At 35.8% G+C, this 144,179-nt stretch overlaps 4 protein-coding genes and 1 long non-coding RNA gene across 9 annotated transcripts; 2 read left to right on the top strand and 3 right to left on the bottom strand.

Annotated features, from left to right (window-relative positions):
- Positions 1 to 10,720: 10,720 nt before the first annotated feature.
- Positions 10,721 to 16,559, bottom strand: LOC148184325 (uncharacterized). The gene is made up of 3 exons (XR_015772542.1): positions 16,399 to 16,559; positions 15,355 to 16,307; positions 10,721 to 10,809 (listed from the first exon to the last, which is right to left on the bottom strand). It is a non-coding gene; the product is annotated as an uncharacterized LOC148184325 (long non-coding RNA).
- Positions 16,560 to 39,613: 23,054 nt separating this feature from the next.
- ZC3H11D (zinc finger CCCH-type containing 11D) lies at positions 39,614 to 53,126 on the bottom strand. The gene is made up of 13 exons (XM_014248833.2): positions 52,994 to 53,126; positions 52,455 to 52,609; positions 50,871 to 50,994; positions 48,718 to 48,882; positions 47,460 to 47,537; positions 47,249 to 47,362; positions 45,852 to 45,971; positions 44,458 to 44,565; positions 43,066 to 43,173; positions 42,655 to 42,852; positions 41,116 to 41,205; positions 40,440 to 40,531; positions 39,614 to 39,852 (listed from the first exon to the last, which is right to left on the bottom strand). The coding sequence occupies exons 2-13, from the start codon at positions 52,461 to 52,463 to the stop codon at positions 39,790 to 39,792; spliced, it is 1,269 nt and encodes a 422-aa protein (XP_014104308.2). The 5' UTR covers positions 52,464 to 52,609; positions 52,994 to 53,126; the 3' UTR covers positions 39,614 to 39,789.
- A 189-nt stretch (positions 53,127 to 53,315) lies between these two features.
- Positions 53,316 to 59,964, top strand: RLIG1 (RNA 5'-phosphate and 3'-OH ligase 1). Of its 3 annotated transcripts, XM_014248956.2 has the most exons (8): positions 53,352 to 53,443; positions 53,894 to 54,140; positions 55,270 to 55,387; positions 56,007 to 56,102; positions 56,504 to 56,620; positions 56,980 to 57,174; positions 58,290 to 58,459; positions 59,026 to 59,964. In XM_014248956.2, exons 2-8 carry the CDS (start codon positions 54,138 to 54,140, stop codon positions 59,212 to 59,214), a joined length of 888 nt encoding a protein of 295 aa, XP_014104431.1. In that variant the 5' UTR covers positions 53,352 to 53,443; positions 53,894 to 54,137; the 3' UTR covers positions 59,215 to 59,964. The 3 variants fall into 3 exon arrangements, with proteins under 3 accessions (XP_005519462.1, XP_087910960.1, XP_014104431.1); XM_005519405.3 differs by lacking the exon at positions 53,894 to 54,140 and having other exon boundaries at positions 53,316 to 53,443; XM_088054834.1 differs by lacking the exon at positions 53,894 to 54,140 and having other exon boundaries at positions 53,324 to 53,407.
- A 151-nt stretch (positions 59,965 to 60,115) lies between these two features.
- On the bottom strand, positions 60,116 to 110,347 carry CEP290 (centrosomal protein 290). 3 transcript variants are annotated; one of them, XM_088054832.1, is made up of 55 exons: positions 110,125 to 110,347; positions 107,996 to 108,052; positions 107,333 to 107,458; positions 107,116 to 107,193; positions 106,712 to 106,781; positions 106,433 to 106,479; positions 105,994 to 106,137; positions 105,628 to 105,681; positions 104,808 to 104,960; positions 104,280 to 104,462; positions 103,845 to 103,934; positions 103,648 to 103,770; positions 101,750 to 101,873; positions 101,042 to 101,214; positions 100,471 to 100,633; positions 99,688 to 99,788; positions 99,508 to 99,595; positions 98,926 to 99,038; positions 98,056 to 98,140; positions 96,767 to 96,909; positions 96,413 to 96,577; positions 95,327 to 95,476; positions 94,207 to 94,322; positions 92,578 to 92,680; positions 90,655 to 90,885; positions 89,358 to 89,531; positions 88,081 to 88,192; positions 87,063 to 87,268; positions 84,839 to 84,990; positions 83,745 to 83,856; positions 82,545 to 83,000; positions 81,332 to 81,496; positions 81,001 to 81,108; positions 80,788 to 80,922; positions 79,905 to 80,168; positions 78,699 to 78,806; positions 77,916 to 78,106; positions 77,043 to 77,256; positions 74,983 to 75,120; positions 74,671 to 74,892; positions 74,014 to 74,130; positions 72,386 to 72,531; positions 71,600 to 71,755; positions 70,879 to 71,002; positions 69,669 to 70,322; positions 68,511 to 68,645; positions 68,144 to 68,230; positions 66,281 to 66,445; positions 65,836 to 65,958; positions 65,373 to 65,533; positions 63,597 to 63,738; positions 61,810 to 61,883; positions 61,552 to 61,655; positions 61,011 to 61,117; positions 60,116 to 60,731 (listed from the first exon to the last, which is right to left on the bottom strand). In XM_088054832.1, exons 3-55 carry the CDS (start codon positions 107,432 to 107,434, stop codon positions 60,519 to 60,521), a joined length of 8,064 nt encoding a protein of 2,687 aa, XP_087910958.1. In that variant the 5' UTR covers positions 107,435 to 107,458; positions 107,996 to 108,052; positions 110,125 to 110,347; the 3' UTR covers positions 60,116 to 60,518. The 3 variants fall into 3 exon arrangements, with proteins under 3 accessions (XP_087910958.1, XP_087910959.1, XP_014104427.2); XM_088054833.1 differs by lacking the exon at positions 65,836 to 65,958; XM_014248952.2 differs by lacking the exon at positions 69,669 to 70,322.
- A 127-nt stretch (positions 110,348 to 110,474) lies between these two features.
- Positions 110,475 to 141,955, top strand: TMTC3 (transmembrane O-mannosyltransferase targeting cadherins 3). Its single transcript, XM_005519408.3, has 15 exons — positions 110,475 to 110,551; positions 118,011 to 118,128; positions 118,676 to 118,892; positions 119,985 to 120,203; positions 124,197 to 124,296; positions 124,983 to 125,098; positions 128,156 to 128,328; positions 129,157 to 129,409; positions 132,230 to 132,378; positions 134,236 to 134,356; positions 134,968 to 135,079; positions 135,824 to 135,927; positions 137,117 to 137,286; positions 138,071 to 138,297; positions 139,800 to 141,955. The coding sequence occupies exons 3-15, from the start codon at positions 118,704 to 118,706 to the stop codon at positions 140,609 to 140,611; spliced, it is 2,745 nt and encodes a 914-aa protein (XP_005519465.2). The 5' UTR covers positions 110,475 to 110,551; positions 118,011 to 118,128; positions 118,676 to 118,703; the 3' UTR covers positions 140,612 to 141,955.
- Positions 141,956 to 144,179: the final 2,224 nt, after the last annotated feature.

Here is a 144,179-nt window from a genome sequence, read left to right as displayed (position 1 = left end):
GAATGCCAAGTTTCATCTCAAGCAATTCCTGAATTTGTAGGTTCTCATTTCATGTGTGATTCTCTCCAGTTAGCAACTGCTATACATATGAAGATAAGGAAAATATATATGGTTGGATGACTTTAAAATTTGTTTTCCTACACTGAAAAGCTTATGCATATCCTTAAATGCTTCCTTTTTCATCCTTGAAGAAAGACTATTTTTTTTTTTTTTTACTTTTCCAATAATTTTTAAATTGACATTTTGTATTCCTGTCACTGCAGCTCCCTCAGCCTCTAACTGTTAAGATGTATTGCTAGAAAGAAGAAAATCACAAAACTCTAAAAATTGAGCTGATTTGTATTAATTCATCTATCTAATTCATGGGGAAAAATGTTCTTTATTAACTTCTTCTCTGAGGAAAGAAATGCCTCATTAATTTTAAACACATCAATCTGAAAATGCTATCCATGTCAGATAGAATAATGACTGACATTACAGAAAGCACAATAAACTGCACAGAAAATACAATCACCCATTATTCACTGCCATGTGAATTTATACTCATGTGTGTAAATACATGGTTTTTTGTCCTATGAAAGCCTTGAAAAGTAGAAATGTAAAGAGTAATGGGAATGCAGGGGAGAAGAGAGATAAACAACACGGATTTAGAAATTTATATTGAGACTGATGAAATACTGTGTTTTGCATACCTGAAATAACTGATGCTATCTTGCATGCTCTGGTCACCCTGGGTCCATAGACCTAGAAATCTCTTCAGAGAATGCAATCAAATTGGTCAGGTTTGATTTATTCCTGGTAAATCCACACTGGCCTGTTCCCACTTACTTGTTTTTCTCATTTCTGGAAATGACTTCCACACAGCTGCAGTGTTAGGTTACATTACTGGTATCAGCCTGTTAAGCATATCTACCTGTCCTATTTAATTTCTGAAATCTGACCACTTCAGAAGTGCCTTCTTTCTTGAGATTTCTACAACAGAAGTTGTCCTTTTGCTTTTTCTTTCTTGTTAAACACAGCATAGAAATGCACAAACAGCCTGACTGATTAAACATCTGACTGAATGGAGTGAAGGTGGGGAAACAAATAAACAGTAGTTTCATAATATATGCAAATGTCAGCTAGCTAAGCTTTTTTTGAAGACAGCAGCTATCTGAATCGATATGAAAGAAACAATCTGTCAACATATCTGTTAAATCACACCCCCACACCACCTTTTTGTAGTCCCTATGGAAGCTTGCTCATCTTATCCAACATTAATAACCGCATTGTGTTACTTGATTTATTGCAAAGAATTCAAGTTGAAGGTAAAAACATCAAAGGGGGTTAGAAAAAATCTAACCTGTTCACCTGGAATATGTGAAAAACAGAAAGGAAAAAAAAGAATAAGGTAAAAAACAGTTTATAGGGGGGAAAAAAATTAAGTACTCTTATGAGGTATAATACCCAAATTATAGTTACTGTTCTGCAAGTACGAGTCATTCTTCTCATCTTGCCTCTATATCTACTAATCCATTAATTTATACATTACGAAAAGAGGGTTACCCAACCAGTCAATTGATAGGAAGGAAGATCACAGGTGAAAAGACTTGACTTACTAAAGACTTAGAAATTATTATCAGTTTTGTATTAGCTATTACAGCTCTATTTTTCTATTAACAGTGGTTATCACTTCTCAGTAAATAGAATCTTTAATGGCTGACAACTAAGGTCTATTCAAAGAAACTTCTAATGCAGATCTTTCATTTTTCTCAAATAGAACCTGCTATCAGACTAAATTACTGTACATTACTTTTCTCTCAAAATGTATCTGTCCCTATAAGAGGGAGACTAATTACAGGAGGAGTCTAAAAGAACTTTGAATTCAAAGTGTACATTTACCCACCTCATACTGACATGGAGTTTTCCTTTTCTTAGTTTATCAGTATTTGTCCATGTTCTAATCTCTAAATTCCTGGCAAGATACAATAATTGGTTAAAATATTTATATGTGGAATACACATTGGCCACTCTAAATGGATATAATACACAGCATTTCACAATTAGTAAGATAATTGATCCTATTTCACAAGAATGTGAGTGACTGAAATGATGATGAAATTAACAGGTTTCACAGATTCCACTAAAATATCTTCTCTATTCACTGGCAAAAATGAAATCAATTTTTGTTCAGCTCTCTTCTTACATATTATTTTTTTCCACACACATCAAAGAAAAAAATAGTGTGTAGCATATTCTACAAATAGCCTGACATTTAGTTTGTGATGAAGTAAGTGTGGAAAACTCCAAGCTGACACAACTTTTTAAAGCAAATGGTTGCATCAAAGCTACTTTTATCAGAAATCCACTATTCTAAGGTATTTCAATATAGAGTGCTAAAATAAAAGATATCAGGATTTATTTAAAGATGCAAAGATACTGCATGAACACTGTGCCAAAGAAAATTCACATATAGATGTAGCCCTTTTTCTTACAAAGAACTTCACATTTCTCTTAAATAATTTTTAAGACCCTTTCCTGGACAACAGGTGAAGCTGATTAGCTTCCCTGTATCATTATTTTCATTCTTGGAAAATGAGTCCACCATTTGATATTTTGCATTCATTAGGGATTCCCTCAATCTGTACATCATTCTAAGAGTAACAGGATCAGCCTCCACTGATTGTTGTTCCTCTGTTTGGAGTCTGTGCCTAGGCATAAAAATCTGTGGGACCTCATAGTGAATATGTAGGCAAAGGCACTGATGTCTCTACCTTAACTGCAGCCCCTACACCACTGAGTGACTGACCCATTTCATCACAAACCCACATTTTCATTTAATCTCTTACTGCTCATGAAGCAGTAAAATATTTTTTAATTGCTTACAACTTCCCTCATCACTTCAATTCTAAATTAGCTTTGGCTTTTCTGACACCACCTGTGCAGGCCCAAGCAATGTTTCCAAGTCCCTGCTGTGCAGATTGTCCTCATTTGGATCTCCAATCTTCCCTTCATGGACTGGATCCTGTTCAGCCAAGCTACTCTCCTAATGAACATTTGCACATTTTTCTAAGTGTTAGGATGACCCACTCTTGTACTTGAAGATGTGTTAATTGTGTAAGGGAAGTCTCAAAGAGGAAAAAAAAATAAAGTATAGACATTACCCAAATTTATCATCTCACAACTCCTTTCTAGAATACATGTTTCACCACTTCAGGGTCAGGATAAATTTTACTGAACATGTACTCCTCTTTTATTTATTTCTGAAACTTAACTGCAAACTATGTTTCAAATTTCACTAAATATAGTCTTGTTTGTCCTATAGTGTTTGTAGATCTGAATTAAGTATTTATGAAATTCACTGAACTTCATTGACTTCAGAGAATGTCAGATGGGAAACACAAGTGATGAATAAGCAATAAAAATACTTAAAACAGCTAAAATATTAGAAATTAGAAATTATATGAAAGACATTGCAAGACATATAGACTTATTTTGGTCCATATAATTAGAAGTTATTATTTTGATTTACAACAAGAAAGCTTGTACTGATTGTATAATTCCAAAAGGAAACTTAAACCATAAAATTTTTAACAGTGGTAATATATTGACAAATTCTGTTTAGGGTGCTACAGAGAAATAAAGAAGAATAAATAATAATTACTCTTTTAAGATCCCAACATTTGGTATATTTATTTTCTTAAAACTTGGTTTAAAAGAAAATAATTTGCTACAGGTCTCACCAGAAAATACTGAGCATGATCAGACCCTCTATGCTATGAATAGTCCTAGGGATCATCCTCATCAAGAAAATCCTTGGGTTTTGGGGGGTTTTTTTGCTATCAGTTCTCCATAATTATTCGCTTCCTACATATTTCAAATATTTTGGATCTCACTGCAATCAATCAAGTGAACCCTTCTTCTCTAGTGCCTCAATTAGTAAGCCTGTATTTTATATTAGCTTCTTAGCAACAGGCAGTTAGACATTCAGCTTTGCCTAGTATAATATATTAAAAATCAGGACTAAAGTTCAATATCTCAGCACCTGATCTTGTTCAGTATTTCCCTTAATAGACCTAAGTTAATGGACCATAGCTGAGGTCTTATTCATTGATTTGCTTTCTGAAACTCCAGAACTGACACAAAACTGCTTTCAACTAGATTAATTTATTCTGTCCCTTTTCCAAGTAATTTTTTAGTGCATTTTGATATTGCCTAGTTGATAAAATGATGTTTTTCCATAGTGAAACAGTCACAGGAATTAGCTTTATGAAAATTATAAATAAATTTTATTTTTCCCCTTTGGCTCTTTGATTTAAACAGAATTTACAGATAAGCATCAGCAACACATCTGGTTATTTTCTTTAAAAATACCTCATCAGCTATTTTGCCTACTACTCCTATAAAACATTTTCAAATAATCAACCAAAAAAAAATAATATATCTATACATATATATATATATATATATACTTAGCTGTTGAGCTCATCCTCCACTGCAGATCTCTTTGAATATCTTTTCAGGTAAAATAATGGGTACATAGCTATCTGCCTTTTGTATGTTCATATAGAAAGACTATTAGCCGGAATTCACATTTCATAGTTCTTCCAGTTCAGAAACACTCTAATGTAATTCATGATATACTGAGTCTAAATAATAATGTTAATATTCAGAAGTACTGTTCACCAAATCAAACATGCCATTAAAGAAAGAGGAAAAAGAACCTGTGCTTCTGATGATGGGCTTATGCCCAGACAAGACAGTAAAAGTTAAACAGAACAAAACTAAAACACCCCACATACACTTTAGAATAAAGAGACTTCCTATTATTAGGTATTTACAATAGCAGTATCTCTAAAATGAAGGTTGTCTTTTCTCAGAAGATCAAAAATGGGACTTGAATTTAGCCTTTTCACCTCACTGTTCTGCTGCACACAGGGATAATAGATTCCTCTGCTATGTTAGTGAAAACAAGAGCCAGGAGCTACTGTCCAAGATTTCTACCAAGCCGAGGGAGAGATCAAATTATGACAAACCTTTTCTTAATGGTTCAGTGGGTCAACCTCTGGGCAGCAGATAATGAACCTCTGCCAGCACTGCCTGTCAGAAACTGAACAAATCTCAGTATAGGATGTGAAAAAAAGAAAGTTTTGAAAAGATTTTTTTTTTTTAAGTCAGACACATGATGATAAAAAACAGTAGTTGGAGATGCTGTATTCTCAGAAAATATTTCTGTACAGAAGAGGAAACTTGAAGAAAATTCAAAAGCATCTTTTTTCTCTCACAGAGCTGAATTTTTTTTATATTGTTTATGTAATTGTTCAGCTAAAGTGTTCCTTTGCAAAACAGATGCATGCCAGAACTTAACCTTAGCAAATTATCTGGTAGGTAATAATTAAACTGAAATTTCCATCAGTCTGGTGCTCTAATGGAATATTGAAAAACTTGGTTTGTGACTGATATTTGAAGTTAAATACCAAAGGGAAACACTGAAGCTGCATTCAGGCAGTTTTTTCCCTCAGTCTTCTCTAGCCAGTGGTTTTGCCCTTTGTTAAATGAGTTTTCCCAGGGGCACCATCATCTCAGCTGAGGGTCTCAGCTGAGCCCTGCAGGAGTCCTGTATACCAGATCTTGCTTCTGGAGGTGTATAGTGACATTTTGTCCAAAGACAATGGTATGAGCCAAATATATAAAACTACCTGAAATACACCCACCTCAAACTTACTGGTTCTGAAAGCCTTGGTACAATTCAGCACTTTAACAAACTGATTCTTATGAGTAGTAATGACTTTGTATTACAAAGTATTGTTAAGCAGAATTTTAATACACTCTTTTGGAAAGATGGGATACTCACATAGAGAGAGACACCAAAAACGTGTTTTGTTAAATACTTAGAATTCACAACACTAACTGAAAAAAATTTATTGATTGCATGAGCTATGTTTGATAGTTAGAGTTTTGAATTATCCTGTAAAGGATCATCAGAATTAATAATTACAGCTGCAACTATGGGTGATGAACTATAATTAGGCACTTTCTAAATAATAAAAGTAGTCTACAGAAAAGCAAACTGAAGCCTTGCTACTGGATGCAGCAATATTTTTTATTTTTTTTAAAAGGGTGTCACATCCCATAGTTTTCTATGAATCCACATTTATTTTCTGTTCTTCAGTGCTCTGTTATTTGATTTGTACCTTGGGTATATAAATGGAAAGTCAGTTATGTGTACTTATTTCATACTGTTCATTTTTTCTCTCCTAGCTACTATTAAAGACCAAAACTTTTCAGACAAGGCATGCAGAATGCCAAAGAGTCAAAACACTGACTTTTATATGACTTGCCCTTAAGATCCAAGATCACTTCAGAACCTCTCACAAGTGTTAAGTCTTCCCACTCACTGAAGACAGACCACAATATTAGCTTACTGGACAGCCAGTGAACCTCATGTGATTGCCTAATGCTTTAAAAAGGTCCCCATGAATTTTTTAACCACAGCCCAAACTAATCTCCTTGAAAATACAAATATATCCTCTAACTTGTCCATTGCTTCCACATTCCTTCAAGGCTGACTCTTAAAAGGACTCTTGAGTTCTATTTTCCAGTCAAACCGGCTTCACTGACAAATGTATTTCATAAATCAGAGGAAGATATGGTTTGGAAGGAACTTTAAAGATAACCTAGGTCTCTCTGCCCCTGTCATGAGCACCTTACACTTGATCTGGTTGCTCAGGTCATTAACACCTCCAGGGATAGGGAGTCCATGACCTCCCTGGGCAACCTGTTCCAGTACCTCACCACTCTCACAGTAAAAAATTCCTTTTAATATCCAATCTAAACCTACTCTCCTTCAGCTGATGGCCACTCCCCCTTATCTTGTCACTGCATGCTCTTGTGAAAAGTTCCTCTCCAGCTTTCTTGTAGCCCTCTTTAAGTATTGGAACATGCTATAAGATCTTCCCCAAGCCTTCTCTACTCCAGGATGAAAAACCCCAACTCTCTCAGCCTGTGTTCATAGGGGAGGTGCTTTAGACCTGTGAACACCTTAGTGGTTCTCCTTGGACTCATGCAGGCCTGTGTTGAGGACCCCAGAGCTGGATGCAGCACTCCAGGTGGGATCTCACAATAGCAGAGCAGAGGGGCAGAGTCTGCACCCCTGCCCTGCTGCCCACGCTCTTTTCCACGTAGCCCAGGATGGAGTTAGCCTCCAGTAAGAAATTTTCCAGTTTACAGGAGATTAATCTAAGTGAACATTAAGCACTGGAACAGGTAAATGTTAAACAAATAAATCTAACTTGAAATTTCCCACAGAAAATGAAAGACCATTCTAACAGTCTGAAGGGCACTGTCTGTCAAGAATTTTTTAAATCTACATAATGAAATGAGAAGTGGCAGCTCCTTAATAAATGTTTCTTTCATCGAGCAGTTTTGTACAGTGAGGATATTCCATGAGACACACAGACTAAGACTTTGTGGTGTACTCCCTTTCAACACCTTTTCCTTAGCTTCCTTATAAAAATTTGTATGGATACATTTTTAAGCAATCTGTCTATTACTGGTTTATATCTTGCCAAAACTCCAGATTTTTGTATTGCAGATCTTGTTAAATTGCAACACATTTACTTACAAAATGAAGTAAAATGGAAAGATAAAACAGAAGATACAGTGAAGGAAAAGAGATGTTAAAAAAAGTCAGTGATAGCTACAAAAAATTATCAAATATGTGATAGGCAAATGAATGCAATATGTCACGTACAGGGCTCAGCATACCTACGTGTGTGTTTAACTTGTTCTGCGCCTCTGATACTTAACTGAGTTTTCAGCTGCAACTATGTAGGCAGCTTGACTCTGGCTCTGACTTGGAAGGTTCTGGAACTTAATTGCTCTTGGGAAAGAGCAGAAAATGTACCATCAGCTTTCACTGGTCCAAAAATAACCTCATCTTCCAAAGGTATGAATGGTTAACTTCAGCACAGAGAAAATTTATTTTTAAACACTTGCATAAGCCAGTTGGAAGTTTCACACAGTGTTTATTAAACAGAAAAATATCTAAAGGTTGGTAATTTGGGAAAGAAAATAAGATATTTATTTGGAAGAGTAAAGTGAGTTTACAAGATGAAGCATAGACTCACACGTTCTCATCAAGCAAAACAGCAGAAACTGCAACAATCATATTATGAGAGAAAGAGACAAGTGCTTCCACTACTGGAATTTAGAAGCCACAAAACCTGTGGCTTCCAATTAGAGCCTAGCCATTGTTTAAGCAGAAAGCCACAGGGTTAGTTTAGTACTTCCAACCTAAATCTTTGCTTTGGGAAAAGGATTTTCTAGTAAAGCACAATATTGGGCTGGACAAATAACAGCATGACATGCTTGCAAACTGTCCAGTCTTTCTTTGAGAGCTTACATCATGTAGAAGAGCACGTGTACCTTTTGGGTTTGGGAAAGTTGGTGAGGACTAAACTGCAGAGTCACAAAAGTTGTAGGGCTGTGAAGGGCACCTAGGGAGCACAACACTCTCCCCATGAGCTTCCCAGACTGCAAGTCCATTAAATTAAAGTTCTAAGACTTCTACTGAACTGGCTCAGCATTACCAGCAGTCAGGTTTTCTCCCATAACATGCCAATATCACTTCCCTGGTTTCCAAGTTCCTCAGCCATTAGAGTTGCTGTCTCTATCTTGCTTTTCCTAGACTTCAACTCTGCTCCAAAGGCTAGATATGTTCCAAAGACCTGGTCTCCTCCATGTTCAATAGGTAATCAAGTTTCACCCAACCCAAGGTTTCCCTCTAGCAACCTTTCTTTTTTTTTTTTTTTTTTTTTTTTTTTTACTTCACCTTTCTAGATGGAACATTTTAGCAAAAATCTTTGCATCTTTGCAACTTCATTTGATGACACCAAGAACTGAAGAATAGTCCATTTCCTGTGATGCCTTATTCGGATGACGAACAAGTGCCCAAACTTCAATGCTTTAGCCCAGATTAGAAGTGAGCTTTTGAAGACTTCCCAATCATCACTACTCAGAACACATCAGTCTGCATTTCAGAAAGGCCTTGAAGGGTATATACAGTCATCCTCTGTCTGAAGCCATGCTAGAAAATGCACTCTACTAGTGGGTCTTCAAGACCTGAAACCTTAGTTTCATCTTTGATCTTGCCTTTGCTCATGAGGACTATCATTTGAGGAAGTTCAGAAAAACACATACCAAAAGGGTTTTTTAAATCATTATTTTCCTCTGGCATTTAAAGACACTGCCACAGATAAATTTTTATATGTGGAAAATTAAATATTAGATCCAGTATTTGGATAAGTCTTTTCATTATCATGAGATAGACTCAAGAACACACAAAAACCATAATGCGCCATGAAGAGGAATGTGATATTTAATCAGAGATACCTTAGCTTCTTATAAATGCATTTTTCAAGATACATATAGTGATTTATTGATTAAAACCAATCCTAAACAAAACAGTAGTAATTCACAGGAGAATAAAAAAATTCAGGTAGTTTTCTATAAGTACGCCATTTACAATATTTCTGTTTTCCCTTCAGTGAATGATTCAAACTACTCATTTTCCTAAATCCTTCAGGATACTGTAGGAATATGATGATACCAAGAGATATAATGGTTACTGAAGCAATGTGCTTCTCACACTAAGAAGGAAAAAAACCTAAAAAGAATCTGTATTTGGTTTTTCTCATTTCCTGTCTCTTATAAACCTTAATAAACATGACAGACACTAGTCCCTTTTAAGACTGAGGTGTTTCTGTTTAGATATGAAGGCTAGATTTTTACATTGCAGCTCCACAGTAACCATAGTTATTGGTTTATCTTCACTTAATGCATGATCCAATAAAATAGTCTGCACATGAAATTCAAATCAGACTGGCAGGAACACCCAGAAATCAGACAAAGGTAGTAAGAGATACTAACAGAGCAAACCCTAAATTGAAATAAGAATGGAAATAATCAAGAACTGAAATAGAAAATAATGATTTCTTCTTCCCCCCTCACAGGGAAAATTATGATCAGAAAAGGATACTAAATGCCTAGTTCACCACTGCAGAGTTTCTGCACTGCTTATGGCTCTGTGCTGTAGTTTTCCATGTTGGATGAGCAGTCTCAGAGCAGCCACTCAGGTCTGCAGGTGCTCTTTACAAGGAGGACTATGAGTCAGCCTGCTACAAAGCAGAGCAAGGAGACGTGACTGTTTATAAAGTCCTGGGAGAGCTGGCACTGGTCCTCTGGGCTCCTCTTAGCTGCAGGTTCTGAGTCAGATGAAAGAACTACAAAAAAGTCACCTGCTTCTCTACCCCTCCTTTTCTAATCTCCAACATGCAAGATCCTGCAGTAGCACAGTCCAATGAAAGTCTAATGAGCGCAGAGAAAATTCACTTTGTACCGATGTTGCTGTTTTGTGCAATCAGCAGACCCTCTACCAGAGAAATTGATTTAGCTCCTCAGGTCTAAATTACAAGATGTTGGGCAAAGAGGAACAGCTCACAGGAGACTGCAGCCAGGCTCTCAACATATATTCTCTCTAGTGATATTTAATACAACACAATCTGATGGTCTCTGACTCCTTTTTACTCCATCTATTTTCTCTGCTGATTAAGGGTATTGGTCAGACACGTTACAAAGAAATTGTTTTCACGACTTCCCCGTGATGTTTCAAGGAAATCAAAACAAGAAATATTTAGTAAAAGGTAATTTATTTCACTGTACCATTAGATGGGAAATTTAACTCACCTGTGTTCCCAAGGCAAGATGCAGCTTTCTTTAGAAGCCCCAACATGCAAGTCAGCAGTGACTCAAAGAACAAAGCCTAAAAAACTGAAGTGAAGAAAGCAAAGGGAATAAGGAAAAGGCTTTCAGTGCTAAAATATTCAACATTTTAGTTATATTCAGGGAGATAAGTAATTGAACTAAGGACTGAAATACAACAGAAACTCTTCAGGAGAGGACAACTTTATCCAGAAAGAGCTCTTGAAAGATGAGGATTTGATATTTTTCTCTTTTGCCATTACGAATATAATTTAGGGAAATTGAATAGATTTTATATAAATAAATATTGTTACAACTAATAAAACAATGATTTTATTCTGCTTAATATATACTGACATTTTCATGGCACAAAACATCATGACATCTAATATCCACATGTACTGATATTTTCAGATGGCAGGTCCATACACATCAAGATATTATTGATTAATTTTAGTACCCCAGGGAAAGTGGCCAATAAACCTTTTAGGGAAAACACAGAATGTTTTCTAGAAAAGCAAAATTAAGTTACAGAGCAGATCACCTGTTCTTCATTTTCATGTGTACCCCATGTTTACTTCCCTCTCTACTGGACACAGATATATATACTATTTATCTGAAAACCATCATTGCAATACAGCCTTAAAGATAAGAGTTCTTCATTAAATTTCCAGTGATAACATTTAAAAAACTATAATTCATGCTTTTCATGATTCCCAGTTCAAACAACTCGTTGGAGGAAAAGAGTGACAAATACAGATGCAGGATCCATGCCTTTCCTCATGCTGAGATAGGTGTGGGAGATGTGGGAAGTAAGGAACAAGGAATAGATGCATTTTCAAAGATTCTGAGGTTAGCTATTCTTGCCCTACAACACCTCTCATTTGTCAGTCTAAAGGGGGCAATTTTAGACATTACAGCAAATGAAAAAGCCATCTCCAGCCCTGAGGTACAAACAGATTTCATTACATTTGACTGTAGTTGCTCTGTAGCTGGATAAAATATTTCAAACCATTTCTGAACACAGTCCATTTCTAAGCTGCATGATAAATTTAACTGGTAACACTTAGTTCATTCATTCTTCATAAATACATAACAGATGTGATTTTAGGATATGAGTGAAAAATTTCACAGAGGTGTCCCATCTTATCAATCTTCTCATCACAGAACCTTCCATAACCCTCACAGCAAGAAAATAAACCACAAAAGAAAACCACAACTAGAGTTGCATTAGAAGAAATATTACACACCAAATTCAAACTATAATGACACAGCAGATGATCATTTGTCTGTTTCATCTATCCAACTGTCTTGTTTTGCTCTCAGATCTGCTAATATCAATAAATTTACATGCATTTTTGAAACATGGGTGTTTTTTTGCAGTGCTCTTGTTATGTTGTGAACTAACTGCCCGGATGTTAAACATTTCACTTGTGGAATTTCCATGTCATTAGAATGGAAACACAAAGGCAACAGTATCTGCCTTCCACCTTTTTACACCGCTAATATGAAGGTTAAATACAGACATTTCAAGGCAGACTGTTGGAGATCAGACAGCTACAGAAGCTAAACTGGGTAGCACTGCAGACTTTGCTTTTTCCCTGGTATTTTCATTTATTTTTTTCATTAGGAATTGAAGGACAGGATTCATTAAATATGAATAAGATAATCAACAAAACACCTGAAAGAGGAATAATTTTCTCTATGGTAATCTCTAATCTTCCTGTCACAGTACTAACACAAAAGAAACTGCTCCACCTCTCCCCCCATCATGAAATGAATATGCCATCTCTAAAGAATGCACAAACAGATTTGGGAAAATTATATTAGTTTTAACTTTTGTGAATTTTAAATTAATATTCTGGACCACAAATTTTCAACCACATAACTATTATTTCAAATCTTATTTTTTAAGATTCCTTCCAATTTTCCAGAGCTTGCAAGTGGAGAAGCAACATTGGATGGTCAGGAGAAAGTCCACAGAAATGCTTTTTAAAGGATGAAAGGAGCACCCAATGTCATAGAATTGTAGAATGGACTGATGGAAGAAACAACCATCTCGTTCCAAGCACCCTGCCATGAGCAGGGACACCTTCCACTAGACCAGGTTGTTCACAGCTCCATCCACACAGCCTCAAACACTTCCTGGGGTAGGGCATTCACAATTTCCATCCTTGGAACCAGGTTAATAATTTTAATTTTCTACTTCAAAAGAAAAAAAATAAATAAATAATAAATTCCAAAGTAGAATAAAGGAGTTGAAGAGCAAACTGAACTGAGAGGCTTCAACACAATTGTATCACCTGATACAATTTCCCCACCTCAAAGGGGCAGAAACAGACATGGCTACAGTGGGATCTCAAGATGATGGAAGGAGGGAAATGCTTAGTGAGATTGCAGACAGGGAGAATGAAAGATCAAAGTACAATTTTGAGAGCGTCAAGAACCACATCATTCTAGAAAGAAATACACTAATAACACAAGGGAGTATTATATGTATTATTCCAGGTCAATTAACTCCCTAGCAGAGATACAACACTTGTATAGAGCACCAAATGAGAGCTGTTTTTTTTATTTTTTAACTACCACTAAGTGAAAATCTAAGGTATGCAAGTCAAAGTGCAGCAAGCATCTTACCATTTGCATTTTCAAACACAAAGAATAGTATTGGTGATGGAGAGAGACGGGGACGACTGAGTGGTGATCAGAATCCAAATTTACTGTGGGCTACAATAGAATAACTGAGTAGCTGTTTTCTTAAACAGTGCTTTTGATTGATGGACTACATGGAATAACAGTCTATTCTCTGTCTCTGGAATTAGATAAGTTTATTTTGCAGTTGCTATGATTTCTGGCCTTCACAGCTGAAGTCTGCAAGTGACGCTTGCCCAAAATCAAATGTTTCTATCCTTCTCCTGAAACCTCTCATCTCACAGTCTTGTGAAATTTTATTGTTCCCTCCTGTTTTTAAAAAATACAATGGCAAAATATTGATTTTTATATATGTATATATATATCCAGGTAATAAGAGACATGACAAAGTGTAAACACAGAAAAATCAAAATACTTTTTCTTCATCTAAATCCTTTTTCTGCTACACTATGACATAGTCCACCACTCAGCAAAATATAAAATGTAACAAGCATTTCTACTGAGTCAACATAAAATTTTATTTAGAGATCTAAACACCCAGTCAGTAGAACCCTTCTAAGCTGCCACAAGTACAGCTAGCTGCACAGAAGCCAAAATTTTCATAGTCCTGGTCTTCAGCTATGCTGTCTCAGCCAAAAATTTACACATATGACCTTGAATAAATATTCAGATAGAAATTTCCATTTCAGAAGAATAATTCTTTTTGGTAATTGATCTCATGCACATCTATGGCTGACATACAAAATTAATTGCAAACCATTTACACACACTACTCCATTTTCATTTGGAAAAAAAATAGATATTTGGGTTATAATGGACTATTTCAAGATGCAGAATGGGGCTAGGGAAGGAACATTTAGTTTATTTGTACTTAAAAACACTTTAAAGCTATATAACATGTAAAAACCAAGACCTTTATAATGGTATCAGGTCTTTGATACAGGGGATAGCATAAATGGTACTTGTCAGAGACTTCTAACTGCCTACACTTTCTTCAGAACATTTTATTGTATCAGCTTTTTACAATTAACATTCCTATGGTTGTGGAGGCACCTAGTGGTAAACTAAACATGTTTATATATAAAGTAGCTGATCATAAATTATCAGAAATCTCTTTTATTTTCAGAGGACTATTCTTTTGCTTGAATAAAAAAAAAAACACTTTTTGTGTAAGATTAACTTCAACACAAAGTAACATTAAGAAATAAAAGCTGGACGCAGCACACTGGTAATTTCACTGATTCTCCCTCCCTTCCCTCCTCCTGTCTGATATGTGCCTGTAGGAGCTGAAAAATAGACTTTGAAAATAAAATCCCTTTTTATCCTGTATGCTCCGTCAGAATTCATTACTCTCTGAGCAGCTTCTCTTAGACATTTCACATGAGAAGGGTTTAATGTTTAATGCTAAACTTACTTATTTGAAGATATTTCATGCTACACTGGATTTTGATTTAGCAGAGGGATATGACCAAGCAGTGAAATCACAATAAAAGCAGAATGTAGCAATTCAACATACAGTAGGATCACAATGCAAATATGATTCCTATTACTGGTTCTGATATGTTTGTTATGATGGCACTGGGTATCCCCAGTCAGCAGGAGGGAATATCTATATTGAATCCAGCTCAAGCCTGTTTCTATCTAAGTTCATTTTGTCGCCTGTCTGTTTTTATACTCTATTGAGCAACCTAAACCCTTCCTCCATGCTAGTCAGGCTAGCCTGGGAAAACACTCACATTCTTCATTAACTTGAGAGGTAAATTAAATAAAATAATCAATTACACAACCAGCTCATCCTCTCAACAGGTACAGCCAGCTGATCTAAACCAAAGCTCACCCTCCAGTCCTCCTCATGCTGACCTAAACTCAGCTTTCTTTGAAATAGCTGTTTGCTTCTAGATGCAAGATGTCTTGCATCTTGCTTTCTTCCCTGAGCTACATGAGCCAATTGCCTGCACCCACCTCGTCTGAGCAGCCTTCCACAGCAGCATGACTGTTGTTCAGCCACACCACCATCTCTTTTTCCACCAGGAGAAGATTTCCAGTTATGTCAAAGTTGTGCTCAGAGACTATGAGGAGATCAGGAGATCACCTGAAAAAACAGTTTTCTCTTTCATCCCAAGACATGCAATATAATATATGCAACAGGCACAAAGGTCAGAAGTTCTTCATTTACATAAGTTGCCTAAAATTGGATTCCTTGGCCATAACAAAAAGAAAAAAAAAAAACAAAAAACAAAACCAAGATATTTAAAAATATTTTCTCATTTCAAAAATAAAAAATTTTGTATGAACAGTGAATGCCTCTCTGGAGGTTTTATGCTTTGTTTCATCTATTCAAATTCCACATGCAGCTTTCCAATAAGCTTCCTCAGTTGTCTTCCTTCCCAGGCTTTCTCCCTGATCAGTTGAGCAGATTCATCTGTCAAATTGTTTTTCTTTTCCTCACTTCTGTCCAAGGCCCATATGAAGAAAAACAGGCAAGCAGTCTGGCTAAGCCTTCATTCTACTGAGCAAAATCCCAGTGTTCCCAGAAATGCACCGTACAAGGATGTTTTACTTGCTCCTCACAGAATCCTTGGCACTAAGTTTTGTCCTACACTTTATTTGATGGCACATTCTAGATGTCAGACACTGACATTCTGATTATTAATATTTTACTATTCAGAAGCCTCATGCTCTGTCCTTGTAATTACATCACTAATTCACAAATGCCAGCTTTAACTAGGTTTTTTGGGTTGAGTTGGTTCAGGTTGTTTTGGGTTTTTTTTGCTTGGTTTTGTATTTGTTGGGTTTTTTTTACCAAGATCTATCCAGCAGCAAGCAATATCTCCACACCATCTCCACTGGGCTGTGCAGATCCTGAACAGAGTCTTCAAGGCTGGTAATAGGCAGTGCAGCTTCTCTCTAGAGAACTGGAGAAACAAACAAAGAAAGCAAATATTTCCATGGGACTGCAACAGAGTTTTATCACACTTAGGAACAGAAAAGACAAGGTAAATTTACAGTCTAAATCCAAATATGTATCTATCTTTTGATCCTGTACTGGTGCCTCATGGGGTCCACCTCCAGAAGTCAGATCCTTCCCCAGGACCCAGTAACCACCTCCCACAGAGGTTCTGACTGTTCAACCTGCTCCTCAAAAGAAAGAAAGACCACTGATCCTACTGTCCTCAACAACCTCACATAGCTCAGTCACAAACATCATTTTGACTAACAACTCTTATCAGCTGGATGTCATTATCAGCTACAGAGAAAGTTCACTGAACTCATTATAGATAGCAAATAGGAATCACTTGTTCATCTTTTTGTCAGGATACAGAAATGCTGTGTAACTCTATTGCTGTTTTATAAGTTTGTCTCTCCATAAAACTGCACATTTTGACATGTCTCACTTAAGCTAGCAATTTTTTTTTTATGTATGTGAATGGATTATTTTGTTCAAATTATTCTATCAAAACTATCTCTCACCATTACACTGAAATGTTACAAAGTCAGAATAAAAGTAGGCACAGAGTGAAGTGCCCTCTGAATCTCTGGTATATGGTCTTGCAACTTTATCTAGGACTTTTCTAGAAAAACTAACTGCATTCAAGACTGCTTAAAATCACAAAATCGGTCTTTTCCAGCCCACATTAGGAGAGCATAAGTGAGTAAACCTATTTACATAAACAAACACAGGAAGAGGTTAGTCAATTAGACAACCTGATTTTCAGTGTTTATACAGCTGTAAGGCAGTAATTTCCATGCATGGATGAAATAACTAAGATATGCTCAGCCAGTGAGGGATGGCCATTAATGTACAAAATACAAATATTTGTATTTTGCTGGGGGACTTTTAACTGCTTATGAGCTAAAAATTTATTAGGTTTTGGAATTTCTTATTAATTTAATTTCTCTTTTGAAGCCATGCTTAGGATTACTATACTTTTACACAGCTCTACACTGATTAGGCTAGCTACTAATACATGGGACATATCTGATCACATCAAGACAACAGGAACAGTCTGTCATTCTGGACCTTCACCCAATACATGTTCCCAGTACAAGCTGCCCATTTTGTGGATCTTTGTTCTCACCTGGGCTCAGGAAGGCTTCATCCTTTTACAAAGGTCTTTCTAAGCCTGTCCACACCTTTCTTGCATAGCCTTGAGAGGCAGGCACACAGCAAGCCTTCAGATATTTGCCTCCAGAAAATTTGCCAACTGCTCTTCCAAAGTGTAGGGCTGCTACTAAAGAATCATCCTGTGCTCCCAGGAGATATATACTCCCTGAGCTCTCTTGCATGTCAAGGAGTTCTTCCTTCTGTCCCTGCTGAGCAGAGCTGCTGTGCAGACTGCCTGGCTAGCAATGATTTCATCATCACTCAGCTACTGCTTTCTGTCGTTGTCTGAACAAGGTTAATATTTCTCCTTAGAAGGTTCATTAACTCAGGAGAGCCTAGTACCAGCTATCACTCCTTACCTAAACATTTGCCAAAAAATTGATCACAGCTTTGCCATTTAAACTAATTGTCATTAAACAGTTAACATAATTAACAGAGATATAAGCAATCTACAGCCTGACCATGAGCTGACATTTCAGTTTCTAAACCTTCCTTTCTGGGCTGCGTTAAGAAGTGCCCACAATCAGCCTTCCCCACTTTGAAATGTCTTACAGACTAATGTGGTTCACTCAGCAAGGTTTGGCTATGTGATCTTAAAATAAGCGTTGAGAGTTTTCTCAGGATTTATGTCAACCAGGGGCCAGCCATCAGTTTCTGGCTTCCCTTCTCCCACCAACACAGACCTTTCCTAGTCCTTAAATACCTGAAATCCACCAACCTACAAGTCTGTATGCCTGTGTGACACAGTCTTCTTAAAGCACCTTTTCCTTCTGGCACTGTGCATGTATAGGAAAGTCCTGGATGCAAGATGCAGAAAGTGAATTTGCAAAGAGAGAGGAGTATTATTTCAGGGAAGAAATAGTGAATGTGCACTAAGATCCCTTTGATTTAAGCACACTGTGAGAGAATAAGTAAGGCCGCAGAAAACTGCTCGCTACAGTGCAACCTGGGAGCAGAAAATGAAAACTCCTAACAAAAGATGCTATTTCAAAGAAGTTTTTGTAAATGCAGACCAATGGAAGATTACAAAACTGACACAGATGTGTTTTACTAGAAGAGGATGAAAAATATCAGATTGGCCAAAGCACGTGTTCACATCCAGAGAGTAGTTTGCAGTCATCCATTAAAAAGATGTGTATATATCAGACAGAAGAAGAACATGCTTCCAATTTCTTGCTTATAATCTGTTTCTGTCAAAAAACACATACTTGGGTTGAAATGAAGACAAAAGGGCAAGAGTTGCCCAAATTTGAAATCACCTGACATGTTCCCAGGGCACATTCTATAAAATTAATGTGTCGTTTTCTGTTGATTTAATCTTCCACTGAGTTTTCCTGCCCCAGTGAAAGGGAAGTAATCTGTTACAAGAAAGTAAAGGCAAAATACTGATTGATCCCTAGGTCCTTAATTTACTGATGTTTAACTCCATCCCTACATGCTTTCCTAACTGTAGTACTGAGAACTAATAAAAAGTATACAGTTAAACTTGCATATGTGCATGTAGTATTTGATTTATGCCATGGTTTAAAACATTTAAAGTCTAATTGAAATTATATTATTCATAGATGCTAAAACAGAAACACATAACCTTAATTTGAAAATGCTCTAGGAAAAAAAAAAGTCATTTTAATAATAGATTTTTCAGTAATTTAGATGAAGAGAGAAGCAGGAAGTGAGGAAAAATAAGTGGTTATTTTTTCCAGTAAACATTACATTTTTGAGGAGCAATAAACCAACCAGGTTTAAGTTATATTTTTTTAACTGTAAAAAATAGATTACTTCATTTTGTTTTCAACTGATTTTGAAATTGATTGATTATCAAAGTCGTGCAGTTTGTTTTGTTCAAATATGTAATTTCATCATGAAGCAAAACTTATTAACAAAGCCCTGGATCCTGAAAAGATTTATGTACATGCTTACGGTTACAATATTTGGCTATTCTCATTGACTTTGATAAACCTTTTCAATATCCAGGATTTTCCGTGTCTACACACGATATATATTTCAGTGTGTGAATGTAAACTTCCTTTTCTTACACTTTTTTAATTTTCTGCCTCTCTCCAATGTTAATCTTTCCAGTTCTGAAGCTGGATAAGTCATTGTGTCACTTTTTTCCTGACCCCTAAAACATTTCCAGAAGAACAGAAATAAACCAGACAAATAGCAGATGAACAAAAGATAATTTCTCTAACACTGACAATGATCCAAGAATACTGCTAGCAATACCTGTAGGATTAAACAATGCCTTTGTGAGTAAATACAGCAACATAATTATTCTGTCTCAGACCTGAAGCTGCAGCCTCCTTAATTCAAAACAACTGCAAAACAAAACACATAGATTTTTGTCCTGATTTTTGCAGCAAGATACGGATCTATGGTAGATAAATATATCTATTATTTATACCTTATAAAATCCATAGATTTTTAGTTCAATTTAAGTCAAATCAATTAATACTGGATTACAAGAGGATTGGATTTCAAGAAGTGTTTGAATAATGCTCTTAGGCACATGGTGTGATTCTTGACGTGTCCTGTGCAGAGCCAGGAGCTGAACTTGATGATCCTGATGGGTCCCTTCCAATTCAGTACATTCTATGTCTCTACATTTCTTGGTCTGACATGCAAACTCCTTATTTTTTTATGTATAGTACACAGAACTTCTCAAATGGTACAGACAAGACAGACAAAATATTCTCTCTTTAAATGTACAAGATCAAACTTATAAAGGTTTAACAGCAAGACTATGAATCCTTTTTAAATATTTCCTTAATGAAGTGCCATTTAAAGACTTTTTACCCCTTCTGTATTGAGAAGTCTGCTTTTGTCTAGTTTTTAAGAGGCCAGTACGAAAATACAAGCAGTTGAAATTAAACTCAGATTTTATAATACAGTACCTCTGGTATTCTTGCTATTCAAGGTATTAATCTGTATCTTACTTTTTCATCACTCAAACACCTTCTACATAACAATAACATCACCCTAAAGATCCACACAAATAGTTGGATGTCTTCTACTCAGATAGAGATGTTTTCTTCTTTTGTTATTTTCATACTATATTTTATTTAATTCACAATGAGCAATTTCTGGTGCATATTATCTTCCTAGAGAAAGAAGGGATACTATAACTGAGTCATTCCTGCCAGTGAAAACTTTCCAAGAGCTCTGTTCACTGTCTTATTAACATTCTTTGTGAGTTACTTATAGATGAGGAAGGTCAGGCAGAACCATGGATTACTGTAACTACCTTCAGCCACTGCAGTGGATCTCATGACAGTATAAGTTAAACTAATTTTTAGTAATTTGCACAGCTGCAGTGAGTTTTGGTCGACTTCAGGCTACAACATAATGATAACTAGATGTTTATTTCAATCACTAGACGCACATACACGTTGTGAGAGCTGAGCATAAACTACAGCTGAGGCAGAGCAGCTGAAATTCACTCCAATGAGATGAGCAGAGTCATAGTCATATCAGTAGTTCTCCAGAGCTTTGATTTATATGTGTCTAAATATTTTCAGTAGATATTCAAGCAGATATATAGCAAATTGAAATGAACTGACTTGTCTGCTCTGTAAGTAGCCCTTTATATGCTTTGAACATGGTCTGGTGCCAGTTAGAAAGCACAACTACTCATGCCAAAACAGGAAGCCATCCAAAACAATCAGTGTCATCAGTATCATAGTTTGGGCACCTTGGACATAATGAAGAGACTTAACCTTTAAGAAGTTATGATTACTACTAGCATCTGCAGCCAAGAGACAAGAGTCATAGTTCTTCATTTCTATATGACAAATTGAAATGGTATAAACACTTCTAAAGTAATAAATTACTTTTCTTTTTTTCTTTTTTTTTTTTTTTTTCAAAATTGCATTGCAGTGACTTAGTAATATAAGAAATCATTCTGCTCCAGCATGCTGGTTTATAACTCTCTATTTTATCTGGAGTATTGTATCTGCAAAGTAATTGTAGGAGAATAAAGGAGGAACAAAGGGCCAGAGGAGGTTTCTTTTTATTTACCCTCAGTAGCATTTGACAACTCACTGGGCTGCTTTTTTATGTACTAGACTTTCCAGACCACGTCAAGGCAGCTTGCAAACATCTCATTTTTTATTTAGGCAATGTATGCTTAATGACTTTAGTGTCTGAAGTTTCATCTGAATTAAATTTTTGTGTAATGCCAGCCTTGGTTTCATTTCATTTGGAATCTGGCAGAAATGAAGTCACAGAGGGGAAAAAAACAAAACCCCACATTCTTGGTTTATGTCCTTTCTCCCAGCCACATTTGAAGCAGACTGTGAATTAATTATGAGTCCATATGAAGCCAATAACTTGGTGACTGAGGTTTTTCACATGTTCTGATGTTTTATTACAATATTATACTCTGTGATTGTATTTCCCCTGTTTTTGCTTACATTCAGAGTTGCATAGATCTATGTGCATGTGTTTCTCAGAGGTTTTTTAAACAGATGAGTTATCTGAATGTAGTTAATTTTAGTGCTAAATATGTTCATTTGGTACACATTCAAGAAGTTGCTCTGAAAAAAACAAAATTAATAATACCAAAGGGGAATACTGAATAGCTTATTTGGATCTAAAAATTGTTATTCCCCTGCAGGTCCAAATGAGCTATGGGAATTAATACTTTTTTAATCTCTGGAAAAAAATAGAGACCTGTGACATTAATTATGGATATGTCTTTATGGAAAGTATGGATCAAAAGAGAGTATATACAAATAATTATACAGCAAATGTATTCAATACCATCCCTGAGACAAATGTTAATCACACTGTAACTTCACAAGACAGCAGTAAATAGTTAGAAATTTATTGTTAAAAAAGAATACTAATCATTGAACAAATTATCACAGTGCTACAATTTTTGTTATAGCACAGAGAAATACCAGAGGCTTGTGACCAAAAACTCAGACACAGGTTATGTGCTTAGTATACAAGTCTATTTGTTCAGAAGGGTTTCAACAATCTTATAAGTAACTTTCTCTTTCAAAACATCTTCTAAAAGAGGTAGCAACAACATTATAAAATCTAACAAAAAGAATATTGAGTTTACTTGGGATATCATCATGTTTCTGCAAACCCAGACACTACTGATATTCTCTGCCTTGTCTCACACAGTCAGTTCCTCCTAGGTGAACTCTGATACTGCGGCTCTGCACAGAGCTTCAGCTGATAGAGCACAGCTCTGTGGCCAAGGCTTAGGTCTGACAATACTGTTGTTAAGATTAAAGAAAGTTAGGGAGCTAAAGTCAGATAATAAAATTAAAAAAGGAGTGTACTTATTGAGATAGTGAGTGGCTCAAGGATTCAGAAGGCAGAATACTCCCATGAAAAGATATAAAGCTCCTTAGCTGTGTTTCTCCTGGTTTTATTGTGCATAGTAAAAGACTTCAAACAAAAGTGACCTTGTGAGTTGGATTACAGATTAATCAGATAAGATCCTACCACAAGGCCATGCAGGATTTCAAGACATTGAGCATTTGGGTTTGATGTAAGCTAAATGTAAAATATTATATCCTGTCATACTGAGGAGGTAAGACTACATGATTTAGACATCCTTTTTGAGCTTAATTTCATAAATTTAAGTTCTCTTAAGGAAAAGCAAGGAAAGGATATCTTTGATTTTTAAAGAGAAGCAATAAAAACATTAGAATGCCACAATGCTAAAAGCAGCATCTTGCCCAGCCTGTCAAGGACCATGCAGCAGAGGACAGAGAACAGCTTTTTTAATAGATGCTGTGAAAATACAGGATTGTGCTTACTGGTGGTATGAAAGAAATTACACTGAAAAATGCCTTAACTGTCTGAAACAAAGAGGGTTTATTATCCAAGTGTAAAATATGTCTGTATATTATTTTCCAAAAGCCAAAACAACATGCCGGAAGATCCAGCTTACAACAATAACAGCCTAGACAATGTTAAGGTGGCCAAATATGGCAGGATTGAAAGGAGCAAAATATTTAATATTTTGGCAAAAAAAACCTTCCTGGTTGACAGATTTGATTTTGTCAAGAAGCTTAGGGAATGCAAATGATCCACCTACAAATTCAAACTCTCAAACCTTTGAACTCAAAAAGTGACTTAGAAGTAAGTTAGAAAGCTTATGAAGGAATTTTCAGAAGTGAAGAAATGGGACAGCAAGGATTCAGTAATTTATGAAATTTAAATTTTAAAAAAATACTGAGATAAAAGGGTAAAATCTTGAGAGGAGAAAAAAATAAAAGCAGAGAAAAAGACAGCAATTCTACATGAAGAATTAGGCTATACAAAAGGGCCTATACCTCCCCCACTAGAGAGACAAGTGCTGGATTAGGAGATTCTCTTCATTGGATGTGGTGAGTATGTTAGTACTCAGCCTCCTAGCCAATTAATCTTGGCTACCCAGCTCTCTCTCTTGTGGAACCACCAATAAGAAATTGCTGAAGATCCTCTTTGTGACTGATAAAAGATCCCAAAAGTACTCAAAGTGAGTGGAGAGAGAACTCTCAGCAGCCACCTGCTATAACTTATTTTCTCACAAGCTAAGTTAACTCTGCATTATTTTAAAAAAAAAATTAACAAAGCCGTATTGTCCACATCCTTTTTTTTCAGGAGTTGGGAAGTAATCTGAGAAGAAGCCAGTAGCACGCTATAACTACATTATCCTCCTACAGCAGTCAGGCTTTGAAAATTAATTGATCAGCTCTTTCCAGTCCATTCAGAGAGTGCTGAAAAATGTTCATGGATTACTTTCTATGTAAGATTCTGCTTTCTGAAATTTAAACAGAATCATGTATTATGCTGAAGAACAGTCTGACTTCAGCACCAAAGCTCCATGGAGTAAATAGAGATCAGATGTATTTGTTGTTTCCCACCAGCTCTAGATTTGGGCTCCAACTAAACTTGTAGTGTTTTTTTGTTTACTTTCTGAAGTTCTTAAGTTCCAAGTCCCCAGCTTGGCTGGGTATAAAGTGGTATAAAGATACCACTTATTTATAAAGATATAAAATACATGGTATAAAGATATTCATCAGCTTTCATAATCTCCTCCAAGACCATGCATCCTCTAGTTTAGGATTTTGAGTGTGTGAAATTACTGACATGCAGACTGGCTTACTGGGGCCTTGATGGGGAGCTGTATGAGGAGAGGCTGAGGTCACTTGGTCTGTTCAGCCTGGAGAAAAGGAGATTGAGGGGAGACCTCATTTTACATCTTCCTTGTGAGAGGCCAAGGAGGGACAGGCACTGATCTCTTCTCTGGTGTGGCAGGATCCAGGGGAATAGCCTGAAGTTGTGTCAGGAGAGGTTTAAGTTGGACATTAGTAGAAGGTTCTTCCCTCAGAGAGTGGTTGGGCACTGGCACAGGCTCCTCAGGGACACTGCTGGTCACAGCACCAGCCTGACAGAGCTCAAGAGGCATTTGGACAATACCCTTGGACATGTAGTTGGCTCTTGGGGCTGGTCCTCTGCCAGGTCAGGAGCTGGACTCAAGGATCCTTGTGGGTCTCTTCCAGCTTGGCATATTTTGAGATTCTGTGATTCTTTTGGACGTAGAACAATGGACAGGTTTTGCTAATTTCAAGGACAAGCTATCAACATTAAGACAAATATATAAAGTACATATTAAAATACACATAGATAAAAATATCTCGTGTAGTATTATTAAAAGTCTTCTTACTTCAAAGTACAAAACCTTGAAGGTAAAATTAACAAACAAACAAAACCCTGAAAAAAAAAAGCACAAACCCAGAAAAAAACCAACTCTCTTTATTTCATAGAAATCTTAAATATTTATTACAAATTGGTAAGATTTAATCACTTGGGGAATCAATGATTAATTAGTAGAAATGTTTCAGATATCTTATAAATATCAAAGGCTTTTAATAATTACTTTACAAATCCAGATCAGCAGAAATCATGAAGGTATTAAACATTGCGGGAGGTGGAAACAAGTTAAGAAGTTGAGAACTATAAAAATTATCAAAAATGAATCAAATACTTTTTGATCTTATGCTGTAACCTTGTTAGAGTGGAGATTAATACTAAAAGCATGATCCAACATGGATCTTTTGATGCTCACTGTAATTAACAACAAAGCTATTCCTAGCTCTAATGATCCAGAACCAGACCCATAGAAATGCCACAATATTGATCATCTACAGTTCAAGTATCAATAACAGCATTTCAAAGCAGTTTCCATAAGAAAGTGAACTTGCTTTTGAGTCTTACAAGAAAGCACATTAATTATTTCCAAAGTACCATTTTATGTGAACAAATCAGTAAAACTCTGGAGAACTAAGTTCAACTCTAAAACACAAAAACCTCCTCACTCCACCCCAGGAGACTGAAAAAAGCCACAATAAACCTCACCATGCATTCTTAAAGAAAAGCCCACTGTTTCAACTTTAGAGTCAATCTTGGCCACTTCTAACTATGAAAAAAAAAGGCCTACAAAGGCATTTAAATTAGACAATATTACTGATTCCTTAGTTCTGACAGCTGTCCTACAAGCACAGTGTATCTATGAAGACTTTTTTCCTCCTATGCAAAAATAGGAGTTTTCCTTTTAATTCAACTACTGTATAAATGCTGTGAAATTTTCTGTTGCAATTCTTGATAATGATGTTTACATAATGAATAATAAAAATCCCCAAACACTGGAGTAGAAAATCTTGTCCAAATTTTAGTCGCTTTATTTAAAACTGAAACTAAATTATCTTTAAGATCCCCAACCCAAACCACTCCATGTTTCCGTGAAAAATAAGCATGTATAGCCCCATTACTCTCTCACTGGAAGAAGACAGAGAATAAATTGCAAATAACCTGTTAATTGTCGAGTATGTGATTTCTTGTATAATACAGACATGAAAAAATTCCTGTGAAGCTGTAATGGCAGGAATGGATAACAGATTGATTTGCACCAGAACCAGATGACAAAGAGATCCTAAAGAACCAAAGGCATTATCATCAACTATCCCTCAGAAGACATTAAAATCCTATGCTCCATCTCAAGTCAAACAAAACATAACTTTCCTGGTGTTTTGTGATACTTGCATTTTTTTTCAGACATCCAACAGCATAAGCTATGAGACTTCTGAAAAGACAGGTATTCCTCAGATAAATCATACAGGGTAGTAAGTTCAGCACTAAGTTCACCTTTGATCTGTGCATACTTAGCAAACCTGAAACATCAGACATACTCAGCATGCAATAAAGAATCTCTCAGAAACTGTGTAGTGTATCTATCCCAGCAGATAAACACCTCCAGTCAGTAGTCAAAAGGATTAAAATAGCTGGGGGAACAGAAAGGGGCTGGTAACAAGTGCTATGAGGTGCAGAGATACAGAAGTCTGGGCATTTATTCTAACCTGGACAATTCAGTCTATTTGTCACTTTATTCAGTTGCCAAAAAAACTCATTACTATCAAAACATATCTTGTTACAAAATCATTCAAATATGTATCACTTCTTTGCTTGCAAAAGGAGAAGGCAAAAACATTTTCTCTACCACATACTGTCACACCTCAGTAGTTTCAATATACATCTAATATTTGGAGTTTATCTACATTTCTTCATGCAAAATTTGTAAGGTGTTAATAAATGGACATATAATTTAGACTGCATGCTGTAATCTGCCATGTTTAGTTAAGAAGGGAATGCAATTAACTATAGTATCTGGCATAGATTCATCTTGTGTATTTATTAGGAGGAAGAAGAAGAAGAGAAAATAGAGCTGAACTAAAGCAGCTGGATAGATAGAAAAATCAATCCTGGTCATATTACAGCAGTAGTACAGGATGGTTCTAACTCTGATCACTCAGGAAAGCCCCAGCCTCTGGCCTAGCCTAATTCACCATTGATACTGATGGAGAAAAGAGGACACTAAGATGTTCACTGCATCAATGCATTTAAGAGGCAGCACTTGACACTGCTGGTATCCCCCCACAGCTATTATTTCTTGATGAGAAAAGGTCACTCTGTTGTAGATCTACGTCCTGGTTCACAGGAATGTGTGGCTTGTCCTGACCCCGTGTAGCGTGAACTGAATCCTTCGCCTGAGCCATCTCTGTTTCACCAAAGAGGATGTATTGTGTTGATCACCTGTTCACTAGATGCTTTTGGTTTTCTTCATTCGGACCAATTTCCACTTCTGTTTTCTTTCCATCTGTATTTTGCAACAGATCAAACACAAGCCTCCTACTTTATTTCCCCATAATTCATTAATGCTAACACTTTTATTTCCAGCACATTCCTTTGCCCACTGGTATGGATATGTGGACATCCACATGGGCATATCCCATGTGGATACCGTGCAATGAAAATTAGTGTCTTAATCTCCTTAAACTCTCACACTGACATTATATAATGACATTCTGCTCATGAGTGATTCATTCATAGAGCAAAGGCTGGCTGGACAGAAAGTAATATAATTGCAATGACTGCCTGTGAGACCTCAAGAGGCAGAACCTCACAAGACCTGAGATTTTAAACTCATAAAAGATAAAGCTGAGTCTCACAGGAGAAGATCAGGCAAGGCCAGAGAGGACTGGCCACAAAAGAAATGTCCTGATTGTTATTGAACATCTTTCTTTTGGCAAAATGAAGATTATTTCTCATTTATTAAGTTCTGAAGTGATGATGACAGCAGAAATTTACCAAAAGTTGGGTACAATAATGCTTTCTCTATGTCAGTACAGAGTATAAAGGGCAGAAGATAGTGAGAAAGTAAAATTTTGACGACCATTAACATCTCAAAGTAAGTGATTATTTGTTTGCATTCAATGATCTTAAATTATAAATAAACAGTAATATTCTGTTTAATCTGTTTATTCTGTTTCATTTTATATCTACTCTCTATGATTTGTTCTACCTTTTGATCTTCTTTCAGAAAGAAACTAGCTTCCAAAAGAAATGGACACATATATTTTTTATTTTTGCTACCATCTTGTGTAAAATACTGTTTTGATTGCCAAGAAACTTGTAGAACAAGGGAAGAACAAGAGTCTGACAAAATACCAAAGTTCCTGTGAACACTGTGAAAAAACAGGCAAGAAAATACAAGGGAGAAAAGACCTAAACTCCTTTGTCTAATTCTGTCTCCTGTTCCTAAGTCACTTATTATTTTCAAAGAACTCACAGAGCTCCTCAATCTCAGAATGCATTTCCAGGAAAATCTCTTTAAAACCTCAAGTTGATCTGAAAGCTGAATACAAAAGGCAATCCCCAGTACCAAGAGAAGATACTTCCAGCTTCTGTAATAGGTACAGAAGCTCTGCCACTTTCCAGACGTTTCATGCCTAACCAGATTCCATCCAGCTGTTCCCGAGGACTTTCCCCAATATATTTTCACTGCATCTACATGACATCTCATATGCCTCTTCATGCTTGGGGTATGTATAAAGCAGATATTGCCAAAGAGTCAGGCAGTGCATAACTCAATATTATTTGAGGTACTCTGTGGATTTTTCCCCTAGGTAAGTCTTCTTCAGCTATTTTGACTCCAGCATTTCCCAAAGAACTTCTGTGTTTCATGCTTGGTCTCTACCTGGCCCACACCTGGCATTTAGGTTACCCTTCAATTAACAGGACTACATTGTGGTTTTGTTTCAGAAATGAGCTTGAATTTTCATGACTTCTCACTCCTCATAGTTTATGGGAGATTATATTGAGATGTCACTTCTTTCCCATCAGCCTGAACAGCCCTGTAGGGTACCTCCACATCTCCATTCTTGGATCATGCCTGGGAGAGTGACTGTCAGCTGCTGAAGTCTTTTGTCCTACCTTGAGTTTTCTCTTTGTCTAACTTACAGCTCACACTGTAAAGAAAACACTGAAAACCTTGACAAAAACAGCCATCCTCCCTGCTGGCCCTGAGAGTGGTATTGCTGTTCTACAGTTCTAAGGGAAATTCCTGGGGCCCAGTGAGAGAGGAGAAACCAGAGAGCAAAGTGTCACCTTACAGGGAAGGTTTCCATTTATCAGCTTCACATTTCTAGAGTTAAATTCCATTAGCTGGAGAAAACCTTATGCAAAATAAGGAAATCTTATGCATTTACCCCCAACACAGCAGAGAAGCTGAACAGGATGCTGCCACTTCTTATGCTCCATTACCAAGCTTATTTTTTAAGCTCTGCTAAAGTACACCTCAACAATCCTGACTGCATGCCCTGGATTAGCCATAGTGCTGTCAATAAATTAATCAGAAAAGTGGAGTTTGCACAAGAGTAATAGAGAAGTCAATTTGATTCCTTCTCATTTTTGAATATTGATCATTCCTTGGGAAAGTAAAACAAAATCAAAATAGCTTGTAAGATGGAGTGGGGGGGGAGGGAGAGAGAGAATGTGGTGTTTTTTTAAATGGGTTGACTGTTATTGCTAGATTATTCAGTGGTAACAGTTATACTGTATTTACATCCTTTTGCAAAAGTGACCAGCAGGATGTGCAATCAGGAGGAAGAGTCTCTTGTGTGTGACACTTGATTCTCCTTATAGGGCATGACTGGGCAATTTACGATGAGCAGGCTCTCTCCTGGACAGTACTCCTCCAGGAAGTAATTGAAAGTTAAATTGCAAATATAACTTGTGTTACTATTGAGTTATAAATATATGCAAAGAATCATTTCTAGTTCAATGCTTTAGTAGCTGACAAATTTATTTTATGAGCAAGCACTGGCAAGAAGAATTGAGCAGGGAACCTGAGAGAAGCCGGGTGCTTTAACTGGCCAGGAAAAAAATTAATCTAGTTTAATCCTTGTTATTTGTTTTACAAGCAGAAAAATGTTACACTGCAAAAGCCCAAGAGGGTAAATTGGTCTCTTAGAAGTTGCCTACTAAAGGTAGAAAACCTTCATCCATGAAATATAGATAATTTATTCATTTAAATATCTTTCCAAGCTGACCACTCTAATATTAAACTTTCTCTTGCTTTTGGTGGAAAAAAAAAATTAAAAATCACCATGTTACCATCAATTTATCATTTTTTTCTCCTGTATGTTATTTTTTTTTTGTATTTGCCTGTTCCAGACAGCCTGTGTTTGTTGTCCAGTGTGCTCAGCTCCCCAGCCTGGTGTGTTCAACTCACAGGATAGTTTGCAGAGAGGAACACAAATTAAAAGCACATATTAAAAAAACAACAAAATCCCAAAACATTAAGCATTTTGACAACAGCCATGAGGTTAGTTTTTCAGGAAGCCTTTGGTTCCCTTAAAAGTGGAATATTTAAGCAAAGGTCACAGACAATTTTATGGGACTGAGATTAGCAACTTAATTTAAGGCAGTTATCTTGCCAGTTCTCATCCTAAATCATAGTGCTCACCAGCTATCTATCTGATGATTTTTAGGGTAATACTAATATTACTTCGTGTAATAATTTCTTCATACATCATAATCTGCAGTAAAAGCTAGGCTTCTGAGGCACAGTTCTTTGAGAGAACTAAGTACATGTCACGTTCTCCTTAGTATTTTCTCCTCTGATAACCTGCAGCTGGAATGAGTAATTCTGGCAGCAAGGGGGTGGTGGAGGTGGGGTCACACTGAGGATAAAGAGGACAGGTCTCTGTGGGGAAGACATTCTTTCCACGCCTGTGCTGGGCAGTGGCTGGTGCAGTGCATTTGCAGAGTCCCAGACCAAATTTCAAGCTGTACACCTTGGGAGGAAGCCTGATTACAACACCACTGCCTGCCTGCCTTGCAGGGCTCAGAAAGAAAAGCTAGTGAGAGACACTGGGAAGAATAATCTGACCTACTAATGCACCTTACAGGACTCTAAATTATCTGTGGTTGCAGGGGGAATAAAGGACTTGGATACCTCTGTGAACAAGTCAATAACGGTCCCTGCTCAATACATGGCATTGATCAAAAGAATGAATGTTAGGATGCAAACAGAGTGATGTTAAAAACCGTGTTGAAAGTGAACACCATCATAAAAATCAATGAGAGAGCTTCCTCTGAACCACTGTTCAGTGGTGACCACTTCATCAAAAAGGGATGTGGCAAACAGTTTACAAACAGACAACAAAAATGAAGAGATGCTTGAGTAAACATCAATTATGTAGTGAATTAAATGGCTGGGACAGTTCAGCTTTGAGAGGCACTATTTAGGGTTCCATGAATAATACTTTCACTAAATTGAATTTACAGAAAGCTGGGACATTTCTAGCAACCTGGTTCCAGTAGAAAATATGAATTTGTCAAAATAGAAGTATTCTGTCAGAATTTACCATTTCAAAAAAGACATTTCAAAGGAATAACAGCTAAGGTTACTCCTTATCAAGGACTTTTCTTCCTTTTAGGGAACTGACTTTTTTCCTGTCTGGGATCCCAACTTTCTGTGGCAGATGAGTGTCAGAGACCATCTCAGACACAGTACAAGTGATAATTTAGCTTCAAGACTCCAGGGCAAAGCCACTAAGAATTTAATACTCAACATTTCCAGTGCTCTGGAAGCTCTAGATGCAATAACACTGGGCTTCTAGAAAGGCAAAAAATCCTAAATCTCCCCAACCTGAATAGCTCTGGATTTCACAAGTATGAGTTGACATCACAATATCCTTCATTTTTTATTTATCATGCTCCTCTTCATAAAAGAAATCAGGAGGCACACACATCATAATCCAACCGTGAACAGTCACTTCTGAAAAGAATTTCCACTGAACAATGTCAAAATTATGGGGCTAATTTTGGCAGAAGGCCTCCATAGTGCTCTTCCACAACCAAAGGTCTTCCTGTACTCATTGCAGGTCATCCCCTGGCCTTAGGAAAATGTTACCCCACAAGTTGGACATTGTATCATACACTAGACATAATCAACTAGGTGGGATACTCTGCCACAGGAAAAAAACAGGTTCAACAGGCAGGACTTCCACCTCATGAAGCTGTGCTGGCTGTGATCAATGATTGTGTTGTCCTCTAGGTGTTTCTTAATACTTCCCAGAATAATCTTTCCCATGGCTTTACCAGGCACTGAAATGAGACTAACAGGCCTGTTATTTCTGAGGTCCTTATTCTTGCCCTTCTTGAAAATCAGGACAACATTCTCCAGCTTCCTGTCAGCTGGGACCTCTCCGGATTTCCAAGACTGCTCAAAAATCATTAGTCCTCCAGGCTCAGGGCACTGAGACCCCATTGGTCTATCATCCATCTTGAAGACAGAGGCAAAGAATACATAAATACCTCTGTCTTGTTTCTGTCCCTGTTTGCAGGACAACCATTCTAATCCTGTTTCAGGATGATGTTATTTTTGCACTGCCTTTTATATATATTTCATATATATATATTATATATATATTTATATATTTTTTATATATATATATATAATATATGGCCAGTTCTGGCCAGCTTCTTCTCCAACTCAACTTTGGCTATGTGATTTTTTCCCCCTACAGTGGCAATCAGCATCTCTGTATTCTTCCCTCGTCATCTGACCTGGCTTCCCCTGGGTGTACATCTTCTTTTATTTCCAAATGAAATCTCTGTTCAGCCAAGCTGGCCTTCTGCCTCGTCTGCTTGACTTAAGACACCTGGGAATTGCCTGCTCCTGTGCTCATAGGAGGTGATATTTAAAAAGTGAGCAGCACTTACAGATCCTAGCTCCTGAAAAGAAAAACATTTTCCCAGGGGATTTCACTCACTAGTTCCCTGAACAGCTTGAAGTCAGTTCTCCTCATGTCTAAGTCCAGGGCTGAGGCTTTGCTGGCACTTTTCCTCCTGTCAACAGAGATTTTAATCTCGATCACTTTGTGGCCAAGACGGCCGCCAATCTCCACCTCATTTACGAGATCCACTCTGTTGGCAAGCAGTAGATGAAGAAGGGCATCCTTCCAAGTCAGCTCCCTTAGGACCTGTTCCATAAAGTTGTCATCCAGGTGTTTTAGGAATCTTCTGGCCCAGGTTGGACCAGCTGTGATGTTCCCAGCTGATTTCTGGCAAGTTGAAGTCCTCCATAAGAACAGGGGCGGTTTCCTTGGAAATGTCCTTTAGTTCCTCAAAGAATAACTTGTCAGTGTCATTGTCCTGGCTGGGAGGTCTATAGCAGACTTCCATGGTGACACCTGCATTATTTCTCACCCAGAGGATCTCACCTGTGTCATTGCCAGCTGTGAGCTCAATACATTCTATCCCATCTATTACACACGAGGCCATCTCCTGCCTTTTCTGCCCTGCCCATCCCTCCTGAAGAGCCTTTACCCATCCAACAGAGCACCTCAGTCACAGGACTCATCCCACCAGGTTTAAATTATGCCAATAATATCAGATCTCTGGGATGGGGACAAAGCATTCTGTTTTTCTCCTTCATGCCATGTGCATTATTGTAGAAACAAACCACGTGTGGTACATTGTAGCCAACACCTCCTGAAGCAGATTGAGGGATCCTATTAGAAGTGGTTTACTCAAGCTCCTCAGGTTTTGACACACCATTGTTCATCACTGGGAAGCCTGGTTTTCTCTCTCTCCCTCCCAAGATAGTTTAAAGCTCTGTCAACAAACTGCAGTGTCTCCTGCGTACGCTTTTTAAAAATGTATACATATATCCATAAATATATATATAAATATATATGTGTATGTGTGTGCATATATATATATATATATATGTGTATATATATATACACATATACAAACACACATATATATGCACACAGTCAGGAAGCAGTCTTTTCAGGACATTAGCTCTTTGCTACCACCTGCCTGAAGTTTACAGAGGAAAGAGGGGGTTTTCTCAAGACCAGTTCCCCTGAGAGGAACATCTCAAATTCTTCAGAGAAGCATGATATGATCTGGTAAGCAAAAACCTATTTCCATTACATAATCTAAAAAGTGGCTACTAATCTATTAAAAGAAATATTGGGTGCTGCTATTTCTTGCCTTTTAAATAGTGTGTACCATCCTAGGGATTTTAAAATAATGGTTTTAAAACAGCTTTTTTCAGCAAACCAAATATTGGATCAGTCATGCTACAATAGGGGAGGAGAGCCTGCTGTGAAAGTGTGTCACTTTAAAACAGTGCAGAGCACTCTAGGGCAAATAAAACTACAGTAAATCAAAAGAGTTCATCTATTGTGGCTACGTATTCTACAGCAGCCTCAGTTCAAGCCATGCTGCTAGTTTTTCTAGTGCCTTAAATCAAGCAGCAGGTATTTGTGGCCTGAAGTTAAGAAATGCTAAATATCTGCCAGTTTCCATACTTGAAACATCACAGCTGCCTTACCTGAAGGATATTTTTCTGTTAGTGTACCAGGAATCTCAGTACTACTGTCATGTGGCATTTTCACTATGAAATACATCATTGTCATTTCACAAAATGTTAAACAATTCCCTCTCCCAAGGATCCAGTTTTAAGTAATTTACAAAATATTTTAATTATCATATTTTTCAGTTCCTCATATTGGACACAAAAACACAGCAGCACACGATTCAGTTTTACTTTTTAACAGACTCAAGACTTCTCTTGACAGCTGGCAGTTTCAGTGAGTAGTTCAGCACTCCATTCATCCAATCGGTAATGGCACTATTCTTGCTGACATGTGCTTTGACCTATGAGAAAGACTTACAGATGTAAACGTAATGAAATAAAACTAATCATCCCTCAGAACAAATATTTAATTTCTGAATGTTAATGGTCTGGTACTTACGAGCACAAACTACATAAGACTTCTGTCTTCCCTTCATCATCAGGTACTCCCAATGCCAAAGCGAGCAAAGGTTTTGATTGGTACTGGACCCATGAAAGAGCTGATGCAAATCATGTTTTATATAACTCCCAATTGATTGTTGCATTTCCATAATTTATTGTACCTTCTACAGTTCTCTACTCTGTTTTCCCAGTTTGCAAATTTTTCTTCCAAAGTTAAAGTCTTGCAGCATTTCACATCCCCATCTATCTCTAAGAGCAATATCAATTTGGCAGGCTGCAATGCATATTGCAATGAAAATCTTGGAAGCCACTCTGCTGTGATCAATCAAGATACACTTGAATCTAAGAATATTAGTAATTGTGTGGAAGTCATAAGGATTACTGTGGGTCTTGTTAGGGTAGTTGTACTTTGTGCATATTCAGTGAGGCACTATAATAATCTTCAAAAGGTGCCCTGAAGATTGTCCTGGGGGGCAGAATGAGTTGTGAAGACATAAGCACAATCCATCCTTAGAGTGGAAATTCATTAATAAACCTTGGACTCGGTGATCTTGGTGGTCTTTTAGAACCTTCATGATTCTATGATCATGGATGAACAGCAACAACAAGGACACCAATATCTGAAGACATTGCTTTTGCTCAGGGAAAGCAAAATGCACCAAAAAAACCCAAATGTGTATTTTATGTATGTTCTTAAATGAACTAAGGAGGATGTCTCTTTACCTTCTCAAATGACCCTGCCAATTTAATATCTAGTCTTGCCTAACAGCCTTTTCCTTAGGAAGTAAAAAAAGGAAAGAGGGAGTAGGATTTTAAGCATAACTGTTGTGCTCTCAAGTGCCTCAAATCTTACGTATCACAGTAGCATGTTTCCATCAATATTTCCACTTGTAAAATACCCTAAATATAAAAAGAAAAGGTAATTAAAAACATCTAATATGTTTCCAGGCTAGAAAGATTAAAGGAGACTCTCAGTCTGGGGACATCTCTTTGAAAAGACTTCTCAGTTTCCCTGAGAAGCCACTTGTGGTGAGAACTATTCAGAGCAGGAGATAACAGAAAACACCTTTTGGAAAGCGTGTAGAATGAGATTATATCACCACACTGTTTAAAGGGGGAAAAAAAACAATGCTAATTAGGAATTTTGAATGTAGGGTGTTGTAGTCCTCCTCCGAGCTGGCCATAAGAAGACGACTGTGGCCTTTTGTCTGAATGTAAAGCCCGGCAGCACATGGCGGAGGGAGAGGCTGCAGCTCCGGCGAGCCCTGCTGGGCGTGTTAAACCCATTCCTGGGACTGCACCGCCCCCTGCTGGCCCCAGGCACAGCTAAATGATGGACAGACTCGGGTTGTTTTAATAAATTTATATATTTACATAATGTATCGCTGTACAAGGGAGCTTTCATCAGAAAATAACTTTATTAGGGGAAAACTGTCAAAAATCCTTCTTTTTAAACAAAGTCTACAATTCCCAGGGACATTTTACTCCATTTCTATTTTACAACAAGATGTTTTTCTTGTTCAGGTGCTAATTTGAGACGGACTTTCCTACCTCAATTAATAAATAAAATATTTACAATATCAGTGCTGCTGAGACACTGGGAGTTAATAGCAATAATTTAGCCAGGCTTGTTAAGGAATGCAGGATCTCACACTGGAAGCTTTGCAAAGTTTTGTCAAAATACAGCTGGTAGCACTGTTATTCTATTTACTAAGGAATATGATTCACCTAGATTAGATGTCTGATGTGCTTTTAGAAGTACCATCTGGAAAAACATTAGCATATTTTAACATGTCTAGGGTGAAAGCAACAAATCACTTATTTCTCCTGGGCCTTCCAATTCAGCAGCAGATTATGGCCATGCATACTTAATACCAGGGCAAGTTCAACCCTGCTTCAGTGGCCCTCTGCCTCTGCTCTTTGGCTCATTATCTCAGAGCTTATTTTCAACTACTATAAGTGTAAATCAGTGTGGGGGAGGGTCTGTCATGCAGTGATTATGTGAAAGTACAGAAATGCAATCAATCTTTAGGGCCTCGCTGCATGAAATGCTGAATATTCTCAGTTTCCTTCGGCTCCTCCCTGGGGCTTCAATGACAGAGAAAATCACACAAGATTAAAACGTATAAGAGGGAAAGTGTCTGTGATCTGGAAAACAAGCAGGTATTTTCATTATTATAGAGAATTCTAGTATCTTTAAAGCTGTGAAAGGGAAATCTTAATTAAGGATTTGATCACAAAGCACTTGATCCTATAATGTTCCTCTGGTTTCTGTCAAGAGCAGCTAACACCTCACAGGAACTGTAAATATCTTGTTGAGCCATATATTTAATGTGCAGTGCTGAGGTATATTTTGGTATCTGTGAATTTCTGGGTTGAGCAAGTGATGACTAAAAAAACAGTATTTGTAATTTCTCTACAGGAAGCTCCAGTGAAAAGAGTACTGAAGCTGTGGTTCCACAAAAAGCTAAGTACTACCCTCATAGCCACATCCTTTTCTTCTTGCATTTCCTTGTCTTTCCCTTGAGAAGGGCCTGACACTTAGCTCAACCATCTGCTGCGATATTTACATCTTAACACACTAGAAAATGGGGTTTTTTGGCTTTGGTTGGTTGGGTTGCTTTATCAGGGTGGGGAGATGGGTTAAATTGTATCAGGAGGTGCCTTTTTCTTTATGATGCCAGATTCTATAAAGGTGCTCAGATTCTATAAAGGACCTCTTAAGGTCCTTATTTTTTGAGACCACACCAAAAAGAAAAGGAAGATAGTAGAGTTAACCATAAGACCCTTCAGAGGCTGGGAGCCACGAACTGAATGGGTCTCTGACTACAGCCCAGCACACCCTGCAGTTTCCACCCATGTGAAATTACCCCATTTTGGTCACTGGAACTCTTACAGGATTTTCCCAAAGAAGCCAGCTCTGTTCCTCACTTCTGCTGTCAAACAGAAAGGATGTCCACCTGAGAACTTGCTGCTAAATAAAGGTGAGGCCCAGCAGGGAGTGTCATCACCAAGCATGTACCAAGCAGGAGGTGCTGATTTGTTCCTGTGTGGCACAAGCAGCAGGCAGCACATGCAGCACAGCACAGCCTGCACTTACACATCCATATATAGTAACAATATTAACCACTTGCACAAATTGAATATTGAAATCCTTTTTAAGAGAATGCTAAAATCAGACCAGCATAACATTTGCCCATGCCCTTTCATGGTCTTATCAAACTTAATACTCTGAATTGTGAAGACATTGGACAAATAGCAAATGTAAAATTTATATTTCTTTTATGTGAAAAGCAAAAAGGGAATTAAAAGCCTTTATCAAGATATTAAAAAAATAACTTGATTCAACAGCCCTCTGAATTGAGATTTTAAATTGCCTCAAGCAGACAACATGTGAAATGTTGCTGCAAGGCACCATGTGCTACAATTTGAAACATCAATGTTGAATTAGAGGTGGAGGGAAAATTTCCAACACACCTAGTCTTTGATTTTAAAAAGATGCTTCTTGTTTTGTACATTTTTACTTAGCTAAACCAGATCCTCTAGGTTTTTCTACTCTCCTCTCAGTTAAGAAAAGTGATGCATAACTGCATACGTCTGTAATCAGTACAGCATACTCTAACTTAAATTATTAAAAATTAAATTTTGAAATAAAATAAAAATTACACTACTATTGAGATAATCAAGTGGAGCAGAGAAACATATGACTATATTTCTCATAGAACAATAGAATCATTACAGCTAGAAGTATCCTGGAAGGTATCTGACACAGACTCATGTTATAAGCAGTCACAGAAGAAAAGGCTCCAAGGTGGCAAAATGCTTTCATTCTCACAGTTACAGGTGTCACCAAGATCATTACTGGATCCTAGTGTTACGGAAAAGAAGTTTGAAGGGCTCTCTTCAAAAACTGATTATGTTCTAAGAATGACAAAAGGTGAAGTAAATGCAAAAAAACTGAAAAAACATCTGAGAAAAAATATGAAGTAATGTATATGTAACACTTCAGTATGAGGTTTGCTTCTTCAGAAAACAATATTAAAGTATCCTTCTTTTCAGTCTTCCTCTCAATCTTTATACAACTCTTCATATTTTAGTTCGAAATGCATGTAAATACATATCTCAGTTAATTCTGAGAGATTTCTTGTGAAGTTCATTTAGTTCATAACACAGTTCTGCTGCTGCACTATAATTGGAAAATCATAAGATCAAATTCAGACTGAGTCCCCAGCCATCTGGAAAAACAGTTAAATCATCTAGGAATCTGACTTTTGTATCAGCAAACCACGTTCTAGAACGCATTACATTATTGCTGCTTACATTAAAAGTCTTCTGAAACTGCTAAGTATAACTAATAGTATTTATTCATATTAGGAGTTATGCTTTAAAACAGCTATCAAAGATATAAGGGAAGACTCTGCTTTGGAATTTTTTTCTCTTTGAACTATTAGTCTGTGGTGTAGAGCTGTAGTCTGTAAAAATAACTTCAACTGCCAAATTTTTATAGTAGATTAAACTTAGTGAATATAGATCTTTATATGTCACCATGCAGAGCATACTTTTAAGAATTTTTAACCAGTTTTGAAGCACTATAGTGTGCTTCCTTCCTGCACCTTCTTTTTGGAATTTGCAGTCTCTTCACCTTTGGATATTCCAGTTGATAATTTTCTTATTTCCCTTTAGATGTTTCTTTTTCTCCTTTTTTATTCACTTCCATGTCTTCTTTACTCTGCTGTTAAAACAGATATACACAAAATTCTGTGCATAATTTCTTAGAGTAAAACTACATGCTCCTTCAGAAACATTTTAAGAAGTAAAATTTCAACATGAAAGATGAGATAGAAGTTCTCAGCTTTCAAGGCAGCTGTAAAATGTATGAATGGTTCTTAGGATATCTTTCAAACATTTTGTAGTCTGAGTCCTTTAATGGATTCAGATTTCAGCTGGTTATTATTCAGCCATTGCTGAAGCTTCATGAACAATCCAGCAGAGAGATAGATCAAACTCATATGGTCTCTACTGTGTTTGCCTGGTGCTAAAATCCAAAACCTGCCTTTTGTATAACTTAATTTTAGTGTAAACATTTTGCTTTCATATAAATATTGTTATAAAAAAATTAGAAGTCACAGGTTATTTATTCAGGCAAAGGTACATGACAGAAAACAAAACTATAAACTGCTCTTTCAGCTATTCAGCACTGATCAGAGTCTTGCAGGTTTTGAATGAGGAAGTTTTACAAGCACTTTTACATTTTCTAGGTGGGCATAGGCATGTCAACTCTCCTAAAAAGGCTAAATTGTAACCATTTCTACCAGTTACCTGAGTGGTTATTTTAAATTTAGAGAACTGTTTTGCTTGTGGATTTCTTTTCCTCCAAGCTGGTGAATTAGAAGATCCTGAAGTATATTTGCCTGTAGGAAAAACATACACATTGCTTCCTAATTTCAGCCACAATTTCAGGAAAGACTCCCTTAGTCTGATACGTGAATTAAATATTACATTGGCTGAAGTTTCAATGAATGCATCAGATGAGTCAGACATTGCATCTGAAACATGAGCTAGTATTAGAGGAAGACTCTCCCTAGAACTTTAAAGATAATTTGCAATATTGTAGCATTTCCATGAGGCTCACGTGATCATCCAAATGAGGAGATTCTGCTACGGACATCCTTGGTTTTAACAAAGGGAATGTTCCTAGGCTAAAGACTGTCCCAAATATATCAATAGCTTCTCTTTTATCCCTGCCTGTGAAAGCCCTATATACAAGGCTATATTATGTTTTTGTGCTAGACAGTTCACTGTGCCTCAGAATATACTGCTTAATCACCATTAAAGCATTAAACCATTAGGCATTAAACCATTTTCTAAAAAAACTGATTTAAAATTAATATTCTTAATAGTCTTCTTTTAATTCCATCTTAATGTGATTAATTAAAATTATTAATTTCTTAATAATCCTACAATTTTCAGTTTATAAACAATGTGAAAACATTACCATAGTTTTCTGTCTGTGTCCAAAATCTCCTATTGTTGTCAGGCTGATTCTTTTGTTTGGAGCTTTTCTGACCATAGGATTCAGGTACTGCTGGAAAGAAAGGCAGTAAAGATGTTAATGATCATTCTTGCAACAAAATGTTGATCCACATTTTTTCAAAAATGTTCTATTCTTTTTTTAACCTAGAAATTTAATAAAATGCATTCTCACACAAAGAATGTTCTCTCTATAATCCCTATACCACTTGGTTCACATTTAATGAAAGCAAACATTCAAAAAAGACACAACTACTTCTCCTCAAGACAAAACACCAATGTTGGAATTTGTTTCACTTTATTCACCTTAAAGTAGGCATCACTCTGTCTGAAGGAGGTCCCTGTTATTAGAAATTAAGACAGGGAGGCACCTCAAAATGGAGAATGAACCCAGCTTAAGAGAGATGAAATTGGCAAGATGAAATCACTTTTTTGATTTCTGATTATTTCAATTATTTACCATTAAATCTGTTGACAAAGTGACAAATGGGAAAAAAAATTATTCAGAGAAGTCATGGACACAGCAACCGAAAATTCAAATAAAGTCCAAATGATGTACTAAATTGGGTGAGGCTATATATATTAGCAGGATAAAAATAAAAGAAAAGATGTAATAAATCTGAAGCACATTGCCAGAAAGAAAGATGCAAGACTCAGAATCCCACCTGTAAGTTTCCTGCCAAATTAATGACATAGCATGTACCATCAAGAAGACAGTAGAGTAAGATGAAAGAAAGTACCATCCTTTATGAACAGCAGAAAGAATAGATTCAGTCCTCTGACCAACATAATTTATGTGAAAAAAATAATACTAATGTTAAATACAAAGATTTACACTGCATTTAAATTGATAACAAAAGTGTGAATAAGACCTGAAACCTTGTTTATTCAAAACAAAAAAATAATCCTAAATAATGAAAATAAACAGAAATCCATAAAAATGAAAACTCCAGTGAAATCTCAGTTATGGAAATATATGCTGCAAAACAAGGTCATTCTTTCATATCCTACATGAAAAATAAGATTGAACAAGAAACATTTCTTGAGACACAACTAAAATTCTACTGCAAAAAATACTTCTACTATAAGCAGTTAGAATAAAATAAGAGCTTAAAGGTGGAGTTTTCAAGGTTTATTAAATATTTGAAAAGAATAAGTCACATAAGACATGCTGTAAAAACTGGGGATCACTATATTTGTGCACATCACCACTTCATTGCATCCATGAATTCCTGCTGTAAATTCATGGATGCAATGAAATGTAAAAAATTGTGGCTCAATTATTGTTCATGAATATCCTGTCCAACAAATTGTAAAGCTTTATAAATCTTTACATTTCTGTCTACAGACATGGCTGAAATCTACTTGTGAAAATTATACTTGATCAAATTTAGTCATGGTTGTATTTAGGCATTAATAACTTATTATTCACCTGCAGGGACCCAATTGAATGCAGTACAATATAAACAGGCATTTTAAGAATTCTGTGTACACAGAAACCCACCTGTAGATCCATTGAATTTTGGTTTTTGAGTGACAGTCCGGTAGACTACATAAGCTGATCGTCGAGGTTCTGGAGAATTTAAATGAGTGTATCTTCCAGTTTCTCTCCCATACGGACTCAAAGAAGCAGTTTCAACATCCTTACTTTGACCCCTTTGTTGATAACTTGGTTTTACTTTGGGGTCTGGAGTATGAATTCCTAAAAGTGAAAATACAACCAAAAAGGTTGTCCTATTATTCAGAATTGCACATAGTGCAGGCAATCAGAGACTGAATAAGCTTTGAAGATAGACCAGTCCAAGTATGGGATGTCCATATTTGACACTAAAAACAGAAATTTTCTAGATAGTGCTAAATCATCTCACAATTTAGTAAAGAGAAATTAATAAACTGATGATTTTTTTCAAAATACCTTTGCCAGTTAGTGCATTAGCTGAATTTCTTCGCTCCTCAGAAATCCTTTTATTTTCCTTTACTTCCTTACAGTGGTGGTTCTTTACCAGTTCAGTGTGGTTTGTTTCTGAGGGATTAAAATGACACACATTCACTTTTTCAGAAAGCACAAAAAGTGTTCATAGCCAAGAATACTGTGGTGTTTTGTAAACATAATCTCCTACTTCATAAATAGGTCCCTTTGGGTGGAACATGGTTTCACATGCTAATTACTGTAAAAGTGTAATGCCCCAGAAGGAAAGCAGAAGTATCTATATCTCCTCTAGCAGAAGAAATCTTGAAGACCAACTCAAAGATTAACTCTAAATTCAAAAATCAGATCATCCTTTCCCTACACTGCATAGGTGCGGACCTCTGGAACACCCATGGCTGAGCCCATGGAGACCAATTCACGCACTTCAAAGGATGCCTGACTGAACTGTGAATGACTTCTTCTACCTGTAGCATCTGGATACACCCTGGACATGTGCAGTGCATGAACATAACAAAATACTACAAATGATGGAGATAAATTAGCAACAGCACTAGTTGCATAGATAAGCCCACTTCAAACTACAAACAGAACTTCATTGGGAAAGTTGCATTGTACAGTAACCACAGCGCTCTTTTCCTGGCCCTGCTTCTCTTTGGGAAGATGAGGATTTGCTCTCCCTTTTTTCCTGCTAATGTAAACAAGCACTTGTGGTTCCTCTCATTTCAGATAAAAATCTGGCAGAAGTTAAAAAGAAAATGAAAAGAAACTTCTGCTTCAGTTTATGGGATAGTTTAAAGACAAAAATCTGTCCTTTTTTCCCCTTTAAAACTGCAAAGAAATAACTGGATAACAATGTACTCACAATAAAATTTTATACATTGACAAATACATTCTGGAATTCTCCTGTGAAAAGGATGAAACTTATCATTAAGATACATTGGTGTAGGGATTTTAATTTGCTGTACGTGACTAGTTTTTGATAAACACACTTTATCACAAGTGTTACGGTCTTTCCTTAACTATATTTTTACTGGTTTTATTAAGTCCTCTGTTCTGGGAGATACTAACTACAGTCAAATCTGTTTTATTTTCTGAAGTGGAAAGTGCACAGCACTCCCCATGATCTAACGTGAGTATCAAAGACTTTAGTAACTCAGGGACTCATAATTGAATCTATCAGAGGATGCAAACTGGCTGAAAGAAGCAGAATTAAACCATAACATACAATTGCTGTCATCTTGCATTGAAAGAAATCACTCTGTTAATGGAAATTTCACTTCAGATTGGTTTTACACAAGATAGATAATGTTCACCACACTTGCAGAGGAACAAAAGTAATCTAATCTAAAAATATGCAAATATATAATAATGAAGTACCTTTCACATTGGGATGCTTTGACGTAATTGGTTCCTTTTCCCGAGGTAGTGCCTCAAATCTGTTCCCATCAACAAATGTGTTCCTCTGCATCACAGAACCACCACCTCCTGTAGGAAAGGAGTCTCACAAAGTTATCTGTACTCAAGAGCACCCTGAGAAAGGTGAACAATGCAAAGAGTCTGCTTTTTAAATGGCATGTTTTTAGCTGGAGTAGAAAAATACAATGAACACAATGAAACCAAATAGCTGATTTAATAAGGCCCACAAAAATTAGAGAAAATGGTCTGTTAAACAGAGCTGTTAAATAGTCTATTAAAAGCTTTAAATATATATAATTGTGAACAGAGATTCAGTTATTGAATTGTGGCTCAGTGGTAACTGTTTATACAGACATAAAGCATATACAGACATAAATTATCTTTCTAAAGATACTTTTGTACATAAAGGTCACAGGAAAAGATGTAGAATAAAAGATACATTTCTACTGTGCAATAGTTCTGGAGCTAGAAGACACACATCAGTTTGCTCCAAGCTAGAGCAAGCAGCCCTAGCATGGTATTGCACTATTTTGCATCTACAAATAGGAAAATATGGGGGGAAAAAATACTACCATTATTACTATTTTTATCATTAATAATTATTTATGAAAAAAAGGATTGAATACCACTAAGTATTAAGGAAATTCAGGAGAATGAGGCATTATTCAGCTTTAATGACAGGATTCAATGCAGAACTCAATTGCTCAAAATAGTATGTTTTCATTATGGTCAAGCAAGTGTATGCAAAGGGATATTTAACATTAAATAAATTAATTTAACAGATTAACAGATCCATTAAACAAATTGCAGGATTGCAGCTTAGTTATTTTTCTGTAGGATAACTGAAAAATACAAAGCTTATTCACCTTAACTATGGATAGTCTCACAAAAGTGACAGTTTTTGAAGGCATTTTCACTTCAGACAGTCACAGAATCACAGTCACAGGATATAAGAGCTGGAAGGGACTCACGAGGATCATCAAGTCCAGCTCTTAAATGAATGGCCCATACAAGGATCAAACCCACGTCCTTGGCACTACTAGCACCAGGCTCTAATCAGCTTGTCTGCATCTCTACACTTGCTTTTTCATAACTCCACAGAACCCTTTCTTTCCCAAAATCAACTGTAATCTGCATAAAGGATTTTGTCCTGTGCAATCCTAAAATAAGCATAATATATAACCATAAACAATGAGTTTTATTGTTAAAATTAACAGTTCAGCATGAGATAGAGTGTCTAGACCATAAAGACTATATAATAACTCAAATGCAAAATGGGGAAGTTTAATGCATGCATATTTAGTTATTTACCACATGATGTTCGGCAGTGAGAAGCTGATGCTACAGTATATTACCTCCATTCTCAAAGGATTTCTGATCTGTTCTGGGAATACTCTCTATTGATATTCTCCTTTCTGAACTCTCTTTTTCTTTTCTTGTATTATTAAATCTTGTAGGAATTGTGTTACCATCACCTGGAAAGGCAACAGAATGTTTAGCTGTGTGTAAGCACAGGTAATGGCACTGACACTCTCTCCCACCCCTATGAGCCAATGATTAGTTTAGTGCAATTTCGCTTAATCTCTCATTTCATAACCTTCTTTCTCTTTTATTATTTGAATCCTATCTAGTGTAACTGATGTCTATCTTTCATGTTCTGTAAGATAATATCATAATTCATAGACTAAAAAACTATGACTACAAAGTAAAGACCCAGCTATAAATTACCTGCTTATTCATGAGCTTCTCACTACCCATTAATTATATTTATTAATCCTATCTAATTGAATTTATGGCATTTTCAGAATGCATATCATTATAGTAGCTGAAGCCTCAGAAAACTCAATAGAAAAACTGTTTTTTGGAAACATATCTGTATTTTTCTCTTTATGCATCTAATGATAAACAATGACACTTCTTAAAGGGTATGTTCACACATTTGTCACTGAGTCTCTCATCTATAGTCTCATAGAGTCTCCCATCTATGTATTTGTTAGAAATAATTTATCCAAACTATTTTAATAACAAACATTTCAAATTTAGAAATTAGAAGAGAATAATAAATGAAAAACCACAAGAACTGGGGTAAATGTTTAAAAATTTGTATTAGTTTATGTTAGATAGTCCAGAATTCAAAACAAAATGTAACTCTTTTGTTCTTCTCTTTTACAAGACAATTTAAGGAGATATTTAATCAAAATTTAGTTATAGAAAAGTTTGATTTAACACTACATTTTGACATCAAGACACCCAAGATAGCCAGCAGAGATCATGGAACACCTCTGGAAAAGTGGCTCATCTCACCCTTTGGCACTGCCTGGTGATTCAATAAAAATGAGATTCATTTGAGCTCCTGTTTCTCTCTATTTTCACCAGACAGCCTAGATGAGAAATTTAAACTACATTCTTAACCTTAGGATGGTTAAACTTAGACTACATAAATCTTTGCCATGAAATTATATCAAATACCTATATTGTATGTGTCAGGAAAGTACAGATTGTGTTAGTAGCCCATTTCTACCTTTTCCATCCACAACTGATGCAGGACATCCCCACGAGTGTGACTATATATATGGCAAAAAAGAATGAAGTGTTTTTGTAATTTGCTGACAAATATAGATATGTTTTTTGTAATATTTTATTTTCACGAAATTTAAAAAGTGGGGAGGAAGTGAAAACTATTTAATAGTTTCTCCCTATTACAGCAATTTTAGAAGTGGTAAATAGAGTCCAAAGAAATCAAAATACTTGCCTTTCTGCAAGTTTTGTTCAGTAGTTTCCAAGGGTAATAACTCATCTTGCCACAGTGAAGACACAGTTTTTGTCGATTGGTGTTTGTAAGGGTTCTGAATCCCATAATACTCTCCTATAAATGCCCCAAGAGGGGAAAAAATAAAAAGACCTAAAGTTTACTGTATTGGAAGCATTGCCTTCAAGGAAAGAATGATTAATTTCATATTTACCAGATTTATAGCATATATCCCTTATTGCTCTTTCCTCTTCAATATCTAAAACAGTCTTAGGCATCCAGTTAGAAACATCTGCAGGAAATATTTGTAAAAGATTACAAAATAACTATAAACAGACTTTCAATAATTCTTAATAATAAAATATGATAATGACTTTTATTTTTGTCATTGATTATTTTTGGTTTTGACTGCAACCTGTGCTTTTGGACTGAAAAATTATGATTTAATATTAAGTATTTTCAATGATGGGATTGCAGTTAAAACACATTTTAATAAACAAATGTTTGTTAATTCAAAAATATTCAAAAATATCTCAAATATTCATTTTCAAAATAATATTTCATTTATACCCACCAGAGAGTGCTTATCACAAAACCACTGCCCAAATTACTGCCCTGTAATGCCTGTTGGCAGAGCTGATGAAGTGAGTGCTCCGGATCTCTCTCAGTTAAGGTTATGAAGATTAACGAAGCCCTACTTTCTATATTGTTTAAGTGGCATACTCAGGCTGAAACCAAGTTAGGAAGCACTGACAGGCTGGTCTACCAGACAGCCTGATAGGCAGTGGGAAAGTGAAAAGTAGGCTGGGGCAGCACAGTAATTTGCTGAATGTATGCCTGAAAGCAGGTCATTCTCTCACTTGTCACCCTCCAGGAATGTGTCATTTGTTCCATCCCTATGAATGTCTTATCTCTAAGTGAGATACAGTCAGTGGCTTAACTGTATTAACCTGTATTTATATATATATATATAAATATTCAGCTCAGCTAGTGGAGAGTTTTACATCAATTCTCTTTGCTAGATTTAAGAATAACTTTCTTTAAAAAATAAGACTGCCTACACAGTTTGGTAAATCAGCTGAAAAAATTACTTAAGTTAAAGCCACACAAGCATCTTTTGTAAAAAAACTTGTGACTTCACCTTTACTGACGAGTGCATACAGCCCTTGTTCAAACACTTGTTTGCCAGAAAAAAAGTACCTCCTAAACTTGCAATTTCATTCGAAAATTTTGAATAGTTTTTGATGGCCATTTGAATTGGATCACAAGTGTTAGAAAATACTACCTTGCTCATATCTGGTGACTACCAATTCCAACATTTTAAGGATTAGCTGAAAACTAGTTCCAAAAATGTTTCAACAACTCTTTTCTAAAAATGTAATGGTTATTATAACAAATCAGTTGTGAAGTATATTGCAAGAGTTGACAAAATCCTTTCAACTTGCTTATAAAAGAAAAAAAAAACTGTTTACAGTTTTCTTCTTCGTCATCATCCTCTTCATCATCCTCTTCATCACTGAGGTTTATAATCAGTGGAGGGTGAATTGGTACTAAAATATTCTCTTGACTTCTGAGTGAGTCCTGACGATGGGCTGGATGCAGAATGCCTCCTTGGACATCCTGTTTCAATGGGACATCTGCAGACAAGAACATTAGATTTACTTTGTTACAAGGAAACTAAAGTATCACATCCAGGTTGACAGCTCCTCTGAATGGACACGGGCACTGCTGAATACAGACTTTTGAAAAGAGGAACATTTTCATCACTGCACTATTTTAAAAATTTGCAAATATGCTGTATCAATCACTAGAGCATCCTCTTCAAAGAATTTAGCAATGTTAAGCATAGGATTGCTCATTTTAAATTTTAATACATTTTGATATCAAACTAAATTTCAGCTTTCATTACTAGGTACAACCTGTAGATTTTGTGAGAGAATTTGAAGTTCACAAAAATAATTTACACTTAATCAGAAAAAAAAAATCAGAAAATATATTATTTTCCTGAGGAACTTATCTCCACACATAATATTTTCAGCAAAATGGCTTTAGTATTGAGATAACACTTTCCAAGAGCCATTGTATTAATTGACTAAAAAGAAAAATTATGAAAGATGGTGTGTCTATGGGTATTGTTCAAGCTGACTACCGTGCAACTATACTATTCTGTGTATTATATTAAAAATAAAATAAATAAAATAAATAATAAAAAAAATTAAAAATAAAATAAAAAGTTGGATATAACTTCCAGTCTAAAAGAAAGTGTGGGCATTTTTAAATTATTCCAGTTGTTTTTAATCTTGTGCATCTCTTGCTTGCCTATGAGCAGCATGTGTATCATGTTAAACCTTTTCTTATAACATGGTTGCATATCAGATTTGTTGTATCTCATGTGAGAGATGTGTGAGATACAACACTAACTTGATGGAGCTTTTTCACTGTTCAGAACAGGCTACTTTTAGCTCCAGGTAGAATAAACCAAATCAAACTTAAATTTGTTTAACAAGATTTTTAAGTATAGGAATGAAAAAAATTAAAAAAGCACGTTTAGTATTTACAGTGCTATTGTGCACACAGGCTTTGAACTTGTACATATTTCAGTAAAATGTAAAAGGGTTTAGTCTGTTTTCTAGCTGTGATTGTCAGACATTGCTCTTACACAGGATACCCTTGCCCACAGTGTCTTTTGTGTAGTCTCTGACTTGCACCACAGCCAAAAGCATGCCTGTGCTGTGTAAGTGGGAGCTGTGCTGAAGGCAGCATGGGCACTCAGAAAAACAGGTCTTGTCTTGATCCTGTGTTCTTAGTTAGGCTCCACGTGCCCAGATATGACAGGCTATGTTTTCCTGGGCAATTTCAGGAACACCAGGTTTCACAGTGACTTGCTCTCCTCACTCCTGCTTCTGACATCTGTCTTTGTTCTTTGCCCTGGACTCTTATCCTATTTTCAGGTTCCAGCTGTCTACCAGAATTTCGGGTAGCCAAGAGCTCCTCTTAGAAATGGATGAGGGAAAAAACCCAACTTGTAATGGTGTAGTTTTCTACAAATAAAAGAGTGCTGCTTTATACATTATTACTGTACTTCAGTAACATGTAGCCAACGTTCAAGACCAAAAATTTTATTCAAAACAACAAACTGGAAATATATCCGCACAAACAGCTCTGGAATCTCATGTTATCTACAAGGGGCATCTCATCCATACATGTTGTGCTCTATCAACAGATACCAGTGTCCCTACAAACCTCCTCCTCCCACCACACACACTACTTTTGATTTCTCTTAAAAGTATGACCTGCATACTAACCATTTGAACTACTAGAGAGATTTAATCTATCAGAAATTCAAATTAAGCAACATTTTTATTCCATGGATCTCAGCAACCTAATGTGACTTCATCTTTTTTATCACTAATAGGTATGAAGATTCATAATATGACAGCTAAAATAATTCATGTGGCAATCTTATTCAAATTCCTTTCTTTCCCTTAAACTTGCTGGGATAGCAGATCATACCTGATTGATTTGCCATGGTGCACTTCTTGACCTTACATAAGCGCTGGAAGGACATTTTTTTTCTATTCCATTACTCTAATGAACAAATTGTTGAGAAAATATTTTTACTCACTGTTACTAGGTGGCAAATAAAGTCCATTTATATTACGGGGTTTTCTGTGAAAGAAGTCACAGCTTATCCTCCTACAGCCTACGGGCTCTGTCTCCCAGAAACAGGAGAACTTGCTGTAGTTTTGCTGCAGGAGAAAACAATTTTCAGGTGTTGTAAATATAACAATAAAAATGGAATAAATAGATTAGTATATGCTGTGTGACTGAATATATGACAGTTCACACTGCTATAAACATATGACCAAGATTTTGTGGGACCATGTTCTTATAGTTTACAACATTTCAAATTATCTTTTATGACTTTTATCATAAGCTCTAGATACCTCTAAAGTTATTGAGTTAGGTCAAACAGTCTTTGGTGATGTAAAATTGTTTCTAGATTAGAATAAGGGTAAGACAGTCTACTTTGCTTACTGCAGACTTTTCATGAGCTGCTAGGAAGGAAAAAAAAATCTCTTAAGTCATTTAATTGGCATGTCACTGAGTTTACTTTCTGTACAATGGAAAAATCATATCAATCTCCAATTAAATGTGCTGTACAAGTGCAAATCTTGCACCAGTACTGCCTTACTATTAAAGGACATGAATCTATGGAAAAACATGGGGCAAGAAACAAAACCCAGAAAGATTCCCAACAAAAACTGAAAAAAAAATTGGGACCTGACGTTGGCACTGCTGCTATTACACTGCTCACACCATCTTTCAGCTTCAGCTGTTTTTAAAGATGACAAACAAAAACCTAATGGGAATAATACTCTGGCTAAACAAATGGATTTGTTTAATGATTATTTCTTTGCTCATATATATACTCATACTGCTGCTGTCCCTCTACTGATCAATGTGGCATCAGCTAAAAAGTTTGCACAATATTGCAGAGATAGTACTTTCACAACGTGGGTCACTTCTGTCAGTCATACATAAAATCATTGTTCTGCATCTCTGTCTTATCAGAGTTTGGAGTTTTTAACGTCATCTCTGATGATGTAATTCACTTATCCTTGTAACTTGAGGTATCTTTCTCAAACACATGATAAACTTACAAGTCCAAAGAGGCAAGTGTTCATGCACTTTACCCTGAATATGGAAACTCAGATTTACATCCCAGATGTGAATGGCATCCCACCTGAGAACTGTAAATACCAGGTTGGGGGTTATTTCAGAATGAGTTTCTGAGTAACTTTTAAAATTAAAACAAGGCCATACTTGAAAATATTGGAATATTTGGAAGCAGGTTTCTCCCAGTTCCAGACATTAACAGCTATGTCTAAGAGCAGCATCTCCAAAAACTTTTGGACTGTAGTCAGTACAATTGGGCTACCCCCTGAGACACAAAGTCCACCTCCCAGGCATTAACACCTAACACCCTGACCCTTAAAAACAGATGGAATAACCAAGAGCCCTAAACCCATCCCTGGATTTTTACCAGGTGGAATGTAAGTACTTCTTTGAATTAAAGCTATCAGCAGTCAGGCAAATCATCTTATCCTGAAAGCAGTTTTCTTTCAAATACCAAACCTTCAGGTGAAATAAAACTCAGTGGATAGTGCAGCTAAAGCAAAAAATAGTTGAATGAAGCATGTGGTACCTTCTCCATGTGGTTGAACTGTTGAACTGAACGGAGAGCAGTTGTTAGCCAGGATGGAATGTTACATTTTAACAGTTGCCAACTGCTCCTCCAGCTTGGGACATCAGCATGATGCTGCTACATGACCTGTCCAGGCTGAACATCTTCCTTTCTCTCTATTGCATCCAAGTAAAATACAGAATATCAGATTGTTTCAAAGAGTTGCCCATTATGGTGCGTTTTTTAATGTGGAATGTAACAAACCAATTTAGTGAAGCTCAAATAATACCCAACTTCTTTCTGATGCAACTGTGGTCTTAAAAACAAATCTCTGATACCACAAAGATACTACAGCCTGCTGGGCAACAATAGTCAGAGGGAGGAGTGAGAATATGTGTGAGAGAAAGAACCCTCGGACACCAAGGTCAGGGAAGAAGAAAAGGGAGAAGGTGCTCCAGACGCCGGGACAGAGAGTGTCTCCTGCAGCCCGTGGTGAAGGCCATGGTGAGGCAGCTGTAGCCCTGCAGCCCATGAAGATCCAAGGTGCAGCAGGGATGGACCTGCAGCCTGTGGAGGGCCCTACGCCAGGGCAGGTGGGTGCACCCAAAGGAGGCTGTGACCCCATGAGAAGCCCGCGCCGGAGCAGGCTCCTGGCAGGACCTATAGACCCAGGAGTCTACAGGAGTCTGCTCTCGCAGGAACCGGAGCTGGGGAAAGCGCAGCTGCCCCCGGTCGGGCTGGGCCGGGCCGGCCGGGCGGATCCACCGAGTCGCAGGGCCTGATGTCGGGCGGGAGGCGGCACCGCCCCGCGCAGCGGCAGCGGCAGCAGCGCCCCCGGCGGACTCCATTTCCCGTGGCGCACCGCGGCCTGGCCGGCGCAGGCGCGGCGGCGGCAGCGGCGGGAGCGGGCGGCCGGGGCCATGAGGCGGCGGGGCGCGGTGCAGCGCAAGGTGCCGTGTCTGTTCGTCACCGAGGTGAAGGACGAGCCCTCGGCCAAGCGGGAGCGACAGGTGGCTGGGGCAGTACCGGGACGGGAGGACTGGGGGCAGGCAGGTGGGGATGGGCCCGAGCCCAGGGAAAATCGCTGGGCCGCGGCGTGGAGCAGCACGGACCGTGTCAGAGCCCCCGGCCACAGCTGAGTGGCCAGAAGGGTTGGCTGTAGATTTAAGGGAAGCTCGCGGGAGAGGTTTGCGTATGGTTCTCCCGCTGGAATGCAGGGAAGAAGGGCCGTCTGAGTGCCGTATCAGCTCAGCCCCGCGCTTTTCCTGGCAAGTACATACAGGTGTTCACCCTGATGCTGTGTTTGCTTTTTCTCAGTGAGGGCCACTCCAGCATGACCGTACGGGGAGCCTGTGCCTGTGTGAAACCATCCTGCCATTCCCGCCTGTGAGCCTCGTAGGAGGAAAAAGTAGCTTGTATCCCCCCCTCATTTTTTTTTTTTTTTCTATTTTGAATATCAGGCTTATGACAGAAAAAACATGAGGCCATGAGGCTGTGAGATGTGGACAGATTGGGGCGGCACTCGCCTGTCTAGCTGCAGACCTCCAGTTTGTGTTCCCTGATTTTAGTAGCAGCTGCGTAGTGAACTTGAATGCAGCTCTGGGTGACTTTGCATTGGTGATTGGCTTCTGGATGAAAGAGCTGAAATGTTTGCCAAAACGACAGTAATGTAATTGTTCAACTCAGAGTTAAACCATCTCAATAATGGTAATGTAAGGGTACCTCTGTACACTGTTGATTCTTCATAGAGAAAAACCTAACAGGGTATTAGATCTGGAACTGGCACATGCTATTTTTGTTTGGTTGGTTTTGGTTTTTTGTTGTTTTTTTTTATTTTTGTGCTGTTGCTTTGATTTGGTTTTTGTTTTGGTTTTTAAAGTTCAGGCAAGGATAAAATGTGATTATGACTGGTAGGGAAGAAAGAGTGGTAGTGCTGGTAAAACCAATGGGAATGTTTTCTCACTACTCTGAAATTTTAAATATTATCTTAATATATGCTGTTTGTTATGGTTACACATAACTATAGTATGAAACAGTCACGTCATGTAACACAGGTTCTTTTATGAATTCCATGTTCTGTTTCAAGACTTCTGCAATATAAGGACTTGTTTTGTGTTTTGCTAGCATAAAGAGTCCAGATTAAAAGACAAAGTTGACTGAGGAGAGAAGAGAGGTATGATGATTAGAAGAGAAAAAAATTTGAATCCAAACACAACTGATTGTATGTTTGCAGTGAAACTGTTCGAGAAGCTGTACAGAAGCCTTAGAAATTTGTACTAGTTCGCTTTTTGTTTAATATCCACAGATCATGTATTTCTTTGCTCTTTTGAAGCACAAAAGTGCTTAGCTGACATCGGTGATACTAAGTGTTTAATACAAGGATGCTTTTTCTACCTTGCAAGAGTCCACCTGCTCTGTGTATTGCACTAACGTGCCACTATAGACTTTCATCTCCAAACTGAAAGCTGGGGAAGGCCTGTCATGAGGAATTTCTATTGCCACCCTAATGCAGGAAGGTAGATCTCAAAATGCTGCAGTGTTGGACTGGAACACTTCTAGTTTATAGAAGTGGTTCTGTTGCCCTGTTTAGAGTGGAAAGCAAAGTCATCTCTAAGTAATAATCAAGAATGGGAAAGAGGAAGAGACTTTACAAACAGATTGACCCGGTTCTTCTGTCTTAAGAGTACATTGCAAACTATCAGGTTTGGAAGAAACTATTAGAAATCAGCTCTATAATGTGTAATACTTAAAGAGCTAGATTTAGAGAGGCCAACTATAAGGAGCAAGAATCTGTATGACAGCAAGGCAGTAACATAGCCACTTGTCTTCTTTTCAGCCATTTAAAGTTTTGGCAACTGACACTATAACTGGAAAGGCATTAGAGGCAGATGTACACAATGCAGTTCCTACTGAAAAAGTGGATGGAACCTGCTGTTATGTAACGACGTATAAAGGTAATCAGAAAGACCCATTTGCAGATTTCTCATGCTGACTAGAACTTGTTTTTCTTAGTTTTTACTTTTCTTGTATGATTAATTTACAACTGTTGTGAGTTCAAGTGTCATTAAGCATCTTCACCACAAAGTAATAGTTACCATAGACTTAGAAGGTGTTTCTAGAGTTGTTCTAGCATTTACTCTCTAAAATACATGAAGTGTGATTTAAGTGAATATGAACATCCAGGAACTATTCCAGTTTTTAAACTTCCTATTAGTTTCCTTGCAAACTGGGTCAGGTATAATGGTGTCTAATTTCTTTGGGGAAGATGTACAGAAGTACAGAGGTTGAGAGGAAATGAGAAGACTGTGGTTCATTGACTCACTGGGGCTCGTGCCTTCACCTGCATTGTAAGGAAGCTCTGTATTACACTAGGCAAGACTGTACATAGAATCTAAAATGGATTTGAAAATTCACATAGTGTACTTTGAATTTAAATAGTGGGTGGCTTTGCTGATAAAATTTCTCTAGTGGCAAATGGGAATTCCTATCTTGCCTGTTATGTAGTTGATTTCAGTACTTTGCAGGCTATGGTCACCTCAGTAAAATGCTGGTTTTATCTTTGGAAACTCCTAGGACAACCCTACCTATGGGCCAGGTTGGATCGAAAACCCACCAAACAAGGTGAAAAAAGGTTTAAACGATTCTTGTATTCATTGGAAGATTGCAAAGGTTAGTGAAGATTTCTTTCTTTCTTTTTGACAATATAAGTTAGCCAGTTAGAAAAACAACTAGGCTAACATGGGAAATATCAGTGATCCTTGTTCCAGTTTTTTTAACCTCACCCTTTACATTGAAAAACTTTAAACTGGAATAATTTTTTAATCTTAATTTTTGAACCTTTGAATCTTAAATTTTGAACCTTTAAATTTCTTAAAGGCTGAACGCGTCTTTAAACTACCCTAATTGTAGACCACTTGAGTGTGACAGATGGTATTTGTACAAAGTAACTGGGATTACTGTCTATAAAACAAGGTTTAAATCAGTGGTATTTTGATAATTGCATTGAAAGACAACAAAGCAAAGTTGGTTAACAGTTCGCCAAAAACAAAGTATTGCATTTATATGTCTAGAATTTGTCTGGAATATTGAAGAGGATTTCAAGCCTGTTCCAGATACCTGGATTCCAGCAAAGGACATAGAGTTCTCTAATGGCAATCCTTTGCCTGATGAAAATGGACATATGCCAGGTACCTATGATGCAGCACAGGTAAAACTGGGGAAAGGTGTGTGTGAATTTCTGAAGTGAATTAGAATTAGTTCCAGAGTTAAAAGTAGTATTTAACATATTCAGAAAAAAAAAAATTGGAACGTCATTCGTTGACTATCCAGAAAGGCTTTGTTCTTCTGACACATGGAAATAATTGCAGTTTGCTGTACAAACTCACAGGCTTTCAGCTGAAGGCATAATTGGCACATTTGCATTCTTCTGAGATACAGCAGTTTTTCTTTTTACTCTTTCTGTTTGTACTTAACTGTAGGTTGTTTTTTTTAATGCATGTAACAGCTTCTAGTATTTACTTTGGTGAAATGTAGTGTTTTCTCATAGGTTGGGTGCCCGTGGAGAAGAATAGTAAGCAGTATTGCTGGCACTCATCTGTTGTAAATTATGAGGCAGGAATAGCACTGGTATTGAAACACCATGCTGACCCAGGGCTTCTGGAAATCAGTCCCGTGCCTTTATCAGAAATTTTAGAACAAACATTGGAGCTTATTGGGACTAATATCAATGCAAATCCATATGGTAAGTTTATATGGTCTGTTCTTAAATACTTTTTTTTCTTTAGTGGTATTTTTGAGTGAAATCAGTGCATTTTCTTTGTGTAAGTTTTTTAAAAGAGTTTTCCAGTAGCAACCTTCATAGAAAGGAGATAAAGGGCTGGCTGAAGGAACTCTCACCCAAAAATACTCAGTTTAGAAAGCTGAGTTATCATGGGACTAATTACGTCTATTAAATCTCAGTTACTATAAAAATGCATTGCTTTGGTCTTTCAGAAATATTTTGACTGGAGAAAAGTGTTGTAAATATTAGTATTAAAATATTAGTAAAATTTTTAAAGTTTGTTTCTTGGAACCTTCACTCTTTTTACACACTCTTCTGATGAATTGAAGTAGAAAGCTTTATTCAACCATTTTTTGGAGCCCCTAAAGTTAGTCAGAAGTTGCAATTTTTAAATTATGAAATAGGAAATTTTTAAAGGAAATGTAATTTAGGCTAGATTTAAGTTGTGGCTCCTTCCTTTAAAGGCCTTATAGTGAGAAACTAATTAAGTATGAGCACAAGTGAGTTCTAACTTCTGTGCTTTGCTGTTAAGATAACTTGCAAGGATGAATAGGAAAAATAGTCCTACCTGGTCCTAAGCATTTCTTCAGTTTGGACAAGAATTGCAATAAAAAGTTCTAATAGCTGTGTTCTTAGATGAAGATTTATGTTAACATGAAAAGGCAATGCAGTTGTTAACAGCCCAGTTTTAAGTATTCATGAGGAGATATGCCAGATTTTCAGGAACTAAGGTGTTTGTGCCATTGATCATGAACTGAAGCATGATGGATTTAGCTGGTAGCTTTATGGTGACTGAGGAGGTAACCACAAGTTAAAAACAGACAACTCTATAAATCTGTGTGTCATGTTTATTTTATACAAAGGAGGAGGAGGTTTTAAAAAATATAAATGAAAACGTGAGGAGAGACAGTTGCATTTGGTACTTAAAAATGTAATTAACTGTTCTGTTAAAGACAGGATAATGTTGTAGTATCTAATAGAAGTTTACCTTTACAGAGTGCTTTTAAGATATCTGCAATAACAAAAGTGAGGAAACACAGTAACTAGGAGGAAGGTGTTTGTTTTTTTAAATGTAGGATTAGGAAGCAAGAAGCACCCTGTACATCTTCTAGTCCCACATGGAGCATTTGAAATAAAGAATCCACCTGCTTTGAAGCAAAATGACATACTGTCTTGGTTTGAAAGCTGCACAGAGGGTAAAGTTGAAGGAATTGTGTGGCACTGCCATGATGGGTGTTTAATCAAGGTAAGTATGTGGATGGATATGTGGAAAGCACTGTAATAATTCATAAAATGTGAAGTACTGTATTAATTTTTTCTTTTTTTTTTTTCCAAATTCTTTAATAGTAAATGAGTAAATCTCCAACAAATGAGATGACATTAGTAGAATTAGCTACTGTAATGACAACATAACATATTGAACTTTTTCATTCCCAACATGCTAACAAAGTAATTGAGAACATATTTTCTTGCCTGTCTGTACAGGCAGCATTCGTTTTAAAGCTTAATTCTTGTATTTAAAAATAGAGTTCTCATAATGTTGACTAATAGAACAAGTATTATTAATAAGAATGTGATTTTTCGTTAATTAGCAAGTTTGTATTATTTCTGAAACTGTGGAGGACACCTTGGTTCTGGTTTGCCTTTTGTGCTTTGCTGTTTTTCATGTTACAGAGATAACTTATTCATGGTTTTAAGTGCCATGATGCAGAGGATCCTAGAATCCACAAACACCCACACACTTCCCAAGCTGGAAATTGTTGCACTACTCTATCAAAATGGCTGAAATTATCTTCTTTCCTTTTCTTTTAGCTCCATCGCCATCATCTTGGTTTACCTTGGCCACTTGCAGAGACATACCTGAATTCTCAGCCTGTTGTAATTTCTTTTAACAGAACTAAATACGACTGTGACTTTGAACCAAAGAGTTTGTTTTACCATTTTTCAGTGTTGGATGGACAAAGATTTGACAGACTCAAAGATATCAAGTTTGATGCTTGAAATGATTTTTTTTCTTTTAAGTTAATTGTTGTATGTCCTGCATTACTCTTACTTGTGTCTGCCACAGAATTCTTCATGAATAGTCTTCTAGCTTAGGCAACAGCCCAGGTACTACTGTATCATTTAAGTTTATCCTAAATGACTAATTTTATATAACAGAGATCTACCTTCCAGCATGTTTATTTTATGAAAAGTCCTTAATTTTGAACCCATTCCTGGAAACTGTTAGCATTGAGTGTAAGAAGTATGTTTTCTACTGCTGGTTGGTCCTAAAAGCTTTACTAATTAACGCAATCTACTGGAAAAGTTACATAGGTTGTGCTTCTACAAATGTAATTATTATGACACTATTGTATGTAGGTTTGAGACTTAGTATCAAATTTCTTAACAGTAGAAGGACATATTTCAGGTGGGACCAGAATTAGTCCTAAAATTTGACATTTTTTTTTAAAGTTGTAAAAGTTTCTTACATGGGAAAACTTCCTGGTATCATTTAACTGTATATCTGCAGCATTATACTATTATTTAAAAACCCAATTAACCTATATCCTCCAGGCACTCGCACTATTTCAGGACAAAGAGAGTAAATAATAGAAAATAAGCTATTTTTATTCTGGAGAGCCTAGTAAGTGGAGAGAGACATGACTTGGTTTAGTAATTCCCATTTACAACTATGTCTCAATTAGGAAACTTCATCAAAGGCATATTAAGATAAGGTATATAAATAATAAAGGAGAGACTGAATGATCATTTGAGTTGGCTTTATTTCATCTCTGCTATAAAAGTATACATCCAGCAATATTAAAAAAAAAAACAAATATGTACAAAAATCCCAGTGTTTTGGCTGAAATAGTATAGCTTCATTTTCAGTTCTTTGTTCTTGGATTTTTTAACATTGAGGTAAAAATAACCAGGGATGTAAAAACACACATCTAGCACACTGACCCTGAGTTCGGAGTTAAACATTATGGTTGCACAGGACAAGAGCAAATTATGTATTCTTACTGATCTGGGACTTAGCATACTTAGTATGCTGACAGTTTAAGGGTTTATTAACTTCTAAGAGAAACCCAAGGTTTCAATTTCACCTGACACCTTATTACCCAAATTAACCATTCTGAATTAAAATACATTATTGCACAGGAGCTGGGACAGGTAAAACTCACTTTTATTTTGATTGTTGTGTATAGTGACCATGAACTGTTGAATAATCCAATTCTGCGCTCTTAGGTGTGTGCAAACTCACATAACTTCAAGAGATTTGTACAGTTCGAAGATACAAAAAATGAAATTGTCTGTGTTTATCAATGATGAGGATACTGAACACTACCCCAGTCAATAGAATTGTTGCCTGGATTATTCTGAATGCCAAACTGTTCATAAAGGTGCTTCAATCTCTCTTCTAAGATAATATTTTTTTTTAATTCTTCTTTGTAGTTATATTTCAGATCCTCAAGTTCTTCAAAAAAGGAAGGACTATAGGTTTCTAGTTCTCTTCTTAGCTTTTTTGTCTCTTCCTATTGAAAAGAATGAAAAGGAGTACCTTTATCCAGAACTTTGCTAATACCACACCTTTTTTTGCCTTTTTCATGAGGGATTATGTGATAAGAGAATAAGGATCTTGTCTAGAAGCAAAAAACTCTAGCCATAAACAGCATCTTCACTAAAAACAGGCTTTCTAAACAATGCTTAGAAATTGACTGTATCATTAAATATTAATTTAGCTATTAAACAGCTCTTTCTAGCTCAACATAATTTTGCTTATTATCTTGCCTAGGATGATCCTTGCAGCTCACCTTTAATTGCTGTTTTTCAAGCTCTGAAACTTCCAGCTGTGACTGGAGGTCAGCCATTTCTGTCATTAGTTTATCAATTTTATCCTTCTCTACAGTTTCATTATGTCCTGCAAAAATAATGATTTTTTTTAATTAAATTTTAAGTAGTGGAAACCCATGGCACATATAATCTTGTTTCAATAATTCTGCATCTCCTGAAAGCTGAAACAATTAAATAAAACCATTTATGATCACCAAACATTAAAGTCAGCTGGACTTTTCCTTAGTTCTTTTACAAATTAGGCAGTGGTGTCTGGTTCCTAGTTTACAGCCTCTTGCTCGAAGTAATTGATGATGGAGATTTTTATTGAAAATTTTCTTCAAAAAGCTTGTATATGTACTCAAAAATCCAAGACCTTAATCTGCTTCAATTTACACAACTTTGGCATTAATCTACTTCAAATAATGCTGTAGATTTATTATCACTTTGCACACACATATTAAGTCAAAGTAGTTTTAGACCCTAAATACAAGAAGATCTTTAGGTATTGAAAATTATTACCAGCTGCAGGACCTTCATTTGTAGAATTGTGTTTTTCATGCTTATAATCCTCCATCTGGTTCACTAGTTCTGCTTTTTCTTTCTCTAATTGATTATTAGTTAATCTGGAATATTAAAAAAATAGATTTTTTTTTTAATTATTTCAATATTTTAAAACAAAATATTTAACTAAAAATTGCAGTGGTCATTTTCTGATCTTCTGGTCACTTCCTGATTTCATGTATATTAGCTGAGATACTTAGTTTAGAAGTACATTACCTTAAAAGCTGAAGTTCCTTGATGATGTTTTCCTCTGACCCTGAACCTTCAGGAAGATGTTTGAGATGCTCAATCTTAAAAGAAAAATTAACAAAGTTTTATTCTTGCAAACAGTATACATGGCCCTGCAGTTCAAATAGAGTTCTCTTGGATACAATATTAAAAAAAGACTGAAAATAATACTAAGGATGTAATCAAACATTAAGCTATCAGAAAAAAAAAAAAAACTTGTTCATGTACAGTTCCCACACACAAAGCTAATGCTTGACAGTCTTTCCAAAGTTAGTAAAATCATTGCTATGTATTTAATGAAGGGCAAAGAAAAAAGTAGAAGTTAGATTTACAGAGAAAGTTGGATACATAGCTACACCAACGTCCTTAAGCAACGTATACGTATGCTTAAGGAATTAATATGCCTAAATTATTTAAATGCTTTAAAAATATTACTGATATGGTTATTTGCATACTTGGGTGTCCCAGTTCATTTTGAAAGATTGTATGAAAACCCTGTGATTTTTGTAATGACAGCCCCAGTGAGGGTACAGTGACTTGGGGTGACCTGCAAGTTAAGTTAGAAGAGGTCCCTAACTAGAGAGGGAGGGAGCCTCTGAAAGAGACTTCTGGTAAAGATGCAGGCACAAGAGTGGTTTAAATATGTGATTATATACAGTTGATGAATGCAGTGACAGTTCATGAGCTCGTATGAGGCTACTGACAATGATAGCTTTTTGTTCTGTTACTACCTAACAGGCTAAGGATTTGGGTTTTTTTTACACAATCAGGCTCTGTTTTTTGAAACGTAGTTAACTTTGATCTCATCCCTTTATCAGTACTTGAGACATGAAAGAAACTGGAAAGTGTGTTGCTCCCAGAGTAATATCACAAAATGAAAGACTTCTATCTCCGTGTTAAATTCACTGCTGGTATATACTTCATGTTAATAACACTGATGTTAGAAAAGGAAAAACAAGGAAAAACTAAGAAAGTAATTGTTTTATAGGAATAAATTCCAAGTTCTGTTACTGAACACATCTACTTTCTTATATAATATGTAGACATATAAATATATATATTTATATATATATCTATGACTTTCCAAATCAGAAGTTTTGTATTTGATACCTTACACTGAGAAGGGCCAGTACAAGTTGTCTGGGGAAGAAAATCGTCTGCATATAAATAAATGAGAAGATGGAAGCTAATGTAGGGGCAATTATAGGACTGCACCTCTGTACTTAAAAGCCAAAAGGTGATACATCTTTTAAAAGGTACCTAAGTTTAAAATTCATCAACTCTTCCATACATACAATAGTACTTGTAAGACTACTGGAGACTGCATGTAAGGGACCAGACTGGAAATAGAAATGAGGATCCTATTTAGGATAGCGAACTCAGTACTCTCCTTCCTGCCCCCCACCAAAACTGGAGGGAATAGGGAAGTCTCTGCAGCAGCCTCACTGCAAAACAAGCTTGAAAGATTTAAGACCTTTTGAAGCATCTATCTACAGGCTTTCATGTGATCACTGAAACTATAATAAAAAACTCCTACAGAAAAATACAGTAGAAAAATAATCATATTCCTCAGACTGCAAATCAAGAATATGTACTGATAATATGTGGTAAACCTCATTAATTGGCTAAAATATGCAAATATAGCAACTATGACTGGAAAAAAAGCTATAAAAGAAAGGATTAGAAAAAAAACAAGTATTCTGCCACTACAGACATTATTACAAAGACAAATTAAGCATTCTATTTCCAGAGTTATCTAGCTAAATTTTACTCACTTGTTCTTTCAGGTCTTGTAAATTTTTATCAGCGTTGTGCTCACGTTCTGTTGCTTCCTGAAGCAGCCTTTTAAGGTTAGCAATGCTTTGGGTTTTTTTAGCAATATCTGTTTCCATTTCCTTCAACTTAGTTTCCTGCATTCTGACAGTATTTTTATTTAGAGAAAAATAAGTGCGGAAGTTAATACTTATGCAGAAACAGAGATTAAAATATCTTTAGGAGAATAAATGCTGTAAAATACACCCTAAAATATGTTTGGGGCATTGGCCTTGAAATAACCACTGGCCTTATAAACACAGTTTGCTGAAAGAAGCATAGCAAGAAACACATCTTTAATCTTAGAATAAAGGCTTTTCTAGATATTATACTGTTGTGGTTCTCTTTTTGTGTCTACGTTTATTAAAAGGGGACAGGAACATTTTTATGCTATTGCGCATAAACCCCAAACACCTGCTGCTGAAAGGATCCATGCTGCTGATGCAGGGTGTACACTAGTTGGATCTTACTTCAGTGTTACACCTTTGAAAGTATTTTTCTAATGATTTAGTAATTTATGAAAAATAATGTACTGAGAAAAGGACTAATGCAGATGCAGAAGATGAAGACTCCAAGGCCAAACTAATCTGCAGTAAATTGTTTACCCTGGAGGAAGAGCAGTCTGAGGAAGATTCCATTTTGCTTTGAGCTTTACAAGGCTACAAAAAGGTTTGTGTCGAATCTGAAATGTTGGAAAGTACCTCTGGAGGTCATGTAGCCCTGTCTCCTATCTGAATCCAACTGGATTTTCAGATAGCAATACAGTGTCCAACACCTTTCTACCTGCCAAGGAGTCTTCTGAAGGGTCACTGGGATGACAGCCCTTTGTTTGCCCTATGAAACACTTTGTGTTACCACGTATATGCATTGGTAGTTGTGCTGGTGAGGTGCATTGCATGTTAAAGTTCCCCAAGGAGCTCTAGGTTAGTAAGGTTATGTTATTAACTTACTTTAAAGTAAATGCAAATAGAAGGCTATAGTCGCATGAGTTGAAATAGGCAAGTACAATTAAATGTGACCATGTATTTTGTATCTATACACAACTACGTATCACTCTCAACTAAATAGAACCAAGTAGAAATGTTTTTGAAAAGAGGTGAAGAAGAATACTGCTGAACCAATATGGCAGCTGTTAAGGGCCTACTATCTTCATTGCATGCTCATAGCCTCTCTCTGCTGTGGCAATCAGCTACTTCTGTCCTGTCCTGCAGTCAGTTCTGCCCTCCTTCCTTAGACAAATTATGGTTTCATCTGGCCTTGCATAGAGACATTTTACCTCACTGGATAGTTTGGGGGAAGGTTAAAAAAAAACCAAAATGCTTTTTGAAGTCTCAATGAAGAAATGGCTCAGCAACGTGTCAGAGTAGCACTAGACTCCCCAAGGGACCCTGTGGGAGCACAAGACCGGGAAGGGAGTAAAATCTTGGATATCAACAGTGTTCTGACCTAAGATAAAATTAAACAAGTCTCTCTCCTGTCCAGCTGATTTTCTGACCTAATAAGTTTTCTGTCAGAGGTTCTGATTTTGTAGATACCTTCCATTTCTGTTTACCACTATTAAAGAGTACTTTTTAACACGTCAACTTATTTCACCCTGAAGTCATCCAGGAGTCCGGGACTAAGTATTTATTACCAAAAATTTGCTCTCTGCCATCCTTACGCAGGACACAGGTTATGTCTCTTAATAGCATAAGCATTTTATCATTTTTCTCTCCTTTTATTACATTCCCAATTCCTACCTTGTTACAATGGACTTCCAGCCTCTGCTGTCAGCTCCATCAAGCTGGCTCTCAGCCAAATTTAACTTCTTAATGGTTTCCTCCAGCTGTACATTTAATTTCTCATTTAATATCTCCAAGTTATTCTTCTCTATTCGTAGCTTCTCTCCACTGTCAGCTTCCTATTGTTCAATAAAAGCAAAGCTTTATGGAATACTTAACCGCACATGAAGCATGGTATTATCTCAAACGACAGTGAGATGGTGAGTGCTGATGTAGAGGAAAATGGCATCAAAGACTACTAGAACTACAACTTCCAAATTTGATCTTGGGCTAGTCCTTGGATATCTCCTTTCCACATATAGTAAAATAAAACTGTCATGGCCATATCAGTGTTATATCAACCATTAAGAAAAGTAAAAACCATATACTTACCATAACCAGTGCCTAGTGGAAATAAAGGGATGCATCAAAATGATCATACCTTTTTCAGTTCTTTACGCAGTCTTTCATTTTCAGTAATGAGTTTTTCCGTTGCTTTGGTTTTAGACTCAAAACGCACACTCAGCTGGCCCTCCAGCTCAAGTTTCATTTTTTCCATTTCAGACTAAAGATTAAACAGTTTGTTAAAACCCATTTACATTGCTCAGTAGAAGATTTTAGATTTCCATTTAAAGCACAGGTACTTAGCACAGTGAACATTTCATCACATAGTTAAATGTATCTGCAAGGTACGATGTACCTTAAACTGTGCAGTATGTTATACTAAAATGCAGTTTTGCCTTTCTGTTCTATATGTTTCATAGCTGGCATTTCCAAAACAGTTTTGTGCCAATCAGTATCAGTATCAACAGGCTTGCTTCTCCATTTTGTTACTACCTTGCATATAAACTGTTACCTAAATAAAGTTACTGGAGACAAATCTGTACCTTTAGCCTCTCATTTTCCTGCTCAAGACCAAGTAATTTCTCATTAGAAACCACAGCTGGAGCTTTTTTCAGTTCTTCATTTTCTCTTTGGACTCTCTCAACAACCTTTTTCATCAAGCCAATTGTTTTTTCCAGTTCTGGGACTGTCTTTCCACTTCTACCAGCCTACAGAGAGGGAAAGGAAAGAAGTAAAAGTGAACAAATAGATCATCTTAACATTCTGAGATACTCCAGATCTTACATTATTGCTTATTTTCCCATTGCAATTCATACTTATATAAAAAAATGCTTTATTTTGATACAACTTGAACACTAGAATTTCTTGCGTACTTAGCTCTCCAAAACATCTGAAGATTTATTAATACCCCAAGTCAACAGATCAACTCCTTCATTTTCTAAGTTACCCTAAAGAGCTGCAGTTAAGTCTCAAAATCTGCTGTACTCATGAACTAAACTGAAACATTAGGAAAATAAATCAAAGAACTACTTAATTTATTTAGCTTTTCTTGTAGAAAAATTCCCCAAGCCAACGGACCATGCAATTGCTTAAATACTAATACCGTTGGGGGCACAGGGGAAAAATGTCTGGGAGCTTGAGGGAAGAAAAGAAGGCTCTTTTTTAGCAACCCTTCTTCTGCTGAATTAAAGTGACAGAAGAACTACATATTAAAGCATAAGTAGATCTGCCTTTCCAAAGGCATATATTTTTCTTGCAAAATTATAAATAAATAAATGTGGGGGAAAATACTGTAATTTCCCTATTTTTCTTCTTTCACTACATTAAATAATGAGTTAGAAAATCTGTTAGGGAGTCTTCAAATCCATTTTTTTTCTCATCCTCTTTGTAACAATTTCCTCAGCAATCATAATTTAAAGATACTGCTGATTCTAGTTCAGGGGCCATAAGGTACCTCATAAGGAAAATGGGGAGGATTTGCTCCCTAGACTTCTACATAAATGTATAGCAACCAAATTTCAGAAGTAAAAACTACCTATTTTTCTTCTCTAAAATAACTGGAGGGATTAGGAGGTTTGTGTCAGCACACAGCAGAGTTAAAGAAAAACCTGTCACATCTTTCTGCCTGTGAATGGAGAAAGATGCAAAATTTGCTGTATCCTCAGAATCTTTGCGCGAAACAGTTGTATAAACTGAATTTTCTTGTCCAAGAATACCACTACATAAGAGAGACAAGTATACAAGCACTCTGTGCAAAGCATGGGTAAAAGAATGAAAAATATCTGATCTTTTTCAGGTACCCCAAAGTAAAACTCATTCTCCTTGTGTAGAGAGCTACAAAGAGCTACAGAGGCACTTAGGAGCTTCTATTAATTCAGCTTTCTTTACAAGGTCACACAAATAGTTTGATAAGTGAGCAGCAGGAGACACACATCTGAGTATTTTTTCCCCTTAACTTTGGAAATATTGTTCTATTAAAGTAGTTGACAGTAGCTAGGGTAAAATTTTGCTGTGTCACCTTCCATAGTACAACAAACAAAAACCTTCAGTAATAGTAACTGACCCTTTTTACATCTGCATCAAAAAATTTACAAAAACATATGAATATAATTTTCATTATTACTGCTGTAACTGCTATTTATTGTACAAATATGCTTCTGAAGGTAACCAATCCAAATGGCAAGGCCATGATAGTGCAAATATTTAATAGTTTAGATCTAGTCCTTCTAATGCTCCTGTTAACTTAAGGTCATTAATTCATTATAGCATTTTGTCAATACAATAAACAAGAGCAATTCGTGTTTGGCTTTGGTTGATTCCAAATTATTTCATTTCAGTAATACTTTGGGTTTTTTTGTATTTTGTTTCAATTTACTTACGATGAAAAGTGCTGTTAAGATACTCACCCCTCTAATGCTGCCCAGCTTTCGTTCAGCTTCTGCTTTCTCTTTTTTGAGAAGTTCACACATTTCTTTTAAGTCATCTACTTGGTCCTACAAACAAAAAAAAAAAAAAAAGCAACTTAGATCTCAAATTGAAGTGAAAAACTGGTGAACAAAATAACAGTGGTTTTACTTGAAAAATGTAGGAGAAAGCAATTTCCCATCACAATGACATTTTCCATTATTTCTACCATTCTACCATATTCAACCTTCTCATCATTCATGTAAAAACATGGAAAATTTACAGTATGTACAGAAAAAATATCAATTTTATTTTAAGCAATTCTCTGAGCTGTGTGAGGGTAAAGGGACTAAAGTAAGATGATGTTACCTTTAGTCTTGGCAAATCTTTATTGGCCTGCTCTAGCTGGAATTTTAGCTCAATGTTTTCAGATGACAATCTGAAATTCTCCTTTAAAACTTCTTGTTCTCTTAGATACTGATCACCTGATCTTATTCCTGATGTCTTGAGAAAAGAGAGGAAAAAGATATTATTAAGTGGTAATGTAATTCAGTACAACTATCAGTTGTAGCTGATTAAGAGCAACAAAGAACTAGTATTTTTCGCAGAAATGAAGCAAGACAATATTATTTCCAGTTTTGATCTAATCTGCTTTGATTTTAACACCTTCTCTTACATTTCATTAACTTGCTTAACCTTTAAGGGAAGTTTACAAATCAGTATAAACCAGTAAAAATTTTGTCAAACCAAAATTACTTCTCAAACTATTCTGTAGAGGTAAACCTCAAAGACTAAAAGATAAAGAAGTTACTGAATGAAGTAAGCTGTGACACTGTACCTGGGAACAGTATCTAATTTTAAGAGCATACTCTGGTAGTTTTTCAGGTAGCACATACGTCATAAGAAATTTCAATTATGTCAAATGGATCAGAGAGCAAGCCAGGAACAGTAGTATGTCATTCCCATTTAATCTGTTAGTTCCCAAAATCCTAAGTTTTTATCCATGGAGGGTAGTGATTTCAACTACACAAAGATGGCTCTGCATACTTTATAATGCCAACTGAAATCACAGCAATACAATAAATTTACTCTGACTAGTAAAAAGAAAAACCTTTTAATAATTTAATAATCAGTATTTTTTACTTATGTAATTTGGGAATTAACTGTATGATTCATTACTTTATCGCTAATTGGAGGAATCAAGTATTTGCTTCTTTAAAGCCTTTTTTTTTCTTGGTGTAAATAATAACAGATCATAAATCTCTTAAAGAATGAAGGATATCAGTTAGCTCCATGTATCTTGGGATAGTCTCTGGATCAAAATTTTAGAATTGACAGTAGCTTACTTGTGAGCTGACATGCATGCCTATCCTGAAAGTATAAGGTTTGCTTTCTGGACCACTTGGTAAGTACTCTAATATCCCTGCAGACCATGCACAGGAAAGCACTGCTTAATCAAGATCAAACTATTCTATTTCTAAATTATTTGTACTGAAGAAATGCTAGAGGGTCACTACAGTATCAAACCTCGGGCATTTCACAAAATTCTGGGATAGTTTCAACCCCTTCTGTACAGCCTCGGCCATTTTCCTGTTTATTCTCTGCAGTGTGTTGATTCATTTCATTATTCATATTTATATTCTCTGCTTCACAGTCATTAGCTTGATTAGGAGGTTCCCCTGAATCAGACTGATTGCAGCTCATTTTATCAGCATCAGGCTCTTCTACACATTCCTCTTCATCCACATTTGATTGCTTGAAGATTTCTTGCTTCCTCTCTTCTTCTTCTTCGCATTTCTCATTAACTTTTCCATTTTCAGGTTGGGTTATATTTTCTTCTTTTTCACCGCAGTCCTCTTTACCAGCTTCAGCTATAATTTTGGTTTTCAGTCTTTCCCTGGAAACATCTGTGTCCTCACATTTCTCACTATCTTCAGGGTGCTGTTCAAGAGACACTTCTCTGCTTACATCTGCAGCAGCCTCCTGGCCTTCATTATGCATGATGCATGTTTGCATGCCTGTGTCCCCATCTACTTCACAGCCATCAGTAACTCTATTATTAGTCTGATGTTTGATTTCATTCCTATTTGAAATAGATTTCTTGTGAAGGAATTTCAGATACTTTTGTTTACTGACACTGATAGGAACAGACTTGGTCAGTTCAGTTTGGTCACATGTACTCTGAGTCAAGTTGAAGATAGAGTGAAGCATGAAAGAAAAGCAGAACACAGTAAAAGAAAACAGAAAACAGAAAGGAAACTAGAACCTACTGTTAAGTCTATTCTTGAAAGATTAAGAAAACATAAAAATGCAAAATTTGCAATATAATCAACCTTGTAAAAATCGAAGCACAACAAAAATACCTAATGTAATTGAAATGAAGCTTAGTATTTCCCCAAACTCTGTGCGTCTTAAATTTTTAATCAATATATAATATAGTAGTAGTCTCTCAGCTGCAGACTCATATTTAAAAATATATTTTCCTTCTTTCTCTGCATATGCTAGGATGCTGAATATTCCAGCTTCTACCTGTAGGACACAGAAACCTGAGGACTTTGGGGATTTGGGGGTTTTGGTTTGTTGGGTTTTTTAAAAAGCACCAAAAGATGAGTATTTCATATCCTGTTGTAGAATACTGTCGTTCAAATAAAACCAGCTAAGTGACAGAATACCAAATAGAAAACAAATACTTTTCATAAATAGTATTCTAGATAATATGGTTACATTATTAACTTACCAAGGGTCTCAAAAATGTCTCTTTTGAACATTGTCTCTGCAATGCATGAAGCTTTTCCTGGAGGCATTGATTTTTGAAGTGTAAATCTTCTACAACAGAGTCTCGTGGGATTGCTTGCAGTGTTCTACATCAACAAATGAATCAAGCCAAAACAAACAAATGGCTATTAATGCAGAAAAACATCCCTGAAGGTAAAAGCACCGTGAAATTCTCGATTTCTACACTGGATTTTCCCAGTATTTCTAAGCTAGTTATTCTAAATCAATGTTGGTCATATTTCAGCTAATCCCAATGAATGGAAGATACTTGCTTTAGCAAAAGGAATCGGCTCTTTTCAGATGTGTACAATTTCTATTACTCAGGTACATTATCCACTGTGATAGTGGATACACTGGTTAAGAATACATTTCCTAGCTGCACTTAGCAGTTCCAGTAACTTTCACCAACTCTAAACTGCTGTTAAAATTTTTCACAATAGGAGCCATATGTTTTTCATATTATTTAGCTTTTTAGAATAATGAACCAATGCTACATAGTCTCTGAACATGCACAACTACTCCCAAATACTTTTAAGTTAGTTCATCACAGACTCTAAGTTAAATTCCTGTTTCTGTTTTTTCTTCTTGAAGTATAATTTGCCTGTTGGAGACTATCTCATTCCATATATTTTTTTACTAATTTATATTTCTCACTTTTTATATTCTTTTAAAAAGCATCTCACCTCATGTGTGCAACTTCATTTTCTAACTCTAGATTCCGTTTTCTTAGTTCTTCCACTTCTTTTTCAGTTTCTGTGGCTCTTACTCCAACAACACGGTCAACAGTGACACCAGTAGTTTTCAGTCTCTTCTGTAGAGCAACTTTCTCTTTTTCAGTCCTGCAACATCCAGTTAATTTACATTTTAAAGTTTATTTGCTAACTTGTTTCTTGAGGAGGGAATACTTTCTGTCTTAAAGAATCCACATTTGCGTTTCATCTGCTCACTGAACCAAACCCCCTTTTTCTGTTTAATAAGGTTACTGTATAGACATTAAAGCCTTACCAAAATCCCAAAACAGGATATGGACATATGGTTGTTTCCTGAAAAGGCTTCAAACTCATAATCCTAGAATTGTCATTACTGCAGTAACACTACAAGTATCCAGTCCTAGCAACCTGATTAAGTAACATCATCATGAGAAACAGCCTGTCTTCATAAAGCTGTTATTTGCTTTATGAGAATAATAGAATGCTACACCAGGAAGCATAATAAAGGACTTAAATTAATTTTATCTCGAGACACTTTCTTCTGATAAAGGTAGTTGGCTTCCATAAGGGAAAGGATACTAGAGGAGTTAGTAGCCTGCTGCTTGAAAATTAACTAAACCTTTTAGTCTCAACAGCAACGTCAAATTCTCGCTATCAATCTTATAAACATAACAAACTGCAATAATTACTATATGTCAAACATATCTGGATTTCCCTTATGTCGTAATTTTGAAGCTGAATCAATTAAAAACAACTCACTTTGTATAAATTTCTTTCAATGTATTCAACTGTTTAGATAAAGCATCTGCTTCTTTTTCCTTTTCCCTTAGTTTGTTCCGCAATCCTTCCATTTTGATTTGCCATTTTTTACCTTCATCCCATCTAATTATTTCCTCCCTGGAGGTCTGTGAAGAACATAAATAGATTATGTATTTCCCTTTGATTTCTTCTCTTAATGCAAAACAAGCAAACACATTTAAAAACTAAGAATGATATATCCTTCATTTATCAATTTAAACCAGGAAGCCATAGCAGGCATATATTATTTGTCATAGCTAAGTAGCAGTTTCTTCACATTTTTTCTCAAGTTCACTTTCCAACTTCTTAATTTTTTTCTTAAGCACATCCATCAGATTTTTTCATCAGCTTTGCTCTAAAAAATTCAGCTGGATACACTGCTATGATTGGTGTATAAAGCTAATGCAGTTGATTGCTCCTACCAAATTCTTCCTTAGCATTTAATATTCATTTTACAAATAAAAGGAGTGAAGCATTTTATGAAATTAGAGGTGCTAGTGCAATGTGTCCTTTTACTTCAAATTACAAGATTTAAGACAAAGTAGGTTTTTCATATGGTAATTTACAACAGATCTGTCTTCTACAACTCACCAGGGACTTGCATGCCCCTGTTGCACAGCTTCTTTTCCTACAAGAAATGGAATCTCTACTTAGAGTTAATAACTCAGTAACTATAAATTATACATTGATTAAAACCTATAACTATAGGATCACAAGTGTGTACCGAAAAATCACAGTCATTATTCCTATAAAAAATTTTTGGTTTGGTTTAGGGTTTTTTTTGTTTATTTTTAGTTGGAATTTTTCTTTCTCTGGTTATTCCCTGTACTTAATTTTCTGTTTTTGTTCTAAACAGTTACTGCTATAAAGCAATGGAATGAAAGGAAAATCTTGGAGAACAGGAAAAATGCGTGCCAAGTGTGAGAAAAATACCTCTACACACAAAGCAACAGGCATTGAAAACATTTCAAATTAAATGAAAGCCTAAGTGCAGTCCTAGAATAGTAATAAACATCATACATAAATAGTTTGACTCTCATTATGCAAGTGTGCTATAATATTCCAGTACACTTTATAATTAATATGAGAAGCCACTAATTAGATAGTGACATAGTAACAAGCAGGAAACCAGGAAAACACTTAAAAATTAACACAACTGTAGTCACTCGGAACTTCTTGAATGTGGAGATCACAATTGTCAAGAATAATCACTTATAGAGATACCATCCCTTTTAAGATTCACTCTTTTGCTCCTCAGTATTTTGTGCTTTTACTATTGCATTGGTTTCACAAAAGCACATTTGGCAGAACTTATGTAATCAATTTCACCGCTACCTAAACAATCTTCATTTTCTAAGATTTTGTAGAATTAAACATCCATTACAAAAAGGCAGGAAAGCATTAATATATCAGTACAAAGTAACAAGAGCAGTAATAAAGTGCATGAGAAACATGAGAAGTTGCACCCATGAAACTACTTTTTTTCTGATCAAGTTTGGCTGGTACGTTTCAGAAGAAGTAGGGAGAGGTGAACAACCTTGGCCTCAGCTAATGAGCTCTTTCAAAGCCATGATATAAACAGCACATACCTTGTCTTCTCTTAGACCCTTCTTTTCTGTTTCTTCACACTTCTTCTCAAGTTCACTTTCCAACTTCTTAATTTTTTTCTGAAGCACATCTATCAGATTTTGTTCATCAGCTTTGCTCTGAAAAATTACAGAATTTTACAGCTTCAAGTTAAGTGACTACTGAGATTTTTTTCTCCAATCAAAAAACAAGGATTTTAATTCCAAATTGGCAAAACTAGTTTAAAACCTAAACGATATTTTAAAAATTGTCTTCAAATTATTATAGTATTGAAATGTAACTTTTCCCTCTGACCTGAATAATCAGCAGCAAGTAGCTGAATTTTAAAAAATAAATGGATGATTCTTCTGTAAATCCCTTACTTATCGTCTAAAAGGAGAAACAGGGACAGCCAGGAAGAAGACAAAATACCATTTTCCCAAGCCAAGAAAGTGGTTATTCAACTTCTCAGACTCTTACAAACATATTTCAAGAAGTACACAATTTTTTTTTAGCTGAGGCATAGAAACAAGCTAATAGCTTACATGTAACCCAACTGATGAGGAAAAAATAAACTTTTTAATCAAGTGCGAGATACTTATATTTTCATTCCCCCCAAACCAGCTCCTCTATACAGAAACTTGACCAAGATCAAACATAGTTTGAAAAGTCGCTTCTACCTGAATGCTACTGCTTAGCCTCCTAATCCGGTTCTTCAGTTCTTCATTTTCTTTTTCTATTTCATTTTTTTCCCTCGATATTTTAGAAAATGCTTTTTCTTTCTTCTGAAGCTCTTGGTTTAACTCATCCCTTTCATTAGACAATGAAGTTTCCTTGCTTTTACTTATTTTAAGGTTATCTGTAAGTTTTGTAATCTGATTATTCAATTCCTCTATCTGTGTCTAGAAGAAAACAAAAAAGTCAGCAAAGGCCTGAAATCAGGTTGATCAACAATACAAAAAAGCAATACAATGACATTACCTAGTACTCACCGTAAGCCCCTTTGTTTCTCTGTCAACAATCTCTTGGACATTCATATATGCCTCTTTTTGTGATGCAGCAGAAATAATTTGCTGTTCAGCATTGGCAGTCATTTCTGCTCGGAGTTCTAGAAGTGCTTTACTCAAAGCCTGAAAATAATTAATTCAATTTTTTTTATAAGTGAAGATGCTGCTACAAAACAAGTGTCGTGGTTTAACATAGCTTGGTTTTTAGTTAAAGAGAAACATCTGTCAGTTATGGAAGTGATTCTCGGAGAGGACTGCTACCAGCTTTCTCTGGACTTTACAGAGCTAATTAGCTGAATAGTGACACATTGTTAAACCACTAAGAAAGCTGGACACACCTCTGTGAATAGCGCGTTTGAAAACGAATAAAGCCTGTAAAAAGCTCTCTTGTTTCTGGCCTTTGAACAGGTAACTGGGCACTGTCCAGGCCAGCCCCGCACAGATTGCGCGCCCCAGCCGGGCTCTGCTGTGGCCCTGGCCCCTGCCCGGGGGGCCCATGAGCCCCATCCCAGCGGAGCGGCTGGGGCTCCTTCCTAGTGGCACCCGGCCTTTTTTTGGCAGAGCCCACCGATCTCTTTTTTCCGGTGGCACCGCTGGGCCATCCCAAGGCCTGGAGTAACCATGCGGCCGGGACCGGCGCCGGGAGCGGCCTCGTGGCCGGTGCTGGAAGCAGCCCTGAGGCCGGGAGCGGCCACGGGGCCGGGACTGCTCGGCCGAAATCGCAGCGCCACGCGGCCACAGCTATCGTGGCATTGTTTGCAATGAACTTTGCTCAGCCGCTTTTAGCCAGCCATGCTGCGGAGAGAAGGACAAAAGTAGCGGCAGCAGCTTTTCTTTTCTTTTTCGGCATCCCGCATGAAGAGAATACCACGGGGTGGCACCAGCAGCCGGCACAACTCGCATGGTGTCGGCAGAGGCCTCACAACCAACAGAGGCACGGCCAGCGACATCCTCAATGCAGAGCCTGGATGAGATCAATCTTTTCAGCGCTGCAGAACTCTGTAAAAACTGTTTCAGTTGATATAAATTGAGAACAAATGAACCTATGAACACCAGTTCTTTCCTGAATGAGGAAAAAAGAAAGGGTGAAGACAAATAAAGCAACATGGGACACTGAGGTCAGTGAAGAAGGAGTCAAAGTCTACATGAGAAGAGATTGAGGAGATGCCCTAGTTTTGGGCTGAAATTCTTGTAAGGCTATGGTGAAGAGATAATTGATACATCAGACTCTTATTTCCCCCCTGTAACTCATAGAATGCATTGGGGGGATGTAGTATTCTAACCACAGCCATGAACCCATGCTGAAGTAGCTTGAACAGAAAAAGAAGAAAGAAATTAAGTACCTTGCCCCAGGGATAGAAGAAAAACTCTGTTCCTAGAGATAAAAGAACTTTTGTTTCTGTATTAGAACAGATCATTCTAAAGATTGCACCCCAATAAGCTGAAATGGCCCATGGTGGTAGTTGTGGGAAAGCTACCAAAACTGTGGGAGGGACTTTCACACTGCAAACAGATTTTCCTTTCCTGGGTGGCTGATTTGCTGTGACATTGAAGCCATGAGAGAACTGTTTCTTGTGAGAAGTCTCCATGGCATGGCAAGAGAGACTCTGCTCCCTAAGAGAACCGAAGAAAAACTATTTTTAAAGATGGTAAACTGACTGAAAGTCCCAGGTTTTGTCTTTTTATGTTGTCAGCAAGAAAGAAAAAAAAGTGTGGGGGGAGGAGAAGTGTTCTGAAGGGTAATTCTGATTTCTTATTATTTTTTTTAATTATGTTAATAAAGTTTTTATACCCTTTAAAGTTTGAGCCTGCTTTGCTCCTCCTCCTAATCCTTATCTCACAGCAGAAAATGAGTAAATAATTCTATTAGGTGCACTGGTATTTGTCCAGCACTAGACCCACTACAACAAGAAAAGGCATTTTTCTTTTACTTTGACATGTTACGCGGTTATATTGTACCTCCTGCTCAGTGATACAAAGAATTCTTAACCGTTAGGAAAGATTTAGTATTCAAGTGACATAGAGATTAATTTTTATTAACTAACTTTGTGCTGGTTCTCTTTTATGGCTAACTGGCTCTTCAGCTGTTCCACCAGGTTTTTCAGTGTTGCTGTGGGTGCTCTATTATTTGCTTCTTTTTGGACCTCTAGTTCAGCTTTAACATTTGCTAATTCCTTCTCCTTCTGAGATAATATGTTCCTCAGTTCATTTGCTTCTTCTTTAATTTGTTCCACATCAAGTATGTGCTTTTCTTGAAGCCTAATAAAAAAATAAGCATTAATAGGGTACAGTGTAATAATTAAGTTAGCAAACTCTAAATAAATCACAAAGGACACAATATTATATTTTTATTATTATTAGAGAAAAAGATACTTAGATTTGGAAACAGCAAAGAAAAACTGACTCAACAAAGGCAGCCCCCATATAATAAGAAAATTACTCATGAAAGTCAGCAAAATTACATTATAGCATTGTTCATTTCATTCCTGGATCTTACAGGTTAAGAAATCATCATATTTTTTCCTTTTAAACACGGGTTAAACTTTCATGAGTTTAAACTTGTTCAGCAGCAGACCCAAATGGATGTGTCATGAAAAGAAAAATGACTGAACACAAGCCAGCAAGTAATACAGTAAATTAAAAACAATGCTCTTTTTCACTAAAAGGCACAAAGCTAACAACTAAACAGCATTTTTTCAAGCCCCAGTATTAGCCCCAGTGAAGGACTACAGATTAAAAATAACTTACAATTTCCAACTGTACTAACACTTTTGAGATTTTTTTTCAGCTAGATCTTAAAATAAGCAAAAACACGTTAAATTTGATAGATCAGTCCTGTAGCAGCAATACATAATTGACTTGAACCATTTCAATTATGACTTACGTTAATAGTCATTATGTTAATGTTAAAAACTTACTGGGCTCTGATTATCTCAAATTCATTGATTTTCAATACAGTAATTTGTTTTTGTTTCTCCAAATCAGATGATGTTTTCTTTAATTTTCCAACAAGTGAGGCAAGAGAATGATCCTGTTCTGCTACAGTTTGCTCTAAGTGATGAAAATATTTGCTGTTGGAAAGGGACATAGAAGTCTTTTTCCCTAACTCCTGTAAAACACAACAAATGCAAGCGGTAAACATTTTCAACTTTAAGCAAAAGATAAGCATTACTGATGCATTTTTAACTCATTCCTAAATACAATCATTAATAGCTACCATTTATTTACTGAGATGTGATTTTTAGTTTACAGAGAAACAGGTCAGGCTGCTTTGAAAAGAGCTTTGGAGCTTTGTGCATCTAATGATCAACAGAATACAGCAGAATACCGGTTTCACCTTATCATAAAGTGCAAAGAGAAATTTTGAATTGAAATGGGTTAGCTTAATATACCCATACACTGAATGAGAAGAAGAGAAAGCAATATATAACCCATATATAACTCTCTTCCCTAGAATTCTCCATGAATTCAGATGATATGCAAAATGCCCATATATACTGATGTGGTAAATCTGGTTTTTTACACTTGACTTCTAATGCCTCTCATGTGAAATCTCTCAAAAACAATACAACAGTTATACATCAATGATATATATATATATCATCAGTTATTACTCCCTTTTGACTGCAAAACTGTTCTTTCCAGCAACAATATAAAAAATATAGGAACAACTTCACTAACTCTACAAATACACGACTCACCACAGCAGTCTCTTTGAATTTATTAAGGGAATTGTCAGTGTACAAATCTAACTTCTGGTGTAGTACTCTTATGTCTTCCTCATGCTTCTTTGCTATTTCCTCTTGTTCCTGTTAGTTCAAAATAAAACTGGTGATGTACACTATCACAGAAAGTCATGAAACGGCAGTGCCTTCAAGTTGCTTGTTCACTCATTGCTCAATATTACTCCCCAGCTTTTCCTCTAATTCTGTACATTTTTAAAATTTTTTTTTCTAGCTATAATCAATGTTTTTCTTCTTTTTTTTTTTCACACTATTGGGGAAAAAACATCAACTCTTGCAGTTTTAAGCTATGTAGCAAGTAGTATGGTGTAACAGCACAGAAGCTGGAGAACAAAACTGTTGGTGTTGGTCTTCACCAACTGTGACTTTCAGCATGGACAGTAATATCCATAACCAGGTACATTTCGAATTTATGTACTTTAGACTATAGTGTGATCCCATGGATGGAATGCTAGCACACAGAGCACAACAGGCTCATTTTAAAACTGTATCTTCTGGGTTTTTTTCCAAACAAAACCCCTTGATTTCTCCCAAAAGAAATACTACATGTGTTAACCAAAGAACACTAAGCAAAGATGATAGAAAATCTGCTTTGGAAATGTGCTTCGGCTCACGCTACAACTGATGCATGTTTGGTATTGAAATATCTCTTTGACAAAATGTTTATGCTTTAAAATACACTTTATGGATATAAAGAAAAAACAATACAAACTATGCTTAAATAATATAAAGTATGCTTAAACACACTGTTTATGCTTTTAAAAATGCTTTAGCTTAAAATATGATTTAAGAATATTATCCATAAGTGTATGTCTTTCTTGTACTTTCCAAATTCACTACCAGATGCAATCTGCTGCAAATACTGAAAATCCCAAAGAAATATACAAAATATACCGAGACCTTTTCAGCAGAATTTTAATTTTCTTCATGTCACACTACTTTAATTCCTGGATGGACATTATATTTATAACCTCTTGATTAAGCAAACCACTATTCTAAAGAGCTAAAAAATTCTATATGAATTTTCCACATATAATGTAATTCTCTCTGTTCTGTGTGAGATCAGAAACCTTTCTTTTTAGATTTCACTAGCAATGAGAAAACAAAGAGTCAACTAAAACAACTTGAAAATGGAAGAAATTTCAGGAAAAGAAGTTTAATTACCTCTCTTGCTTTAGCAAGCATATGTTGGTATCTTCTTAACACTTCCTCCTTTTGATTTAATCTTGCTTGCATATTTGCAATGGTTTGATGAGCAATTTTCATGGCATGATGGTACTCTGAGTCATCTTCTTGTTTGCTAAAGTCAGCCATTATTTTCTCTCCTGATATTGCAGGTAATCGAAGTCTTAATTCATTTATAACTTTGTCCCTTGATATAACATTTTGTTCAGCTTTCCACAGAGCAGTCTCCTTTTCTTTTAATTTCTACAACAAAAGGCAATTTCTGCATTTCCAGAATTCAAACACTGCAAAAAGATCTTATTTTTCAAGAAATGTAGCAGAAAGATTTATCTAAATGTACATATAAACACAAAACACTTTTGACTGGGTTCTGTCTATATGGGATGGAAATGATGACAATGTCCCAGAATATCATAACTGTGTCTTCATGTATTTGCTTGGCACAAGACACTTAAACAATTCATTTTGTCCTACCAAATGAAGAAGCTGGTGTTTTACAAATTATTTAAGAACCACAAAGTATCTTCTGTAGCAGAGTAGCAATTTAACAACCCAAGATAAAAGTATTTTGTAGCACTTACTAAATTTAACTAGGTATAGTCAACTGAATTTTGTACAGCAAGAGGCATCTTACCCTACTAAATGGATGAATAAAAACATTAGAAAACTCTCCTTCACGATTTGTTCCAATGGAAAAAATATTTCATTTTACTCATAGTTTGATTATATTAATTATATTTTCTGAGTGTTAAATATGTCCAAATGACATTTAAAAAAGGGTATTTTTCATGGAATAAAAAAGTAAAAGAGTATGGAAACACAAACTTCGTCACTTTAAATTATAATTTATACATTAAATTACCTCCTCCAGTGATCCGCAGGTTGCCCTAGTTTCCAGGATTGTTCGAATATGTTCCTGAATCTTTCTTAAAGCCAACTCAAGTTGTTGTGGGATTGGCAAAGCAGGATCTGGAACAGAGCCTGTAGCCTCTTCTAACTGTACAGAAAGATTAATATTCCTGTAATCTGACAGCTCTTAAAAACATGCTTATATGTGTACTCTTAGTGTATATACCTTTAAAGCTGTGCTAAGTATTTCAGTTTGTTGATGATCATACTGGTCTAACTGGCGCTGCAGTTCTACTTCTCTCTGGTCCCAAGCCATTTCCCTTTCTTCATGAAACTGTAATAAATGTTTGATAGAAGTAGTTTATTTATTGAAGGCAATGGGAATTTTATAGACAACTTAACTCAAAAAATAGTTCCCAAAAAGTAAAACACTCAAACAATCTATTAAAAAGGATTAGGAAACCAAGATATAAACAACTGTGTTAAAAAGTTGTTAGAAAATCACTTAGTAAAATAAGGAACAGGATATTTTTTCAATAGCATGCAGGAATACATACCTTGTTCTGCTGTACAATTTCTTCTTCCAGGTTGCTGATTGTACATTCATATTCAGAAATGATATTACGCAAATACTTCACCTCTTCCTTTTGCTTCACTAATTCTCGACTGAGTTTAAGTTCCTGCAGATGGAGTTCCTCCATTTTCATGTGCCATTCAATTACCTTGCAATGAATAATACACAGTATATTATAATTTACCATAGACCAACTAGATGCAGCTTCACTCTTTGGCTTTGAGGCAGGATGGAACTTCTCTAACTGGAAAACAGATATTTTGCTTTTTTAAGCTTCTTCACTTTTCTTCAGTGAGGAAGCATGACAAGAGTATGAAACTGCAAGAGAATGACTGATAAGTGCAGCAGCCAACTGGAGAGGCAACAGGTTTCCCTTACACTGACAAAAGTGCATTGGAAACAATTTTCAAATGATCCAAGTTATACCTTATGTATCTGTCTAGACTGAACAAAAAAAAATGCAAAAATTTTAGTTTGTATTTTCTAAAAGAGCAAGAGAATTCCAAACCATTAAAAACTGTAGGTATACAAAAAAATGCCCTTGTACTAAGAATAACAGACATGTCAAAATGCTCTAGAAAAGCATTTGAAAACTGACTTGAAACTAAAACATACCCAAAGCATTATAGCTATTGCTTATATGCAGACAACTTTGGTCACAACGGATATGATCATATCTTAGTGATCTTGAAGAGAAGCGAGAAAGCCTTCTTAAGATTTCAGGGTGACTTTGCTTACGGTTGCAAAACACGCTTAAGCAGAATTACATAAGCACAGCAGTATTTCTAATCATGCTGTCTAAATTACTGCCCCTGGATTTTTTTTAAAAAAGACATGGATGTGGAAGGATTTCAATGCAAACTCATGGAACAAAACTTCAGAATAGTACTCTGTATTTAATTTAATTTAATTAATTATTTAATTCAATTAAAAATTTAATACAATTTAATATAATTGCATTTATAGTTAGAATTTAGTCCCTATGTGCCTTAATTGTACACAAAAGAAGATAATTAATATATATAACTGCACTGACTTTTACAGAAAGCAAAGTATGATAGCTGTCATTCTACAAGTGTATTCTGAAATCAGTAAGTTTTACATTAAAACATATATTTAGAGAACAAACTAAGCTGAAACTTTATTTAAATGCAGTTCAGATAAGCAAAGCTATTCAAAGCTATAAAATCACAAACCTTTTGAGCTCCTTTTGTATCCTTCAATGCACTTACTAATTCTTCTAAACTTTTCAGTTTCAACTCCAGCTCTAATGCTTTGTTTTCTGCATTTCGACGCTCCTGCTGGGCATGCTGAACTTCTTCCAAGATCTTCAGTTTGTCATTCTGTAGCTGAATCATTGTTTTAGAGAATTTTTCTTGTTGTGCTAAAGGCAGAGCACCACTAAACTGTCGCCGCAAAGACTGAACCGTCTGTTGTAGATGTTTGGCTCTATTTCTTCCTTCAAGTCGGGCAAAATATAAGGCTTGATCTCTCTCATCAAGTTTCTGCTCTAAACGTAGATTATGGATCTCCATCTTCTGTAGTTTCAATTTAAACTTCTCCAATTTGCCCACAGCAACAGACTCACTACCTTGAAGGGCTATGATATCTTGATGCAGTTTTGCAATAATTGCTTTTTCATCTGACTGTGCCTAAGAACAAAATTGATAGAACAAATTTATTTTTCATTTTAACGCAGAATATGTTAACACAGTTTATACGTATATATAAACAAACTACATTTTATATATATTAATTATATATTGCATGTATTTTATTCCACAGAGAAGAGTAAGAATCAGCCTCTAACAGGCTTTTAATTTTTCCACTGTTGTTTCTACAGCCACATTTTAGAAGTACACCTTTTCAGACACTGATCTTCAAAATAGTCTCTTTCCAAAATACCAGAAACTGAGGAAAAACTGTGTAAGTAAATTTAGAAGATATGGTAATGTAAAAGTTGACACAAGTGTTGGATTTAAGGTCTCAAACCTCTCTATAATGTGAAACCAAATTATTTTAGCTAATAACAAAACAAAATAGGAAACCTATTGCAGATCTTCAATATTTACAATTTCTTGCCTTGAAAAAAATTGATCAGACTTTCCTCACCATGAGTTTTTCCTTGACCATGAGCTATTAAAGATACAGGAATGAATACTACGTAATCAACACAGAAAAAGGTCAGGACCCGTAATAGCTTCACAGCTAGAAATGAATAAGTGGAGAAGATATACAGAAATTTTGAAAAGGTATGGGCACTACAAGGACTAGCTTGCTAAGATTCTTCTGAAACACTTCTGCAATTTTCAAATTCATTGCAAAATTATTTCATTTCCTCTCATTCCAGGGAAAAAAGAATCAGAACTGAAATTTTAATAAAGGCTGAATTTTACCTGATAATCTAAAATTTGCATTCTAAGATATTCCACTTCTTTATCTCTGTATTGCTGGCGTGCCTCCAGAACTTCAACTTGTTTTTGTGCTACATCAGACAGTTCTCTTAACCTTCCAGGGAAAACAAGAGTATTGTGTCACTTGGAACCACTGAATAACTTATTATGTTTTTTTACATTGAAGATACTAAGCAAAGATAGTTAATATGTTTCCTCATATCAAAACATTTGTACTTCACTCTTTTCAGCACACTCTACTGTTTAGAATTCTGGTTAAGAAAATTCTTCTGTATTGCCTCTCAACTTTATCACAGGACATTTTCCTATGTATTATACAGAAGTTTGCTAGCAGTAACCTACTTCCACAAAACAATGCCATGTTTTTTTTACCTAAGCATCTCTGTCCTCTCTTTCTCTCCTACTTCATGATATAAATACTCACTATTTTCTAAGTGCTCAAAATGTTTAATTCTCAATTCTATTCTCTGCTTCTGCAAATCTAATAACTTATTTGCAGTGCCAAAATTCACTGCAAGTATCCCTATAGATTTTGCTGGTTTAGGCATATAATAGGATTACATTAATTACTTGAAGACAAATGTTCATATCAACATATCTAAAAAGCTCAGTTTTCCAATTTATGCAAAGTTAATCTCTTCTAAGCAAATGGAAAACCTCCCTCCTACTGTATCTTAATGTTTGAGATATGAGTCTTTCAAAGAAAAATCTGCTTTCCAATTAGTTCTATGAGATTTTCATACACAGAACGGGAGTTGTGGCACAGAAACAAAACCAACCCTAATTAGTGTAAAAATACTACTGTAAGTATCTAATTGCACAGTTACCCTATTTATCCAGGCCAGTACTTAATTCCTTGTTCAAATTAAAATGAAACAAATTGCATTCTTTATAGTCAGGAGTTAAATGCTTCATTTTCAATACCAAGTTTGGCATGCATATATGCTAAAAAAAACAGGTATTGAAAATTGGATGTTAGTGATACACAAGTAGTGTATTATGTAAGACAAGTATGCCTGAATTTTCACACATTTCTGAATATACAGAATTCAAAACTTATAACTTCAAAGACTTACTTTGATACTTCAATCTTGAGCTCCATCTCACGCTTCTCTAGGTCCATAATTTGTCGTCTATCTGCATCACTTACTACCTTACTTACACTCTTTGACAGTTCATCTCTTAAATCTTGTTCCACTTTCTGTGCCTCAAGATTGATTTTGGTGAGCTTAAAAAAATCAAAACCACAAATAAACAAACAAAATGGTATTGTCAGCACATAGCCGCTCAAACTCTGCAATGAAATAGCAGCACCAAAAGTACTTTTCTTTTTCAGTCATTACAAAATACAGTTCAGCAGTGATGAGGTGGTGTTCAAAAGCCAGTTTCCCTTACTCTTTGATTAAACATCTTTTCATTTGCAGGATTCCATGCACATAGGAATGAATACACAATTTGGCACTGAAAAGAATTCTAAACTAAACACAATTTTTATCAGTGAATTGTCTTAAAACAGTTACTGCAATAACTTGCTCCTAAACTAAAATGGAAAGTAAAAATAAATTTAAAAAAAAGACTGTAAACACTTTAGGAAATTAACAGTTTTACAAATTTATGTACTGCCTTTTATAGTGGCATTGATAACACATAGAGGTTATAAATGCCAATACTGACAATAATGTTCTTTTATTTTTTCTAAAACAACTTTCTTAATTGATATTCTTTCAAGAAGCCCGATTTTTCAAGTTGATTATCAAACACTGAGTAACCAATATTTCAACTCGAACCAAAATACATTAAAAATAGATAATCTATCTTAATCCTAACACAGAGAAATCCCAGGACTTAATTAGTGCATACATTTGTGGCCCATTATTCTGATAACACTTCTTCTTAATAAAGTAACTGATTTCCTAAACAAACAAAAAGAAGTGCAGGGTATCCTCATGTATCTGGAAAACTAAAAGTAGAATGCTGAAGTTGATTTATGAGTTAAAACAATGTATAGTAGACTTCTAGCTATCAGTTCTTACACTGGTATCACTTACAACTTTCATTAATTACATCCACACAACCTTCTTATCTCTTTGTCAAACAAAAAACCCAATTATTAGGATTGGCACTAGTTTAGGAGGTACTGACAACAAGAGTATATGAAACAGAAAATGTATGTCCTGGAACTACAGAAATGGGGCAAAAAGGGGATAGAGAGGTACTAGTAAGAAAGAATGGCATTAGGAGTTCATAAACTCAGAATGAAGGATGACCATCAGACCTAAAATAATAATAAACACAAAAGAGAATATGAAAAATGTGATGCTAAGGTGCATCACCTAAAGTATTTCTTATAGAAATAAAAGAACCTATTCCATCAGAAAAGGCTTCAGCAATACTAATACTAATGCTGAAAAGCTTTATACACTTTCAGTTACTCCATTTCCCAGATTAAGTCAAATCAAAACAATGTAACAAACATTACTAAAAGGACAAAGAAAAAGGGAGTCAAACCAGAACAATCTAAAATAGTTAGATTACACTCCAGCAAAGGACAAGGAGTGGAAATGAATACAACCTATCAGCATTCCTATCAATTATTATATTTCTGCCCTTGTACTAAAATTATAGACCAGCAATGTCACAAGAACAAATCTGTATAATTCCTATAAATAAATTTATTGTAGAAATTATAATAAAGTCTCCTATTAATAAAAAATAAATTTGTATAAGAAATTCAAATACAAATAGTGTGGGCAAAACACCCTAGAAAGTTTAAAAATTATAGGAATACTAAGATTCATCAGCTTCAATGGCACATGACTTCTATTTCTGTACTATAGACAATATGTGGCATAGGACATGGCCAGACTGTAACAGAATCACAACACTATCATTTGCACAAGGGATGTAAAGTTCTAACCTTTTTTTTTGAATAATTGGAAATGGAAAAATTCATAAGGAAATGAGATCACATGGATTAGACAAAAGAAATAACAAGTTTGGAATAGACTGTTTTCTTGCAGTCTGCTGACAAAACTAGAAAATTATTTGTCAAGATGCTTATAATGTGCTTTACTATTAACTAACTTCTAAAACAAACTTCTGACAAATTGTTGAGTTCTATTTTTATCAACGTCTTGCATATGCAAAATTGCAGCTTTTAAAGGCTGCAAAACTATTTTTTGCATCTTAAGCTTATTTGTTGACACAAATTGGTATTATTGATATAAATAATTTTTGAAAAGCTCAAAAATATGTTTTTAAGATATATCTAATTAGGTTGTTAAATCTCAGCAGATTTACCTCAGCAAATTTTGTTTCCAATTCAAAATTACGTTCTTCTATTTGCTTTACAGTACTCCTTAAATGTTCATACATTCGTTGTGAATGTTCTGCTCTCTGTCTTTCATTTAGTTCTTTCATTTCCAACATAGTGATTTTCTTAGAAATGGACAAAATCTCACTGTTGGTTATTGCTTTTGTGGCTTTGTCCATGGCATTTTCATCCCCTACAAGAAAAAAAACCTAAATTAAGAAATACACAAACTGATATAACTACGAAAATTATTTCCACCATGAAACTGAACATGAGTTCTGCTTTATCTGTGTCAAGTAAATTTTATCACAAAATCTGTGCTATTTTTTTTAAGCTGGAGGTATGGTTATCTTGCCTTACTACATGTATGAAAATTATGTAATTTGAATAAAATACTGCTATCAATTATGAATGCATATAGCTGCAACCATGGTTATTGAGACTGAAAACTACTTTCAATGTAGCTTGTCACCTTATGCTTAATATAGCTGGCAAATCTAAAGGAAATTTAATTTAAAATCTGTAAAAGAAATTGGATAAATGTGCTTTTCCCAAATAATGGGAATGAAATCTATACAAAGAAACCCCAGCTGTTAGGAAAGAATACTTTGTTACAAGGCATGAAACCAGCAAAAAAGAAATCACACTCTTGACAACCTCTGAAACATTATTACTGACAGTCAAGTTAGAACATAGTAAGAAAAAAAAAATTCAGCTGATGTTGCATTAAAGCTTTTAAACCCTTGACCCAGTAACCCAACAAAGTCAAAGCAGAGGAGTTTCAAGAGAAAAATACCAAATTTGGTTTTAGTCAAATAAAACATACAAACAAAAAAATTCAACACAAAAATGCAGATCATTACTGAAAGACATTAAATAGATATGGTTATTTGGTTTTTTAAATTTTATTTTCAGACACATCAATTTTAAAATATTTTACAGTATTGCTTTTATACAGGATATACCATTTGGTGTTTAATGTTGCAATATAACTTTCATACTTGCCCAGTTTAGTCATCTGTTCCCAAGCTTCTTCTACAGTGTGAAGTTTTTCTTTTGTGATCTCCAGTTCCTTATTCAATGAATTTATCTGTGCTTTCAAGGACTCATTCTCACGCTATATGACAGAAAAGTTGCAATGTAACAGCAAACTATTTAATTGTAGCAGAATTCATGTTTAGTATCTACAAAATCTTTCAGATTAACAGACTTTACCTGTGTGTGACCCATAACCTACATATATGGCAACAGAAGAGTACATGTTTGTAAAGTGCATATGTTTTATAAGTGTAAAAATGTCAGTCTTTATCCACTGTATCTTACTGTCACAGCTAGTAATGCTGTGAATATTTATTACCAGTGACTGTGATTCAGACAACGTCTAGAATTAGATGAGAAAATACTTGTTTGTCATACTAAGCACCTCATTGACAGTGGAAAGAAATACTTCTGGAGGATTACTTCATCCCACAAAGAATACTTCATTTTGCACATAAGTACCTATTTGAGACAGATCAGACATTTCTTTTAGTTCTTTTAGGCGTTCAGTATGATACCAAATATTACTTTTGTAAATGTTCCTTCATTCCTCCAAACAGAAACACAAATTTACACATTAAACAAAAAACAAATTGAATACTTCATATTATTTTCAATTTTTAGTTTTCTGGACATGTTTTAAGTTGATAAATTATTCTCTAGCTCTATGAAGTTGCTGAAACAGGCAATGCAAGTTTTCATATGCTCAAAATTCCATACAATAGACATAGGAGTCCTTCATTCTTTACCCCCCATGAAAAGTGGGAGGTAGTAACATACCTTTGAAGCTAACTTCACAGTTCTTGATAAGAAACTCCCTTTTACTTCAGAATAAAAGTTCACAGGAAGAGTTAAATATTTGCAGTGCCTACAATATTTTGCAAGCACATTATCAACAATCTTTGGCTTCTTTTATGGAAGTAAAATTCCAAAGCTTTACTCTTTTCGAAACATTTCATTCCTGTGAAAGCTAGGAATTAGTAAGAGCACATACTTTGAAAGAAAGCTTTGAAAGTGTTTACATTCATTCTACTTTCCTTATGACCTCCAAAACTGAGGATGATAGCAAATACTCCTTCTGCCAGCCTTGTTTTAGTAATCAAAGAACTAAAACTAATCTCTGAGAGAACATATCCAAAGCTTAATTTAAAGAACAAATAAACAAAAAACCAGAGAACCGATATGAAATGGTTTTCTGTCTGCCCATTTTTTCCCTTAGGGTTAAAATGTAACACAGACATTACCTCCATGTGTTCCATGTTTGTTGTCCTTTGCACAAGCAAATTATCTTTTTGTAACATCTCTCTGTATTTAGCAGTTAATGCATTGTACTGCTTATTGGCCACTTCTAGCTCAGACAATGGCACACTACTGTCCAGCACTTTTTGCAGAGCTGCAATCTTAAAGCAAGCCATTTCCTATGAAAATAATCAGCACAATAGGTTACTAAAGTCAGCTAGAAATTTAAATATAAAATTACTCCACATAAAAAGAATACTTAATATACTGCTTTAGATATTAGTTTATTTTTCTAAATTACTGTTCATCTTTGAAAATCACCTGCCATAAACATTGACCAAACTCTGATATTACAACTCTCTGGGTAATTTTATCAATAGTTGCCTCTCAAGGCACTGTCAAAACATATAAAATTGATGCAGGCCCTAGCAACCTGCAAAACCAAAAGGTAAGATTTGGTTTCTTATGATGATCGTAGAATCATAGAATGGATTGGGTTGGAAGGGCACCTTGAAGATCATCTAGTTCCAAACCACTGCCATGGGCAGGAACACCTTTCACTTGACCAGGTTGCTCAGACCCCCATCCAACCTGGCCTTGAATGCTTCCAGGAATAGGGCATCCAGTTTCTCTGGGAAACATCTGCCAGTGCCTCACCACCCTCATAGCTAAGATTTTCTTCCTAATATCTAGTCTAAAAATCTACTCTTTTTTTGTTTGAAACCAGTCCCCCTTTGTCCTGTCACCACATACTCTTGTCGTGTCTCTATTGCTTGTAGGCTCCCTCCAGATACTGGAAGGGCAGATTTAGGTCACCCCACACCACATGTTTTCTCATTTCCAGTCTGAGTGACCGCAGTTCTCTCAGCCTTTCCTCATAGCAGTCACAGTGCTTTGGATGCAGCCCAGGACACGTTTGGTGTTCTGGGCTGGGAGTGCCCATGGCTGGCTCATGTCCAGCCTCTCACCCACCTGCACCCCAAGTCCTTCTCCCAGGGCTGCTCTCCATCTGTTCATCCCCCAGCCTGGACTGGTACCAGGGACTGCCCTGAGCCAGGTGCAGCACCTTGCACTTGGTTTTGTGTAACCCCATGAGATTCCCACAGACCCATTTCTCCAGCTTGTCCAGGTCACAGTACTTATATAAATACAGGAACTATTTCTACAAGATTTATAACAGCAGTTAGCAAGCTTTTGGGAAATGCATTCAAGAAACTAGTAATAACTCCATTTAAAAACAAAGGGTGTTTCTTTCCAAACTGCAAAAATAAAAATGTGTGCTATTACTACTTTAAACTTTACCTTGAATCGTTGCAAGTTTCCAATCTTCCCTGTAACTGCAGTCTCCATATGTGTTATTTCACCCTTTAGTTTCTCGTTTTCTTTTCTGAGGTGCCGTTCCATTTCAAGTAAAGTGGTGCACTGCCTTGTTAGTGATTTTTCATTAACTCGTAAAACAGTTATTTTTCTATTATTTTCTGCAAGTACTTTCTTTGTTTCATCAGGATCCATCTGAAGTGCATCGAGTAAATTCTGTAAAACATTTTTTTAACAAGATCCTTGTACAAAAATATGGTAAAGCACAACTACATACACAAGATTTCTTGTATATTTTTTTAATGTAGGTGGAAAAATTCCATTAATTTGTCTGAAATAATTTCTTTTTGCTAATAAAATATAAACACACACTCAACATATGCTCAAACATAACATATTCTAAGAAAAAGATCGATCTTCAAAACCAGGAGCTAAGTACATTTGACCGACTAACTGGAATTTTAATTAATGCTGACACTTCCAAAATTTAGAACAAGAATGGTTCTCTGCACTCACTGTCATCAGTCTTCCCATTTATACTAGAATAAAAACGTGCACTGGAACAATTTTCTAAACAAAATAGAAGTCCAAACAAACTCTAATAACATCCTACTTTGAAGACCAAACCCCTACTTGTAAAGTAAGCACAGGATCTCTTCTATAGTAGCATTTATGTGGATGTGTGCACACTCAGGTTTGCATGTATGTTTAAATCCCAGGAGGGGCAGTGGTGGGGAGAGCAAACTACGGCAACTCAGGTCACAGAAGTCATGTGAGCTTTAGCTTTGCCATCACACACACGAGCTTGCCAAGGAAACAGGTAGTAGAAATTGGAGCTGCTAGAACTCAGCTGTCTAAACATCTAGTTACTTTCAACACCCTGTGCTATCCTTGCCCTGTGTCTGCTTCTCTAAAAGGACACGTGGCTGCCATGCCTTTGGTTAGATTTTGCAAAGTCTGCTGCCCAAAGACAACCAGAGCCATTTAAAATTGCACTATGTCTGTGATTAGACACCTGCATCAATTCCAGGAACTTCTAAATACTACCAACACTTTTCAGTTTTCTTAATGCAATATTGAATTCAAACTTGGTGGAAGTAAATCAAACTAGAAAGATGAATTCTGTTTCCTGTTTTTCTGAAACCCTGATTCATATACATTAGCAGTTATATATAATAAGATGCAACTGAAAGTAATAACCTTAATTCTTAGGGTTTTTTAATGTATTTTCCAAGGGCTTGTTTGCATGCACCCCCTCCCAGTCAGACAGCCTGGGTAACAACTGCTGTCCAGAGAGCAGTGTGAGTGTAAATAGTGTGTGTGAACAGAATACCAAAGACTGACTTAGAAGGCATTTGCTTGAAACTGATAATCTTAAAGAGAAAGATCACCATTAACCAGACTGAATAGTAAACATAAAATTAGAGACTTCAAATAAAGAAGTTGTCAGCTTGAAAACTGGCATAAAAAAAAAGCATAAAAAACTTCTAACAGCAGGGGCAGAAAGGGTCATAATGCAGCACTCATAACCTAGTTCAGCTTCAGAAGCTTCTCCACTGTCCCTGCATCCTCTGTGCATCTGTGAGCGATTCTTCCCTGCTGGACACTACACCTCAGCACTCAAGATAATGGTCTGGAGGTACTAAGTGCAACAACTAGTGACCCACACCTCAGGTGTGTGATGTGACCTCCTGAGGTGGTTTCTCCCCAATGCATGGACTAGCAGACTGCAGGAAGGCCAACAGGCACACACAGTGTTGGAGCACCCCCATGCATACACAGCACCATGGCATGCACAAGACGTGTGTGTACACATTATCCCTATCCAACAAACTAGAGTAATGTATTAAAACCTCTGTTCTATGTCCTAAAATCTTTTTCAAAAATGAAAGTAACAAAATTACTTACAGAATATGCCTTTATTTTTGTGGCATCCTGTTCTTTTTGCTCTTCTAGTTTTTTCATTTCCTCTTTAATATTTTCTGATTCTTTTTGCCAGCTTTCCTTTTGACTAAAACAGCAACAAATTTTCATTTATTATAATGAAAGACCTGATGATTTTTAAAACTAACTTCAACAGCAATTCTGAAATATTGCAAATCAAGGTACTTACTTCTAGCAGTAATATAATTTGAAAAGTACATGAAAAATTGTAGATGGATTACTGAAAAACAATATCCTGTTTAGACTACAGCTGGTTAAATTATGAAAATAATTCTTCAGTGTCTTATTTGTTCTTCAAATGTATATTATAATGCAGATATATATATGCCTTACTTTCCTACTTTTTTTGCCTGCAACTCTTTCCTCCTATTACATTTCTTTTTATTTCAGATGCTTAAAGAACATAACTTTCCACCCTTGTTTTGTTATTTCAGTGAAAAGCACACCCAAAACATAAAAAGATTCCGCTTATTCAGCTTCACTTTGGCTCAAACTACTCTCCTGTATCCATTTTTATTTATGTGGGAAAAAAAACAAACTATGATCTTTCATACATGTCTAATAAGGAAGTTCCTATATACTATATGGCATAGTTTAGGGTAGTTTAAAAAAATGCTTCATCAAGGGTACTTTAGAAGGGGTATTTTCATTTCAAAGAGGTATCTAAGTTTCTTAAAAAATGGAGTAAAACTAGAACTAAAGTAAATTATTTGAAAGTGACTTTTTAATAGCATGCCAAGTCAAAGACTCTCCTCCTGTAACTTCAATCTGTACCAGGTTTAGAGAAGAAGCCTTGAATCATCATTTTATTCCTGTCATTGGAGATATCTCACCTAGTAGTAAATGAGCATATTACAGTATATTACAGCCTTCTGTAATAAAAAGCTGTCTCTTTAATGCCTAAAAAAAAGAGACAACACTGTCTGGGATTCTTGAAGAACAAACAGAAGTTTCTGAAAAGTTAAACCCTTAGTCCAGAAACCATCCAGGTGACTGTTCATTCCAATCCAGAGACTATTCAACTAACAGTTCATTAATTGAAATATATAAATCTCCATATTTATCTTCCCAACAGATGAAAACACTTTTTAAATTTTTTTGACCATGCAAATAATTTTATAGCATTGTTGACTGAAGCATATAAAAGAACTAGGAGTCCAAAATAAAACCAACCACAAAATCCTGACGATCTGAAATTTTTAGAGATCTACAACTGTATTTGGACAGCAGTTTGCTTTTTTCCCTCCCCTCCTCTCCACACCCAAAAACCTATTAGAACCCATACTTGAAAGCAAAAGAAAAGGAGGCTAAAGAGTCCATCATACCAGGTTGTAGTAAAATGCAAGATACCAGATGCAGAAAGCACAATGAAATCCTCATGATAAAATATGCAACATGAGAAGAATGCAGCAGAAGATGGTTTTGTAGTTTTCTGGATCTTTACTTTTAAAGAAAATGTATGGAGTCCATATCCAAACATGGCGGCACTTATGACATTAACCAAAGAACTACTTCAACACAGCAGAAAATCTTGTCTCAAGGCTGTTAAATATTTAGATAATTAAACTTTCATAACTCAGAAAAGAGCAATACCTTTGATATTCTTTATACAGCAAGCCTTGTTGATGACGAATTACTGCAAATTTTCGCTTGTAGTCCTCTACTGCATCTTCTAATTGTTTAAGTAACTTTTCTTTGTTCTCCAGTTCCTAATTATTGTTTTCCAAATAAAAATATAGAAATTATTAATGTAGGTTTTAAACATGAATCTAGCAATTTAATCAAAAATATTTTGTGTTTTCATGATAGATGCTTCTGCCATGAATTGTGTGAACTACAAATATGAAATATGCATTTTCTTTAGAAGCAACAGATGAAAAATATCCAATGAGCTTCAGCATCACATTAATTAGTGTGAAATAGAAAACAATTGTACGGCAGTTACAGTCCTCAAAGTTCAAAACACTATGACCTGTAGCTAGCCCACAAAGAATACTAACTGAATGTTTAACTGGCAAGTGTCATTTTCTTCTCATTTTCTCAAATACTCTTCTGCTTTATAAGCATACAGAGTTGAGAAAATATTCTCTGATGAAAAAAAAATTATCAAAGACAGAAAAATATTATTAAGAAAAAGGTAACTTTTTTTTTACTCCAATTCTCAAATAGTTCTTCTTTACTATATGCCTGTTGGCTATGCTTCCCATGGGAATCACTGGGATCTGTTTCAATGTATTTATGCCTGTATTTACAATTTTTGATGTATTTTTGACAAATAATGGAATGAAAATTAATATAGTAAATTATTAGAGACCTTGGCTCTATAGGAAAAAACTGTTCAAGTAGGATTTGCACACTGATGCAGACTGAAGTGTGGAATCCAGACAGCAGTAAGAGAGAATTTCTCATAGAAAGAGTGCAACTGTGGAAGTAGAAGGAAGAGTGGGCAAATATTTAGATCAAAACTCAGATTTAAAACAAAAAAATCTGAATTACTGTCCAAAACTTAGTTAGCTATTACCTTTCAGGCTTACAGCACAGCAAAATACTTACAGCTTTAAATTACAGAATAACCCAAAGAGTTTAGTAGATGTTAGAACACCAAAATAATTTTGGAGAGATCTCTCATGTCCATACATGGCAAACTACTGGATTTTAGAGGAATTAGATACATGTAACAAATATTCTTTATTTCAAGGAATGTATTAGTTACCTGTGTAAGATGTATTAAATACTCATTCAGAGAATTAATTGTATTAACACTTGAAGGAGCCATTCCTTCTGGAAGATTCACTGTTTGGAAGACAATATTGGCACCTTCTGACTGATGTAGTAAGCAAATTTCATTTTTCATTTGTTCAATCTAAAGACAAGACACAAAACTATCATAATGAAGTAGCTCTTGCTATTAGATTAAAAAAAAATGATGAAAAATATATTGCTACATCACTCCTTATTAATAACCTAATTAATTTTCCCTTATAGTCTAAAACATTCTAATACTCCTTAAAATTACCTTTTAAAAATGCTATGATTTCATAAATCAATACATGCATAATAAATTCATCCAAATTTATCAAATTACCCCAGTAATCAAGGCAACTACACATATCATCACAGTTTTAAAACCCTGTGCATTCCTACTCTAGTAAGATTAAGTTTTGGAAAGAATTATTGCAGTGGTTATTAGACAGGTTTTTCTAGACAAATCTTTGCCTTTTCATTTAACTTAAAAGCTCTCTGGTTTCTCTAACAGTATGTAAAACATTATTTTAGAGGATTAGTTTCTGCCAAATCTTTTTGCACCACCAAAGCTGTCATAAAAGGTAAATTTAAACTTGGCTTTATATATAAGCCAAGGTAATATTTCATTCCTCATTCCTTCCCTGGAAGAACCATTCCACAGAATATATTTTACAACTTAAAACAAGATATAGGACTCATAATTTCAAACACTTAATTTTTGTTACATATTTATAAATAAAAAATGTAAGACTCCTGGCTTTTTTTAGGAAAAAGATCTGTGAGTTTTTTGGACACAGCTCTACCCAGAAGATAGGCACGCTCGGTGTTTAACATGATGGAATATTGCAAGGATTAAGCAACATCAAGAAGAATAAGATCTGAAGTTAAAAAGAACAAATGAGTAGGTCCATTACATAAATTTCAGTGAGATTTGTACAATGACACTATTCACATAAGCTAAATTCAGTGTCTTATAGTTTGTGTGGATCGTTCTAAATTATCAGAATAGCTGCTTTTGAAGTAGGAAATAAATTATATAAAATAAATTATATACCTTTTCATTGGCACTTGCCAGCTGATTAGACAAACTTGTTGCCTCCTTCTGAGTGTCTTTTAGCTCCTGTCTCAATTCTTCATTTCGTCCTGTAAGCTGGTCAACCTGGGCTTTCAAGTGCACGCTAGCATCAAAGATCCCGTCTGAATTCTTTGACTCCATTGCCTAATGCAGTAAACAGTTAATTAACATAACAAATAAAAAGTGTGGAAAACTTTAATTAATCTTAATTTTAATTTTTTTTAGAGTAAATTTGAGCCCTCAAGTTTAGACTACATGAAATTAGCAAAAAGCATGACATTTTAACCCTGTAAATCCTATAAAGCTAAATAATAATTTAGAAAGCAGGCTTACATGAACTAAGCGTTCCAGACTAGGGATTATTAAGGCTGTTTCTCCTCCCTTCATGCTAGAATCATTTTGTATTTCCTTGATGGCTTGCAATATTTCTTTCATTCCTTGTTGAAGTTGTTTATTCTCTTCTGATAACTCTTTTACTGTAATAAAAGGTGTAAGTCTGTTAAAAAGCACTGGAAAAATGATTTAAGGTTTCCTAGGACATTTCATCATGATAACTGTTGATTTGATAAATTAAAAGAATGTTCATATTATACATACATAGGCATAATCAATCATGAAATTAAAATCAAGAGCTACTAGGAATATCTGAGAAGTGTATTTTTCTGATGAAATATCAAGAAAAGATAATTAAATGTTTCATGGGAACACAATTGACTTCATTGAACCTTCCAGTCTTCAATGTTTACCTCACTTTAAACTTCTTTAGTAGTCTGTCTGACTTTTACCAGTTCAGAAACATGGCTGTGATGGAAATGACTGGGTGTAACAATGAAGTATTTAGGAATTGCCTAAATTCCTTCTGCAGAATGAAAAGAAAGGAGCATTTAAATTATGTGGCTGTCAAGGACTCTCAAGACTCCTACTACCTGTAGCTTCTCAAAGAAATTCCAATTTCCAGCACAAAACAAGAAGTCTGAAAACTAAAAAAAAAAAAGGCAATAAACCTATCAGCACATTCTCTGCATTCAAACAATATGGCTAATCATCCTGAACAGCCAGGAGTGAAGAGCAAAAACTTGAGTAGTTTCAAGTTTCAAGTGGTTTCAAGTCTATTTTGACAATTCAAAAAGAATTTTAAGAATTGTGATTCTCTGGGGGGAAAAAAATTAAGCTTCTTGTCCGAAGAAATTAAAATTATATTTATTTCTGAGTTTTCAAGCAGTGCACTTCAGTTAAGATAGATACATATGCAAGCAGCAAGTAGCTCTAACTCCCCAACACTTCCTTTGAGCCAGAAAAGCCCGACAATAACACAAGATGTATAATTGTTACAAGTGGAATTACTCACACACTTAAAGCCTTTACTGTGTCTGAATCAAGAAGGAAAAACATGAGAGATAATGTTGCAATGTTTTTAGTGAATAAACTATGCTTCATGTACATTCACTGGTTTGGTAACACTATAGATGTATATTTACACATATACACAAAGATATACACAAGATTTTTTTTACAAGTCAAGTTATTTATGATCACAATTATAGAAACAGAACAACTAAATAAGCAAACTATCTACAGGTATCTGATAATATTCCCTAGTTTTAAAACAGGCTGCAACTTACATTTAGATTGAAATTTGGCTATTACAGTCCTGTTCTTCTCCAAATCTCTCTCTCTCTCACGTAACTCAGTTGCAAGATATTCATTCTAAAGAAAAAGACAAAGTTTTTTCTAGACAAAAAACATGCAGAACCTAATTTTAGCAGTTTAATATTTTAGACCCAGACTTTTTCAAATTTGAAATATGCATTCACGAAAAATTCCCTGTCCACATATTGATTTCTTGCCTAAATAGGAACAGAAATAGATTCACAGGAATAGTTACATCAGGTATATCCCATATAACACTGTCCATGGAGAAATATATACTCTTGGATCATACAGCAGCAGGAATAGTGGTCTGGTACAAACTAGAAGTCTGGAAGGCTTTGTAAGTTGTAGCTCTAGTGATATGAAAACACCAAGAATTTCGAAATTACCCTTGTGTTTAACTAGTTGCCACTCTATTAAATAGGCTTAGAACCTAAATGAACCAAAAAAGTATTTTTGGTTTTTTCCCAAGTAATTTGAATTCTCATGTATGCCAGAGGTTCTTCCAAATAGATTTCCCACATCCTTTCTCTCTTCAGCTGTACTCTTTTCTCTACTTTTTACAGAATTTTCTCTGCCTTCAGAATTTCAGCTAGTGCTATTCTATCTATAAGTGTGTTTCTGTATTCCAGATTATATGACTTGCTAGGATATATTTACAAAAATATAAAATATTCACTTGTCTTCTAAAAAATATTACAGAGTATTCATTTTGGGATTTTTTGAAATCAGTTAAAAAATGCTCCTAGATAAGTATTTTAACAAATATTTACAAAATAGGTGGCTTTAATTTATGAAAGAGAAATACAAGAAATGTTCATAAACTTGCTTTATGAACCTACCTTTGCTTCTACTTCAGCAATATTATGTCTGCTCAAGAAATCCAACTTCCTGGTATTCTTTCCCTTTTCTTCAGTAAAGCTGTCAGTCAGTTGCATATTATCAGGGTCCAATCCTAAGTGCAAGTAGATGTACAAGTAATAAACTATCAGGAAATTGTAACTGGTCTCCAACCAAAAGAATACACCCCATTTATTATATCTGAGTTCTACTTTTCTACCTTTCCATCAGAGCATTATGGTACCCCGAGTGGCATGGAATTGAAATTTTAAGAATTTCAAACCATGAATTAAATAGATTTACTGGAAACTTAGATCATCCTGCACCTATTGCCAGGCAATGACAGAAGGCTTGGTGATGCAATACAGGTCATAACAACTCAAGAAGATACTGGGCTGTAAGATCAGGAAATCCAAAACCACTCACCTTTTCCTACAGACTGTGATTTATGAAAATGCATTTAGCCTTTTAATTTAAACAAATTATTAACTATAACATAGATATATTAACTATAAACAGAATGTTTATGCTTACGTATAAACAGGAAGTTTTTTAAAGAATAATGTATTTTAGAAACATCCTACCTATTGTTGCAACTCTTCCTCCTTTCTCCTGAGCCAACTTACGAATGTGTTTTTTCAGTTCAATTCTTTCCTCTTCTAGTCTTTCAATCTGCATGTTATTACTCACAGATCAGATTTCCATTTTGTTCAAATGCATTTTTGTTACGTAGCTCTTACACAAAAATAGGCTTTATCACTTACCTCTTGCAAAAGAATCTGGTTTTCAGCTCTATATTGCTGCTGCTTCAGTGCTTTGCTGTTTCTGAATTCATTTAAATCAATCATTGTCTTTGGCTCAAGACCTAAAAGGAAGTATATCACAGTTATTCTTTAAGGAGGAACATTAATGTTAGTTAATGCAGTTAATGTATGTAAGAACATATCTAGAGAAGTAGAGTTAAAAAAAAAAACTTCATTGATAGTTGAATATGATTCAACTATCTCTATATAACTATCTATATAACATAAACACACATCTTATACTCCATGTATTAAGAGCAAAAGAAAGCTTACTTTTACCTTAGTTACTCAAAACCCAAAATGCAATAAGTGGCGCCTAAAATTAACTTTATTTATGTTTAAATTCTTCTATTTAAAAATAAGCCTATCTGAAGTTTTCTCTGTGTGTTTCATCTAGCATTACAACTTCAGGATGCTGTGGTTTCCAAACAGCCCATTATGAAGTTTATTAGGCAGTGTGTGATCAAAGAGGAATCAAAACCAAAAAGGAGTAGAGAACCTATTCTCCTACTTTTGTCAGTCAAAGGAACCTGTAAGACAAGTTCATTCATACATTTTGTCCAAATTAATAAAAACTACTTGGAAATACTAGCAGAATATAACTTTTCTATAATATAGAATATTATATAATATAATATAAAATAAGTATTTTCAATGACTTGATATAGTAAAAAATTTCCCCTATAGAATCCTATTTCAATTTTTACACAACAAATAATTGAACATGTACTGGATACAGCATACCTAAGCGCTCTCTGAGTTCTTCATTTTCATCAAGGAAGTCATTTATTTTAAGTTCAAGTTTATTGACTTCCTTAATTAATGACTCAATCTCATGTTCTCGTATTTTGACTTGCTTTCTTAAATCTTTGATTTCAGCAACAGCTTCTTCCAAACCATATATTCCCTGTAAAAATGCCACACAGGAAGTAAGAACAAAACAACCTATAGAAGACTTACTAAAATAGATCATGAATCTTTCTTTCATCATTACACAGACACGAAAAAATGTTTTCAACCTCTGTCACTCTTCTGCACTATGCTTATGAAAAAAAGTTATTGAATAAAAAGCAGATGCTATAAATCTGTCCTTGACTACAGAGGGGCCTGAATATTTCAAAAGTGAGTCCTCCAACTACATGATCCTTTGAAGAATCATATCTTGAGCGTTCAATTACTGTTCAATAGGGAAGGGAAGCAGGAAGAGCATCAAAGTAATTTATTTAATTTTTAATTAGAACAATTAAATACAGGAGGACAAAACACTTTCCTAAAAATATGATTAATACCCTCTCCACTGTGACAAACTGCTTACCAGCTCATAGTCTCTCATTCTTTTCAAAGTTTCAACAAGTTCTTTGTCTTTTTCTCTAGCATGTGCTTCTGCCAATTCTGCTGATTTCTCAGCCTCTGTAGTTCTCTCTTCTAGCATTTTTAACTTTTCTTGTATATCCCCAATTTGGTTCTGCTGAGCAAGAGATGAGTGACCTGAAAAGAAAAACCTTGATGTTTCCAATTCAACTAGGAATTCTTGCTATCTGCCATTAATCAAGACAGAAACACTTCAGAAAACATTATAAAGGAGATTTTAATTTCCTGCTCTTTTTAATTAGGAAATTACAAGACACTACATATAAGAGGTTGGGTTTTCTTCCCCCCAACATTTCCTTCAAAAAATATTTATCATAACTGAGTGCACAGAAGGGACATCAGAATTTATTTAGAACTGCATACTATTCCTCCTTTTCAATTCTTGATGGAGCTGAGACCTTATGTGTTATGCTCTAACTTTTACAGATCAGGTGTAGTTTTATTACCCATACAACCCACTGAGGTAATTGGATAAATTTGAACTCTTCATGAATGCTTAATAAAAGAAAATTAAGAAAAATTATTAGAGACTAAAATTACTCAAATACTGCAATATTTTTTCCCTGTATTTCTAAAAAAAGAAAGAATGCACACTAAATTTGTGGTTTCTGATTTTCCTGATTTTGACATTAACACAAAATAGTCACGTTACCTTCATCTTTTTGGAGATCATATTTTAATTTCTCAATAATGAATGCATTTTTCTCCATTTCTTTCGTATACTGTTCAACTTGCTCAGTGAGCAATCTTATCTGAGCATCTCGCTCTTGCACACCCTATACATACAAAAGAAACTCCATTAAAGGCTCCTTCTTTACTGACAGGCAAACTACCAATACAGAATACTACATGGGAAGTGAAGAAATTACATGTAGCTAATACAAAACATTTTATAGAACATTAAACATACTATACTTACAAAAGAGAGTTCAGATATTATCTAGAAGTTCGGTATATAAATGCAAAGCAGGAAAAATAAAAAAGAAAGTAAAAATAAAGCACTCAAACACAGAAAAATAGGCAGCATTTTAGTATAATGATTTTAAATGGAAACAGTACTCTCAGAGTTTGCCAGTATTAGTTGAAAAGTATCAGATGATACAGGTTTCTTGCAGCTTCCTCATGAACAATTGCCATTGGGAACTGAGAGACAGAAGCTCAAGATTGCAAGGACTAACAGTCCATCATACATGACACGTGAAATGCAGACAGCCCTTCACCAAGCCATCTAACTTCTAAAAATTTGTATCTTGTTTTGGATACATATACTTTCATAGGTACACACAGACTGGAAGTGACTTCTATGTATACTATCCTATTTCTGTACCTGTACATGAACTTTGGAAACAACATAGAAAGCTTTGCGTAATTTTTTCTGTGATGAATAAAAAAGTGGTAAAAAATAAAAAAGACACTTAAAAAAAGTTACAGGCATTAATAATAATAAAATGTAAAATAATAATAATAATGTAAAAATCTCAATGTTTCGAAAAACAACTTTCAGGCTTTCTTACAAATATAACCACATTTGAAACCTGAAAATACAGAGCTTAGCAAACCAGTAAAAAACTAGATATAACCCTTTAGAATATAAACATACATCGAAGGATAGCAAGCCGAGTTCATTTTGAGTAAAAACCTCAGCAGTAACTTGATTTATTGCTTAAAATGCATGCTTATTTCCACAAAACATTTCAATGCTAATGCCATGCTAATAATGTCCCCTCACTCCCACAACTCCTCAAAAAAGCAACCTCTACAGCCATCTAATCAGCTGAAACCAAACAACTGCTTATCAAAGATACTTTCAGCTGCTTTCCTCTTCTGATAGCTAAGGCTGATTCGTAATTTAGGGTGTTTTTCTCTCGAGAATCTATCTGTACTTAGTTTGGAAGACTGCATAACAGTATCTGACCATACTGCTCAGTTTAAAAGAACCCAAAATGTGACATAAATGTCATTACATATTTACTTAAAAAACTTGAAGCAAGGCAGGAAACCATCCTAGAATCAGAGTATGCTCTCCATACAGACTATTTCAGGATTCCTAATGGATCACATTATTTTGGGGAGACGAGGAGGAGGTTATGTTTTTTAAGAAAGTAGAGACATTCAAAACCATCAAGAACTATGTAATTTTGCATGAATATGAGAGATATGCAAATTCAGCCAGCTCTATCATACAATGAACCACAGAGTTAACCAGATGAGACAAAACACAGAAAATTAAGTACTAGGTAAGACTGTTTCTTAACAAACTTAGTGGACAGAAACTAAACTGTATTTTAGAAACACTACATAATAGTTAGAAAAGATAAATATGGAAATAACAGAGCAGCTTCCAAGAGTTCAGGACATACATACAGAGAAGTTTCCTTTGTACATTGTCTATTAAACTAACTTTGCAATGTAATGAATCGATCTGTCTCATAATTCTCAAAATTAAGTACTTCATATTTGCAAGCTATGAAAGAATAAATTTATATTTGGTCAATAAGATATTTAATTAATGGTGATTTCAATGTGTGGAACATCTCACATGAACTGTACCTGCTGAAGGGACAGTATACTGTTTCTGTCTACATCAAGTTGGACCATTTTCATTTTCTCTTCCATGGTAAGTAACATTTGCTGATACTCTAGGAGTTCATCATCTTTTGAAGCTAAGATTTTCTGAAAAGAAGATAAAATACCATCAGAACACTTGAATAATTCCTAAAAAGGATTTTAAAAGCACTAAAAAATACCTTCCATTCTTCAACTTTTGCATTTACAGCTGCCATGAGTGGATCATCTTCCTCATTCTTTGCTTTCAGCTGGTCTGAAAGATCCTGAACCTAGACATGCCATTTGAATGAACATCACATTACAAAAAAGGTTTGGGCCTATGTACAAATACACTATATCAAGTACATAATATTTAACAGATTAGTATTACAACAGCAAGGGAATGACTTCTGAGAACTATGCATGACTATCATTCTATACAAAATTTTTTGTGATCGACAGTCAAATTTTAAGATCTGTACCACATTCAAAGATCACACTATTTTTTAAAAGCATTACTTTAGAGGAGTGTGTGGTTTTAACCGCATAGATAGAAAGTTTTAACTTAAGCTAAAATATGAAAACAGACTAGAAACCTAAAAAATATTTATACTAAATTATGATTCATTTCTTACTTGAAATTTGTACCGATCTTTCTCTTTTCTTAACTCATCCATAATAATATCAGACTGTTGCACAATCAGTTTCATTTTGCTATATTCGTCAGTCATCTTCTCCATTTCTTGCACTGATTCCTCAAGGTTTTTCCTCATTTCTTGGTTTTGAATCTCCAGCTTCTCATTAGCTTCAGTCAAATTCTGCAAAAATAAAGAAAACACTCATTTTAGAAAGTGCCCATCTTAATAACTGAATAAGAAAGTCTTGAAAGTCTTACACAAAATTAGCACAGAATGGAGTATTTCCCCTCTAGGTTATCAATTTCAATAAATCCAAACAGTAAATAAGACGTATCTCTCTCCCTCTCAGCAACTTCATTACCTCTGCCAAACTCATAGATACAGACTGTATGTATGACAGAACCCTACCATACTATGAATTCTCTTACTCCACATGACTTTATCTGTAAATTGACATAGTGTCATGAAAGACACTACGGTCAGTAAAGCTCCCATAGCTACTCAATAGAATGCATAGATTTTTACCTGAATTTCATCCAAATACTGGACAAGCTCAGAGCTTCTTTTGGACAGCTGTGATGTGTAGTCAGAAACCTCTCCTCTTCGTGATTGAATTGCTTCCTTTTGAGAATCTATTTGCCTCTGATAGTCAACCACATCCTGACGCAATTGTTCATTCTGCACAAAAAGCAATCCAAACTTAAATCCACTTCTTAGAGTTGAAGACGAAGTTGTTGCACTTCTAGCGAGCTAACACAAAGAGCTAAGACATGTAAAACCCATCAAATTCCTACAGTCTGTTTTTAAAAGTCTTAGAAGCCTCACCTTTTTCTTTATGTGCTTTTTCTTCATATTAAAAAGGAGGAAACAAGACCAAGAGAACAAAGCATGAAAAATGTTAGAAATTAGCTTTGCATTTGGAAGACTAAATATTAATCAATATAGAGACAAAATTAAGTAGCTTTCATTATACCTCTGCATGTATATACATACATACACATATATGTAGAAGGGTATTTTGACAAATGATTATCAAGGTTTTACCCCAGAACAATAATTAAACAAATCTACTTGGCAATATTTAAGAAAAATAGCAAAAATTCAAAACAAAAAACCCAGGCCAAGCTAATGCATAGTAGGACTATTCAAATTGAAATATAAAGACTTCATAACCTCAATTAATTACATTTTATTGGAGCAGATATACTACATATTTACTTTGCACTAGTAAATAGGAAATAATCCAAAATTAAAAATCACACCAAAAATTGTAAATACAGAAATATAGTAATGCATTTATAAAAAAAGCTGAAAACATAATAAATCAGCAATAATTTTTGCTAACCTCTCTCCTGAATCTGATGTTTTCATTTTCAGCATCTTCAATTCGAAGAGCAAGCTACAAGACAGAAAACATTTATATACATCACTGACACCACAAAGAACTCCAGAAACAAAAAAAGAGAACAACTGCAGAGCAATCCTATTTCATCAGTTTTTTATTAATTTATATATATATATAATATATTATTTCTTAATATTTTATATATAATAATATTATATAGTATATATTTATATATAATATAAATTTATTTTTATTTAATTTTTATTTTTTTTTAATTTCAGATTCAGATTTTTTTTTCAGAACATCAATTTTTCAAAATATTTGACAGAACAGCTTCTAGGGATGTCAAGCTCAAGCCCCTCTTACCTGTTCATTCACTTTCTTCTCCTTTTCCAGCTCTCTTTCTGTATCTGTTAACTGTCTCTCTTTTTGCTCCAATTGTTTTTCCAGTTGGCGGATCTCATCACGCAAAAAACGAGTATCACGACCACCAGCAGATTTTTGTGCCATCTTATGAACATAAAGATAACATTATAAATATAGTAGATATTTAAAGTAGAAAAAACTAAAAAAAAACCAAAAACAAAGCAGATACTAAGACTAAAATAAATGAGATTTTTCAAGTATATAAAAAAATCAAGTAATTATTCACCCAAGACTGCTGCATATTCAAAAAACAATAAAAAGCATTTGCTAAAATGTAAGGGTATTTCATCACTTTAAAAGACTAAATACTCGTCTAAAATTAAATAATTAGAAGACCCCACCAGAGCACTTTATACACTAACAAAATTTTAAAACGTACCTCTAATTCATTTTGAAGTTTCATCAGCTTGGTTTTAAAATTATTTTCTGTTAAATAGAATAGACGTAGTGAATTACCCAATAAGGTAAAAGACACGTAAAACAACAATGGTTAACCTAAGACTTTAAATATTTGGTTTCATCAAAGCAGTTGACTTCAGAGCAGTTGGTATTCTGTCCAGTTCTCTAAACTTTAAAAAAGCCACAAAGCAGCAAGAACAAAAACCTAAAAAACATGCTTAACAAATCATTTAGGAACAACATAAAAAAGCTTGCTTACCACATTTGGCTTGCTCTTCCCCCGCTTTTTCAACTTCTTCTAGTGCCAGTTCTACCTCTTGAGTTTTCATCTGAGAAAAGAAGCATAGCAAAGAAGAAATATTTACTACTACCATAAATTAAAAGATTGTTCCATAGACATCATGTTTAAAACATTTATTTGGGGAAATGTATTTGCATTTTCCATCTATATGTTATTCCAATTCACTTTCCACTACTAAATTCCAACAGCTACACAAGAAGGTACTCTGGTGCAAGCACACATTTAGCATATAAATTACCTTAGGAGTAAGCAGTATCTTCAGGAATGGGGGAAAAAAGAATAATTATGTTTCCATTTCAGCCAAAAAAAACCAAAAAAGAAATGCATCTGCAGAACTGAAGAAAGTAAGCCTTAATACAAACCTTCAGTAGTGACTGAGTAATTTTAAAAAGGTGTATCATTTTTTCTGGACTTTCATTTTTTAAGTCTTTCCCATCAACCTAACAAAAGAGACAAAAGTTGTTTTACACTAATATCAATGAAATCCACAAAATAAATCTTTCATGTATGTGAAGGACCAGAGAGAGTTTAGGGAAGAAGATATAATAAAATTCCCCATGCTCTCTTTTTCTCAAGCACCTTGAATATAATATCCAGCAATCTGTCGGCTAGTTCCTCTTGACGAGGCAGAGTATCTGGATCAACTTTCATGAGCTTCTTCCAGTCTAAAATGGGTGCCATATTGCAGGTATGACTTTTTTTTTCCTGGAACAAAGATTAAAATAACAGTTATCAGGTATTATCAGTGCAAACCAATTTTAAGTCAATGATTTAATGGAGGGTGGCCACTGAACAACCAGATGATTCTAATAACTGTTACACTGATTAACATTCTGTTCACATTTTGATCTATTGCAAACTAGGAGGCTATAATAAAACCATTTTTTCTTTATGTTAAAATTACATGCATACTCAATGAGTTCTTAAAACTATCAGTGAAGATCAGGACACACATGAAATCTGTATTTTAACTTCAATATCCTCTTCTTCTCCATCTCTTAATGGGGAAGAAATAAATATGCCAATGAACAAATGAACAATGAACAAACACAAAAAGCATTTAACATTTAAAACAACAAACTCTTTAGTTTGATACTGTGAGCACTGGCTTCTTGACATTCATTGTGTTAAACATCGTTTCTTTTTGATCAGAACACTTGAATTGACAAAGGACATTAATCAACTTAGAAACTGAGAAAAATCCCATCAGAAAGTGGTGGAAAGTTTTCTTCTGCTGCTTACCTACTGGTTGCTGTGGGCCACAGTGATTTCTCACACACCTGAAAGTCAATGCAGTACCTGAAAAAGGCAGAAGGGATTTGAAATCTTGGATTATTCTATTCTTTGGAGCTGTCTCTAGACTTTCCAATCAATATTTCAAAAGGTAAATTCTGCCAAGTTTAGAACAGAATATTTTTAATCTACTTATTACCCTAAATTATGAACATAGCACAAATGGTTAGGAAAAATTAAGAAATAAATAAAGCTAACTAAAATAGTAATGAAGTATTATTCAAAAAACTAATGACACAGCAAGGGTATGTATTTTATAGAAAAAAAATCAAGCTAAATCAAGAACTTCAGCAATGCTTTATGCTGACCACAATATTTTGAGATCTGATCCATCACACATCCTGTTCCTCATTCAGCAGTTTAAAAACTCAGCAACTGAAATCTCCTTCCTTAATAAAAGGCCAAAACTGGTATTACTTTCCAAAACAAATATGCATAAGCATTTTGAAAGAAGAGCTGTCAGACTCAGAAATACAGTTGTATGCTTAAGGGAGGATAAAAACAACCTTCATAATTTCTGAATATGTGAACAACTTGAAAGGTCCCCTATATTTACTATATTTCTTCAATGTTTGCTAAACATAAAACATGCATTATATTCAACCCATGACTTCACAAGGATGATACCTTATATACATTATTGCTTTTCTGTTTTGTTGTAATGGCAAAGGATAATATAAGGAGAATACTGGCACTTTGACTTATTCAGTTAATTGAATACTACTTGATTTCAGCAACATATTTGTCTAAGGATCAGAGTTCTTACGCATTTTCATTTTTTCTTAAACAATGAGATATAGAACTTCGGACTTTTAAATGCCCAACATTCAAAACTGTTCTGAAAGCAAATACACAAACTTATTACTGTCAATCCTTTCCTACCTTCCATCTCTCGTATACCTTTTTCCCTTAACTTACAAAATAATGTCCTAAGAAAATATCAGTCCTAAAATTTTATCCAAAAGGAGAGGTATCTGTACATAAACAACTGAATCAAACTTACTGGGAGACTAGCTATAGTAAGGTAGAGGGGGAAGGGGGCACAACCTATGCACAGTGCATGTCCCACAGTATACACATACTGTGAGAGAATTTATTTAATTGAAGAGTTTTTCATCATTTTTTTCATCCATTGTCCTCAACTAAAACCTGTAGTTTTAGTAAACAGATGATCCATGTAGTGAGACGCTGAGCTCATGGGTCTACAAAATGTGTGCAATAGATGGCTATTTGGTATTAGTTTCCACAAGATTTTCTGGACTTACTCAGGGAATCAAACATACATAAAACAGCCAGATGTGGAAAAGTCCAGCAGATTTAGGTAGAAAAGGAAGTCTGGAGGGTATATTCAAGTACTACCAATGCCCTGGTCTGACTACAGGAAGCCACGCAGAGCTGCCAAGCTCACATGGTGATACCTTCCCGTCACAGCGAGATCAAGCACCACTAGGAAGAGCAGTTCTTTCCCCACCAAGGTGTGTAAAATGGGCAGCACAGAATCGTGCACTCGAGGGAGACTCAGTATCAAGAAGCACCGCAGTCATACGGTAGATGTGCTCTGCTAACTCCATTTGTTTATATGCGGTAATCCAGTTTGAGATACTTTTGTTTTTCAAATTGCATTTACCCAGTAGTAGCTCTGCGAAGCACAAGATCTTAATTATAAGACCAAGACCCAACCAAGAGAAGATCTCTGCAGGATTCCCATTCTCTCCTGTTTGGCATATCCCAGCCACAGGATACAGTGACAGCACAGGATCCCTCCACGATACTGCTGAGACAATTTTGTCACCGTTTCATTCCAGCTCTTCTGGAATTAACAAACTGCCTTATTTTGCAGCCGCCTTCCCATCGAGGCGCAGCAGAGGCAGCAGCCGAGAGCGGACACAGCGGGACGCTCCTTGCCCAGCCTCAGCCCGCGCCCGGGGGCGCCTGGCCGGGACCCGCGGCCGGCCCGCAGGAGCGGAGCGGCCCCGCCGCCGCCGCCAGCCCGGCCGCTCCCGGGGGAGCGCGGGCCGCTCCAGCCGGGGGTAGCCTTTGATCTCCTTGTCCGAGCACCTCCCGCCCCGTGGCCTCACCGCTCCCGGAGGATGACGGTGGCCGCTGCCAGGCGACGCCATCAGACTCTCCCGCGGACCCGGAGACTCATGGACGCAGGGAAAGTCAGCGCTCCCGCGGCACCCACAGACAAGCCCCACGGTGCCAAGAGGGCTCTTCCAGTCCCGAGGGGCAACCAGGAGGGTAGTGCGCGATACCGCCCGAGCGTGCCGCTTGGGCCGGGGCAACGGCTCCGAGCACCACCCCCGCCACCGGGCGGACTCCCCGGGACTACAGCTCCCGGCATGCCTCTGAGCCGGCCGCACCGCCCACCTCCTTCCCTACACCCTCTGCAGGGCGGTGAGCGGGGCGGTGCGCTTGCGCCGTGTGCGGCGGCGGCGGCGGAGCGCGCGGTGGGTGGCGGCTCCGGTGGCGGGGCTGTGGCTCCGGTGTTTGTCCCGGCCTCAGGTAGGGCGGGCACGGCGCGCTGCGGCCGCGACCCCGCGACGGGCCTTGCCGGGGGTGAGGGAAGGCGGGAGGAGTGGGTCCGGTGTAGCTGCTGCCTACGGTAGTTTCGGTCCGCTGGCTGTGCTTGCCGTGCCGCATCGGTGAGCTCTCCGCGCCTGCCGGGCTGCGGTGCGGCCTCTGACTACGCCACTTGAGCAGTGTACGGGACCGCGCCCTGGCTCGGCCGCCTCCGCCGCCCGGCCTTCCCTTACCGTACCTGCCTCGCCCTAGGGCTGCGAGCAGCGTGCTGGTTCCTGCCCGGCCGGCGGGAGAGCTGCGGGACTGCCCGGATACGTGTGTGCTTTGGGGGTCGGTAGGGAATAGTGGGGGCAAGAAGGCACGGGGAAAATCACACCTAGTGATTTCGAGTAGTAGTAGTCGAATCCACTGGGTACTACTGGCTAGCAAGTCTGAGTTTTGGCAGTGATTTGATAGCCGAGAAAGTTTGGGATCCTGTGTTTTAGTTAAATGGGTGTGAAGATATCTATTCAAATAAAAAAAAGAAAACTAGTAACCCTTCCAGGCGTGTTTATCTCTTTGCATTTATTTATTCAACAGCTGTGGAGAGCTGAAATGGATTTGTTTTGTTTTGTTTTTAATGGTAAGAGAAAGGTGATTATGACGCTATCTTTCTACGTTTGTCCTTTTTTTGATTAATAATTGTTTTCAATTTTTTTGCTGTCTCTTGATCAGTGTTGATATTTAATGAAGACTGACAAAATGCAAGATGCCTTGTGCTCCTTATAGTTACGCAACTTGTTCCAGTCACAGCACAATTTCAAAGACTTCTTTATCTCAGCTAGGGGTTGGTTAATTATAGTTCGATATTGGGTGCAAAAAGCAAAAGATATTTGGTGTAGTTAGGAAACGGAAGGAGACTAGGTTATATTTAATGAATGGGTAATGTTACTAAAAATAAAATTAATTATGGTTAAGTGTAAGACAATGATTTCTTAGTAGCAGGAACTTTTATAGGTGTAGGAGCTGTCACAGAAAATAATGGCACCTTAGCCACAAACTAAGCCTTCAGGAAATGAATCCTTCTGTGGTAGAGAAAATAATCCATTGATGCTAGAATGTTTCTGTATAGGAGCTCTCTTTTTAAATCATCTTCATCATCTTAGCAAGCTGTTAATGCCAGTATAGCTATTTAATATGCATCAGCATTTTTGAGTGTTCTGTTGCAGAATCAGCAGAGAACACTTTTACTGGTAGTGAAACCATATCTGTTTTGTAATTGTGTAGTACAGCTAGTAAAGACCATTGGTGCAGAAGTAAAAAGTATTTGGATTTGAGGTGGACATGGAAACTCCAAAAGTGAAAAAAAAAGTAAAATGAAATATTAACCACACACACAATGAGAAAACATTTAAAATACAGTATGGCTTGGACTGAGTAAATTAGTTTTTCTTATGTTTTTCATGACCACACATGATGAAATTTGTGTAAGTGAATCATCTTGTAGTGGGAATATATACTTGCAGTTCTAGAGCCAAGAAATTATTTCAGCTCCATAGTGGATGGTTTGACCTACTCTGATAGAAGAGTTAGGCAACCATGTTAAATCACAGCTTTGATAACAGTGTGCCCTTGCAAAGACCTAAAAGAAAAACCACCGTGGAAAGCCTAATGGAATGTTATTTAAAGTATACAAGAAATTGTATACAGACCCAGCATGCTAAGTACAGACGGAGTAGCAGAGTCTGAGGGCTGTATTTTCAGCTTATACCTCACATGTAGCTTTTGTTCATTTATTCTTTGGAGTAAGCATGCAGTTTCTGCTGTTGCATTTCTGGAACACTGAGTGGTGTTAAGTGTTATTTTAGAGACACTGTTTTTGCATCAGTGAAGCCACCAAAGATATTTTATGTAGTTACTCTAAATAGAACAAGATTATTTTGTTACTCTTTCAATGTAGCAAAAAGCCCTAAAGGTTTGACATTTAAATGCGAGATTCTGTTACTGACTTCTTAAGTTATAAAGTGCAAGCTAGACCTGTGTGGTTTGTATTTCAACTGACTTGTACCAGTTGCATTTAACAAATTGAAGCTAAACCACCAGCTAAACCAGTGTCTTCATCTCACCCATTTTAAATTGCATTACATTTTGTTCCTTGTTTGTACCAGAGTAACCTAGAACGTCCCAAGTGTTAGTTGAACTGCTTGGTTGCCAGCAAGTTCTTTTTGGATGGGAGATCTTTCATCTGGCCTGCAACGTGTGTTCTAACTTTGTATCAGAACTGCCTGTGTTCTTCTAGTTAATCCTTCAGAACCACATGAAGAGAAGGCTGGAGGCCATTAACTTCCCGTGTAGTGAAGAGTATTTCGTAGTAGTCCCATGCCTCTTGATCTGGTAGTGAAAACCTTGCAGAAGAAGGTTTTCACAATAAAACTTCTCATGTTGTATTTATCCTGTTTCAGGATCTCAGCAAGATGAAAGGGGAATCCAAGCATATTTTGCATTATTTGTCCTCTCATCTTCCTAAATACCTCTTGCCTTCTAGATCAGATTCAAGCCCAGTCATTTAAATCTCAGCTGTGCATCTAAGTTGTTTCATATTGGAATTAAACCTTGGAGTGGCATTTTTAAGAGTAGATAAAGGTTTTATTGGAAAGGCAAAACAGAAACAAAATGAGGATCTCTCTGTCCGTAAACACTTGTAAATCAGCAGAAAGAATGTTCAGTTTAACTAAAAATAAAAATAAACAAAGGTTAGCACGTAGGCAATACAAATTAGGACATTAGCAGAGCCTCAGAAGCTGAATTAGAATGCTATTTTTAAGTGGCTGTGCTACTGGTTTGTATATATCTCTGCTGATATGCATCAGTTCAGCTACCAGCTCTTACATTAACTAATTGGTCACCTGTTTAAAAATAAGCCTTGGAGTGGTTTTAACAGCTCTTAATTTTCTTCCACCTTTGTTAATTTGAAGGTTTTCTGTGTGAACTGTACATAATGTTCTAAACAGTTTAGAACCTTCAGTGATTAATAAAGTTTATGTCTCTAGAGTAAATAAATATCCCGTTTTGCCTGATTATGTCTCAGTAAATTGGCATAACATGTTGTTATTAATGCCTTTCAATCCATGAAAGTACCACTACTCATAGAAGAAAAATATTTAAATGTATGTTTAAGTTTATGAAGTTTGATAGTCACATGCGTCTAATGCACAAAAACATATTTGTTCCTGCAAGGGTCTTTTAATCTAAGGTGGCAGATAGCTAATTATGGAGTGCTAAATAGCTTCTGCATGTTTTCAGGATTGCAACTGTATTCTTGCCAAGATACACACTTGGCAATTTTTTCTCAATTTTAATGGACAGAAAACGGCTTCTGCAGTCCCAAATTTCCCAGATGAGAATACTCTTAGAACATTACTATGCATTTTTTGTGACAGGTTTTCTTATGCAGACTACTACATCTTGAAGCATGTAGCGTGCTAAACTGTCTGTAGTGTCCTGGATTTGGTAGCAATAATTGAGAAATATTTTGTTTTCTAAACTCGTAAAAGTGCTTTGGCTCTTGGTTTTTTGTCAGTGCATTTTTTTCACTTTTGTGGGACTTTCTTACATTTCACTCTTGTCTGTTATTCTTGAAGACTGGGTGAACTATTAGAGGGATCTCAAGAAGCTGGAAGAGGAAAACTGTGTGCCTTATGAGCCAAATGGGCTTGAGAATTCTGGTTCTCTTCTGCCCTTTCCACTTAATGTCTCTGTACAAACATGAAAATGGTACAGTGCAAAGTGCATATTTCTGTTGCAAACAGCCTAAGAAATTTAGTCCAATGATAGGCTGTTTTGCACTGCCTTGGTATTCTTTTTTTTACAGTTGACTCTCATGACTACTGTGCAGTTTCTGACTCTCAAGGCTTACCTGCTGCTTACTGTTTTCAGCTGTATATTCTTCACTACATGGTCAGATACTGTTGTAAATTAAAGCATCCAATAGAAGTCTTTGTAATAAAATATGTGAAGTACATGTCTGTCCTGATTTCATCCAGTCAGATTGTAGCTCTGTGGCTGTGCACTAGACCACAAGCTGGCAGTCATACAGCCCAAGGGTTGGTTAAGGTATCTCAGGGGCAGTATTAGAAGCTGTGAAAGTAGCAGGTAGGTGAGATGAAAAAATAACTTGAGGGGTGGTCATTCTCTTTGCATGTTTAGGACTAGGCAGTGATGTGGTTCTCCCTCAAAGCAAGTCTATTTTAAGGAAAAAATTGTTAGGCAGCATTTTGCAGGTGTTTATCAAATACATTCAGCACTGGGAGTGAAGTAGTGACACTTGCAAGACCATACTTGGGTTGATCAACATGTCAGTTGGGTAAGAAGGATAACATATCCACTCACATGAGCAGCCTAGTCATACCAAGGCTTCAGCAGCCTCTTGCACGTCTGTGATTTGCAAGGTTCTCAGTCTTATATACTCCTTATATGACTTCTTACTTTCCAACATCAAACTGATAACAGATTAGTTGGCATGAAAGTAGTTTTGGTTGCCAAGAAGCAGTTGCTGTTTTCCATTGAGTTTAATGGCAGGCATACTTTTGCCTGGCTTACCAACTACAGATGATCTTTTATAAACTTCTGTTTTAGTTTTGCATTTTCAACATGTTGATTATCATTGCAGGTTTGGGGCTTTCAGTGAGGGTGGACCTAGCTACAGTAGCAGATAGGAAGTAGTAGTTCTGATGGCAAGAATTCCTCAAAATCTGCATTGTTATGCTAACATAAAGGACTGCAATTGGGTTTTTTTTCCATATTTATGCTTTGAGTCAGCAAGAGCATTAAAAGTACCCTGTAATCAGAGCAGGTGGAAAAAATGTAATTTTCCTAACTCTGTGTATCTTTACAGTATATTTCAGGAAAATAAGACCTTAGGATGCCAGAATGCAAGTTGGACATAGTAAAGTACCTGTGCTGCAGTTTTGTGCAATCTACAGGTTGTATGTGGCCTTACATTTCCCATTTTTCTCTTTGTGGTTAGCCTGGAAGCACAGTGCTTGAATATGGGGACTTGACCGTATTTCCATTGTGCTTGTTTTCAAGACCTAGTGCTTTAGCACACAACTAGAATTTGAGAGGGTGTGATGCTTTAGAGGTTACCAAGTTTGGTGCAGTTCAAGCAGTATGTTATGCGACTTGTTGCTAAAACCAGAACAGGGCATTTTGTTGCATATATTCATTGCTTACAGTAAATTTAGTAAAACTGTCCAGGATTGCCTGGAGTGTCTGTGACTCAAATGCTTGTCTTAAAAGACCAAAGTACAGCCATGTATTTGCATATAGTTGTAATTGTATCCATGATTGACAAGTGCATGTAAAGAAGGTGAATTGCAAACAAAAATTTCCATGTTAAATGTGAGTTCTCTGAAAAGTTTCTCTGATGGTGAGCTAGCCACTAAAACATGAACTTTAGTTATCTAATATCGGAATTTATTTATGCTTGAGAGTTCCCTTTCATTCAAATGAAGACAATATTTTCCATACAAACTGGCATGTAGGTAAGTGGAGCTCTGTCAGGGAGCAGCATAGTCAATAGTGATGTAGAGTGTGGAGTTCTGAGTGGAAGGACTATTAAAAATTCAGAGCAAAATGAAAGGCTTGTGAAAGCATCAGAATGACCTAGGATTAAGGGATAAATAAAATAGATGTTTTGACATACTTTTTCATGTGTGGAAAAGTGAAAACCTACTAAAAATTGAAAGAGCTAATAATGAAGGCTGGTTAAGCTTTTCATTTTGATAAGACACAATACTTAGGAATAATTTGGGGTTTTTGCTAGTTGGGTAACAGTAGCTGTTTCTGAATTAGTGTTGTTAAAGAATTAGAAATCACCAGAACCCTACTGACCTAACAATGCCTTTTCTTAAAGGTTGAATTTAAATAAATGTTAGAGTTGGTTTTGTGTGGTAATATTACTATGTCACAGCATTTAAAATAATAAGGGCTTGTATGTTGGAAAATCCTGACATATTTATTGGTCCTTTCCAGATGTCACTGCTTTTCAGTAGAATTAGTGAACTTAAAGAACTGTTCAGAAGCTGTTGCAAAAAAGGAATTTCAAATTCTGGCAGGGTAGAAGCATATGTTTCATATCCACCTTCTTTGAAGGGGGAAACTAAAAAAGTGTGAGTTCAAGTTCAAAAGTGGGCTGTCATTTCATGTATTGCTGTAGCATGCTTGGTTTTCTTTTTTAAATAAGATTTCTCTGGCTGCCAAGAAGACCATAAATACATTCAGTTTTAAACTTAGCTTAGTGTTTTAAACTACTCGGATGGAGCCCATGGCAGGGGGATTTGAACTAGATGATCTTTAAGGTCCCTTCCAACCCAAACCCTGTATGATTCTATGAAAAAGATGTAGCAATATCCTTCAACATTGTGGAGGGGTTTTTTTACTTATTTTTGTTAATCACAAAGGTGGTGGCAGCTTTAAAAAAAGCTTTCTAGGTTGAAGTAACATCAATAGCCAGTGCTTCAAGTACTACAAAACCTTAACTGCCATTATGTGAAGAACACCAAATGGTTTGGTTTGATTTCTTTGAAATCAAAGTCCTAGTTTTTAGTTTAGCTGAACCTGCATCTTGTTGCACGTGTATTCCTTCCTGTACTAACTGCTCCTTTGCCACTAGCTGTGGTAATGAGTGATTGTCATGCTCTCAGGTCTACACTGCAAACCACAAACAAGATCACCTATCTAGATCTCTGTGGCCTGTTTTTAAGAGTTGAAGAAGCATTTGTACAACACCCTCAGGCACATTATGTGATTCTTGGAGTTGTCTTGTGCAGGGCCAGAAGGTGGACTCAGTGATCCTTGTGAGTTCCTTCCAGCTCAGCATGTTTTATGATAAATCTGAGCACAATTTTAAAAAAACCCAGCAGACCAAAGAAAAAAAAAAAAAAACAGGGTTTAGGACAATAAAGCAGACTGTAGCTTTCAAATAGTTCATCAGCTTTGATGTGTGAACTGTGATAAACATAAGGCTTCTGTGGATATGCATTTTCTGGCTAATATTAGCTGCTCTGTGTCCTAATAGATGCTCTCCCTCTACAGGTTGGGGGAAAATACTTTTGTTCAGTCAGGTCCATTTTCTCAAAATGAAGCCAATGTTTGGTTGTCTGTGGCTTTTCACTATTTTTGGTCCAAATGGTTTTGCAGTTGTCTATGCAGTGTCAACCAGTGGTCAAAAGAAATACCTTTGACCTGTAGTTTCCTTCTTACTCTTCCAAGGCAGAACACTATTTTTGAACAACCCAATGCACAGTAATTTCACCTTTTGATCAGTTCACCCATAAAATATTTTGTAAATAATCATAAAACTGCTGATTAATAATTTCTAGGGCTTAGGAAGTTTATGCAAGATGAAGGAAAATAATAAAAAATAAAATTTGTTTTGGGTTTTTTGCATGCTATTTTTTAGACAGTAGTCTCATGAACAGTCAGAGATATCAGCGCAATTGGCAGAGTTGAGGAAAAAAAAATGACCTTTTAGTGAACTTCTACAAAGAATGCAAATGAGCCTAGTGTGACCTTCAATGGTAAGTTTAGCTTTTTATTGTTATTCATGTCCTATATCTGTCCTTGAACCCCTGTGTTTATGAAATTCTACAAGTTTCTTGTTTGTTCATCAGAATGTTTGAAGTTTGGTTAAGTTTTAATTGCTTTTGAAATATTTTGAGAAAGACCTTTAAACCAAAATCCGAAAAATAAATGACACACTATCTGCCTTTGCTAACTTAGACTTTTGTGTATGTTAAATTACTCAGGATTCTAGAAAACTTGTTTTTCATAGTTTATCAGTTTGCAGCACTCCCTTGAGCTGCAGGGTTGTCTGCTGAAAACTACTTCACAATTTATTATCAATGCTTTTTTTTCTTTCCCCCAAGTAAAACATGAAAAGAAGCAGTGTATCCACCTTGTGTAAGGCATTTTAAGGGTGAGATATTTTAATAAGAATATTTACTTTAAATACTAAACTATGTTACATGTTTAAGAGGAAACTTTTCTCTTTTACTGACTTTTAGGTCAGTCAGTACTCAAGTTTACTTGAGTAAAACTACTCAAGTTTGTCTACATATGTTTCAGCTTTTGTCCATGAAACCTCCTAGAGAAGATGGCTGACGTAAGCCTGAAGGAAGCAGCACTAATAGTTGGTGTGGTGGCAGCCTGCTACTGGAACAGTCTCTTTTGTGGGTTTGTTTTTGATGATGTTTCAGCAATTTTGGACAATAAAGATTTGCATCCTTCTACTCCATTAAAAAATCTGTTTCAGAATGACTTCTGGGGCACTCCAATGTCTGAGGTAAATGGTTTGTGAAACACTTTGAAACATTCAGGAAATTGAAAAAAACCCTTCCACAGTGTTTTTACACTTATTTTTCCTAATGTGCTTTTAACGGAATAGCTTGGATTTGATGGAATTTGGTGGTGTTAGTGTTTTGTACAATAATATCAGGAACACATGTAGCTTATAGTCTTTGCCTTTGTTCCATAAAAAAAGAAGATAATGACGTTGTACTGACAGCACATAGCTGCAAGATGTTATTTCCTATGTAATCGCAATACCAAAATTGAACAACCGACCATTTTTTCTCCTGCAAAAGTTAGATGTTGACATACAAGGGTATTTATTTCTAAATGCAGTCTTAAAGGAAAGATAACGCTTAAACAACAAAGCTTGGAATTAGGATATTGAATACTTTAAATTTATTTAGGTGTGTAAATATATATATGTATATATACACATATATGTATATATGAATTCAGAGTTTCTAATTTGTAACCCATATAGAGTGGCTATGTATAGTCTGAAAAACTGCATTGGCATTGAAGCTCTTGGTAAACCGTTAAATGACAATGGCTAAAGGATTTTGGTACAGTTTTAAAAGTCACTCATGGTGTTATTGCTGAGCAAAGAAATAAAAATTATTTCCCATTTGTATGTTCTCTGTTTATCAAGGCATTCCACTTTATAATCTTTTCTTATATTCATAACCTATGGGGTGAGTTCCTTGTGGCACACTATTTGCTAGTTCTACAAATAGGCTCTGGTACATAATTTTCATATAACCCTGTAACCAAAGCTTCCAGATGCCATTTAGTTCTGTATTCATTGAGGGTTAAGTAGGTTCCTAAATTCCACCAGTAAAGTTTCAAATAGTACTTTTTAACATGTTTTTACTGGAAAAAAAAATCCTTAACCAGGTCTAGTGGAAAAGAGGATTTTTTTTTGATTTTTTTTTTTTGGGCTAGTGATTTTCATATCTTTATTTTAAAGTAGATGCCTGACAGTAGAAGGGGATTCACATCTGGAGTGGTGTTTAGAAAGGTATTTTGGAGTGAATGTTACTTTGTAAGTTAGTGGTGACTAATTTATTTATTTATTTTCTTTCAGGAGAGGAGTCATAAGTCTTATCGTCCCCTCACAGTTCTAACATTTCGCTTAAACTACTTGTTCAGTGAGTTAAATGCAGTCTCCTACCACTTTCTAAATCTGGTCTTCCATGTGGTGGTTTGCATAGTCTTCCTCAAGGTCTGTAAGCTCTTCCTGGACAACAGGAGCAGCATAGTTGCATCCTTGCTCTTTGCAGTGCACCCAATACATACTGAAGCGGTAGGTACAGCTGTGGTGTGCTTAATTTGTTTGAGTTGTGTTAATTAAATTTCATAATGTGTATATCTGCTTGTATATATATATATATATATGTAACTCCAGAAAGTGTGATTTGACTTATAGTTAGTCTTCCCTTTGCAGTGAGTGATGGAAGTGACAAATTTTCATCCTCAGAGTTGTTTTATATTACATGCAGCTACTGGAAAATAATTAAAGAAACATGAATTTAATTACTAAATAATTTAGGCCTCTGCTATGCACATTGGCTTTTATGACTTCAGTTTACGTAGACATTTGTGTTCTGTGATGATTCATCCAGTATCCTACTTTGCAAATACTATGAATGCCTCTTCATTCATTTCCAGAATCCCTTGTGGCTAATCACCATGTCTGTTCTGTCTGCTTTCTCTTATGTCAATGTGTCTGTCTCAGTGGGACTTTCTCTAGGATTGTTGTTGCTATGCTATAGCCAGCTTAGGCCCAATTCTGTTTGAGCCTTCTACCTTTTTAACATATACTATATAAGGAAGAAATAAATTTCTCTCCTCTTTTCTTTGATTCTGAAGGAGTTCTTTACTGCAATTTAAAAAAAAAAAAAAGCTTTATTTTTGCAAATTTTCTGGTTATATGCTTTTTAATGGCCAACCAGGCTTGCAGTGTTGTGGAGGAAATGAAGTCTTGTGATCACCATTCATTAGATTTATTTCTGCCAGAAGATCTGATAAAGCAGATTTGTGGCATTATCTGCTGTTATCTCTGCTCCCCTTCAATTTGCTTTCCTGGATTTCAGTATACAGGTGTTTCAAAGCCATCTCTTGTTTTATAATATCATTAGCTTATTTTCAGAAAACTAAAAATTTGACTCTTTTTCTTCTTTGTAGGTGATACCACTTCATTGCGTGGATGGGTTTTTTTTGGGTGGGGGAGGGGGAAGCATAGTCTTTTGATTTTAATAAAATGAGAGGGGTTTGCTCTTAGTTTATGTTGTATATTTCTTGGTCCGGATTTGTTGGGTAAAGAATTTGCACCTCTCTTATTTGCTAATAGTACAGATCCCTTTAAGCAATAATTAAGAAGCTTGCATCCATGTAATTTGAGCAAATTTTACAGGAATTGAGTTGATAAAGTTGGCTGTTATTTAATCTGCTAATATGTCCTTGCTAGAAGTTAATGGAATGTTTAAAATGCAGAAGTTAAGCACCTAAAAATTTCTGCTTACTCCAAAGCACAAACCCCCATAAAAATTTGGATAAAATACGGATTAAATAAAATAAATTCCTTTAGTTCACTTGGTTTTCTGGTTCTTCGAAAAAACATGCTTTAAACTGCCAAATTTGTCTTTGCCCCTTTGTATTAAACACGGTAGGATCTTTGCAGCAGCATTAGCAAGTTGCCAGTGACTTACATTAGTGGCTCACAGGTTAGATCAGCCAGTGTAATTTTATCACTTTTATTCCAAATTTCAGTGATTCTTTATTATGCCAGAGCTTTCAGATTCTGCCCGAAGTAGCAAGTAGCACAGATACTTCTAGTACTTCGCTTCGAAGTCAGTAAAAAGTACCGTAATAATGCTAGGGCCCGTCGTGTAACAGAAGCCAGTTGTGTAAGGCGGGGCTGCGGAGGTGTGAAGCGCTTTGGCGAAGGGTGTGCAGGGCCTGGTGTCGGCCACCTGAGGGCACTGCAACACAAGGATCGCTGCAGCGTGGTGCTGCCTGGAAACTCTGTGGGACTCAATTCTGCTTGAATCCCCCTGCTGTTGTACTTAGGTACTCAGAGAAGAGTCAGATAAGGGCTTGTTTTCTTCCTATGCTCACCTTTTGCAGTGCGTAAAAAGGAGAGCGAGTGGAAGCTTCCTTACGCAGAAAAGAGGAGCTAATGAGATGTATGTTAGGACTAGGGGGTTTCTATATCTTTTATAATTGCAAAGTATCTGGTCTTAATTTCCTTCAAATTAATCTCCTACTTATTAGTCACCTGCATAAAAGTTTGCAACAGCAGATACAATGCATTAATATTTCAACCCTTTGCCTATCTTACAATAAACAGATTTTTCCTGGAGAAGTTATCAGAGCCAGATAAGTAGAAAATAATTTTCTGCTTGAGTTGAGAAAGAAGCTACGCTCTTGCAATGGTAATATCTGTTTTTCTGAGGAAGAATTTTTTAGGAAATGGGTTGAATAACAGCATCATGGTTTCATTTGTCCTTTCTTTACAATTCCAGTTCAGTCTTCCTAAGTATTTTGCTACTGTTCTGGCCAGAATTCCTTAATTACTTGCAGGAAAATTTTGCAAAAAATGCACCTATATAAGCTGAAAGATTGTCTATCCTGGGGACACATAATTGAGGCCAAAATACCAAAATCACATAGATGTCTTTGTAACTATTGCCTGTGCAGGTCTAGTGAATTAAAATACAATATTCTAGCTGGATTTTTAAGGAAATCACCAGCATGTGACTGGTTTTCACCCTACTCTTCCTTTCTTGTAGTAACTTTCAATCTGATCTTCAATTTCACTAAAGTTTAGCAAGATTGTGTAAACTACCTTTATATCTACAGGATGTCAACTAGCCTTGTGAGTGCTGGAATTTTCTCTCATAAGTCACGTTTGTATCCAGAAATAGAACCTCTCTTTCGTTGGCAGTCAACTGTGGAGGCACACCAACATGCTTTGTTAATGTTCTCTTTCAACTGATCTACGGATAAAGTTCTCTTTAATGTCTTAATGCTAGACAGTTTTGGAATCCAGACCAGGAATCTTAGAAGCATCTTAAGATATTCTGGAAACAAATACTTAGATGTTCTTCAAAATATTAATCCAAACTGGTGTCTCACCAATTGTGAAACATACTTTGTACGTGATTCAGTGAATCCTTTGGTAACCGTACAGAAGTTCCAAGAGAAGTACTAGAGTAAGATTTTAGATTCAGATTAGAATGCTTTTCTTTACACTGTGACCTTGGATACTGAGTTACTTTCTCATTTTATGCTTGCTGGATCAGTCATGCTTGACCGAGAATGTACTAGCAATAAAATTTTCTAGCTGAGTCCGGATGGTAAAAAGTCAGTTTTCAGCATTGTCATAGTTAAATCATGAGCTATGTGGTTTCCTTAGCTAAATATGACTATCTACCTCAGGACAGCATGCTATTTTTCAGCTATTTTACTTGTAAAGATTGGGAAGCAATCACAGGCACTACAGGAGAGGACAAGTGAGGAGGAATGGTAGTCCTAGAAGGTACTATAATCAACACACTGGCTAGTGCGAGAACCATGAGCATAATGACCTGTCTTCCATATACAGTTTCTCCTTACCGTTTTTTGAAAAGAGTTTTTGAAATGGGAATGAATCTGTATTTCTTGGGGGACTGAAACAAGTCTCTGCTGTATGCGTTTTAACGCTTATCTGAATTTCATAAAATCCGCTCCTCTCTGTCATCAAGGGAAGAGAGATTGCCATTGAACACAGAGGCAGAAATGTTGTTGCGTACCTTAGCTTTCTCCTTGTCCATTGTTACCAGTTTTTCAGCACTGTTGACATGGGGAGGTATACCTCTGACATTCCTTTTGTGGTTAAGCTACCTGTGGAAACCTTTCTTTATGTCTTTACTCTTTATGTCCCTGGCCACGTTCAGCCTTGGCCTTCCTCACCCCATCTCTGCACAACTGATCTTCGTCTCAGGTTATTCTTCCCAGGTTACCTGTCCTTGTTTCTGCTGCCTGGGCATTTACTTCTTTCACTTCAGTTTGACCAGCAGTTCTCTACTCAGCAACACTGACCTCCTTACCCTGTTTCTTGCTCCTGGGGATTGGTAACTCTTGTGCTCTATGGAATACTTCCTTAAAGATCTGCTAGATTTATATAATAGTAAATATGTAGTAACATATAAATAGCATACTTAGATTACTAGTAAAAACTCAACAAACACTATCTTAAAACATCAAATAATAATAAATATTAAATAATAATTAAGGTTTTTCTTTTATTTTTCAGGTAACTGGAGTTGTGGGCAGAGCAGAGCTTTTATCATCTATTTTTTTCCTAGCTGCTTTTTTGTCATACACAAAGTCTAAAGGGCCGGATAATACCATAGGTAAATGATTGACAAATAGAGATATAATTTAATTTTTATATCATTGATAAAAACACTCTTAAAACCATAATAGTGGTGTAGTGGTTATTCACCAAGTGTGTACCAAAACCTTTTCAGACCCAAGATACCCATGTAATACTACTTTCCATTATAAATTTAATTTTTTTTCCAAAGACTTAGGCATTTCTTTAATTAATTTATAACACCTGCCCTAGGGAATTCTTACACTGACTTTTTTAAGAGGAAGTGTGCTGAGGTGCCTCAGATGGTCAGTCACAAGCTGCAAAGCTTCACTGCAGATAAAGGAGGCTTCCCTCTTTGCCAGACTCAGATTGACATAGTGAGAAGTCATGACTCCCTATAAAGTATTCAATTTGAAAAAGTGGTCTGGTGATTTAGGAACTACTGATATATTTTGTTTTACTTATTATAAATTAGTCTTTTACCCTTCATTTATTTCTTTCAATTTAAGGGAGGCAGTTTTAAAATAGATGCATATGTATTATTTTCTATAGAGTATAACTGGTCATTTTTAATAAGAAATTACATACTAAACAAGTTTACAGAACATGGCATATTCAAACATGAGGAGCCAAAGCCTTCACTTTTTAGGTTAATTTCCTTTATTAAATGTTTGTGTTTTTTGTAAGATGGAACATTTTCAATAACGTCTTCTTTTTTTGCAGTGTGGACTCCAATTGCAGTGACTGTATTTCTAGTAGCTGTTGCAACACTGTGTAAAGAACAAGGAATAACAGTGGTGGGGATATGCTGTGTGTATGAAGTCTTTATTGCTCAAGGGGTAAGCTGTTGAAAAATAAAGTGGATTTCTGTTATGAGACATTAAGTACTTTGAAACATCAGCACTGATCTTTCTCCGTTAAGGTTAACCCAATAATTCTGTTATATTTTTCAGATTTTTTTGAGTCAGTTCATGTTTGATGGTTCACAGTGAGGGAATCCAATGGCCTCCAAGTTGTCCTTTACATGCCATGTAGGGATGTTACCAAATATATTCAGTAAAGACTTGTCAGGTCTTAATGGAAGTCTACGGTTTTTGCTGACAGATTTGCAAGTCCTAGCATGTAACAGTCTTGATTAAAGCTTGAGGTGCATAAAGGTGGGGGATTATTTATTTTTAATCCTTGTAGTAAAAATAGAGAACACCTTCTATACTGTCGTGGTTTTAAACCAATAACTAAGAAAATTACTTATTTCTTGCTGTGAGATATGGATTAGAACAAGAGCAAAACAGGTATAAAACTTAAAAGGGAAAAAAAAAGAAAGTTTATTGACAAACTACAATAGGAACACCAGAATAAACTTCCAGAAAAACCTTTTCATCCCCTGACTACCCACTATTCCCTTGTTCACATGACAAAAGAGACAAAACCTTTGGAACTTTGATGGTTAAAACAGTCCCAATTCTTGCTACAGTCTTTTCACCAGTCTTTATAGAGAAACAGAAGTTTCTTCCTGTTAATTTATGGAGTTTTTCACAAGAAAAACTATTTTTGTTATAGTTTTCCATTGCTCTAATGTTAGCTGCCCAGAGCTGCTGTTATTAGAGCCCACTCCTCCCATTTTCACATCCCAAGTGTGTATGGGCCATGAGTCTAGGGATGGGATTTTTAAGGATAAGTTATTCAAAGGCAAAAAGTCTTCTTCATCTGTTTCCGTGAGCTTCACCAGAAAACAGTTTTCTCATTGCCTCTCAAGGCTTCAAATCTTCCAGCACTTCACTGTACCATAATTACTCTACTTTTTACTCAAAATTTACACTTTGAACACTCTATTCCTCCCTATATACTGTCATGAATTAAAGGAGCGTTTTCAAGACCTTATTGTCCATTTCCATAGTTTTAACAGAAAGATATTTCAGCTTAATTAAAGCATCTTCTTAATTCTCTACCTTTTCTTTTCTTTCCTGTCACTAGTAGTTTATAAAGTCTCTTTTCATGTTGATCACTCTCTTTTCTCTGTCTGGATAAAAAGATTAATCCGCAAGTCTCATCTGGGAAATGAAAGAGTTAAAATCTTGCCCAGGCTGTTGTAGGTAGTTCTGTGGCCCCGGCCGGTGCAGGAGCTGGAGCCGTCTGCGATGGAAAGTTCCTCATGGCTGCCCTGGAGAGTGCAGTCGCCGCGCCCAGCCCGCTGCAGGCCCAGAGCCCTCTCTCCTTCTTCACTCAGCAGTCTCCAGTGAATCCAGCCACAGCAAAAAACCTGCAGCCGAGCCAGAGATCGGCTCGGCCCGGCCCGGCCGGAGCCCGGAGAAAACCCCCTCCATAGGGCCCGCATCCCCCGGCCGGGAGACGCTGGGCCCAGCCCAGTCCCCGCCCGGCCGCACGGCCTGGGCAGGGAACGGGAAGCCTGGGGCTCTGCCGCCCTTCCCAGCCAGGAAAAACAAAGAGAGCCGAGAGCTCTGGTTTTACACTTTAAGGTAGGGTTCACAAGTTGATCCCACTTTTCAATGGCCTAAACTGCTGTCAATTCTCAGCAATGACCGATAATTGGTCAGGAGAAAAGACGCCAGGCAGATCCCAGCAACTTAAACTTTCTTAAAGGTAAAGTAACTCCATGACATATACAAATTCATTTCATCATTTTCTATTGAGAAACTAGATGTTTTAGAGTAGTCCTATATGAGTAATATTCTTAAGAAATTTGTTGCTCTAAGAATACCATTTTCTGATATATTTCATTTTAAGCATTGATAAGCCTTTAAATTAATAGTAACTTTTCCTTAAAGAAACAAGGTTTTTCCTGTAATTAAATAATTCTAAATTTTTAATAATCAAAATAAATGCTATTTTTAAAGTAGCATTGCATATTTTAAGAAAATTTTATAGTTGTTATTCCTTAATTACTTGCAGGAAAATTTTGCAAAAAATGCACCTATGTAAGCTGAAAGATTGTCTATCCTGGGGACACATAATTGAGGCCAAAATACCAAAATCACATAGATGTCTTTGTAACTATTGCCTGTGCAGGTCTAGTGAATTAAAATACAATATTCTAGCTGGATTTTTAAGGAAATCACCAGCATGTGACTGGTTTTCACCCTACTCTTCCTTTCTTGTAGTAACTTTCAATCTGATCTTCAGTGTCACTAAAGTTTAGTAAGATTGTACGATGTAAATCAGTTGAGTAGGAAAGATAAAACCCAAACTGAGGCTTTTTCTGAAAGCACAGGTGTCACATGAACTAAGAGTTTTATCAGTCCTCAAAAACTTTTCAGTTTCTGTAGTTTAGCCAACCAGTATAAGTGAAGCTATAAATCAACAGCAGCAGAAGTCATGAAGATAAAGGGAAAGAGGTACACAGAGAAGAAATAAGCTTGTGGAAAGGAAAACTGTGCGATATTATGATGTTCATGAGGCAAGGAGTGAAGAATTACTGCTGTAGAGGCATAAAATAGAAAGCTAGGGCTAATCAGAAAGTGAACAGGATTTCTATCATTCATAAGCAATTTGTCTATAGGGCAAGTTTTCAGAGGGGCTGATAATTCTGACAATAATGATTTTTCTTCTTGAGAGTTTATTTCATGGTTTTGATTCAGTTCTTCAAGCCTCTGAAGATGGTACAATTTTTTGATCTGTCAGCACAAAATAGCTACAGGTGTACAGGTTCAGCTGTGATAGTGGTAGCAAGAATACTGGAATATTTTATTAGAATGGAAGCCTTATTTTGGGGTCTTGTCATGAAGGCACTAAGAAGCTGAATTAAGTAACTATTGGGAGCAGACATTTAGAGAAAACCAAGGAAAAAAATACTAGGTAGCTCATATTTATATATATTCATATATATCATAGGAGTAGTGAGTACCTTGTCTGATTATAAACAATTTTTTGATTTGCAGTACACCTTGCCAGCATTACTGGACACAGCTGTACAGATTCTTCGAGGGAAGGGCAGTATTCCTTTCTCTATGCTTCAAACACTGTTGAAGCTCATAGTCCTAATGTTCAGTACACTCCTGCTTGTAGTTGTCAGAGTCCAGGTTATCCAGTCTCAGCTTCCAGTGTTTACAAGGTAATAGTAAAGTGTTTCTTATTTACAGTTGTTTATAAATGTGACTTCATGAATTTGGAATGAAATGGCCAAAAATGTATGAATTTAAGTGTTACTCGCCTGTTTTAATATTATTATTCAATGTCTGTATAATATTGAATTTTTTGTGAAATTATTATATATTTCAGCAAATGTTGACCAAAATGTCCAAAATATTGAGGTACCTGAGCAGGCAGCCATTTAAAAAAGTTTACAGTTGATAGTTCACCTTAGTAATTCAGAAATTAAATGTCTTACTGCTTAAGTATTTTTATTGTCTCTGTGTTTGAACCTTGGCTGAATTCTCCAAACCTCCTTATTTTTTATTCTTCAACATATCGAATATATTTTACATTTTAGGTATGTACTATGCAGAAAACATGGTTGTCTTCAGACAGACTACTTAGAGATAAGTATATATGAATGACATTAGAACTGAAAAACAAATTTATCTTAAGTTTGAGCAATGTAGAAATAAAATAATCTAATACTATCCCTGGAAAAATGAGACAAACTATTAAAAACGTGAGCAAGGACCACTGAACTCAACTTGAGGTGTATATCATTCTGTTTCTTCAAACTTACTTTGTTTATATCCCAAAACAGTTTCATAAACATGGAGGAGGCTCTGTCCCTCTCTTCAGTGAATCATCATGCATGGTTTCACACCTGACAAATATGGGAAGATTAGGATATTTTACATGTCTTTAATTAGTAGTTCTAGCTATGACTCTAAAGTTTGCCACAAAGTGACTCAAGACCATATCTTTCTCCATTAAAACCTTCTTTTTCTCCTTTATTTTGCTTTAGGTTTGATAACCCAGCTGCTGTTAGTCCATCCCCAGCAAGACAGCTGACTTTCAACTACCTCCTCCCTGTAAATGCTTGGCTTCTTCTCAATCCCTCGGAATTATGTTGTGACTGGACAATGGGAACTATTCCTCTTGTGGAGTCTTTATTAGACGTCAGAAACATTGCCACTCTTACCTTCTTTTGCTGTCTGGGATCTTTGATGGTCTTCAGTCTCCGATACCCTGGGGACTCCTCCAAGACAGTATTGATGGTATGAATGATGCACTGTTTTTGTCTTTTTGTTAAGAGTAAGTGTCTCAGTTTGTACAGTCACATGTGTAATCTGCTGTGGCCCAGACATACTATGTTCATCTTCTTTTGGGCTAGAATGAACACATAAGAGGAAAATTGTCCAGCAACAAACTGCTAAATTGCAATTAAGTATGGGATTGTCAGAAATGAGAATAAATGCGCTCCATGATACGTATTTGTAAACTGTATTGCAGCCTTTCTCAGATATTCAGAGCTCAACTGGCACATGGGGGCTTTCAATAGAATTTAAATGTGTTTCAAGGACCAGAATGCATTTTCATCCTGCAAGCTGTCTACTTTATTTAAATGTCAGTAGTCGAGATGGGTATTTAGTAAGAGATTTGATTTTCTTTCTCATAGGTGTAAAAGAAAGGACATATTTTTGCATTTAGGAATAAGGTTGCCACTTTTGTTATGGTTTTGCTTTTCTTCTGTAAATTGTTTTCATGTTATAAAGAAAAACTAATTTTGTCAAGCTGTAAGATCAGTTCCTGTCTATTCACTGTACACAGTGAATAACAGATTATTAGAAAATAATAAACAGATTAACAGAAAATAATATTTTGGAAGAAATAGGGAGGATCAAAGGGGCTAGTATTTTTGAGAAAAAAACAGTCATCAATTATTGATTCCATTGCAAATTTTTACAAGCTTAATGATAACCTGATCCCATACTTTTTATTAGTTCAGTGGTGCAGTTATGTACACAAAAAACCTGCATCCATTTATCTTAGTCTGCTTCAGAAATAATGTATTTTTTTTGTATGTTGATCAGCCAACAAAAGTTTCAGATGGGTGGAAATATTTATTCATAACCCAAGATTTAAGTAGTTCTTTGCTAACTAGCTGACAAATTTTGATTCACTTCTAAAAGGCCTAGCATTATAGTTCTGACTCATATGTTTTTTCTTGTCTTGTCACTGCAATGAGGCAATATATTTCATGAGAAAACCAGTGAAAATGATACCTAGTATTGCTGATGAAATCTCTTGTCCTGAATTTGGAAACTGTGTATGAAGAGAAGAAATTTAGATAACTTATTGATACCATAAGTATGCAAGGTGACATGCTTAGAAAGTAAGTTTTACAGCACTTCAGATACGCAGAGGAGCAGTTGCATTTTCCTCCTTATATAAGCTGACGCATAATTTTTTCTCCACTGCTCTGTGAGCAGGAAAAATGTGTGTGGGGAGTGGTTCACTTTTTTATAGGACAGCTCCTGAATTTCAAGGCTGTTTATTTCCCTGTATTTCTGTTTATTCCCTATCCAGTGAAGCTCACAAGAGGAAAGGGTTGATGGGTTTGTCAGCATATGTTGGTGTAAGTCAGTTAGTTTTTGATTGAGGGTGGTATTTTCACTTGTGTTTTTATTATTCCAAGTGCATTTTATAGGAAGGATTTTCTGAGATCATTCACTCCAGCATGCAAGCCTCAATGTCACAGTATAGTCCTGGTTTAATGCCAGTTGCTTTCCTTTAATCTATACTTATGTTGTATATATAACTTTCAATATGATGCTGATTTTCTTCAGCATTGCAGTGCCTGGAAGCTAATTTCTTAGGAAATGGGAATGCAATATTTTATATTAAATATTAATTATGTACTGCAAAATAATATGATAGGCCAAAGCCTATTGCTGCATTCCAGTAAGCCATTAATATCCCAAAGTAATCAATGTATTCTGCATATTGTGAGGCTCAGTTGTGCTTTTGTTTTCATAGAGCTTAATGAAGTGCTGTGGATCAGCAGCTGAGCTATGTTCATGATCCATGTGCATATTCTTAAAATATCCTTGAAATACAAGATAAAATCTTACTTGAAGTTTTAAATCAGTGTTGCATTTTTATATATATAATCCCAGGATAATTTCCTAACTGGATTATTTAATTGTTTTAGCATGGAAGAGGCAGTTAATGTCACGCTTAAATCTAGATGGCCAGTTGTACTGAAAGTTTCTAGAAAATTTCTCTTTCTTCAAAGAAACTTTCCATTTCTGTAGGTTTGTTTTTGTGGGGTTTTTTTGGTAACTTGGGGGCCAGATATATTGAAATAATTATTCACATCTTTTCTGGAACCAGAGATTGGAAGGCCACTACTTAACAGTCACCCAGGACTTAAAGCAACTGTTCATGTCCACTTTCTTTGCAGCAGATGGATTTCTTTGTCTCTTAATAAATACAATTTTTTGATAAGAAGTCAGTTCCCAATCTAAGAACTACAATTGGACAGTTCTTAAGTTCATTGTAATTTCAAATTTTCAAATACTTTAGGGCGCTTTTAACGCTCTGTCCAAAAATTGATGTTTATTCAGTGACTATTTCTGATTTTGTTATTCACATTTCTTACAGAAACATGAGATAGACTCTGTTTTACTGTAAAAATAGCTGCTTTATTCCTCAAGCTGATACAAATATTTAATTGTTAGATATTGTCCAAGATTCTTACGCTGTCTTGTTTCTGTATCTGGAACTCTTATTAAAACAATGTTTTTTTGAATTTAATTAATCTTTCTATTGATTTGTCCACTTTTTGTAGTATAGAAAAGGAAATAGACTTTCAAGCCCTCAAGTAAGGAATAGAATAATTTGCAGGTTACTATTTGCCATATTCAGGGTGGTCTCAATGTAAAACAGATCTGAATATTTAAAAGAAAGAGAGACCAAATATCTACTATGTCTGGTTTTATGGAATTATTTTTGTAATTTGTAACTTGTTTCTTTGGTACAGTTTCTCGCTGCCAATTTTGTGATCACTAATGTTATTTGTGTTTCCTTTCTAGGCACTCTGCTTTATAGTGCTGCCATTCATTCCTGCGTCAAACCTGTTTTTTCCTGTTGGATTCGTAGTTGCAGAACGAGTGTTATATGTTCCTAGCATGGGATTCTGCATTTTAGTTGCACATGGATGGAAGAAATTATCAAATAAAAGGTAAATACATTCATACTGATAAAAGCCCTAATGGGAAAGCTTACATAGCCATAAATATGATTAACTCCTATGAAAATAAGAGATAAATATAAATCAAAACTGCTTTAACTTTATTCAAAGGTGATTACTGAATGAAGTTTATACACTGCATGTGTGCCAACAAATTAAAGTATCTGAAAATTTAATCAGTAAAAGATTAAATTTTCAGAAATGCCATGCTAGGAATGGATATCAGAGCCATTCAGTATTTGTTAAAAAAAAAATAATTCCTTGGTTAACAACTTCTCCTTAAAAATTGTGCTCTAAAAGCATGTTTTGTACTTGCTTTTGTGTTTTCTGATATCTTCTGCATTGATCTGGACATATTTCCCACTGATGTGAATGCTTTAACCTTTTTAGCCCAATGGCATGCTAATGCCAGTTCAGACAAATGGAAAGGCAGCAGTTTGCAGTCTATGTATGTTGTCTGCTATTGTTAGCGATGAGGCCTTGCAATAAAATTTACACTAACTGTGCTGCTGAAACTGACAGTACCTGGATAATGAGAAATCAGCAATATATTGTGGGAGGGTGTATTTCTCACAAATCCCACTGTGAGACAATAAAAATAGAAGTGATGTGAAAGAAAGCAAGGAACCAGAAGAGGATGGCTGGGGAGAAAAATTAGGTAGCTAGTGTCACTTACTACAAAAATATTGGAAGTCAGTTCTTTAGGATGAGAAAGAAAAGGCTCCTTGTTTTAGAAATATGTGGAAAGAAAAAAACTTCTGTATAAGCCTGATGGGCATACAGATTGCTGTATATGCCAGTTCTCATTGGTCACTTGGATAGTGTTTTAGAATTACTCTCTTAATTTTACAGTTTAACTTTTAATATTTTTAAAACCAAATATGATAGTCAAAGTATGCATTTTGTTTATCTTAAGAGGTGGAGGGGGGAAAAAGCCTTACAGTTTTTAGTAAACTCCTGTGAATTAGGTAGCAGAGTGAACAACTGTTCCATAAGTCGAGTGTAAGAAATAGCTGTTGAGGGTGAACACCTGTATGTCCACTCAAGAATGAGATTTTTTTTTTTAAAAAAAAAAAACAAATTATATTCATAATTGTGGAAAGGCTATTGAATGTTTGACATCTTTTTCTTAATTGAATTAGAATCCAGAAACCAAATGATCAGCATGTTAAAGTGTATGTTTTCTATCTGTCATGTTTAAACTCCAGAAAAACAAACTGCACAAAATGAAAATTATTTCTGACAAACTTGTCACAGAGAGTTATATTTGCCCCAGTTTGCAGCTTTCAAAATAAAATTGCTAGAAAGACACTAAATCTTTCTCCTGCTTAGACATTACAGTAGCACTGGGGTTATGGAAGATTGGGTAGTCTCCACAGACCTCTCCATTGCGGCGTGTTCCGCAGTGTGGGAAAGATTGGCCATGCGTGCAGTAAAGAATGTGTGGAATTGTCTGATGTGAAACAAAAGTATGAGGTGATTTTTTAGTTGCTTTTTTCATTTTCTTATCATTTTGTATAGTGTTTTAGAGAACCTCACTTTTTGGCATCATATTTATTGTCCTAAATTACAGATAAGTTTTAAGGGAGGTAGAATTTCTATAAACATTCTATACAAATTCTATTGTGTTATGTGAATTGGGCTTGTTCTTTTTAAGTTGCATGGACATAACAAAAGCAGGTTGTCCTGGGGTCAAATTAATTTGAAATTGAACATTATTTCCTTTCAAATTCTGGAATGTGCTAATCACGAATGTCCTTTGTTTGCCTTTTAGCATATGAGATACGTATTCTAATAGAAATTAGAGTTATTGGTGTGCTTACAACAAGTCTTTGTTTTATTTAATAGTGTGCTAAGAAAAATTTCTTGGGTTTGTTTGGCTGCGGTGCTATTCACTCATGCCTTAAAAACACTGCACAGAAACTGGGATTGGGAGTCGGAATACACTTTGTTTATGTCTGCTTTAAAGGTACTGTATTCTGTTTGGAAAAGGTAATGGGACTTTCTTATTACTGTTCTTAAGAAACTGAGTGGAACATGATAAAAATGGACAAAAATGATGCTTGTTTCTGCACATTAATTTCTATATTGAGAATATTGGCATCTAATTAGTTGCTTTTTGGAATGCTTTAAAGGCACTGTGATGCACACAGAAATTCCTGTGCAGAAAATAGGTGATAATTTTTCTTGCGTCAAAGCAGTTGAATTTACTCTCTTGTCTGGATGAAAGTAGGATACATTTCAGTACAAAAATCTACAAAAAGTTTCATGCATAGAATTATTTCTTCAAAGTTCATGTGACATCATAAGGCAGTTTGCAAAATATCTGATAACAGTTACAATGAATTCTAAGTTGTTTGGTATTTCTAGGGGCAAATAACTAAAACAGATTTATGTTGCACAACAGGATCAATGTAATCATTCTATATGTTGTATTTTGATATTCTTTCTTTATAGAAGCTTGATGAAATCTGTCATTTGCAGTACATTTTTATGTCTTAAGATGCTGTTAAGAGAAACTCAATTGTTAAGTAATTTCAACATAGTACCTTATGCTTTGGTATCTTTTTCTGGTTTTAGGTAAATAAGAACAATGCAAAACTATGGAACAATGTGGGGCATGCATTAGAAAATGAAAAAAATTTTGAAAGAGCTCTGCAGTTTTTCATACAGGCCACACAAGTGCAACCAGGTAAAACTTTTGACTAGTTGCCATCTCTGCACATGCAGTATTTCAGTATACTTAGCTTACTTAACAGCTTCTCAATGGACTGTTTTGCTTCAACTGCAAATTCAAACCATGTCAAATAGTAAGTTAATTGATCCAGGGATTTTGGAAATAAACTAAAAAAGTCCTCTGGAAAAAGTTTTTATCTATAAAAAGCTGCAAATACTTTCAAAACTATTCCTTGTATGACATTCTTTATGAATTAACTTAAACAGTGATTTCTTATGTAGTATAATTTTTTTTTTTTATCCGAAACTAAGGAAGTGTGTAAGAAAATAAAAGCTAGATAATATCAAAATGCACATTTAATCCAATTTGCATATTGTTGCAAAAGAAGTTCTAGGTAGTACTGGACAGTCTTTGCTTTTAGATTAATAAATAACTTTATATGCCTCTATTATAGCAAGAAATTAGATACAGGGAACTATGATAGAACCTCAAACTTTTTATACTTTTTCTGTTTTAATATTTTTTATAAAATAAAATATATTTATTTTCCCACATAATTTTATAATCCCTCTTCAGTTCATGGTTAAACTATTAGCTTCATAATTAAGATGAAAAATGATAGAATTGTTTTCTTCTTTTGGTAATGGGGATGTTCTGTCAGAGTACCTGTACTTCACACTACTTTGAATGCAGAGGTGTTTAATTTCATGATACTCAGTGCATGGAAATATTTTAAATTTCAGTCTTTTCTTTATTAAGATGATATTGGTGCCCACATGAATGTAGGAAGAACTTACAAGAACCTAAACAAAACTAAAGAAGCTGAAGAGTCATATATGATTGCTAAATCATTGATGCCACAGGTAATTAGTGACTTTATTTTATATACCACCACAGGACACAACCTATATTTGTGATACATTTTTTGTATTTTTTCTGTGGCTCTGTGTGGCTGTATACTTTAAAGTTTCATTGTTCTTTTAAAAGCTATCTATGAAAAAAATAGGCTGTATACACTCATGGCTGTTAAAAAAATGCTGACTTGGAACTCTGATACAACTATTTTAATTTACTTTTCATACTGCTGTGTTATGTTTTGTTGGGTTTTTTTATTATTTTTTTTTGTTCTGAAATGGAGGTTATAAAAGAAAGCAGCAACCAAAACCTACAGGTTCTAGTCACAGTTGGTTTATTTTCACTTACAGCTAATACATTGATGGTGACTGAGTTTCTGAGCCCTTCAGAGACGGCCTAAAATACAGCATTGGAGGTTGGAGAAGGTAGCCACAGCAGCAACAAAAAACTTGGCCCAAACATGCTTTTATAAACATGTGTTTTGTTACATTTCCTATTTGTTAAGTTATTTTTAGACCTAGGAAATTTTACATGTTCAAGCTCTTTAGAGAAAAAGAGAGTAGTATTTTGAATTTGTGTAGGTAATAAAAGCTATTGTGAAAGTGAGACTGGCAACAAAAATGAGCAACCCTTTGAGTAGAAACATGGCATTTAAAAGTTTATTTTGTGAAACAGTATGAAGATTCTAAATGGATAAAGTGTAAACAGTACAGTTGTTGCAATGTCATAGCATTTTCATCTTTTCTCACTACTTTTCATTTTCTGGCAAGTCATTGGCTGTAAAATCTTACTTACACTTTTCTTAATCTGAAGGGTTATAAAAAGGAATGAAAATGTCTGACAATGTCAGTTTAGGCTTTAGGAAGTACTTTGACTGGGGAAGGTTTTGCAAGTTCTGTTTGGTTTCCAATGGCTATCTACATGAGCCAAATTAAGTAGCAGCAGAACTTAATTAACTGGTATCTTTAATATTGTACAAGATACCTATGTTTTCATAGAAATAAAGAATAAAAAATATTTGTTATTTTTCAATATGATTTTTCTGGAAAATAATTACTGCTCTTTGTCATCAAGAGCCTACACACTAATGTCCAGTAGTACCCGAAAAAAAACGTGTCAGAGTGAAAAGGAGTTCTATACTGATCATCTTTCATATTTTTGCTCATCTGTGTTTGGTACATATATTCTCTTTGACAGATTATTCCAGGGAAAAAGTATGCAGCAAGAGTTGCTCCTAACCATCTAAATGTTTATATCAATCTTGCAAACTTAATTAGAGCAAACGAATCTCGCCTCGAAGAAGCTGATCAGTTATATCGACAAGCAATTAGTATGAGGCCTGATTTCAAGCAGGCTTACATCAGCAGGTATATTTTCCAATTTTAGCAATCATATTCTTGGATAAACATTTTTTGTGTTTACAGTAGTATGAACAGTATTTAGTTTGTACAGTTCAGTTAGCTGAAGTTGTTTCATTTCCAAGTGAGAAGATGGAGATTTGGGGCAATAATCAATTATTCATTACAAGTCCTGTTCTTTTAAATTCCTGCTTCAAATGGCATATTTCTATGTAGGTTCTGTAGTCAGACATTGTGTAGAAAGAAGCTTCTGTTAGATTTCTTTATGAATCTCTAACTCAAATTTCTAACCTTGTAGTTTAGTTTTGAACTAAAATGCTTTTGGTTAGCGTGAATCATGGAGCCTTCTTTATACTTTTTTATAAAGTTGGTCCAGAAAATACAAGTCTTAACTATTTAGTTGACATTTATTGCATTTTAGTTTAAGAGTAATGTGCATGTGGGTTTTGAGGCTTCTGTCCACTATTTTGTTTGTTGTGCTTCCCACTGGGACTTAGGGAGGTTCAAAGATGCCTGAACTATAACTTTGCAGTGTTATTACAAAGCCAAATCAGGCACCCTTGATCACTTCTTTTTTTGTTCTTGTCCTAATTGTGCATTTGTTGTATACATGTTTTTGAAGGTTGATAGCTTTAGGAACAGAACGTAAAAGAGGGGTTTTTTTTTTTTGTGCTTAAAGCTAGCAAAATTAAAAAAACACTGTTGTCTGACATCCATGTCTGTAGGAAGGCAAACTTTCAAAACACCTGTCAATTTTTATATGGGTAACAATAAAAATGTGGTTCTTCAACAGGGGAGAATTACTTTTAAAAATGAACAAACCTCTGAAAGCTAAGGAAGCTTACCTTAGAGCTCTAGAGCTAGACAGAACCAATGCAGACCTGTGGTACAACTTGGCAATTGTTTACATTGAACTGAAGGATCCAACAGAAGCCCTGAAGAATTTCAACCACGCACTAGAACTCAACCCAATGCATAAACTGGCGTTATTCAATTCTGCACTGCTCATGCAGGAATCTGGTACGTTAATTGTCCCTTCTGTGCATATTACATATTTGCATTTTTAGGATCCATACTATTTAATAATACTTTTTTTTATTAACTCTTTTGTCTTTGGAAAGGAGAAGTACATAGCATCATCAAAAAAGAAACTATTATAGCTTTGTAATTTATAGCATATGGAATTTGTGCAAAGTGTACATACACCTTAGCTAATCAGCATCTTCAATACAAGTACTGTTTTACAGTAGAATATCTTACATATATCAAGAATAGTGTTACTCAAACATCTTCAAAATAATGCCTATATAATCTTTAAAGATAATGTTTGGTAAAATACATTAAATACCTGGTTCACATTTATAATAATTGATTTAATTATTGACTCAAAAATCTACCTTACATCTCTGAGCTTAAATACTACTCTAGAAATATGAATGTTTTCAAGGTTTTTCTGTGATACTGCCAATTAGGATGAATTCAGTTGGATTTTCATGAGTTTGTTTTTTCATATGTATAGTTCTTTGAGTAAGGGTGAGCCCTTACTGAATTAAGGCTGTTGCAAAGAGTATTTCACAAGTGAACTGCTAAGATTTGTTTCCCTTTTGTTGACATGGTAAACTGCCTCTAAGAAAGATAAAACAAAGTTGATTGAAGCTGAGGACATTTGACAATTTTCCATCTCTTCTCACACTGTAAGTTAGGTAGTTCAAGACGTGCCTTGTTCCTTGTCTGTGGAAGTGCAAGCAGCTTCAAACAAACAGAAATATTAGCTATTTATTACTCACTTATTCGTACTAGAAGGTGCAGCATTATTTTAGGAAGTGAAAAAGGGCAGATGAAAGCAGCTCCTCTATCCTTCAGTAAGTCTGTGTCTGGAATTCATTACTGAAATACGTTCATTGTACTATTCAGTAAAATAGCACAGACCAGAAGGACATCTAGCTAATCCTGCCATTGTCAGATAAAATTGCTTTAGTAAATTTTTGTTAAAGTTTGATGCAAATTAAAATATAGGGGTTACGGGTTTTATTGTTTTGGTGTTAGAAGATATTTTAGCCTGGCAACATTAGAAGTCACCTTATGTGCTCTCTGTCTAAACTCTTTCTGACTATAATAAAATGAGATCTTCCACTCAAAGTTTGCCTCTGTAAGAACTGGTTTGTCATAACTGATGTTTGCTCTGCATTCCATTTGCTCAACTGTGCATGAAAATAATTTCTCTGAAGCTTGTAGAGACACCTCCTGTATCTGTTACACTAAACCTAGATATCATTCAACATCTAAGAGAGTAATGGTGCTGACTTTGGCTTGAAGTCAACTCCATGTAGTTTCATTATATAAAGAAGGTATATTTACTTTTGCTGTTACACAGCAATGGGAAAAAGTAGCATTTTAAAACCTTTCCCTTTTACAGTTGCATTTTAATTTGTATAAAGATTAGCATTTTGCAGTCTAAAAATCCTTCAGAATAAATGTTTCAGGAAATATCTTGAAAATTAAATGCATTTTCTGTCACTCAGGTGATGCTCGACTTAGACCTGAAGCTAAACAAAGACTGCTACGTTATGTGAAAGAAGAACCACAGGATTCAAATGGATACTTCAATTTAGGTATGCTAGCAATGGATGACAAAAAAGACATGGAAGCAGAGGCATGGATGAAGAAAGCTATAAAGTTACAGCCAAACTTCCGAAGTGCTCTGTTCAATTTGGCCCTGCTTTATTCTCAGACAGGAAAAGAATTGATGGCTTTGCCTGTCTTGGAAGACCTGCTAAGATACTACCCTGATCATACCAAAGGTCTGATTTTGAAAGGAGATATCCTTATGAACCAAAAGAAGGATATTGTTGGAGCAAAAATGTGTTTTGAAAAAATTTTGGAACTGGATCCCAACAATGTACAAGGAAAACATAATCTTTGTGTGGTTTATTTTGAAGAAAAAGATTTAATAAAGGCAGAAAAATGCCTGGTTGAAACACTAGCACTGGCACCTCATGAAGAGTATATTCAGCGTCATCTAAACATAGTTAGAAGTAAAATTGCAGCACTTGGTGCTGTGGAACAGTCATCACTTCCATCAGATGGGACTGCAGCTACAGAAACAAAAAAAAATTCATTTCAGAATTTGAAAGAAACAAAAAGGGAGAAGACAACCACCCAATCAACAGTTGATAATAAAGAGCACTCAAAAAATAAGAAATCAACAGAGAAAAGCAATGTGGACAAAGAGACTCCCAAAAAATCTACAAAAGAAATCAAAGACATTGAAAAAAAGAGAGTTGCTGCTTTGAAAAGACTAGAAGAAATTGAACGTATATTAAATGGAGAATAGTCTTTACCATGTCTCAAAAGAAGGGGAGAATATTATTTTTAATTATTGTTTAATTTGTGAGCCAACTGGAAAGTGTTCTCAGTGCTTTGAAAATAGAAATAATGTTGACTGCATATCACTTAACAAGCAGCAAAAGGCATTACAATGCTCTATGTGAGAAAACCACAGCTTTTAAATATGATGGAGGGATGGGTGGGAATTGAGGGATAAAGGATTGAGAAAAATCTTCAATGCAGAATCCTTAATAGTGAGAAAATAGCACTCATAAAAGTCATTGGTAGCCAGGGATATTAAGTAATGTTACTTTCAAAGACTCAGTGAAAGAACTGAATGGTGAATTACTGGGATAAACCAGACACTCCTTCTTTCCCCCAACAAATCTGTATTCTCATTATCTGCATTTCAGTTTACACATCAGCTGAATTTTTTCTAGAACAAGAAAAACAATTTTTCTTTGCATTATTTGTTTCCAGAATTTAACAAAGCCACTGGATGTAGTATAGGAGGATGCAACAACACACTAAAATTTTCAGTTACATTCTAAATATGGAATGATATATTAACTTTTAAGTGTTCTTTATTTACAATGCTAATGGTTTGTACTCTTTTACCTGGTAAGAAATCTTACAGTGCTCTTAAGATATTTAGACTCCGCTTTTTTATTTTAAAGGAAATGTGTGGGGTTTCTTCAACTGTCAATCATCTGATTGTTTTTAAAAATTATATTAAAAAGGGTGGTTTCTTCCCCAGTTCATTGAATGCTGATAAATGCACCTTGGTACAGTAACCAGTATGCTATGCAGTAGTTCATTTTGTTGACTTTGTATCAATGGCTGTGGATTGACTCCTTGGTATAGTAAATTCTTCCTTGTTTATAGAAATCTGGTTTTGCTATTTCTGTCATTGCAACAGTATTTCTATTCTCATGACTTTTTACAACACTAATATAAGCAATGTTTGCTCAAGGCAGTGTGATAGTAATTAAACCACTGAATTTAGTCATGTTTAACACAAGGCAATGTAGGTAATATACTTTCAAATACTAAGTTCTGTTGTTTTGATACTTTGTCTTGGGTCTGTGGTTTTTATTAAATATTTATTTTGACTACTAAAATATTCCCATTTACACTTTTTCACTAGTGCATCATTTAAATTTCTTACAGGAAATGAAAATCTTTGCAATTTCAGTATTGCTTTTATCCATGTGCGATGCATATATTTTTGCTTAAATATGCTACTGATTACCTAAACCTGATGTTTTCCTTAATTCTCAGAAAGAAAAGAAGTGTAAGAGCGGAGTTCAGTCGTAATTCTCACTGATCATTAAATCTAACTCTTACTCTTCATGTTTTGTCTTATTTCATAATGTGGAAGTATTCCTTAGCAGTTCTACAGTTCAAACTTAATTCTTTCTGTACCTGCTCAACTTTCTGCCTCAGGCAGTAATCCAGCTGTAAGATGTAATAATTATCTCTGTGGGAGAGATCTTAAATGGGTAAAGGGCTTCCTTGCACAGACCTTTTCTTTATTATGTATCATTCTTAAAGTGAGCCCAGTGATTGCTTGCATGGTAACAACTTGGGGGGTGAGGGGGGAAGTGTGTTTTTAAAAACATGATTTACAAATGGCTGACAGGAACAAGTATGTGGTGTGCAACTGTTCATCATACAAAAGAAAATTTGTCAGATTATTTTTGGATCTTTTGCAGGTGAGTATATGCATAGATAGACTCAAAATATGGATTAATTGCATATGCATGCGTATAGCTGGGACACTTGGATACCTGGAGGTTGTGCAGTTGCAGAGGGACAACATGCCAATTGTAGACTAACCTTTGAATATACAATCTTTTTGTCTGTTTTGTACATGAAAACTCCTGAGACTGAATTGCAAGTATTACTTAGGTTCAAAAGACTCTTTGCATTACAGCCAGTTAAAAACATGATCAGTCACTACTAGTTAGTTTTTGGGGTTTTTCTGTCTGTTGTTTCTTACCAGCTGGGCAGGAAAGTAGTCTAGTATTGTGAAAATTAGGAAAATTTTCCTACCAACAGGCACGTACAAAATGTTGGGGATTAGAGTGGAAAGGATTAAATGGGACAGAAATCCATTCAAGGTGCAGTGCAGTTTGTACCTTGACTGGGCAATACTGAAAGCCAAGCTAGAGTAAACGTATAGGAAGATTGCTGTGAAGGGAGGGTGTGGAGATAGGCAGCCTCGTGTTTAATGGCACTTTGGAGCAAGGCACTGGCCCATGAGAAACAGCAGTGTCCTGGAAGAGGAGTAAGCACTCAAAAACCAACAACTCTGGATCATTTTGACACTGTGTGTGTAGGTTGTCCAGCTCAACATCTCAGCAGCTTTCCTGTTCTCAGCTGTTGGGCAATCCAAGCCCAGGGGACACTGAGGGCAGCTCTTCAGGCAGCTTCTGCTTTGTTGTTGGAGGAGGCTTTCACACAACCTAGCTGTCTGTGCCTTGTAGCTCACATGCCTTCTTCAGGGGTGTGGACCTTTGGGATAAAAATGCAGGCATCTGTGCCTTCCTGAAGTTTCTTATGGAAAGACTCAAGATCAGAACAATTCTGGGAAGTTTTCAGCCCATCCCAGTCTCTTGCAAACTTTGCGTTGCACAAAAACTCCAGGGAAGGTTCCCGTTTGGGTGAGTGTACGTGCTGGGCTTTTCCTTGCAAGTTCTGTAATTTACTTCTGCCTGGCACAACATCGGGAATTGCTGCAGAACCTGCTGCTCCAGGAAAGTCCTGCTTCAGCTGCTGCCATGTAACCAAAACTATGCTTCAGCTTTGAGCCTAGGAATCCTGCTTTGCTTAGACAGAAACGTTGAGAATGGAAAGGCTGTAAGACACCTTCCACCCATCCTTCGCCTCACTTTCTTTCCATACAAAAATGCAACACTGTGCAGTGTTTCAACTACAGCAAGCAGAACCTGTCCCCCAAACCTCCAGCACAGCTTATAAAAACATAAGGCATTCCTTCTTGAAATCAAAATAACATAGCTTAGTATGTTACAGATACTGCAGTGCTACTTTTTGTTTAAAATCATCTTAGATAAATATGGCATTTTTGTAGCTCTGGGTGAGTGGTAGGGTAGTTAGTATTCTTAGAAAAACTTGAAAACTACTTTCTACAGTCTAGTTAGTGCCTGTCTACAAAGTAGTGGGTTATATGTCCCTTGCAAACAGGCAGAGGAAATCATATACACATATCAGCTAACAAAAAGCAACAATGACAAAACCAAACCAAAACAGGAAAAGAAAAAAAACCCCAAACAAACAAATCGGAGAGCTCTGTGCATAATTATCCTTGTTTGGGAACAACATAATAAACTGTATCATTTTCCTGGGCTAGGAAATCATCCCAGAAAAATACATTTAACCTTCTTTGGCACAGTCATAATTTAAAAGATTGCTGAAAAGAAAATTGGATTTTATGGATACCATCTACCATCAACTAAGGAATTCTGTTAAGAATGAAATATTAATGTCATGTTATTTCTCCAGTATAATACAAACAACTGTTAACTGCTACATCTTTACCAGTATAAGAAAGA

Source organism: Pseudopodoces humilis, chromosome 5, assembly GCF_049639895.1.
Source record: "Pseudopodoces humilis isolate 2021_Gansu_Grassland_sample_001 chromosome 5, ASM4963989v1, whole genome shotgun sequence".
Taxonomy (NCBI): Eukaryota; Metazoa; Chordata; class Aves; order Passeriformes; family Paridae; genus Pseudopodoces; species Pseudopodoces humilis.
Note: the sequence above shows the minus strand (reverse complement) of the source record. Positions and strands in the feature narration are given on the sequence as shown.

Coding starts and splice junctions, on each gene's coding strand:
- TMTC3 (XM_005519408.3), top strand. CDS start 118,704: ATGGCTGACGTAAGCCTGAAGGAAGCAGCACTAATAGTTGGTGTGGTG. Junction 134,357..134,967: donor TGTTTATGTCTGCTTTAAAG/GTACTGTATTCT, acceptor TTCTGGTTTTAG/GTAAATAAGAACAATGCAAA. Junction 138,298..139,799: donor ACTGCTCATGCAGGAATCTG/GTACGTTAATTG, acceptor TCTGTCACTCAG/GTGATGCTCGACTTAGACCT.
- CEP290 (XM_088054832.1), bottom strand. CDS start 107,434: ATGGCACCCATTTTAGACTGGAAGAAGCTCATGAAAGTTGATCCAGAT. Junction 89,532..90,654: donor GAAACTTGCAACGATTCAAG/GTAAAGTTTAAA, acceptor TTATTTTCATAG/GAAATGGCTTGCTTTAAGAT. Junction 84,991..87,062: donor TGGAAACAAAATTTGCTGAG/GTAAATCTGCTG, acceptor GATTTTTTTAAG/CTCACCAAAATCAATCTTGA.
- ZC3H11D (XM_014248833.2), bottom strand. Junction 44,566..45,851: donor GAAATCCTTTGAGAATGGAG/GTAATATACTGT, acceptor CCTTTCCTACAG/GAGGTGGTGGTTCTGTGATG. Junction 43,174..44,457: donor AAAGCATCCCAATGTGAAAG/GTACTTCATTAT, acceptor TTAATCCCTCAG/AAACAAACCACACTGAACTG.
- RLIG1 (XM_005519405.3), top strand. CDS start 53,354: ATGAGGCGGCGGGGCGCGGTGCAGCGCAAGGTGCCGTGTCTGTTCGTC. Junction 55,388..56,006: donor TTATGTAACGACGTATAAAG/GTAATCAGAAAG, acceptor GGAAACTCCTAG/GACAACCCTACCTATGGGCC. Junction 56,103..56,503: donor TTCATTGGAAGATTGCAAAG/GTTAGTGAAGAT, acceptor TTATATGTCTAG/AATTTGTCTGGAATATTGAA.